Source organism: Trichomycterus rosablanca, chromosome 8 (genome assembly GCF_030014385.1).
Source record: "Trichomycterus rosablanca isolate fTriRos1 chromosome 8, fTriRos1.hap1, whole genome shotgun sequence".
In the NCBI taxonomy this organism is placed as follows: Eukaryota; Metazoa; Chordata; class Actinopteri; order Siluriformes; family Trichomycteridae; genus Trichomycterus; species Trichomycterus rosablanca.
Genome location: NC_085995.1, coordinates 6,167,024 through 6,311,202, shown reverse-complemented (window position 1 = coordinate 6,311,202; position 144,179 = coordinate 6,167,024). Strand labels below are relative to the sequence as shown.

The 144,179-nt window shown below is 39.2% G+C and overlaps 5 protein-coding genes across 7 annotated transcripts; 1 reads left to right on the top strand and 4 right to left on the bottom strand.

The window, feature by feature from the left end:
• Nucleotides 1-60,914: 60,914 nt before the first annotated feature.
• Nucleotides 60,915-62,246, bottom strand: LOC134318829 (transmembrane protein 271-like). Its single transcript, XM_062999773.1, has one exon. It carries the CDS (start codon nt 62,003-62,005, stop codon nt 61,214-61,216), a length of 792 nt encoding a protein of 263 aa, XP_062855843.1. The 5' UTR covers nt 62,006-62,246; the 3' UTR covers nt 60,915-61,213.
• A 13,847-nt stretch (nt 62,247-76,093) lies between these two features.
• On the bottom strand, nt 76,094-85,919 carry fnta (farnesyltransferase, CAAX box, alpha). The gene is made up of 9 exons (XM_062999772.1): nt 85,753-85,919; nt 85,331-85,416; nt 83,899-84,013; nt 83,328-83,432; nt 82,780-82,906; nt 81,780-81,928; nt 81,562-81,624; nt 80,461-80,638; nt 76,094-76,687 (listed from the first exon to the last, which is right to left on the bottom strand). The coding sequence occupies exons 1-9, from the start codon at nt 85,884-85,886 to the stop codon at nt 76,544-76,546; spliced, it is 1,101 nt and encodes a 366-aa protein (XP_062855842.1). The 5' UTR covers nt 85,887-85,919; the 3' UTR covers nt 76,094-76,543.
• Nucleotides 85,920-87,509: 1,590 nt separating this feature from the next.
• lrp2bp (LRP2 binding protein) lies at nt 87,510-92,891 on the top strand. The gene is made up of 8 exons (XM_063000417.1): nt 87,510-87,738; nt 88,654-88,763; nt 88,957-89,070; nt 89,902-90,035; nt 90,120-90,225; nt 91,342-91,565; nt 92,206-92,371; nt 92,771-92,891. The coding sequence occupies exons 1-8, from the start codon at nt 87,630-87,632 to the stop codon at nt 92,834-92,836; spliced, it is 1,029 nt and encodes a 342-aa protein (XP_062856487.1). The 5' UTR covers nt 87,510-87,629; the 3' UTR covers nt 92,837-92,891.
• A 429-nt stretch (nt 92,892-93,320) lies between these two features.
• On the bottom strand, nt 93,321-128,221 carry snx25 (sorting nexin 25). 2 transcript variants are annotated; one of them, XM_063000416.1, is made up of 19 exons: nt 127,281-128,221; nt 126,543-126,627; nt 122,564-122,780; nt 121,377-121,549; nt 117,820-118,006; nt 112,026-112,096; nt 109,863-110,053; nt 106,539-106,670; nt 104,579-104,854; nt 103,918-104,082; nt 102,884-103,015; nt 101,532-101,672; nt 101,144-101,257; nt 99,550-99,711; nt 98,879-98,996; nt 98,252-98,318; nt 96,141-96,322; nt 95,074-95,174; nt 93,321-93,851 (listed from the first exon to the last, which is right to left on the bottom strand). In XM_063000416.1, exons 1-19 carry the CDS (start codon nt 127,575-127,577, stop codon nt 93,786-93,788), a joined length of 2,877 nt encoding a protein of 958 aa, XP_062856486.1. In that variant the 5' UTR covers nt 127,578-128,221; the 3' UTR covers nt 93,321-93,785. The 2 variants fall into 2 exon arrangements, 1 of the variants encoding a protein (XP_062856486.1); XR_010013489.1 differs by lacking the exons at nt 93,321-93,851; nt 95,074-95,174 and adding an exon at nt 98,661-98,794 and having other exon boundaries at nt 96,311-96,322.
• A 1,877-nt stretch (nt 128,222-130,098) lies between these two features.
• On the bottom strand, nt 130,099-143,822 carry enpp6 (ectonucleotide pyrophosphatase/phosphodiesterase 6). Of its 2 annotated transcripts, XM_062999770.1 has the most exons (8): nt 143,567-143,822; nt 140,795-140,974; nt 140,526-140,637; nt 138,894-139,035; nt 138,517-138,696; nt 136,955-137,092; nt 136,154-136,277; nt 130,099-131,331 (listed from the first exon to the last, which is right to left on the bottom strand). In XM_062999770.1, the coding sequence occupies exons 1-8, from the start codon at nt 143,811-143,813 to the stop codon at nt 131,120-131,122; spliced, it is 1,335 nt and encodes a 444-aa protein (XP_062855840.1). In that variant the 5' UTR covers nt 143,814-143,822; the 3' UTR covers nt 130,099-131,119. The 2 variants fall into 2 exon arrangements, with proteins under 2 accessions (XP_062855840.1, XP_062855841.1); XM_062999771.1 differs by lacking the exons at nt 130,099-131,331; nt 136,154-136,277 and adding an exon at nt 136,743-136,828.
• Nucleotides 143,823-144,179: the final 357 nt, after the last annotated feature.

Below are 144,179 nucleotides of genomic sequence, written 5' to 3'. Positions count from 1 at the left end.
TGCCATTATGACCTCTGCTGGCTGATTGATGTTGCTTGCACAGAGACGGAGGAGAATGGGATCAGGGTGTGAACTCGCACTGTGCAGGTGAAAAGATGCAGTCGGGTACTGCACACGTGTCGGGGGGCATGTGTTAGTCATGGTTCTCATTGGACAGAATCGGAGGTCAACATCAGTAGAGAGGAAGTGTAATGCAGTCGGGTAATTGGATACGACTAGATTGGGAGGAAATGCCAAAAAAAAAGAAAATGAAATTGTGAATAGGTTATGTTAAATAAACCCCAAAATTCTGTTCTTTTAGAATGAGAGTTTCTATACGGCTGCTTTACAGATCAGATAAAAGCAGCATCTTGAGTCTTTTATTTGGATATAATGCGTTTTGATTTTTCAGCTGCACATCCGTGCTGTTGTAGCCCTTCCATCTTGCTTTTTCACTCACCTGCGGTTGTAAAATCTGTTTGAGTTACCCTGAGTGTTCTTGTCAGCTCGAAGTAGTTCATTCTTTTATGATCTCTTTATATAAAGATAGAAACTAAAGCTGTGGGCCATTTTTTCTGGAATAAAAAAAACGTGAAACTTCAAGGTGTTCCATGAACGTACATTTTCTAGGTCATTTTTACATGTCGTGTTTCACGAGTACGCTGTACAGTGAACTGCTACAGTTTGTTTTGCCTGTGGCATTATGCAACTTTATTATTAACATTTATTCTGACACCAAAGCTTTTAATCACTGAAATATAAACATTTCTTTTTATATATATTTAATGTTTTCAATGTCAAGTTTGTGCTGAGCTTTATTTAATGTGCTTAATTAAGTGGTGGGAGAGGCATACAACATGCTTGTCCTGATATCTGGATGAAGATATGGAATTCCTGTTTAAATACCCCAACCCCTGCAGCCCCCACACCATGTTAGCCCAAAACATTTAAGATTGGTAGCTAAAGTGCAAGATTCAGCTAGTCAGTGCAAAAAAACTCTATTTACACTATAAGTGATAACTGATAACCACCGATAAGTGGTTCAGTGAGAGTGAGGTACACTTAACCTTTTCTATAGTCTTTGTTCTTTTTTTTTTAGACTTTACGGGACTTAATGGGGCTTAGTTTTTTAAATGTTTAGTTTGTTTATGTTTGTTAGTTTAAACTAAAATTAGGTATTAAAGGCAATAATAATGCACGCTCAGACAATCTGTGCTCACTGTGAAATCTCTCACTCACTTTCCTAACCACTTATCCAATTAGAGTCGCGCGGTGATGGAGCCTATCCCAGCTTTTCAGTGGGCACAAGGCACACAGTAACACCCTGGACGGGGTGCCGGTCCATCGCAGGGCACACACACATACACACACTCATTCACCTATAGGGCAATTCAGTGTCTCCAATTAACCTGACTGCATGTTTTTGGACTGTGGGAGGAAACCCATGCAGACACGGGGAGAACATGCAAACTCCACACAGAAAGGACCTGGACCGCCCCGCCTGGGGATAGAACCCAGGACCTTCTTGCTGTGAGGCGACAGTGCTACTCACCGAGCCACCGTGCCATCCTCACTGTGAAATCCTGAATAGTAAATGTTCCAGTGTGCAGTTTATATGTGAAATTGTGAAGTGATCTCTGCTAATTACGTTACCTGTACTGATTTCCTCTCTGCCTTGTCGATGGGTATCAGTAAAAGGACAATGTCAGACCCTCACTCTGCTTATCAGCTCTTTTCAGGAACCACGGTTGATTTTCTAATCGACTGCCCTGCCAAATGGGCCGAAGTCTCTTAGGAATCAGAGACACCACACACACACACACACACACACACACACACACACACACACACAGTGTATTTGACTTTAGTGTCCCATGTGATGGTTGGACTCCATCACTTTGAAAGGGGTAATGGGTTCAACTAATGTACACAAGGTGACTTTTAAGGTGGATTTATTTATACTGTAAGGGCTAATCAAGCTGCGTATGAATTAGTAACTGATCTGCTCTCTTATATCCAGTAACTTTTTTTGTTTGTTTCAGTTATTATTAATTTTGTGTTTTGGTAATAGGGAAACAAAATGTATTTTGTGGTATTTGATCATTGTTACCCCATGTTATTGTTTTGTTTTGTTTGTGCATTTCTCCTTTTTATGGATATTATTAATTTTGTCCAAAATATAAAAGTATTTACAAACAAAAGCTAAAGCATTGTAATAAAATGATCAACAATCATCAATCATTTAAGTACTGTCTTTAGATTAAAGTTTGCATGGTGTTTTCTGTATATCTGAGGTAGACATTTCCTTTCAGCAGTAGTAACACCCCCCTGGGACTGCCCCATTTTACATAGAAAGTATCCAAATTTAAATATCATTGACAGAAAGGTCTTTGCTGTAGGTAAAACCGTATCAAACATATGTACTTTAGAACAAGTTTAAAATCATTTAAAATATGATTTTTATTTCTTTCATCTGCTGATTTTACCTGCATTGGTTGACAGGGACACAGTGTAACAGTGCGGAAGTACTGTTTCTGTACTAGTATAGATGCAAATACTACATTCTTTAAATGATTACAATTTGAATGCTATTTATTATTTTGTTATTATTGGACTTTAATACCAGAATTTAAAAGTGGCCCAGAATGGAATTGAAAATGTCAATATCATAATCTTACCATGTGTTACAGGGACACATTTGGCACATATGAGGAGAAAGACCAGATTCTAACTATGGTTGTGAAGAGTTAATGGGTGTGTTCGAAAACCTAGGGAGCTCTCTACATAGACAGCATTTTACGTCATCCTAGGCACGCTCCCGAGAATGAGGCTGTTCGAAATCCTAGATGCCTTAATATGCTCACTACTAAGGCATCTTAAAATTTCAATGTTATTTTGACTCAAGAACGAGTGAGCATTGGAAGCGTCCTTAGTGATCAAGGCGATCCCAGCATTCAGTGCGGCAGCTCTTCTCTCACAGAAAAATTATAAAAACATGGCTGACAGGGCGGAGAAACGAACGGAGTTATTTTCAAATGTAAATACATTATTATTGATTTTTAACTTGTATAAACTTGCACGAGTGTTTTTATTTGCAAGTTCGGGCTTGTCAGCGAATGTAACCGTTTTCGGTACATGAAGGGAGATAGGGAGAAGAGAGTTAGCTTACATGCTAGCACGCTGTGCCACCCCATCCCATTGGTTTGAATTACAAGATGCTAAATGCGAAACCCGATGGAATCGCTGTCTAAGTAGCGCGTTCATATAACCTGACTTATAAGTCATTGACTTATTAGAATCCTCTCTAAGAAAGAAAGAAAGAAAGATATCCTTTATTTGTCATATATACATATACAGATGTACAGTACAATGAAATTCTTTCTTCGCATATCCCAGCTGGTGTTGGAAGCTGGGGTCAGAGCGCAGGGTCAGCCAACTTACGGCGCCCCTGGAGCAGACAGGGTTAAGGGCCTTGCTCAAGGACCCAACAGTGGCTACATAGCAGAGCCAGGATTTGAACCGGCAATCTTCCGGTTGATAGCCCAAAGCCCTACCCACTAGGCTACCACAGGCCCTCTACTGAGGCAGCTGCCTATGTAGGCAGTAAGACAGCAAGGCAGCTCCCTAGGTTTTCGAGCACACCCAATATTTTAGTTATCGTAGCCTTCATGTCAGCTCTAACCAATTCCAACTGTTCATTTGACCTCCCTTGACCTCTATCATCAACAAGGCATTTCCGCCAACTCAGCAATCTTTGTATTTTGGTTCATGCTCTCATAACAAAGATAAATCAATTTCAGATATCATTTTACCTCCCGCATACCATTTTACTCTCCCACTCTTACTTAACCTGTTTCTGGATTAAGAGAGGACTGGGTGTTTTAGGGTCTTCATTCTCTCCTCACCCTATCCCCATGTAGGTGGCCTTTTGAAGCCCAGTATCCTTTCAGACTCCTAGAACTCCTAAGCCTCTTATCAGCTCCGGTGCAGAGTTACATCTCATCCAGCGCATAGCGGCCACCTCCAGACCCCCACTGTCCACTGTCTACCCCTCCCTCCAGTCTCCACCTTCTTTTCTCACCTCTTGTAACCTCTGTTCCATTTCTTCTTACAGTTTCATCCCTTGAGACTCTTTCTAACCATCTCATCTGCTGTTTTTAGTTTGTTTGTTTGTTTGATGTTAAAGTTCTACTTCCCAGCATAACCAAGTTTCGATTCTGGAACACCAAGGATATATCTTAGAGGTCAAGTTGCCCTCGACTCAAGCACTCAAGAATACCATGACCTGGATGACTGAGAACCTACACAGACAAGCGCATCCTCGTCATCCACCTCCACCATGGTCTCTTTCCTTGATGAAAATTAATTTTGTTTAAAAAAAATGGAGTAATTGTGTAGTAGAGAGTAGAAAAGAAGAAAGCAAAGAAACACAGAAGTATTCTCAGAAGGATTCTCCACATGCCAGATGACGACAGTATCAGTGGCTCAATGCAAAACAGCTGCTACCGTTCCCGTGATATCCTGGATCGAGAGTGCCCAGGAGGCAAAAGTGTGGGTGGAAAACTATTCGCGCCAAATCTTGCAGAAGCAGAGCCGTGCATTTAATGGAAGGATTCAAATTGTTCAAGGTTCACCCATGGGTGCATGTGGATGGAGACTGCAGATAGTAATATACCCCATACTAATCCCCCAATTTAGTCTGAGTTTACTGTGCAAATTGGCTGCTTGGAACGCAGGCGAGCAGAATGGCACTCTGTGCAGTCTTCCACAACTTCATTTAGTCACTGATGCAAACTCAGAGCTTTCCATCATCCCTAAACCTGGTATAAGTATCAGACCTAAGCTTCTTCAGAATTTTCATTTATTCCATTTTTCCTTTAAACCTACCTAAATTATTAAAACACACACACACAGAGACCTACAAATCATTGGCACAAGTGACCAGCTGGGCTTTGCTAGCCAATCTGCAATGTTGTCGTTTTTGGCACGCCGTCCTACATTGTCTTAAATGTTCATTTTGTTCCTGCTGGACACAAGCAAACAATGTAGCAGTAAATTGAGCACAGCCGATTTAGCTCTGCATTTAAAACTGCATGTGGAATTATAATAGACTTATTAAATATAAATGCACAGCAACAGATTACTGACCATTTCCTATATGCAAATGTACTCACTGATCGCTTTATAAACACCATAGTAATACTTGGTAAGACAGGGGCCCTCTTTATAAACACTATAGTAATATTCGGTAAGACAGGGGCCCTCTTTATAAACACCATAGTAATACTGGGTATTACAGGGGCCCTCTTTATAAACACTATAGTATTACTCGGTAATACAGGGGCCCTCTTTATAAACACTATAGTATTACTCGGTAATACAGGGGCCCTCTTTATAAACACTATAGTATTACTCGGTAATACAGGGGCCCTCTTTATAAACACTATAGTATTACTCGGTAAGACAGAGGCCCTCTTTATAAACACCATAGTAATACTGGGTATTACAGGGGCCCTCTTTATAAACACTATAGTATTACTCGGTAATACAGGGGCCCTCTTTATAAACACTATAGTATTACTCGGTAATACAGGGGCCCTCTTTATAAACACTATAGTATTACTCGGTAATACAGGGGCCCTCTTTATAAACACTATAGTATTACTCGGTAATACAGGGGCCCTCTTGTCCTGCCATGAATGAAACCAAGGTGTAAATCATGATGTTAAAATCCTAAAAGATAAATAATACAACTCTTTTGAAGAAAGCAAAAAAGGGAAATAAATAAACTGTACTTTCTTTACAAACTGATCACAATTCTGACACTAGTTTAAATACTAGCTTTAATAATTATTTAATCATAATAAATTTACCTTGTTTAAGGTACATTTACCTAATAAGGTACCTTTAAGGTTTTGGTCCATGTAGGCATCACATGATTGCTGTTTATTCATTAGCAATTTTTGCATCCCAGAGCTTCTTAATTCGATTCAGATTTGACTATGGAGACAATTGAAGAACACTGAAATGAAACCATTTTGAGATTACAATATGTCAATCGTTGCTATCAAGGGATGCACACAATACCTAGAATGGCTGTGGTATTCAAACAATGTTTGTTTTATATGGGGAAGGGTTAGGGTGCCACCACTATCACCAGGCTGAACAATTAACCCATGGTATGTCAGGTCCAGAAATTTATAATGTTTATAATGTATAATGTCATAACCCATCCAAATGCATGTTGCTTCAGAAATCGAGTTTCATCAGACCAGGTGGTGTTTCAGTGACACTTTTCTGCTGACCACAGTAGAAAAAGTAGATATTTTAGTTACTGTAGCCTTCATGACAGCTTGAACCAGTCTGGCTTTTTTTTGTTTTGACCTTTTGAATCAACAAGACATTTCCACCCACAGAGCTGCCAATTTCTTGATGTTTTTTTGCACCACTGTGTCTAAACTGTAGAGACTGCTGTGCATGAAATCAACAAACACAAACAGACATGCCACTGTCAGTATCTCGTCAAATCTTTCCCCTTTGTTTGATGTCAATATTAACAGAAGCTCTCAACCAGTGTCTGTGAGATTTAATGCATTGCTTTTTACTTGACCTGTTGGTTGGATAATTATTCAGATGTTTGTAAATCAAAAAGCTCGTCTAATTATTTATTTACAAAATGTAAATAAATATGGCCAAGGCTCTGTGAAGGCGATTGGAGTTCCTTTACACCAAACTTGTCAAACCATGGACTTTATGGACTTTGTGTCACAGTCATACATGCATGTGGCTGAAGCACCTTAACTTAATAACTACATACATGTCTACATACTTTTGGTAATTAAGTCCACTTGTTTAAAACTTTCATAATTTATCAATTATTAAAAATTTTTGACTGTTGTAGCATCAGAACGCAATGAATAATTTAGACTGATGATTGGCCAGTTCTAGTTTTGTCCTCTTGGCTGAACACCAGTTCTTGAACCTGTACTTTGATTGGTGCTCCAGAATTGAAATTTGGTTATACTGGAGAGTGAAACTTCAAAACATTAAACAAACAGAAGACGAGATGGTGTCAAAAAGAGTGTCAATGGATAAAACTTGAACTTGCGCTGTCATAGGTACGCATGCTTTTTGATCAGCCACTTCACTTTCATCTCTCATAGTTACCAGTTTCACAGACCATATGCAGCAATTTTAAGTCGTCTTTTTTACAGTGTTCCTTGGGAAATTCAGCAACTCTAAACTCGTACAGTTCATAACCTTTAATCAGATACAAATTCTTCATTAAAATTCTGTCCTCATCTTGTGTTACTATATTGTCATCTGGTGCTGTTGAGCGGAAACAGTAATGGTCGTCATGGTAACCAATATTTTAAATAAGTTAAATGACCTTGTTTTTGCATCCAACATAAATCAACAGAGTTCAACCCGGTCGTCTGTCCAAAACAATTTGGCTTTCATCAAATCCACTATCATGAGCCCAGTGCTTAATATGTCCTTACTGTAGCTTGGCCAGTTGTTATGAAACAGGCATTGTTATGCACATTTTTAAGGGGTGATCCTAATGTTTTGGCTTTTCAGTGTAAACACATGAAACTTTCTATTGATCAGAACAGTATATTACATGAAAACCTTTAATCTTGCAGTAGTACTATACGTTTTACAATATGTCACTATATTATTTGAGAAAATCACGTTCGATTTGAACCACTAATTTTTTCCAACTTTGTGAACTCACATGAACTTGAATTCATTTGACACTCTGTAGTAAGACTTATTTTGGGGAGGCACGGTGGGGCAGTGGGGAGCAGCCCATGTCTTTTCTGTGTGAAGTTTGCATGTTCTTACTATGTCTATGTGGTTTCCTCCCACAGTCCAAAAATTTATAGTACAGTCCAAATACATTATAGTACAAAACATGTCATTTAAATCCTAAGAGATAAATAATACAACTTATGCCAAGTTCACACTACACGACTTTCCAAGGTGTCAGGTCGCTGTACAGTTCACACAACACGACTGGATCTCTTGTAATTGTGGGTCTTTCACATCAGTGTGGCTTTCAAACTACACGACTGATTGGTGATAGGGGGTTTCACACTACACCATCTATCACCAACTGGAATCGCAGGCGAGCTTCTCTGGTCTCCCAAACAACGTTCTGTCACAAAAACAAATGCAAGAAGTGAAGAGGAGTTTAATGACACCACGTCCAAAAATGCACGTCAATTCGTGTAGTGTGAACTAGGCATTATCTGAAGAAAACAAAAATGGAAAGGCATAAACTGCACTTTCTTTAAAAGCTGGCCAACATCTTGACAGTAGTTTAAATACTAGCTTTTTTAAATTAACCTTGACTGAGGTAGATATTTAGCATACAAACATCCATTTTCAAAAAGCACTTTGTACAGAATTAAAGCTGTTCTTGTAGCGTTCAATGAGGTGAGGCATTGCACTGTAATTTATCATTTCTGTTTGTAGCCTAGTAGTTTGTCATAGTTTGTCATGCTGATAAACCAGGTACTGGACACTAGTAAACAGTTTATAGTGTGAGAATATAGTGCATGCTGTGTGATTTGAGACAGGGCTCTATTGATCATAGCAATTTTAAGTTGCACAGAAATTGTTGTATGTGGTGACCTTCACTAATAGAAACCGGTCTGTGCAACCAGATTAGAATTTTCCTACAAGAAAAGTCCACATACAATACCAGTATTTAAAAATTTTGTTTATATAGTGGGGAAAAATGTTCAACCACTTTTGTTTTTGTGTTTAAGGTGCAATTAATCTCCAAAAGTATGTAGACACCCATCCAAGTTATTAGGATCAAGTGCTTCAGCCACATCGATTGCTGTCAGGTGCATGTACGACTGTGTTCCTGAGCACTAAGCAAAGTCCATAAGTCCATGGTTTGACAAGTTTGGTGTAAAGGATCTCCAATCGCCTGCACAGAGCCCTGGCCACAGCTACATTAATCATCTTTGTTATAAATTGAAGCATTGATTCTAAGCCAGGCTTTCTCGTCCAACAAATGCCATAGGAGTAAGAGGCGCAAGTCTATAATATTGCCCATGGTTATGGTTTTAGAATGTCCAACAAGATATTCATTGTTTATTGGTCCTTGAGTAACTGTTACATTTATTGACAGTCACATTTATCCAAGTCTTAGCAATTCGAGGTTCAGGCCTTGTTTAAGGTCCCAACAGTGGCAACCTGGCAGGGGTGGGGTTTGAACCAGCAACCTTCTGCTTACTGTGCCAGTACCTTAACCGCTGGGCTACAACTGTTCCTGATGTTTTCAAAACATCCGGCATCTCTTTTCCAGTATCAGCCAGCTTCTCTCTTACCTTGCTTATCATTTATCTAAGAGAAATCTTGGGCGTCCAGTGACATTTACTTTTGGTTCCAAAGCTGTTTAAGGTGTTTGCTGTGGCTCTGTAGCTTTTTCCACTCAAGCATTTAATCATTTTTTTCCCTGAGAAAATTGTACATCTTTAGCATGATTGCTACATTAGATGACCTAAGTAAATTTAGTGCTAACATCCCACTCATTGCAAGTGTCTACTGTGGCTATGTCAAATCCTGTTTTACATTACGCCTGCTCACTTTCATACATCTAGCCCTAAAAGCACAGTCTCAATGAAAACCCTCAAATCTAATTTGTAGAAGCCTTAAGTCAAGAGCACACTGGTAAAATATAGGGAAAGGTCAGAAACCACCTAGAGAGCTACAGCTATAAGTAAAGCCCAATCCCTCCCTCTTTGGACCAAAACACCCCTTAAAAGCACTCCCACACAGGCAGTAAATAGAAGAAAAATGAAAAGCTGTCCTTCCAGACAGGCTTTCATTACTAGCAGAAAACAGCGGAAACTATAGGCTACCTGTTCCTTACAGCTGGACATTTCAGTCTGGCAGTAATACAAGATGTCTAACGAGGATAGTCTGGATAAGTAAAGCATCTACAATACTTGTCTAAAGAATACATTCTGAGTACATTTTCATTACTAGCTTTAAATAAAAAAAAAAATACTGGACTAGAAAAGAATTGTAAAGTAGGACTATGCAGTGAAGCCAAACCAAGCGTAGCACATTATGTAAGGTGTTTGTTATACCATGCCAAGCTACACTGTCCATGTGTGCATTGTAATTCAGGAGATTGAATGAGTGAGGGAAAAAAAAGTCCTCCTCCGCATAGAGTGGATTGGAGCATTGTAATGAGTTTGAAGTATGTGCACAAACAAACTCATTGAGTGGGTGCGAGAATCGAGCTTTGTTCGGAGGAACTGACCTCTGTTAATGTTGTGAATTGACACCGGGCTGAGTGGACTCTTTGACATCGAACTAATGTTGCTTTACCAGGACATGATGTTCACCTTCACCTTGTGCCCTCAAACTCTGCCTTATTGTTTGAATCAGATTTTCATCAGCACTTCTTCATCAAGGGCTTATCGTATACAGCGTAAAGTCCTATTAAGTTTTCCACTGCGGGTTTGTGGAGGATTTCACATTGGACACATCAGTCTGAAAACTGTGAAATATTTTGTTTTCTCGTTGAGATTTGTTAACCTGACCTGATGTCTGCACTGTCGCAGTTATTTGCACCTCTGAAGGTCTTAACCACACATGGCTGACCTATAGCAGAGACAGTGAGGGTGCATTTACAACTAGTGATCAGACTTTATTTTTAAGAATGTTTGAGAACGCTTCTTGAATTATCTGGATTTCTGCATTAATTGCTTATTAAATGTGTGAACTTATTATGTCCTGATAAACACATTTGTATTTCCAGTTCTGCTCTGACTATTTCTACAAAAAATCAAGTGTTACAAATAATGAAGTAAAAGTTGGAGCTTGTAGAAGTTCTGTTCCTTATTAACAAGAAGACACAAACTAAGATTGCACTTTTTAAAAAATATCTTTTCATGTAAACCATGTCCACTTGGCATTAAAAAAAGTTTTGTAAAGATGCATTAAGCATTTTAATAGACCTGAATGTCCATTAAATCACTAGACATACTGTGTATTTCTAGATACAAATAAAATAATGTTAGTTCTGTTCTCCTTCTAGAAGTGGTTGTCTTGTGATAATCAAACCAAGAGTAACAGCAAAAGACCTTCAAAAGAAGGTCCACATGTCCACTAGATCAGCGGTCCCCAAACTTGTTTGCACCACAGACTGATTTCATATAATTTCATATAATTTCACAGACCGACGGGGCGAATGGATTTAAAATAAAGTAACTGTAGAATGGAAAATCAGTAATAATCCTGAGCTTTTTTTGCTGCAACGAGACGCCGCTCCCACCTACTGGTGATTGGAGACATTATTGAAAATGTAATTGCTCTTGTAGCGATCTCTAATTATTTATTCTTTCTGTGCGGCCCGGTAATAAATGACCCACGGACCGGTACCGGTCCACAGCCCAGTGGTTGGGGACCATTGCACTAGATTTAAAAAGAAATCATTAAAGTGATGCAAAAGAGCAAAAGTGATGCTCTCTGTCCACGTGTTCACTAGATGAAAAACAAAAGAACAAAAGTGATGCTAGAAGGACACTACGGTGGAAATGTTTGGAGTAAAAATGACCACCAAGGGAAAAAAAACACCATGATTTGCCTTTTTTTTTTTATAAATCTTGATCAGAGTTGGCTAAATTCACTGAGGGGGAGCAGACAAAATTATCTCTGCACGGGACTTGAATGCAGAGCTACTGTAAATAAATGTAAGGTTGGATGCTACAAGTACTGTAATTGAAGACCTCAATCAGAATCCAGAGTGTGTTGCACAAATCGTGGTCTGAAGTGATCGCAGTCAGCAAAATAATTAAACCTATAGATGTAGTTTGTATTTAGTTTAATACTGACTGTCATGTTGTGTACATTTACATTTAGAAATAGCGATGCAGCACAGTGCCCTTGCAGGTGAATTGGGAAGCATACAGCACCACGGTCCTTGGGACCTGGCTTTTGACTGTTTCTTTAGGTACTCTGGCTTTTTTCCACCTCTCAAAAACATGAAGGAGATGGCTTGGCTACTTTAAACTACTTCTAGGTTTGAGTAGGTAGGTGAATGGCTAAGTGTATGGTGCCCTGTGATGGATTGGTGGGCTGTGTTTTGTCTTTTCTTGGTGTTACTGGGTGATGCTGGACTGATTGCATTCCTGGTCAGGATATAGCATCTACATGAATGATCACATTTTTTTACCTTTAGCAATGTTAGGAATCTAGAGATGTTTTTTTTTTCTTCTTGCAAAACACCTGAAGACCAAATATGATGTTTAGTGTGGTGCCCTGCCAAGCAATCAAAGCATGAAGTGGGTTTGTAGTGGTACATGATAATATGCTTAAATGTAGAACCACCATCCATCTGAAAATCCTGGTCAGCTGGGTGAGGAGCTTTTGCTGACCAGTTCTCTCTTTCATTTTTTTGTATCTGCTTTTGTGTAATAGTCGTTTGGTGCATGATGAGTTATTCCACCACATTGTAAAATTAAGTAGCCTAGAACAGCAGCGATGAGTCTATTTATGCCCCCCTCCTGCCCCATGCTGCAGATGAGCAACAAGCGGCTATAGCCAAGTAAAATGCACTCAATCTGTCTAGAAAGAAAGTGCAAAAGATTTTGCTCATGTTCAAAAAATACATGAGGTTGTCAATGTATTGATTAATAACTAATGCAGTACAGGTCTTGTAATGTTCCTAACTTACACTGTTTTTACTCTCTTGTTCTTGTTGAGATCCTGCATTACACAGTGATGTTTCAGCTTCACCACAGGGACAGATGATCTTACATTCTTCTCAAAAAGTATAAAGTTAAATTCAGCAAACATCAGTAATGGCCAGTAGTCTAGTTTTAGATAAACAAACACACTCCAACATCATACACGGATGGATGGATGGACAGACAGATAGATAGATTGATAGACGGATGGATGGATAGGTTGATGGATGGATGGACAGGTTGATGGATGGATGGACAGGCATTAAATACACCCACTTATACATAGTAATTTTATTATTGCAGCCAACTCCCACATTATTAGAAGTGCTGTAATAAGACAAACCTTAGTGCTTAGACACTAGACATGTCATATTATTAATTTAATTAGTGTAATATCTCAAAACTATCAAATATTATGTTTAGTATTACTGACCAATCTTAATTGTTTTTAATATGCTTTAGATAGATAGATAGACAGACAGACAGACAGACAGACAGACAGACAGACAGACAGACAGACAGACAGACAGAAAAAACATTATTAATCCCAAGTGAAATTGTTAAAAACTACTGTTTTGTGACTGACTAGTTTGGAAATGACGAGTGCAGGAATAAATATGTATCCTGACAGCCTGTGCTTTTGCAGGGGTAGAAGACATAATGGAGCATCTATAATGGAGTGATTTCTCTTTGCCTGTACAGGTCTCACACATAGGGGGAACCTTTTGTTCTGGCAGCACAAAGCTCCAGGGCAGGTTCATTGTTATATGCTGTGTTAGCTTCAGCCTGCAGAGGATATCTCTTTACACAAGAGCACTTGCACAAATACAGTAATATCCTGTCTAAATCTGTCAGCTAGTTATAAAGCATCGCAAAGTGTGTTCTCTAGATCTCTGTTTTCTCTTGCTGCGCATCAGTGTTTCAACTTCTATCTACCAACCTTCATCTTTAATTTCCCACAGGCAGTGTTTATATCAAAACCAATCAACTCTGGAAGTTAAATCTTGATCAGGGTCAGTTTTAATCTTTTCATCTTGGTTTCATCTTGGTCCTACACCTACACATATGAGAAAAGGCAAGTTATCAAGATTTCAGATTCATAAGTGTGTTTATAGCAAGTGTTAGAAGGTCAAAATATGTTCTGATAAACTCGGAGTCAGACACAGGTTGTGCAGGTTGTCAAAATGCTTGAAAATACTGGACAACCTTTATGATAATTAGAAACACCTTACTTGAACACTGACATGACCAGATGTCCTATGCAGTCATAAAAGGTGATGTAAAGGATTATTTCAGTGATGTGTTACTAGTATCTATAACTGTTGTTTCAGCTTGTGTCATTCATAATGAGCTGTCATGACAATTACTGATACTGGTAACATAGCACTTCTGTAACACTTCATATCACCTGATGTGTTTATCAGCTATTTAGATGAAAATGTGCTTTTGTATTTGGAATTATAGTCATCCTGCAAAACATAATGATGTCACAGCTTCAGGTTGGTATTACTGTTGGCGGTTTAGATGGGGCCACTGTCATATTTGACTGTTGGTTTAATGTTCCCACTATGTAATAATGTATTTGAGTTTGAGAAATAATGACACTGTTGTTGTCAATAGATTTAAATATTTGATTTGTCTGTCCACAGGGAGCAAAAGCATGATGCAGGCATTTCAACATGGACCAAAATCACGAAGGAAAGTTTCCAGCACCTTGTGGAGTTTATGCCATAAAGAACTATGGCTGTTCTGTGAGCACATAGGGTCCTGCCCAGTATTAATATGGTCTTATAATGAAGTATAATCATACTTGTCTATTACTTTGTCATTACACATGTGGTCATTTTCTTTCAATCCCTAAACAAGTTCTATTGATTTTTTGATTAGCAAACAGAGCTCTAATTTGGATACCGGGCATGTCTAAGGTTCCTCAATTACAAAATCCTAATCCTATTGGGTAATGTGGTTAAATGAATGAAACTCCTATCTTCAGGAAGGCAGTTAGCATCTGTACACCCATACTTTGTGTATCTAGAGGCATTAAATCTGCTCTATAGCACTGTGTACATAACATTATCACTGGACAAGTAGGATTGCATACTAGCGCATACCTCTTCTGATCTGTGTAAATGAATCAGACGCCTCTTTGCACCAGCCAGTAAATTATAGCATGCATTGAAAAATACATACCAGACTAAAAACTCTTGCAGTAACCTTAACCTGCCCATCATGAGGTGATACCTCATTTAGCCTTCCCTTCTCCAGAAACAGCCGATTGTGTTTGCAGCCTGATGAGGCTGGTGGGCTAGCGAAATAAACTGCTGTGCCACTTCAGCACTGTCAGGTTTATTTAATACCTGCAACCAGTAATTCTTCACGCTGGTATGAATTATGTTGTAGGGTTCGAGTAAGTGGATGAGGTGGGTATATGAAATAAAATGAATTTTCCCTCTTACAAGTCTATTAAGAGAGTTCTATGCTTACAATAGACGTGCGCTTTCATACTTAGCCTACATATTTGGAGTATGAGTGGGAGGACGTATTTTTTTCTATGTGGTGCCCTGCCAAGCAATCAAAGCATGAAGTGGGTTTATAGTGGTATAGGACAACATGCTTAAATGTAGCGCCACCATCCAGACCATCGTTTCCTATCTGAAAATCCTCGTCAGCTGGGTGGGAAGCTTTTGCTGACCAGTTCTCTCTCTCATTTTTTTGTATCTGCGTTTGTGTAATAGAGTCGTTTGGTGCATGATGAGTTATTCCACCACATTGTGAAATTAAGTAGCCTAGAACAGCAATGAGTCTATTTATGCCCCCCACCTGCCCCATGCTGCTGATGAGGGACAAGTGGCTGCAGCCAAGTGGAATGCAGTCAATCTGTCTAGAAAGAAAGAAAAAGCGAAAGATTATGCTCATGTTCCAAAAATACATGAGGTTGTCAATGTATTGATTAATAACTAATGCAGTACAGGCCTTGTAAGGTTCCTACCTTACACTGTTTTTACTCTCTTGTTCTTGTTAAGAAGTAATTTTATTCTTGCAGCCAATAAGACAAACCTTGCGCTTAGACACTAGACATTTCATCTCATTAATTTAATCACATCTAGCACGATAATTAGTGCAATATCTCAAAACTATAACAGGATCCGCGGTACAAATATGTATTAAAATGTATATAAAACATGCAATTAGGTCCATCTGTGTCCCTTAATAGCAGGCTGTCAAGCTCACAACTTATAAATTAGCTTACTTTTTTTAAAAGTAGATACGAGTTACATTTCAGTATTTGCATTTGCATCATATTCTCAGTGATTTGCTTAATTAATTGATTTACTTAATGGCACTTCTGTCAAAAAAATAAGAAAAACATTTATAACATTTAGCAGATTCGCTTATCCAGCTGTACTTGCAAAGAAATAAACCAGAACATACTGATTTTAGTTGATGACACTGGGCAGCACGGTGGCTTGGTGGGTAGCACTGTCGCCTCACAGCAAGAGGGTCCTGGGTTCGATCCTGAGGTGGAGCGGTCTGGGTCTTTTCTGTGTGGAATTTGCATGTTCTCCCCATGTCTGCGTGGGTTTCCTCCGGGAGCTCTGGTCTCCTCCCACAGTCCATAGGCATGCAAGTGAGGTTAATTGGAGATACAAAATTGTCCAGGACTGTGTTTGACATCATCTTTTGTATTGAGTAACTACTGTACCTGTCCTGTCATGATTGTAACATAAAGTGTGTAAAACATGACATTCAAATCCTAATAAATAAATGAATATAGTTTATGACCTGCAATATGCCCATTAAAGAAATGTATCTGTGGGTAAAAAGAAACAAGTTTAACCCTATTTCTGTGATCCTAGTAAATCAGGGTCCAAAAAACAATGTTAATCTTCATGACATTAAAAATGAAATTCTGACTGTGACAAGTGAAGAATAGTTTAGCTGATGGCTGCATTGTGAGAGAGGAGATAATAGGGGATGAGCATGAAGGTTAATCAGTGAATACACCTGGTGATTTTAATTACTTACCCTATTTAACCTGTGTCTGTTCTTTCCTCTGTGGTTATTGTCCCTAACGTGTGTCTACATTAATCAAGCAAGTAAGCAAGACACACTGAAAAGCTGGGAGTTATATTTTCATATGGTAAAAGCTGTTGAGATTTTTTTTTTAGATTTTTTAGATTTTGAGATATTGAAATTGTTGATTAAATGCCTCTTTGCTGCCACAAGAACTGTTACACTAACATTTAGACTTAGAAAGGTTGTACGTCAGCTTTACAGCAAAATTGCAGTAAAACACACTAGCACAACAGAGCTGACATTTCAAACTCGTCGATTCGAAACTCAGCTCTGCCATCCGGCTGGGCTGGGCGCCTACATGAACAACGATTGGCTGTTGTTCATACAGGGTGAGAGCCGGATAGGTACTCTTGATAATTTATGCAATTATGACCTCTGCTGGCTGATTGATGGCACCTGCACAGAGTCAAGGAATAATGCGATGATCAGGGTGTGGCTCTCTCTGAACAAGGCTGAGCATATGAACTTGCCTCGTGCAGGTGAAAAGCTACTGCACCCGTGTCAGAGGTGGCGTGTGTCAGTCTCGCTCTCTTCAATCAGGGAGGGGATTGGCACCAGTAGAGAGGAAGCATAATTCAATTAGGTAATTGGATATGCTAAAAAGTTGTGAGAAAAAGGGGAGAAAATTTATTTAAAAAATGATTAAATAAGTCATTATAACAGCTGGCACCTGTTATAACTATAACATATAATGTAATAATGTCGAAGCAAAAGAACAGTTGCTGAATCATTACAGAATGAATGAAAGGAAAAACTCCCATGACATACAGCACATTTGTAAGGGCGTGTATGTCCTGGAAGTGTTGAAATTTTATACTATTCTTTTTCTGTGACTGTCATCATTTCTGAGTCACAAGACGTCTTTCATCGGATGGCAGAGCTGAGTTTAGAACCCTGTTGCAGAGTTTTAATAAGATTTTAATAATAGCGCACTGTTCCAGGTGGAGTGGTCTGGGTCCTTACTGTTTGGAGTTAGCATGTTCTGCCCGTGTTTGCGTAGGTTTCCTCTGGGAGCTCCGGTTTCCTCCCACAGTCCAAAGACATGCAGTCAGGTTAATTGAAGATACAAAAACTGGTATCTGGTACCTAGGTGTGTCTGCTCTTTGATAGACTGGTGACATGTCCGGGGTGTTTCCTGCCTTTCGCCCAATGAATTTGACCCACAGTGACCCTGAATAGGATAAAGACATGGTGCAACAGACAAGAATGAGTTTTGTAATAATGTATGTTAAGGTTTGTCCATATTTCTCATAAAATATGCATGAAGTACTTTATATACTGCTTTTTTAAATGTACTTTTGACTGCTAAAACTTTGTTAATTATTTGGATAATATATTATATTATTTATATAATTTGAATTTTGGTCATGATTTGATTGGTATTTTAATCAAGTCTGACACAGAATTAAGACTGGCATGTTGTGCTTGTTTGCAGTATGGTCCACCTGCTGAAAAATGACTGCATTTCTGCTGCTTGTTTATTGCTGTGAGTAAACACACACACACACACACACACACACACACCCAAAAGTGTCCGGGGCACAGGTCTTCACCCCGTCATGCTGTTACATGCACATAGCCTTGCTATTGCACTCTGAGCACTTAGTATTGCAGATACAGGACTGAGAGTTGTTTACCATCACACCGTCCAAAGAAAACAGCTATTTCTCCACACTGTCCGGCACATAATGTAATGCTGTCCACACAAGTGATGTGTGTACGTATGTGCACAAGATTAATAGTAGCAGTTCCATTTTTTCAGATACCGGTGCTGTCAGTTACTGTTAGTCCCATAAACAATACCAGAATGACATCAGAGCAGTATGCAGTGACAAATGTAGAACCTTGTGGCCCAGATGGTGTTTTATTACCACTAAAGGAAAATTTATTTCATGTCATGTACTAAACCATCCAGAAACGTAGTGTTTGTCAACTTAACCATGTATGAAACACCTGTCAGTGTCTGATTGCTTTGCTAAAACTGACACTGATAAACCAATAATATTGTGCAACAACCACATTTAGAAAAAAAAGATGCTAAACCAGGGGTTTAGGGTACAAACATCTATGACTGAGATGCTGCTCTCAAGCATAAACATCTTTGGTACATGTGGATATATTTTAATTAACAGGAACATGATTAACAGGCACTATGCAGCCAGTAGTATAAAGACATAAAATATGTTGTGCTATTTTGGTCATTGTTAATTGTTTAATAATTTCTAACCTATATAAATACCATCATTTCACAAAATTGGGCGACACAGTGGCTCGGTGGGTAGCACTGTTGCCTTACGGCAAGAAGGTACTTGGTTCAATTCCCAGGTGGAGCAGTCCAGGTCTGTTCTGTGTGGAGTTTGCATGTTCTCCCCGTGTCGGCGTGGGCTTCCTCTCAGAGTCCAAAGACATGCAAGTGGTGTGAATTGGACTTGATCTGATGAATCTTGTGTACTGACTGAGTAAGTACCTGTCCTGTCATTAATGTAGCCAAGTGTGTAAAACAAGACGTTAAAATCCTAATAAATAAAAAAAATCCCCAAAATAGTCCTTGCACCATTGTCTTTCTTCCAAAATTTGCAATAGATACTTGGCAACTCTAAATTGCCACCAAGTGTAAGAAAGTGAGTAAATGTATGAGCAGATGAGTAAATCCAGAAGCATTACATTAACACTCTATCCAGGGTGTGTTATCTTTTTTATGGTTCCATTTTATTTCAGAATGAATGAATATCAATGCATGAATTAATACAACAATAATAATTTGCTATATGGCTGGGAGTCATTGTCTTTTTTATTTAATATTTACTGGTGTTATTAAGTTACTCTTACCACTTGGGGGTTACTGCAGGTTTTGGAGTAACGAGTAGCATAAAAGAAAGTGATTTGCAGTGTTTTCTAGCAAAGCATAGTGTAGCATTACAGGCAGGAGAAGTATTACATTAAGAAACTACAATTTTATGCTTATATTTACTTTTTGTCTTAGGTGCAGTATGGGCTTCAAAATGCACATTATCATGAGGCACTCCCACTTCTTAAACACATGCAGAAGGATAAGTGGATGTGCTACATTTCCCCTAGATGTAAGTAATATGTAAAAGAGTGAGTGTGTGGTACCCTCAGATTTACAGGTGCTGCCAAGCAAGGCCCTTAATCCTCTCTGCTCCAGGGGTGCCTTACGATGGCTGACCATGCACTCTGACCCCATGCTTTCAAACAAGCTGGGATAGAAGAAAGAATTTCATTGTACTGTACATCTGTATATGTATATATGACAAATAAAGGCATTCTATTCTAAAGGCATTCTATTTATAGGTGCTCTTGACCTACAAGAACTGTTAATCATGAGGAAGCATTTACTGTAAATACACGAATGTTTCTTTTCCAGACTAACACAGCTGTATCTAGTGTAGATGGACAGTTTTTATTACTTTTAAACTTGCCATGCTCAGTTTGGTCTCTCTGGTGGAGATGGCATGATTAGAGGTTATCAAGGCAAAATATGCCTCTCAATTGCCTTGTGGCTTCTGAGACAGTATTTCTCTGCCTTGGTTAAGTCTCGTGCAACTGGCTTCATCCTCTAATATCTAATATAATAAGGTGCATTGTTACACCTGGTGCCTCTGTCACACAATGCAACCCCCCCCCCCCCCCCCTTCATCTCGATCACCCTCCACCGCCACCACACGCCATGACATACACTAAGTGTTTTTTAAAATAAACAATAAAATGATTTAAAAGTATTTGAAAGCAACATTTACTGTCTTTCTTTCTCACTGATTTTGTCTGATTTTGATGTGGTCTTTGTCTTTGTCTCGCTCAGCCAGAAAGCTAAATAATGTATTAAAAGAAAGGCAACTAACTAAACTATAGAGACAGACAACAAAAAGTAGTAAAACATCACAGACCACAGAGTAAAGGCGTCTGCACTGTGCATACTAACAAGTTTCTGTTTGACTTCTTAGGTTTAGTATATGTTAATTGGTTTATTGTCATTGTAAGATGAATGTAATAAAATATTATATATAATGTTTATAAAACATAAGCTTTTAGTGTTCAATATGATGCACCACATGCATTTATAGAAAAGAATCAGCGGCTGCTTTAGATGAAAAGAGGAGCAGGTAGACAGAATGGCTATCCAATCGTTACAGGACACTTTAAGTGCAGCTTTTAAAGCACTACATCTGTCCTTACAGAGCTTCCTTCTCTTTCCAGAGAAAAAAAACCTGTTTGGTGCTTTGCTTGGAGTGGTTTAAAAAAATTAAAGAGATCCTGCAGTTCAATACTCTCTAAAAGCTAGCAGTGATGCTTAGTGTGAGAGGACATTTGTGGTGTGTCATGGTGTTTTATATTTTATTTGTTATTTTCATCACATGTTTGTTACTAACCACTGATCAAGAGCTAATGCAGGACACAAATGTTGCCTTATAGAAACAATGACTCTTTCGACTATTTCAAAATAGACTCACATACTGCCGAAATTATATGGGTTTACATCCACTTTTACACGTTTCTTTTTTATAAAGTTTGATTAGATTGGTCGGCATGGTGGCTTAGTGGGTAGCACTGTCGCCTCACAGCAAGAAGGTCCTGGGTCGGGCGGGGCGGTCCGGGTCCTTTTTGTTTGCATGTTCTCCCAGTGTTCTGCCCTATAAGTGAATGGGTGTCTGCCCTGCGTCCCGTCCAGGGTGTTACTGTGTGCCTTGTGCCCATTGAAAAGATGGGATAGGCTCCAGTAACATTAAAACCAGCTCCTTGTTTTTACACTGTCCATTTTATCAGCACCATTTACCATATAGAAGCACTTTGCAGTTCTACAATTACTGACTGTAGTCCATCTGTTACTCTACATACTGTTTTAGCCTGCTTTCACCCTGTTCTTCAATGGTCAGGACTCCCACTGTACAACCACAGAGCAGGTATTATTTAGGTGGTGGATCATTCTCAGCACTGCAGTGACACTGACATGGTGGTGGTGTGGTGGTGTGTTAGTGTGTGTTGTGCTGGTATAAGTGGATCAGACACAGTAATGCTAATGGAGTTTTTGAAATACCGTGTTCACTCACTGTCCACTCTATTAGACACTCCTACCTAGTTGGTCCACCTTGTAGATGTAGTGTCAGAGACGATCGCTCATCTATTGCTGCTGTTTGAGTTGGTCATCTTCTAGACCTTCATCAGTGGTCACAGGACGCTGCCTATGGGACGCTGTTGGCTGGATGTTTTCAGTTGGTGGACTATTCTCAGTCCAGCAGTGACACACCCCCACCATGTCATTGTAACTGCAGTGCTGAGAATGATTCACCACCCACATAATACCTACTCTGTAGTGGTCCTGGGAGAGTCCTGACCATTGAAGAACAGCAAAGCATGCAGAGAAACAGATGGACTACAGTCAGTAATTGTAGAACCTCAAAGTGCTTCTATATGGTAAGTGAAGCCGATAAAATGGACAGTGAGTGTAGAAACAAGGAGGTGGTTTTAATGTTATGGCTGATCGGTGTATGTATGTACACAAGATTCTGAAGTGTGTCTTTGGGACGTTGTCCATTGTCCAGGTGTTAAGTGAGGTTGAGGTCAGAGTTCTGTGCCAGCCACAGGAGTTCATCCACATCAAACTCGTCGAACCATGTCTTCTTTAACCTTGTAATTGGTTAGCAATGGGTGTGGCTGAAACACCTGTACTCCGTTATAGGAAGGGGGTGTACATATAATTTTCACCATAGGGTGTATCTTTATTAATGCTGTCTCATTTTCTGTAATCTCCCTCTTGCCACAATAACTGCAGCCATGGTAAAATTGTGCGTTAGATTAGAACCTGCCTTTCTGTCTGATTGACTTATACAATTAATCTTATTTAAAATTGTTTGTTAAATCATAATGTCACACTAAATTAATTAATCCTCAGTTACACTTGTGTGTATTTTACTTCAAAATACAATACTACAAAACCAACCTATAGTGCATGTTCTTTGAGACAAACTGTGGCACAGTTCTCACAAATCCTGCACAAATCAAGTTTATAAATAAAATCATCTATTTCAGATGTTCTTTGTAAAGGATGATGTATAGCACTGCTGTGTTCAGCAAGACACACATACAATACCTTCCAAATCAAACCAAGTGAACATGAGAATTGAAAGTGGAAGAGGTCTGGATACCCAGCAAGCAAGGAAATTCACCTCTTAATACCGCAGTAACCCCATTCAATCAGCCTAAACAGCAGCAGTGTAAGAAGCCTCCTGGTAATTTCCACCAGGCTCATCTGTTAAAGAAGATGTCAAAGCAGGGCAGTGCTGCTGGTTGGTCGTCCAGTAGCTGTGTGTGATTGGCATGCTTTGCTCTAGGGGCTGTCTGCTCTATTGCTTATGATTTCTTCCGCTCATTCAGTGTCTATCCCTCTCCATTCTCTGATGAATCTCTGACTCTTTTAAAAAGATTTATCTACTGGGCACCTAGCCAGACATCACTGCATCCCGTGTTAACACTGTGCATGAAATTCCAAATGATTGTCTGTCAGATTGCTTAGAAGCTGCAGGAGTGAGATGAAGCTCAGAGGCAAAAGTGATGATGTCTTAGATATTTATTATATGATAGTCACAGATATTTAATACCAGCATGGTGAATCAACTACTGATGAGAAGCACAGCACAGACTACAGAGAGATGATCACATGTGTAAAGAAGCACACTTTTCCATTGATTATGGAATCCCCAAAAGGACAAAATGTAAACACACACATCAAACATTGTCAACATACTACACCACAGAAAAGTCTGTTACACTAACTTAATGGGCATATGATTCCGACTGCTAAACTCAAACCTTAAATTTTGAAATTCACATCAATCTGTATTTTACACAGGAAACCATTTCATGGTCTGTGGCACGATTTTTGCAGCCATGAATTAGGTAGGGCATTAGTTATAATACATAATAATAACTGAATACCTATTGAATTTAAGAATTTTAGTCACATCTATTACACAATAGGTGTAAAAATGAATTATATATTTTTTTTTAATTTGCTTTCAACTTTGTAGAAACAGTTTGGAAATGTTCTATTCTTGTTAGCATTAGGCTGCTTTCACATGAGAAGCTTCATCGCGCTTGGGTGACCACGAGCTGGGTGCATATTGCCTTTGTGCTTGCTGCTGCACTGAGCGTGAAGCTGGAAATGAATACACACCAGTGATAATATTGACTGACAGTATTGACAGTTTATGCTCATGCAGCTTTGTATGAAATGTACTTGTTTAAAACAGAAAGGTCTGGTAATGACTGTCCTTTAGAGACATAAGAAAATTTCAAAACGGGTGGACTTAATCTTATTAAAGGGCTACAAAGCCACAACAAGAGATTCCAGTATAAGTAAATGTAGGACTGCTTTCTAAATGCAAACCTGTTCTTTTTCTCAGTCATGGTACTGTTTAAAAGTCGAATTCAAATAGTTCTGGGTGGTTTAAAACAGGATGAATTAGTTTTTTTCACCTTTTTATGGTTGCGTGTTGGTTCTGATTGTCATAAACAATTTGTGTCATTTCATTGGTGGTGCTTTAAATCATTATCAAACTGGATCAGTTCAATCAGACTTTAAGTGCAGCTATGCAGAGGTATGCAGCACCATCTTACTCCTTAAGAAAACAATGGCACATCCCACTGAACTACTAAATAGTGTCTCACAGCCCACTCGTGGCCCAGAAACCATGACTTGGTGTACAGATAGTTTTCAGCTTACACCCTGTATGTCAGGTTTGAATTACATTGCACCTTTTTATTACACAGGCAACCAATAAGAATCCAGGCAGAACTAAACTAGACTATACATGTGTAAAAAAGTATTATATTTCTCTTCACTTACATATTTGCTTCGGCGGCATGGTGGCTAAGTGGGTAGCACTGTCGCCTCACAGCAAGAAGGTCTTGGGTTCGATCCCCAGGTGGGGTGGTCAGGGTCCTTTCTGTGTAGAGTTTGCATGTTCTCCCCGTGTCTGCGTGGGTTTACTCCAGCTGCTTCGGTTTTCTCCCACAGTCCAAAGACATGCAAGTGAGGTCAATTGGAGACACTATATTGTCCATGACTGTGTTCGATATAACCTTGTGAACTGATGAATCTTGTGTAATGAGTAACTACCAATTCTGTCATGAATGTAACCAAAATGTAAAACATGATGTTAAAATCTGAATAAAACAAACAGACAAACATATTTGTTTAAAGGGCTGGTTGTCCTTCTGTATTTCATGCATAAAAATGCTGAGATAATCTTCTCCTAGCTATAAGATGTATACGTTTTTAAGAAAAATCTAAAAACATAAAATTATTTACTTGCTAAAATCGTAATGGTGTGCATACTGCATGTTTTTTTACAATTATATTTGTTTTTATGGTAGGATTTTGTGACTAGATTTTATGTTGTAATATATTATAGTACTTTATTGTTTTGTAAAGCATTATGTGTAGCAAGTAGTTCTAGGAACAGGACCATAAGTTCTTATTGCGTTTAAGGTCTACAGTCCATGGATCTTGGTTCTTGTTTGTTTGCAGCAAAAGTTATGCTGTCTAATTTACAACTGGGCAACAAAGCAATTATTCTGTTACAACAATCCTGCATAGTGCATCCAAATAAACCTATTACACTATTTTAAATCTGTTTTAATCATAAAATGTTATCTAGGTTTGAATGTTTTTGGAGTTTAGGTCAGTATGACTCTGAAGGGAACGCACTGACTGTTGTATCGAGATAAGAAATGTTTTTTGTTGTTTGGGTCGGCTTAACCTTAAATCAAACACACTGTCAGAAAAGCAACAGATCTAAATAGCATAGGTATGATAAAGTAGCAGGTAGGCTCCAGTTTGCTGTGTTCTTTGCAAGAAGTGAATGTACTTTGGGCACTACAATGCCTTAAACTGTTGATTATCCATGCTAAATTGCCTTTTGGTGTTTACTGAAATCAACAGCAATAGAACAACACCATCATGATTAAATTAAATTTAATTAATTTAATTTAATTGACTCTGATTGAGGAGAACAAAGCTAACCCACGCCCCCTCCGACATGTGGGCAGCTGCCGTATGCATTTTGTCACCTACACTTTTTGCAGGCGCTATAAATCAGCCAGCAGAGGTTATAATTGCATTAGTTATGAGAGAGTCCCTATCCGGCTTAATATCCCACCCCTATCTGAACAACAGGCCAACCATTGTTCATGTGGTTGCTCAGCCCAGACGGCAGGCAGAGCTGAGATTCGATACAATGTATTCGAGATTCCAGCTCTGGTTCCAGCGCGTGTTTTTACCGCTGCGCCACCTGAGTAGCCAAACCATATTTTTTTTTATGTGTAATATACTTCCATGGATTTAAAACTTTCCAGAACTTTATACAAAAAGTCTGTGTTTAAAGTCATAAAAAAGAGATGCATTGCCCCATTCATGTTTCCTTTAACGTTGTGTAAAACCCTATAGCTTTTTGCTGAAAAGCAGCCCCAAAACATTATTTTTACCGCTTGTGTAGTCTTAACATTCTGTAGAATCTCATACACCTAAGGGTCAGAAATGACCTGCCTTCACTAAAGCCTAACCTTAAAATAAAACAACATACTTAAAGTTTATCCCCAATTTTTTTGCATAAGGAAACATTCAGTCATTCATCACAGATTCACTCTAGAAGAAGTTATCACATTTCAGGATCAAAAAAGTTCATTTAGAGTGGTTTCTTCTGCTATTAAATGGAATGGCTGGTGTGTCCCCTCACTCTAAGTCCATATGGCGTATCTGATAGGAATATGGCACACTGTTGGCACATGTTGTGAGCCAGATATGTGAAACACATGCCCTGCCAAAGTGTGAGGATTCTTTCCCACCCCTCTATGATAAACAGATTAACCGTGCCATTGCTCAGTTCATTTTTAATTTATGCCATGCCTCGGTGGCTGACAACACTCAGATTTATTCGCATCATAACCCAGAGTAGGCATGCATAAGTTATGAGCTGGGGCATATTTGGGGGAGTGAACAGTCATTTACTGATAAGACTGAGGTTCTAGAGAGAATAACCACCGCTGTGAGGAATTGAGAGAGGAATGTGAATACAGTTAGATAATGCATTCTGCTTTGTTACGAGAGCTGTCCTCAGTGAACAAAAACATAGTGTGGAGTGCAGCAGGTGTGTGTGTGTGTGTGTGTCTAAAATGTCAGGCAGACAAAGAGCGGTGTTAGAATCGCTCTGCATATTCTGCCAGTCAACTGCCTCCCTGCTCTTGATAAGGAAAGATGGCTTTAACCTTTTTAATAGGGACAGGTGATTATTCACATGCAAAATGGATGCATTTACTGCCCTGACAATCTATTACACCGAGCCAATCACCCACTTACCAGTAGCCCATTTCTCAAAAAGAATTCCCTGTTCTCTAAAAATGATCTGTCTCTTCAGGAAAGACCACCAAAAACCACCAATCAGACCTCAGCTAGCAGGGACGGTGTGATTTTTCTTATTCTCAAAATAGTACTTTGTCCAGCTTTGACCTGTCAAATCACAGGTCTGCGGGTGCCGGTGGGTCAGATTGCTCATGCCGCCTCATTACACACGCTGGAAAGCCTGTTGGAAACTAGACTCATCCCTGAGTTACATTCACATCCATTCTCTTCATCCCTCCCTCTCTCGCTCTCAATCTCACTGTGTCTGTCTTTCTCATTCTCTCTCATTCACAGATAATAATCCTCAACTCTTCCACCAGCTTTTGTGATCAAATAGTCCCAGTTTCCACCCAATTTTCCCTTCATTTTTCATTGTAATAAAAGATAAAAGACGTTATATGATCAGAAATTTCTCAAATAGCTTTCAAAGAATGGCTAACCATTTTTCTTTCTAAAAGAAAAAAGATGAGTTTCGGTATTTATTTAGTTTTTGGCATTGTGTGGCATTTTATTTTTTAATGAAGCACTAGCTATAAAAGTGCATGGGGTAAAATATTGGCTCTACAGCAGCAGCTTTTTTAAGCAACCATCATATTTGTCCTGTTTTTATATAATTATTTAATTGACTGTTACATGTATACAATTCTATAAAAGACAATTTACTTTTAATGTCCTATAATGTTAAAGCTCACTAAAATATTTCTATTTAAACATGATTCTACCCTATTCAGCACCTAATTTAATCACTGCCAGCACCCCTTTCCCTAACACCATATTAAAAATAAACTTGAAAATTACAACTGATGACACAGGAGAGTGACCTCTATTTTCCATTAAAAACACCAATTTTTTTAAGCCTCCTCATTATATGTCCTTTTAAAATGCACCACTTACTGGTTTCTTCAAGAAAACCAGAATAGGGCCAAATAAGTTAGGTTTAGACACAAGCATTACAATGAAAACGTCTAGCAAGCTCTGTACAGATCTCACGAAGCAGATTAAGATTTTTGCACATCAGGAATGTCTCTCTATCGACCAGTCGGGGGTCTACATACAGACTTGATTGGCCATGTCTGGGGGGGAAGGCTGGAGCCCTATGATGAATGTGTGTTTTATTAGGATTTTAACTTCATGTTACATTTATGACAGGGCAGGTAATTACAGGTTACGCATGATTTATCCATTCAAGCTTATTGAGAAACACTATCACAGGCCACTTTGTGTCTTTAATTTACCTCACTTGCATGTCACAGAGGAACTGAACCCAGGAACCTCTCTCTATGATCCACCATGCCTCCACACACGATGGATTGGCATCCTGTCCTGGGTGTGTTACTGCATTGTGCCTATTGCTTCCTGCCACAGTGTTGACCAGAAAAAAGCTGTGATAAAACATGAAAATGAAATGAATTTAAAAAATAATGAATGACCAAAGAGGTGAGTAAATGAATAAGTGATTAAGTAAGTAACTTAATACTTGAATAAGTGAATAAGTAATCAAATAAGTAAATGACTGATCAAGTAATTAATTAGTAAATAAATACATGAGTAAGTGAGTGAGTAATAGAGAGAAAGTAAATGAGTGCATGGTTAAGAGAAAATAAAAGAAGGTAAAAGTGGGAAAGAGAGAGATTACCTAATTACATTTTTCAATCATGTGCACCCAGCACTGGCAGATCATAGAGGTTTAGTCACTAATGAAAGGTTGGTTGGGCTGATTGGGGTTTTATTCTTAATAAGTCGAGATATTGAGCACTGTGTGTATGAGTGTGCGCACCCACCCCTTCCCCTATCCAGCAGGCAGTAATAATTGAATGAGTTCACTCTCTCACAATAGATTACTATAACCCCGCTCGCTCCTGGTAGACTATGACTGGGTACAGAGATCAAACATAAAGAAGATTTCTGAGCCTATGCAGGATTTGAGAAGCACTTTACCATTATAACTCTGTCTGCCATAATTACAAAAGAGATTATGAGCCAATTTTCAATCCATTGAAAGTGAGAGAACTTCAAAAAAGTTAATCTCTATACATGCTCAAGTTTGTGCACTTTATTTTATTTGCAATGCCACTCTGAGTGGGCAGGGAGTCATAAAATGGTTACACAGGGGCAAACTGTAATGGATTTTCTTGCAGATATGTTGTGTAGTTTTGAACTTTTTAATTGTATTGAAACACGTCATTTTGCTAAACCAAGTTTCTCAGACTTTGTTGTTCTGCTCCAGTCCTCAGAATTCAGAATTCAGATTCAGAATGCAGTCGGTGTGCTCAGAGACAGGCGATACAGGTGCACTACAACATAAATAAATGCTGTTTGTTCTTCAGCTCTCAATTCAAGTTGGTCAACTAAGGGATATAACTTTTATACACCAAATATAAAGATTCTTAACAACTGACATGTATTGCTTTGGTTTTCATACTTACAATGTTAAATAAAAGTCCATGTTTGTATAGTTATTAATGACCATATAGTGCTTTGACCATAGAGAAACGAGATGCAGTGGACAGGAAACATATTTTAAAACTGACTTGTCACAATATATGAAATAAGATATACTGTATACTCAGAGTAAGATTTTACAATAAGTTGCAAATACATTGTCACGTCACATGATCTCATCAGTCACCTTAACACAATGACGAAACGGTTTAAATTATGCTTAACACAAAACAATTTAAAAGGCAAATAAAGGAAGTTTGAAGCCCTTTGAGCTGGGTTAACTTGATAAGAAGGATTTTTTCATCTGTTGGCATCTTTCGGAGAGGCAATGCCATAAAAATTGGTCAGGCTAGTGTATACTAGTCTACTGTATATATGTATATATGGTATGTGTTAATGTGAACATATAAGTCTGTATTTTAAATAATCACTTCTTTAAACAGTACTATAGACTCATTTTGCAGCGTCCTCCTTCTATTAGTGAAAAACTGACATGGCTTTGGGTAGCAATCACACCATGAAATTTTAACACTGCCATTTTTTTATTATCTCCATCTGCCAATAGGCATGTCAAATTGTGCCTTTCAACACCACCAATCCTAACATATCTGCAATATCATTAATTTAGGGTGTCCACATACTTTTGGCTATATAATGTTTTTGAACACTTTGCACTATTGATGATAATAAAATAAGAAGGATACATTTCAAAATCCTTATAATAATGGGTTGGACAGAAAATGTGATGCCCAGGTTCAGCTCAAACAACCCACATCTCACCTTTGACCACTACAAGAATGAGTGGGGGAGTGATGACCTGAGATTAGTGCTTTGTAAAAAAAAAAAAAGGCTATGGACTCTAACCCACTGACCCACCACCTCATGCAGGATAAAGCGTTTATTAAAAATAGATAAATTAATTATCATGTCACTGAAGTATTTGTATATAGCAATGCTAGCTGGCTGTAACCTTTAGTGTTCCTTAGTATTCAAGAGCAAAGTGCCAGCTACCAGGTGCCAGTCATTAGTGCAGCTGAATACATACAGTGTATCACAAAAGTGAGTACACCCCTCACATTTCTGCAAATATTTTATTATATCTTTTCATGGGACAACACTATAGACATGAAACTTGGATATAACTTAGAGTAGTCAGTGTACAGCTTGTATAGCAGTGTAGATTTACTGTCTTCTGAAAATAACTCAACACACAGCCATTAATGTCTAAATAGCTGGCAACATAAGTGAGTACACCCCACAGTGAACATGTCCAAATTGTGCCCAAATGTGTCGTTGTCCCTCCCTGGTGTCATGTGTCAAGGTCCCAGGTGTAAATGGGGAGCAGGGCTGTTAAATTTGGTGTTTTGGGTACAATTCTCTCATACTGGCCACTGGATATTCAACATGGCACCTCATGGCAAAGAACTCTCTGAGGATGTGAGAAATAGAATTGTTGCTCTCCACAAAGATGGCCTGGGCTATAAGAAGATTGCTAACACCCTGAAACTGAGCTACAGCATGGTGGCCAAGGTCATACAGCGGTTTTCCAGGACAGGTTCCACTCGGAACAGGCTTCGCCAGGGTCGACCAAAGAAGTTGAGTCCACGTGTTCGGCGTCATATCCAGAGGTTGGCTTTAAAAAATAGACACATGAGTGCTGCCAGCATTGCTGCAGAGGTTGAAGACGTGGGAGGTCAGCCTGTCAGTGCTCAGACCATACGCCGCACACTGCATCAACTCGGTCTGCATGGTCGTCATCCAAGAAGGAAGCTGACGCACAAGAAAGCCCGCAAACAGTTTGCTGAAGACAAGCAGTCCAAGAACATGGATTACTGGAATGCCCTGTGGTCTGACGAGACCAAGATAAACTTGTTTGGCTCAGATGGTGTCCAGCATGTGTGGTGGCGCCCTGGTGAGAAGTACCAAGACAACTGTATCTTGCCTACAGTCAAGCATGGTGGTGGTAGCATCATGGTCTTGGGCTGCATGAGTGTTGCTGGCACTGGGGAGCTGCAGTTCATTGAGGGAAACATGAATTCCAACATGTACTGTGACATTCTGAAACAGAGCATGATCCCCTCCCTTCGAAAACTGGGCCTCATGGCAGTTTTCCAACAGGATAACGACCCCAAACACAACCTCCAAGATGACAACTGCCTTGCTGAGGAAGCTGAAGGTAAAGGTGATGGACTAAACCCAATTGAGCACCTGTGGCACATCCTCAAGTGGAAGGTGGAGGAGTTCAAGGTGTCTAACATCCACCAGCTCCGTGATGTCATCATGGAGGAGTGGAAGAGGATTCCAGTAGCAACCTGTGCAGCTCTGGTGAATTCCATGCCCAGGAGGGTTAAGGCAGTGCTGGATAATAATGGTGGTCACACAAAATATTGACACTTTGGGCACAATTTGGACATGTTCACTGTGGGGTGTACTCACTTATGTTGCCAGCTATTTAGACATTAATGGCTGTGTGTTGAGTTATTTTCAGAAGACAGTAAATCTACACTGCTATACAAGTTGTACACTGACTACTCTAAGTTATATCCAAGTTTCAGTTCTATAGTGTTGTCCCATGAAAAGATATAATAAAATATTTGCAGAAATGTGAGGGGTGTACTCACTTTTGTGATACACTGTAAATAGGTGTGTGTTTAGGTGTGAGGAATGTGTTCCCACATTGATCCGTGCAGGCATTTTCCGTGTATAAGTTTGTGTTTTTTATAAAATTGCTGTGACAGAAAGCAATTTTGTTTATATTCTTCCAAACAGTTATTTCACCATCTCAAATAACAGCCAAAATTGGCCATTACTCTCTTTGTTAACACATTTTTACTCTCTTTCTCTCTTGTCATAAATCAACATAATAAGTCCATCTACTTTAGAAAGCTGGGTTCATCAAAACCATGATTTCCTGCTTTTGTCTCTATAGCCTATTTATCCATTAGAGCCACATGGCTTACATTTCGCAAAAATCGCTGATTATGTTCATAATTAACTGCCTGTGGGAGGTTATGAGGTTCCCAGAATTCAGAGTTAATGGCTGGTTTTATACACTGTCGTGAGCAAAGCCTAGGATTAAAAGGGGAAGCAGCGAGCGAGGTGGCATACAGCTGCATTCCTTTAATTTCCATGCAATGTTGTAAACTGTCTACAGTATTTCTTATTGCCGTTTTGGTGCTGTTTGTTTATTACACTATTATACTTTACCAAATATAATTAACCATTATATTACTCAAAGGAACTTAAGTTTTCATTCAGTTTTTCATTCATTTATTCATCCTTCTCTTTTTCTCTACTTCAGGGTTGCGGTGGATACAATTTACTGGGCGATAGGTAGGAAACTCACAGGGCATCAAGAGAGTTATCCAATACCTACACCGATCAGCCATAACATTAAAACCACCTCCTTGCTTCTACACTCACTGTCCATTTTATCGGCTTCACTTACCATATAGAAGCACTTGGTAGTTCTACAGTTACTGACTGTAGTCAATCTGTTTCTCTGCATGCTTTGTTTGCCCCTTTCATGCTGTTCTTCAATGGTCAGGACCCCCACAGGACCACCACAGAGCAGGTATTATTTGGGTGGTGGATCATTCTCAGCACTGCAGTGACACTGACATGGTGGTGGTGTGTTAGTGTGTGTTGTGCTGGTATGAGTGGATCAGACACAGCAGCGCTGTGTTTTTAAATACCGTGTCCACTCACTGTCCACTCTATTAGACACTCCTACCTAGTTTAGTTCACCTTGTAGATGTAAAGTCAGAGACAATTGCTCATCTATTGCTGCTGTTTAGTTGGTCATCTTCTAGACCTTCATCAGTGGTCACAGGATGCTGCCCATGGGGTGCTGTTGGCTGGATGTTTTCAGTTGGTGGACTATTCTCAGTCCAGCAGTGACAGTGAGGTGTTTAAAAACTCCATCAGCACTGCTGTGTCTGATCCACTCATACCAGCACAACACACACTAACACACCACCACCATGTCACTGCAGTGCTGAGAATGATCCACCACCCAAATAATACCTACTCTGTAGTGGTCCTGACCATTAAAGAACAGCATGAAAGGGGACTAACAGCGCATGCAGAGAAACAGATGGACTACAGTCAGTAATTGCAGAACTACAAAGTGTTCCTATATGGTAAGTGAAGCCGATAAAATGGACAATGTGTGTAGAAACAAGGCGGTGGTTTTAATGTTATGGCTGATCGGTGTATATCACCCTTAACAAACATAACTGGTTGCACCATATTCAACAGAAGTAAAGAATTGATACACTTTTTGGGGTTTTGGGTTCACCTTGGTGGGTTTTTCCATTTAGAGCATGGTCTCATAAAAATGTAAAGACATTTTTGTTTGTTTATTAGGATTTTAATGTCATGTTCTACACTTTGGTTACATTCATGACAGAAACGGTAGTCACTCGTTACACAAGCCTCGTCAGTTCACAAGTTTTAACGTCAAACACAGTCGTGGACAATTTTGTATCTCCAATTCACCTCACTTGCATGGTTTTTTGGACTATGGGAGGAAACCGGAGCTCCCAGAGGAAACCCATGCAGACACTGGGAGAACATGAAAACTCAAACCCAGGACCTTCTTGCTGTGAGGCGACAGTGCTACCCACTGGGCCACTGTGCCACCCAAAATTAAAATGACAGAGTTTTACAATAATATGATATGAAAGTACATATATGTATACAAACCCATTTTAATATTTAATCAAAGGTAATGTCAGTGAATTTAAGGACGCAAAAAACTTTAGCTGAAGCTATTAGTAATATACTCAAATAGTAAATGTAAGTAGTTGGAGTCTTACTGGACTAGTAATCAAAAGGTCGCCACCATTGCCAGATTGCCACTGTCAACTGCTTAGACACTGTAATGCCACGGTACTATAAGTGGCTTTGGATAAAAGCATCTGCTAAATGCCGAAAATGTCAGATTATCTCTAGGGATGTTGTAGTCTAGTGTTTAAGGTACTGGACTAGCAATCAAAAGGTCACTGGTTCAAGCCTCACCTCTGCCAGGTTGCTGCTGTTGGGCTCTTAAGCAAGGCCCTTAACCCTCAGTTGCTTAGACTGTATACTGTCACAGTGCTGTGAATCACTTTTGATAAAGGCGTATGCTAAATGCCGAAAATTTAAATGTACTTTCTTTTCAGGACTTGAGATTATTATTATTATTATTATTAATTATTAATTATTATTATTATTATTATTATTATTATTATTATTATTATTATTATTATTATTATTATTATTATTATTATTATTGTTTTATTATTGTTTTATTATTATTATTATTATTATTATTATTATTATTATTATTATTATTATTACTATTATTATTATTATTTGCAATAGTAGTATTGGATGCTGGATATTATTTATTTACAGAATTACCCTACCCCGACAGCTGTAAACAGTAAATATGCTCTCTCATTGTTCACTCTGACTCTGGCACCGTCACTCTTTGCCCATCTCATTCACACCACTTTGACATACCTGCCTGTTCCACATGTTGTCGCCTAGCAACTTATTGTGTGCCCACAGCTGTCTATCATTATCAGGAATGGCTTCTCATCTCAAAAAGACCAAATCTGACATGTGAACCAGACAGTCGCTGCTCTTCATTTTGCTCCTTTGACAATACTACAGTCTCGCTGTGATTACGACCTGCAGTTCATTGATTCAGCTTTTTTTCTGCCATCAGACAGTGATAAATATCAGCAGGAATAGGTTTACATGAAACAACAAGACCCTTATAAAAGCCTAACTGTGTTTGTTTTGTTTATTGGGATTTTAACATCATGTTTTACACTTTGGTTCTTTTCACAATAGAAAAGGTTACACATGATTCATCACTGAGCCACCGTGCCACCCTAACTTTGTCTGACATCCTGAAATTCCTTAACCCTGATGACCCCCTAATAACACTTTGGATACATTTTCATGTAAACACTAAACCTTGGACATTAAATTGTTTCCCATTTCCAGAAAGGTTGGAGCATTTTATAAAATGCTATAAAATCAAGAATCTGTGATTTGTTTTCATTCTCTTGAAGCTTTATTCAGCTGACAAAGTACAAATATTTTTAATGCTTTCACTGAATAGCTTGATAGTATTTTGTAAACAGAAGAAGCAGTTGGCAGTACACATGTGTCAGAGGGGGTGTGTGCCAGGTATGACCCTCATTGGTCAGCGTAGGGGTCTGCAACAGTGAAGGAGATATAATTGGGGTACTTGGATACAACATGGGTGAAAGAAAAAAGGAAAAAAATGCATAAATATACATAAATAAGTTGTATAGAACATGTACATGCAGGGGCGGCACGGTGGTTCGGTGGGTAGCACTGTCACCTCACAGCAAGAAGGTCCTGATCAGTTGCTGTGGCATTAGAATAATGGTAATGTGAGTCTCTGCTAATCACAAATCCACATCTTTTTTTTATATACCACTCTCATTTTTACCTACCTCTTCTTTGCTTTTTTATATCATACCTATTTCCTTCTTTTCAGTCACAAACATTTTCGAAAACAGGAGCAAAAGTACACCAGTGCTTTGAAACACCTCTGAGAGAATGAAATCAAATGGTAAGCCAATTTTAACCATTCATTCCAAATATTTAGATGTTCGACTTGTTTACTAAAGTTTAAAACAACGTTTTGCTTGTATTATAGATTAAACTCCTCCAGCATTATACTTCTGCAGATTTTAAGCATAGCCGCACTTGTTTTCAGCAACTTTTGCTCAGACTTTACTTGTGTGTTTGAGATTGTTTGTTTATTAGGATTTTAACGTTCTGTTTTACACTTTGGTTACATTCATGACAGGAACGGAAGTTATTCATTACACAAGATTTATCAGTTCACAAGGTTATATCGAACACAGTCATTGACAATTTTGTATCTCCAATTCACCTCATCTGCATGTCTTTGGACTGTGGGAGGAAACCAGAGCACCCGGAGGAAACCCACGCGGACACGGGGAGAACATGCAAACTTCACACAGAAAGGACCCAGACCTCCCCACCTCGGGATCGAACCCAGGACCTTGTTGCTACCTTGTTAGAGATGACAGCAGACTCTTAGCACTACACCCCTAATTAAGAAGTATCTATGTACTGTTCTGTGAGAAGTTTAGAGAATCTTTTTAGTTTAATGTGACAGACATGACAAATTGCAAAAGAGAGCTGAGGTTCATGCACACGATTTTCGTCAAATAGTTAAATCGGAGCAAACTGTGCTGAAGCTAACAGCAGAATTATACGATTGTGTTTCTATAATAAAATGCCTTTAATTAATAGTGTAAATAATGTTCTTTTAGTTCATGCAGCTCTGCTAAAAATGCAGTTTTAACTTTTTATCTTTGAGATGTGGCCAGAGTGTGCTAACCAAATCAACATGATTTAAATCTAAACTCTATTAACCTACAGAAAAGATTTTTCACAGTAATTGTGCAGCAGTTCACCTAATGTTCCTTTATAATAAATGACTTAATAACTCACAAACCTCCCAGAGCTATTGCACACGAATTCAGATCAGAGCTCTTCTACCCACTCTCTCGTTTTACCCACCCCTCTTTCTCTTTTTACCTCCACCTCTCTTTTTTACTTAGCCATAAATATACTCCCTTCTTTTTACTCACCCCTCCAACTATTTACCTACACCTTCTATCTATTTACCTACCCTGTTATCTGTTTACCCACCCCTTTATCTGTTTACTCACTGTTCTTTTTACCTACCCCTCTATCTAACTACCCATCTACCTGTTTAGTTACCCCTCTATCTTTTTTACCTACCCTTCTATCCATTTACCTAACCCTCTATCTGTTTACTTACCCCTCTACCTGTTTAGCCAGTTTATGTTCTATCTTAAATTTTATTTCTTTTTACTTACACCCCTCTTTTATTTATGTTCTTGTCTTCTATTTATGTACCACTTTCTTTGTACCCATTCCTCTTTTGTTTACCTACCCTTACTCTATTTACTACTAATAAGATTCTTCTTTTCCTTATTCCATGTGTCTTACTCTCTCCCTCTCACTTTTTATGTAGCTTTTTTCTCTTTTACTTACCATCTCATGATTTCTACCAGCCACTTTTTACTTTTTATTTTTTTTCCATATCTCTTTTTACCCGCTTCCCTTTTTTATGGATTTATTTCTCTTCTTACTTACACTTCCATTTTCCCTTTAATTTTTCTCTTTCGTAACCACCTTCTTTGTACTTCTACCTTTATTTGTGCTATAAGTGTTTTTTTTTTTACCTTTATTATTTTCACCTAACCTTGAATTATCTGTCTGTTTTATGTACATCTTTCCTTTTATTGACTTTTTTAACATTATTTTTTAATGTACTTTTCCCCTTTGTAATTATTTTTCTTGCCTTTTTACCCACTTTTTCTCTCTTAGCCCTAATAGCTCTCTCTCTCTCTCTCTCTGTCATAATGTTAGATGATTCTATGAAAATAAAACATGCTCTGATGACAATGCAGCAGGAAAAGTTGGATGCACGCTGTTGACTGATGGGAGCACTGTTCTGATTCTACACTGGCTGCCTCAGTTTGTCTTCTTTGTTCAGTACAGCTCATATCACTTCTTTTTTTTTATTGCTGTTCCAGCTGCTCACTTCCATTTGGCAGCCACTGAACGGTCACTCACTCAGAAGGGAAATGCAAATATCATTTGCACAAAGGGACCATCCTTTTTCAAAACTAACAGGTGGGGGAAAGACATCATAAAAACAAGACAAGGGGAATATTTTAGAAAAACTGAACAGATTTTTTTGAAGTGGGATTTTTTTCATTTGCAGATCGAAGCACTAAAAAAACAACTAAAAAACCTGAAACCTAAAATTGCCTACTGATGAGAAAATACTCTGTGGGAATGCTCATGCCCAAATATGTCAAAAGCTTCCTGAATATTGCTTTTTACACAAACTGTGCATGGTTCATTTCAGATACAGTGTATCACAGAAGTGAGTACACCCCTCACATTTCTGCAGATATTTAAGTATATCTTTTCATGGGACAACACTGACAAAATGACACTTTGACACAATGAAAAGTAGTCTGTGTGCAGCTTATATAACAGTGTAAATTTATTCTTCCCTCAAAATAACTCAATATACAGCCATTAATGTCTAAACCACTGGTAACAAAAGTGAGTACACCCCTTATTGAAAGTTCCTGAAGTGTCAATATTTTGTGTGGCCACCATTATTTCCCAGAACTGCCTTAACTCTCCTGGGCATGGAGTTTACCAGAGCTTCACAGGTTGCCACTGGAATGCTTTTCCACTCCTCCATGACGACATCACGGAGCTGGCGGATATTCGAGACTTTGCGCTCCTCCACCTTCCGCTTGAGGATGCCCCAAAGATGTTCTATTGGGTTTAGGTCTGGAGATATGCTTGGCCAGTCCATCACCTTTACCCTCAGCCTCTTCAATAAAGCAGTGGTCGTCTTAGAGGTGTGTTTGGGGTCATTATCATGCTGGAACACTGCCCTGCGACCCAGTTTCCGGAGGGAGGGGATCATGCTCTGCTTCAGTATTTCACAGTACATATTGAAGTTCATGTGTCCCTCAATGAAATGTAACTCCCCAACACCTGCTGCACTCATGCAGCCCCAGACCATGGCATTCCCACCACCATGCTTGACTGTAGGCATGACACACTTATCTTTGTACTCCTCACCTGATTGCCGCCACACATGCTTGAGACCATCTGAACCAAACAAATTAATCTTGGTCTCATCAGACCATAGGACATGGTTCCAGTAATCCATGTCCTTTGTTGACATGTCTTCAGCAAACTGTTTGCGGGCTTTCTTGTGTAGAGACTTCAGAAGAGGCTTCCTTCTGGGGTGACAGCCATGCAGACCAATTTGATGTAGTGTGCGGCGTATGGTCTGAGCACTGACAGGCTGACCCCCCACCTTTTCAATCTCTGCAGCAATGCTGACAGCACTCCTGCGCCTATCTTTCAAAGACAGCAGTTGGATGTGACGCTGAGCATGTGCACTCAGCTTCTTTGGACAACCAACGCGAGGTCTGTTCTGAGTGGATCCTGCTCTTTTAAAACGCTGGATGATCTTGGCCACTGTGCTGCAGCTCAGTTTCAGGGTGTTGGCAATCTTCTTGTAGTCTTGGCCATCTTCATGTAGCGCAACAATTCGTCTTTTAAGATCCTCAGAGAGTTATTTGCAATGAGGTGCCATGTTGGAACTTTCAGTTACCAGTATGAGAGAGTGTGAGAGCTGTACTACTAAATTGAACACACCTGCTCCCTATGCACACCTGAGACCTAGTAACACTAACAAATCACATGACATTTTGGAGGGAAAATGACAAGCAGTGCTCAATTTGGACATTTAGGGGTGTAGTCTCTTAGGGGTGTACTCACTTTTGTTGCCGGTGGTTTAGACATTAATGGCTGTATATTGAGTTATTTTGAGGGAAGAATAAATTTACACTGTTATATAAGCTGCACACAGACTACTTTTCATTGTGTCAAAGTGTCATTTTGTCAGTGTTGTCCCATGAAAAGATATACTTAAATATCTGCAGAAATGTGAGGGGTGTACTCACTTTTGTGATACACTGTAATTAGAAACAACCTAGCCAAGCAATACTGTGAACTTATAGTATTAACAATAAACGATAAAGTAGGATTACAGTGATTATTTGTAATATGAAGGAGTTTATGTTTAAGGTTAACTACCTTATGATCTAAATCAAATTCAGAACAACTGCCTTTTAAATATTTGTAGCAATGCTTGAGGATTAATAAGGTGCTTGTTTCACTAGTTTTGTTTTGTTTCTAATTATGATTTTCTTCATGTGTTTTGGCTGGTTTGTGTCTAATAGTGTAAAATGAATCATGTCCAGTTTGTGTAAAAAGAAATACGGAGGAAGCTTTTGACATAGTTGGGCTAATAAAAGTGGTAACCTAGGACAAGCATTTGGCTAAAGGATTTTCGTACTAGTAGGCTTGTTTTTTTCTTTGTTTTGTTTTGTTGGGTTTTTGTGTGTGTTTAATGTGTTCTACAGTATGTTAAGATGTGAACAATGATGTTCAATTGTGAACCACTAATTTATTTATTTATTTATTCTGACTTGGTCTACCTTTAACTGGGGTATAAAGTTTTGTAAGTAAATAATATTTTATATTATTTGTCTCGTCATTTGATCAGTTTAATTAGTGGTACATAAAAATCATCATCATTTAAAATCAGCTCTTAATCGACATATAGGAATAGTGTATTATGATAATTTTCTATTATTTATTCTGTAATTCTGTGCTTTCCATGATTATATATCTTCTAATTCCTAGACCCCTGTTTTTTCCAGTTTCATTGATAAATTTTTTGGTAACTAAAAGACATGTACTGCGTGTAATCGATGAAGTGTATATGTGTATTAATAGGACTCAGTAAAGGTACCTAAAGGTGTATTTTTTTTCTTTTTATACCTCTGCGTTTCGACAGAACTTTACAGCACTAAAATGATATAAACTGGGAAATGTTTCGTGCTCTTGGTGCGCTCTATTTATATGTACCATGTTGATACTTTTTACATAACGATGGGATCAAAAACAAGTCAACCACACTTAACTCTGGTTCTTACGTAACTTGTAATGTTGCCCATCTACAATAAAAGAACACTGAAAACAGTAATAGCTATCTGTACTCAAGAGTCACTGTGGATTTAAAGTTATTTTGCTTGAAAAGTAAATGTATTCTTTGAGGTTTGGCATGTTTTTTTTATTTTCTATTTTTTATAATTTACAAAAACTTAATTATCCAAGGCAGAGCTTTATAAAAGCCGAAACAGCATACGCCATTTAATGTGCCATTTGTAAAAGGAATAAAAATCAAGCACAGCCAGCACATGTGATGGTTGAATTTAAAAGGCCACCTGTTATTTTCTTCATCAATTTCTTCTCTTTTTATTTGCTTTGGAAAAACATGAATTCACAGCAGAGAATGAATGGATGAATTCTATCGTTATTCTCATAGTTTCATTGAATAAAACTAAAGAAGCATACATCAGAGCTCGAAGATGTATTGCTCTATGAACTGTACTTGAGCAGAACGTTCTGTATTTTTCTGAACTGTTTTGATGTGTATATAATATAAAGTACTTTTCTCATGGGTTGCTTTAACCTTTACTGGAATCATTTCTCAGACAGCTGTCTGTACTTTTACTTATGTACTACAACTGTGTACTTTGTACAACACAAGCAATAAATAATATGAGCACTAAACTATAATCTACTTTCTATCTGTCTTTAAAAAGCTTTTTGTACTCTTCAGCTTTCATAACTCTAGACAAAGAAATATAACTTTAAACACCCTGTACAGGGTGATGAGTCTACATAGAGCAAATAAAAGTATTTACTTAGAAACCCTTAAAAGATCATAAAGATAAAAGGTCATTTTTCTTTCGTTGTATGATTATTAGTGTTAAGAGCTTAATTTTTATTACCTTTCTGGTTACGTGTCTGGATGTTTTTTTTTTAATGCATTTTCTCCCCATTTTCCTCCCGATTTAGCACACTCAATTTTGTCTTTCGCTGTTGAGAGATACCAGATTGCATCTGAGGAGAGCACGTCACTGTACAGGACTCTTCCGACACGTGTACAGCCATCCTCTTCTCGCCCCTGCTTTCTGCACAGGCGTCTCTTCCGCCAATCAGGGTCCTTACACAGCGTATGAAGACCCACCCACACGCAGTCTGGCCCCCACCCTACCCTGCAGATACAATGGCCAATTAGTATCTGCTGCAGGCACTGCCAATTATGCCCGCCAGATGGCGCCCAGCCGACCGGTGGCAACACTGAGTTTTGAACCGATGAGTTCAGAAACTCTGTGCCGGTGTGCTAGCGGAATATCCCACTGCGCCACCTGGGCGTTGGATGTTAGACTGTGTGTCATTGGTGTGAGCAATAACATTAAAGGTTATAAAACTCCATAGACATCAAATATCAAAATTACTTTAAATACTGGTTTTGCACAATTCTGGGTTTGTCAGCTTTTATAACTGTGTATTTTTATTTTAATGAAAAACTATTAAGCTTTTAGATTCATAAATGGTTGTAATGTGTCAAATTAATGCCTAAAAATAACAAAAAATTGCACCAGTGATCGATCATGACCTTCATAAATGTAAGAATATACAAAATGTATAAAATATATATGTATAGTAATAATTTCTCTATAAAAAGACTTTTTACATTTTACATTTATAGCCAATTTGGTATGAGTGATAAAAAAATCTCTCGCTACTCTTCCGTGAAGCAGTAAAACATATTATGTGCTCCCTGTAAGATCTCAGCCACATTACAAGGTCTTTTGAGTTCTTATGACTTAGTCATAAAAACTAGGAATACATAAAAGGTCTTGAAATATAACTTTAAGAACACTACACTTTGTGTTGTAGTGTAAAGCTTCTCTAAGCTTTAGCAGTGGTCTAGCTAAACTAGTTGCTGCCACAAAGCATCCAGGAGTCCTAGAGACCTGGTTTTGAATCTACATTTGTTACTGATTAAGAAGAGTTTACATGCAAATTGGTACTTTATAAAGGATCCTTATAAATCAATGCTGCAGAAATAACATTATTCAAATTAGAGCTACAAATCTACATACAAATCTATTACATCAATATACATTGATCAGCCATAACATTAAAACCACCTCCTTGTTTCTACACTCACTGTCCAATTTATCAGCTCAACTTACCATATAGAAGCACTTTCTAGTTCTACAATTACTGACTGTAGTCCATCTGTTTCTCTACATACTTTTTTAGCCTGCTTTCACCCTGTTCTTCAATGGTCAGGACCCCCACAGGACCACTACAGAGCAGGTATTATTTAGGTGGTGGCTCATTCTCAGCACTGCAGTGACACTGACATGGTGGTGGTGTGTTAGTGTGTGTTGTGCTGGTATGAGTAGATCAGACCCAGCAGCACTGCTGGAGTTTTCAAATACTGTGTCCACTCACTGTCCACTCTATTAGACACTCCTACCTAGTTGGTCCACTTTGTAGATGTAAAGTTAGAGACGATCGCTCATCCATTGCTGCTGTTTGAGTTGGTCCTCTTCTAGACCTTCATCAGTGGTCACAGGATGCTGCCCACGGGGCGGTTTTGGCTGGATGTTTTTGGTTGGTGGACTATTCTCAGTCCAGCAGGGACAGTGAGGTGTTTAAAAACTCCATCAGTATTGCTGTGTCTTACCCACTCATACCAACACAACACACACTAACACACAACCATCATGTCAGTGTCACTGCAGTGCTGAGAATGATCCACCACCCAAATAATACCTGCTCTGTGGTGGACCTGGGAGAGTCCTGACCATTAAAGAACAGCATGAAAGGGGCCTAATAAAGCATGCAGAGAAACAGATGGACTACAGTCAGTAATTGTAGAACTACAAAATGCTTTTACATAAAAGGTCTTGAAATATAACTTTAGGAACACTACACTTTGTGTTGAGCATACTGTATGTATTGCCATGATTGTACAAAGTAGCACAAGCAATAAAAATAGCATAAGACAAATTGTATGAACATAAAGAAATAGTTTGGCCCAAATGTAGTCAGCTAACACATGATTTCCTATCTGATATCAAGTATTAAAAGTTTATACCACTTTAAACAAGCAGGGGCATTAAACATTCTCTTACAAATACAGCTGAAGTCAATCTTTTACATACACTTGTAAGGGACATCAACGTCGTGGCAGTTTATCTATGTAAAGCTTCTCTAAGCTTTAGCAGTGGTCTAGCTAAACTAGTTGCTGCCACAAAGCATCCAGGAGTCCTAGAGACCTGGGTTTGAATCTACATTTGTTACTGATTAAGAAGAGTTTAATAGTCACTGCTCCAGTTTCGTTCCAGCTTCTAAAACATGCAAATTGAAGCAGTCAGTGAAAATGAATGAATAAAAAATAAGTACAGTAAGAAAGAACAAGTTGTAGCATGTGCTTCAGTTTATTGCTGAGGTTGTTAAAGTTTATTATCACAGTCGCATGGATTTGCAGATTAAAAGTCAGACATAATTGCACCATCTCGCAGTAACACTGCATTAGTTGCTCATGACTGACACTCATTCTGGCTCCGTTAATAAAATTTGGCTCCTTCAAGAATTTTCTTGGCTCTGTACGGCGAAGGCACATCTTCTGGAAGCAGAAGAAATGCATTGTGGGAATGCATCCATTCTCCTCACCTGCACTCTCATTCTGCTCGCAAATTAAATTTTCGTTGGACCATTTCCAACTTATCCGGCACGGTGGCACACCAATTTCTTTCAAGGGCTCACACACGCTCACACATATCCCTCTCAGCCTGCCTTCCCTTCAGATGTTTTCATTAACACTTAATTTCATTACCACAATAAGAGGCTGGGAACAAATGAACCGCACCGGCACACAACTCCATCCCTCACTGACGTACACACACATGCCTGTTTGCACATTTCCTCTGTGTTCTCTGCTTAGTTACACATATTGTTTAGTTTTTGACACATCTGCTTGCTTTTGACAACTGGATACTGATAATTCCAATCTGGCACTGCAAAATAAATGAATAAATAAAACTTGCTTATACTGTATATATTTTTTTATTCTGTGAAACATGATCTCACATTAAACAATATCTTTGGTGAATAAGTAAGTGCTGTGTAACCAGAGCTTTATCCACTTGCTTATGTTAAGTATTTTTCATTTCATTATATGCAGTTAAATTTATTAAAACACATTACACACTTTTTTAATTAACTGCAGCATGCAAGTACATAGTTTACATGCAAATTGGTACTTTATAAAGGATCCTTATAAATCAATGCTGCAGAAATAACATTATTCAAATTAGAGCTGCTTACGAATCTACATACAAATCTATTATATCAATATACACTGATCAGCCATAACATTAAAACCACCTCCTTGTTTCTACACTCACTGTCCAATTTATCAGCTCAACTTACCATATAGAAGCACTTTCTAGTTCTACAATTACTGACTGTAGTCCATCTGTTTCTCTAAATACTTTTTTAGCCTGCTTTCACCCTGCTCTTCAATTGTCAGGACCCCCACAGGACCACTACAGAGCAGGTATTATTTAGGTGGTGGATCATTCTCAGCACTGCAGTGACACTGACATGGTGGTGGTGTGTTAGTGTGTGTTGTGCTGGTATGAGTAGATCAGACACAGCAGCACTGCTGGAGTTTTCAAATACTGTGTCCACTCACTGTCCACTCTATTAGACACTCCTACCTAGTTGGTCCACTTTGTAGATGTAAAGTCAGAGACGATCTCTCATCTATTGCTGCTGTTTGAGTTGGTCATCTTCTAGACCTTCATCAGTGGTCACAGGATGCTGCCCACGGGGCGCTGTTGGCTGGATGTTTTTGGTTGGTGGACTATTCTCAGTCCAGCAGGGACAGTGAGGTGTTTAAAAACTCCATCAGTATTGCTGTGTCTTATCCACTCATACCAGCACAACACACACTAACACACAACCATCATGTCAGTGTCACTGCAGTGCTGAGAATGATCCACCACCCAAATAATACCTGCTCTGTGGTGGACCTGGGAGAGTCCTGACCATTAAAGAACAGCATGAAAGGGGACTAATAAAGCATGCAGAGAAACAGATGGACTACAGTCAGTAATTGTAGAACTACAAAGTGCTTTTATATGGTAAGTGGAGCTGATAAACTGGACAGTGAGTGTAGAAACAAGGAGGTGGTTTTAATGTTATGGCTGATCGGTGTAAATACCAATGCCACACTAAGAACCTCATAATATACAAATCAAAACTAATAAAACAAAACTATAATAACTGCTCGTGATTAACAGAAAACAGGTGGAACTGCACAGCAAGTATTCTTACTGTGTTTAGCAACATTATTGTAACATTAGTATTCAGGATTGGACTTTGTGTTCATTAGCAGGGCGAGTCCCTGCATATGCCAGCACATCTGCCAGGTTCATATATTAACACAACTCCATCAAACAGTGTCACCAAACAATTTGCCAGAGAGCTGCTCCCAGCATGGCCACGCAACTGTTAGTCTGGGATCGGGAGAGATGGACTGTCTGTTTCTTTGTGTTATATTATTAAAGAGGCGCGTGTACAAATCCCTCATCTGATCTGGATTCAAAGACAAATTCAGGTGTTTAAAATGTATAGCTTTTGATTCCTGGGAGAAAAGAACTGATGTTTTTGATTTTGCTTTTAGACAATTAGATTGAAAACATTTGACCACATAGTTGGTTTTTATTATTCTTATTAGTTATGTGTTAGCATGGGTTTCCATTGAATCCTCTGGTTTCCTTATGTGACAGGTGAAACACGGTTGACAGTGTGAAGGAGGATTGGATAATTAGTGAGTATGATGTGGGTGCTTATAGAGTATTTAAAGACAGGTGAGTTGGTTCCAGGTGTTCCAGGTAAAGGATCCACCACCTGTAACCTGGAATCCAAATATTGGGGCTTTTGCTGATCTCAGTAATAACATTTATTGCCATGCTTTGTACCTTTCAAGATGTATTTTATGACTTGTCTAGATTATACTGGTTTGAAGAAATAAAGTGTTCTATTTTTTTCTATAAACACACGCCTCTTGCTGATTTGCTATAAATTAATTAAAAGTAAATATTTATCTGGGTGAAATTCCCAGGGTGGCGTTGTCTGTAGTGTTTGCTTGTGGTAAAATTTAAAAGATTGTAATCTATCCCACCATTCGTACCGCCACATTCACTTCTCAATCTGTTGGGTCAATGTCTGTTTCAATCGCGGTTCTATTTAAGTGTCGTCTTAATGTTTGTCTTAGTCAAATTAGAGTCAAGTCTTTACTATTCTGACTTAAATCTATGCAGAAACTGAAATCGAAGCACTTTCCAAAAGAGTATGACATTTGTCTTAATAAATGGCATTTTGTACATCTAAAAGGGGAGGTTATTTTAGGTGATGCTGCAGCATTTGTTTCTGCTCAAGTTAATTGTCTGTGAGACAGTCTTCATCATGAAGTCATTTATTCTGAAGAGTTGTTATTGGTAGTGTTGTTGTTTACCTTACCAGATTTCTACTAAGGCTGATGAGGTGGGCTGTCTTAGAGGCATGGCTTCTTAACCAAGTCACTTTAATGTGACTAGGTGTCATATCTTTTCTTGCTGTATTGACAGTAGATAGCATCCTTCTCAGACCCAAAGCCACTTTTAGTAGGCAGTGTTACACCGATGATGGTAAAAACGCCATAATGGCACAATGACACAGTATTTCTTATAGCTTTGTATGTATAAAGTACATGTTTTTCCTCTTTATCAGAGTCAAAGAGAAACTCCAAACTGTCTCCTTACACTGTGAGAAAATATGTCCGCATGGTAGTCCAAGAACCAAGTCTTTAAGCTCTTTCACCAAATGGGTTTAAACTCCACTCACCATTGTGTGAGTTTAACACATGTCCGTGTAAGATGAAGAACTTGAAGATCGTTGACAGTAGGAAAAATCCCTATTTCAGCTGTTACGCCAAGGGATCATAAAATGTTGACTTTTAGTCTAAACCAGAAGCAATTTGTGTTCACTTGCCTGAAAGGGGTCTGGGCTCTGAGCCTCCGTAATCTAGCTGGAATAAGATCAGTCAGTGCTGTTTGGCTGTCGGCTGGAGGTCTCTGTCTGCAGTCTGGTACACTGTGTCTGTATTTTAGCTGATTGACTATCTATCTATCTATCTATCTATCTATCTATCTATCTATCTATCTATCTATCTATCTATCTATCCATCCATCCATCCATCCATCCATCCATCCATCCATCCATCCATCCATCCATCCATCTATCTATCTATGATGTTCAGAATCCGCCCCCCCCCCCCCCCCCCCCCCCCCCCCCAAAAAAAAAAAAAAAAAAAAAAAAAAAAAAAAAAAAAAAAAAATCCCCAGAATTCCAAGTCAATCAGCTAAAATACAGACACAAAGTACCAGCCAAACAGCACTGACTGATCTCATAAAATTTGCCCTACCACCCATAGCAGCTAGGCCAAGGTCCGGAGGCTCAGAGCCCAGACCCTTTCAGACAATATTTCATTTAGATATAAATTTTAATAGTGTATCTTCTGTGCACATTCCTCGTTCATTTTATGAGCTACACCCACCATTTAGACTTAATATGTGTGTATATAATCTTGGACTGTGGAACTTTCACCTCTGTCTATAACATCAATCACTAAAAGGGATCCCTATAGGGCCCCCAATGAACATATATTATTCGGGTGTTGGACCATTTTCAGCACTACAATGACACCAACATGGTGATGACATGGTAGTGCTTGTTGTGCTGGTATGAGTGTATCAGGTGCATCATCTATGGTGACCATACAGTAGGTCCTCTATTTCCTCAAGACAAAATCACTATTCCTAAATCACCAAAAATGTCTGGGATTCATAGTTATATAGTTGTCTTGTTAAAAAGTAGCTGTGTGCCCAAGATTCTAAACTCCTCAGTTCGAAACTCGGTGTTGTCACCTGTCGGCTGGGCGGCATCTGGCAAGCACAACTGGTTGTGCCTGCAGCAGATACTAATTGGCCACCGTATCTGCAGGGTGGTGGCTGGACTATGTGTGGGGTGGGATCTTCATACGCTGTGTAAGGACCCTGATTGGCGTAAGAGATGCCTGTGCAGAATGCATGGGCGGGAAGAGGAGGGCTGTGCACGTGTTGGAAGAGACGTGTACAGCGACGTGCTCTCCTCTGATGCAACTGGGTATCCCTCAGCAGCGGAAGACAAATTGAGTGTGCTAAATCGGGAGGAGAAAATGCATTAAAAAAATAGCTGAAAACCAAAATATGGTCACCTCAGCATCATCATATAAGGTCTAGGTTTACAGAGAAATTGTGTGGTAGTCCAAACCAAACCTCAGTGTTGACCTCTAAGACCCCTGGCTTGATGTCTAAGAAGTAGTGAAAGTTTTAATGATTTTAAGTCTACATTGATCCAACGATCAATCCTGGTTTTACTGAAGAGCCATGTTTTGTCTTTTTTTGCTACAGTTTTCCCAGAAGCATTGTCTACCTGGCCACTCTACAAAGACAAATGGATCTATATAATGAGCAGCTTTTAGCAGAGATCAAGTCCTGCTTCTCTGCTCTGTTGTGGTCATATTTCTAAGCCTGAGAAAGGCTGAATCTTTGCCCAGAGCAAAGTAAAGAGGGATGGTATAGAATGTAATGTAGAAGATGCATGGTGCTTTGTAAGCTCTTGGTTATGATTGAGCACCAGGTTCTGTGAATTAGTTTTCAGCCTGAAAAGAGCAGAACAGCTAGCTTATCATCAGGTTTTGTACCTCTGAGGGGTACACCAAGGTCTGTCATTTACTACAGAGGAACACAAAGATGGCTGACACTTGTAACTCTGGCTGTCATCTCTCTTAAATGATTCATTTATTTATCTCCACTAACTACTTTATCCTGGTCAGGGTTGTCTGCAGCACAGGTATCCACCCTGAACTGGGCACCAATCCATCACAAAGCAACACATAATGAGCTACATAATGAGCATTTTAATTTGTGGTAAAAAAACTGAAAAACTCATGTCACAGTAAATCTCTTGCAGCCTGAGGGAAGGTAGGTAAATGCCCCTAATGTTTAACATTTTATTATTATCGTTTTAAACAGTGCTGCTCTGGTGGTACAAGGGTAAAGTACACTAGCCCACTACTGCTGGGATCCAGTAATACAGGGTTTGAATGTCAGTGGTGCCATCGATATGTCAGGTGTCTGCTTGGACATGATTTGGCTAATGTCCAAGGAGGGGAAGGTCAAAACAGCCTAGCCATTGGGAGGTGCACATTTCAGTGAGTTCACAACGCCAGTCCCAGGCCTAAATTGAAAATAGGAGGGTTGCATTGGGATCAGGAAGGACATCTGGTGTAAAAACTGTATCAAGACTAGTATGCAGACCAGATACGCTGTGTCATCCCCTAAATACAGGAGTAGGTAAAAGAAAAAAAAAAAGGTCATTTTTAACAATATGCTCTGATGTAAGGGTGATAAGTGCTGTGACTATTGTTATACAACCCCATTCTCCCCTAATCACATCCAAACACCAAGAGCTTAGATTTGATTGCCAAAATGAAAAACCCAGGGCCATTATTTTCATAGAGAATTGGGAATATTTTTATGACTTAATCATTTAATCAGCCGTAAAAGGAAGCCTAATTGCTCCTGCTTCAACAATAGATTTTTCCCTTGTCAGCATAATGAATGACATTAACTTGGTGATTATGGAGATTTGTCGCTGTAAAACTGATCAATGTCGTGTACATTATCTCCTCTCTTGCCATGTTTTTGTTCATTTTCTTTTACATAATTAAAGTCCTTTCAGGATTGTCACAATATCAAACTTTCTAATTAACATTTAATTTATATTCACTCAGGTTAATTAAGTTAAGCTAATTCAGACTGTTACGTTCAAGATGTCACCTCCCTTGTAATTTCCTCTTTGGGTTCACAATTGCCTGTCCTGAAAGTTTATTGTTTAGGACTTTGTGTGATTGGTTTTGTTCTGTAGCAGAACAGTGACTGTAATTAAAGCCCCGGGACTTTAAATCACACAGGGATAAAGAGACACATCTACACAACTACAGAGCATCTTTTCAAAAGGTGGTGATGAATTGAAAATGAGTAAAAGCTGTACCCACGGGCTTTCTGTTCAAAACGTCTGCACACTTTTAATATCTAGAGGCGTATAATCCACACAAACAAGGTCTTGAAGAGGTAAAGATTTTTAGGCATCTTATTTAATTCATTTTATTTGTATATTTACTGAAAAACCAAATGTTTGTTTGTTGCAACTTGGTTTTATTTTATATGTTTTATTTCAGTGTACAATTTACAACTTTTTACTTTGTGATATGAACAAAATACTACGAGGAATCTTCAAAAAGTTTTAGCACTTGGAAACCATTGGAAATGGTGAGGGTGGGAGGAGTAGTAACTGGTCATGTCTGAGAGACGCTTATTAAAGCAATAAGCCACGAGAGGCCGTGCATTATTGTCATTTTAGCACGGGGATGACGTTTTTGGCACGACGCGAAGCGGAGTGCCTAAAACTTCTTTCCCCGTGCTAAAATCATAACAGTAATGCACGGTCTCGAGTGGCTTATTGCTTTTATAAAACGGCGGTCAACATAAAATATAATAAATACAACAATGTTTAATTCATAAATGTATTTATTGTGTATAAACTTACAATAAAGCATTCTTCCGCGACGCAAAATAGTTCGATTAACAGTGTTGCTAGGCAACATGAGGGCGAAAATAACATTAATTTTTTCTATTCAGTGGCGTATTAATATGGAATGATGTGAGGTGGTCCTAGGTGTGCGTTTATCGGGGATTTTACAACGGCTTCGAACGCGGCTCAGCCAATCAGATTTTAGGACCGGAACTATCCGTTTTATAAAGTCCAGATTTAGCGCCATCTGATTTCCACTTTTTTGGATGCTCAGAGAAGCTTTAAGGTGAAGAAGATTTTCATGTGATGGTGATGTGAAAGCAGTGGTGCATCAGCGGCTAATCGCTCATCAGAAGGTGACTGTGGAAAAGTGATGTCATTTGTTTTTGAAATTCTTTGTAAATAGAGTTTTTAAAAGTGCTGAAACTTTTTGAAGGACACTCGTACATTTTAAAACAGCATATATTTAAAAGCACTATTGAAAAGTATCATTAAGCAATTGGATAATGTAAAAAGTAATGTAAATATTATTATTCCATAATAAATTTACTTTATCGCAAAGCCTTTGCTAAAAGGTTCAATTTTGGCTAATTTCTCTTGCCAAACCATTTTTATTTCTACAAGATTAAGATTTTTCACCTGATAAACTCACAGTTTTAAATGATTTTGAGTTGTTTTAATTCATGTTGAAACATCTATTTTCTCTTTAGATCTAGTTTCTGATGTAAAGCCCCAGTATGATTTGCAGAAGAACAGCCCCATATCATGATGCTCCCCCCTTTATACTTTACTATGGCCATGCTATTTGTGGTATTAATCACATAAATCTTTTTTTATTGTAAACATTGAGCTGAATTATTGCTGAATAGTGGTTTTGAGAAGATCTTTGTGTGGGATGTAGGAATGGAGGCTGCGGTAACTTTTTACAAATGCTGGTGTGCTAATTTGAATGGTTTGGTATGGAATGGTATGGTTTGTAATACAGCCTCTTTTAAACTGACTTAGTCCCCTAAAAAGTCCACACACCATACTTTTTTTTTCTTATGGCATGTTCAATGTGGCATGTTTTCACTGCAACAGAAAGAGGACTCTGGGTAACCATTGTGGTGTTTTCACAAGATGAGTAGATCTATATTTTCCAAATACTAAAACAAAATTAAATAAACTAAAATGAGAAATGCAGACATTACAAAAAATGTTCATAATTGTTTATATTAGAGTCTAATGATGTGTGTATGTGTGCACAGTTCATTTTGTAATGCATCAAAATTAGTAAATGTCAATGCCAGCAGCTGCCAAGTCAAAGTCTTAATAAAACAATAAATAATCCTTAGTCAAGAAAAATGATTTTAGTTATTTCAGCTGATTAGTCCAATGAACAGTCTGTACAGTACAAACCACACTGTCCAGAAATAGCTTGTCCACAAAATAAAAAGGATAATGATCTCTGGACCAAAACCACTGGAATGAGAACAAACCGAGGATAACAAAATGAAATGAAGTGCGGGAGCTTTTATTTATAGACTTTAGATGAGAAGCGTAATCACTTTGTGAGATGCAGCACTATATCACCCACACTCAATAGAATCTGAGAGAAACAGAAAAGTCGTGAAGCTAAATTGAACAAACACGTTACGTTAAAATGCTGATGGGAGCTAAATGAATTGGATCCTTCTGCCTTAATGTTCGTCTGATTAGAAACCTGATCACACTGAAAGAAAAAATAAATCAATTTAGTGTGGCTGGATGTTTGCCTTTAACTTCTAAGCCTGAATGTGAGTTTAAGCTGGCTGTGGAATTAAATGTGTTACCTGTTGAAAAGTTTAAAAATAGAACACTTTTGTTCCACTTTGTGTCACTTCTTGCCTCCATGAGAAATCACTTTCTGTGCAGAAGGCACTAATAAATACACCCGGCTCCATTATTCCTGTTTCCTTTCCTCCCGGCATCTTTCACTTTGTCTTCTTCTTGCTTTCTTACTTCTTTTCTGTCCACTGCTTCAGGGTTGCAGAATGCAGTAGCCACAGCAGTAGAGTTGGGACCTTGGACGGGCACCAGGACAATTTACAAAACCTCTCGGTCTGGCATGAATTACAACAATAACAACCAGACTCTACAACCAATGACCAGTAATCTGACTGTATACTCTGAAAAAAAGTTTCTATTCGTTTTTTTTTTTTCATTTTTGTTACCATTATTTTAAGTACTCCACCTATAAGTGCAATACAAAGGTGCAATATGTAATATACACTGATCAGCCATAACATGGCAACCTTGTTTCTACACTCACTGTCCATTTTATCAGCTCCACTTACCATATAGGAGCACTTTAAAGTTCTACAATTACTGACTGTAGTCCATTTGTTTCTCTACATACTGTTTTAGCCTGCTTTCACCCTGTTCTTCAATGGTCAGGACCACCACAGAGCAGGTATTATTTAGGTGGTGCATTATTTCATAATGCACCATTCTCCACATTGACACTGATTGACATTGACACTGAGATGTTAAAAAATCCCAACAACACTGCTGCACCTGATACTCTCAAACCAGAACAAGACACTCCACCATGTTTTCACCATGTCAGTAGCATTTCAGTGTGAGAATGGTCCATCACTTAATTAGCATAAGGGTTCATCTTTGATAGATAAATGGGGTACAAGGAGTGACAAAGTGTACATAGTAACAGATGGGCTCCTGTCAGTAACTGTATAACCACAAACTTAATCTGTATGGTGGGTGTAGCTCGTAAAATATTAAAAGGATGTTCAGTATAGGTTCATGATTGTGCACATTTTTGTGTGTTAAAGTGGATTTATCCAATGAAAATATAATAAGCAACAAGAACAAAAATGAAAACGTACTTGTTTCCACTCACTGTATGTCATATTGATTGTCCATGGTAATCACACACAGAGTTTAGTGGCTGTTGTTGGAGATTAGGTTGAGAAACACTCTTGTGTTCCTTTAAATGTAGCTTGGAGTTCTGCTGATATGCAAATGAATAGCAGCCTACTAAATTAATCTCATGGTGTGACAGACAGAGACATATTTGGGAGCATCTAATTAGCTGCTTCTAGCAACCGCTGAGGTTATTTCACCCATTAAATGTGATGAATTCCAATCCTGGAGTTGCATGTTAGGCCAGATAGAGTAATCACCAACATTTTGTTATCTGCTGTAGACCTGACCCAAGAATTAAGACACAGTATAGCCAATAAAATGTATACGATTACTATAGTGAGAGTGAGTGTGTGTATGTGTGTGTGTGTGTGTGTGTGTGATTTTTTAAGCACTACATTTTGCATTACACACAATTAATCGGAGCATTTAATTATCAGAAAAAAAAGCCTGAGGCACATACACACCAAAATAAAATGAACATTGTTAATTCTTGCCCTGCTTTCTTTAATAATAGATAATGGAAAATAGAAAGAAAATTAGGGGGGGAAGTAAATTGCTTTAAATGTCTTTCACATCCATTGGCTAAATTAAACCTTTTTGAGAAGTTGCTATAAAGAAATAGAAAGTTGATAAAACATTTAACTGCCTTATATGTGACTGGCACATTTTTAAAATGATTATTACAAGTGGTTTGACCATAAAGGAATGCAAGTGGGGCGACAGGGTTGTAAGGGCCTAGGTTTGATTCCTCGGGCGAGCAGCCAGGGTCCTTTCTGTGTGGAGTTTTCATATAGGTGCTCCGGTTTTCTCCCACAAGTCTAAAGACATGCAGTCAGACCAATTAGAGGTACAAAAAATTAACCTAGACATGTGTGCGTGTGTGCCTGCCCTGTGATTGACTGGCAACCTCTCCGGGATGTTTCCTACCTCGCACCCAATGAATCTGACCCACTGGGACACTGACCAGGATAAAGAGGTGGTCAAACAGATAATAAATTAACAAATGCAAGTATTAAGAATGTATATATATACACTGATCAGCCATAACAGTTAAACCAGTTCCTAGTTCCAGTGCAGCTGGATTGCACTTTTTAATGGTTTCACTGTCTGTATGTGGCTGTTCATTCTATAAGTGTACATGTGGATATCTTGTCCAGACCAGCATCTTAATTCTGTTTCTGTAACACATGCAGCAAACTTTATTCTTTGGACTAGCATGGGCTGCTCTCCTGCTTTATAAAAAAAAAACCAAGAAAAGTTTTGGTTGTACAGACTTTTAGCTGAAAATGCCTCCAGGGAAAAAGGACAGAGTACCTGCAAACAGAGACTGAGGGAAAAACTCTTTACAGACATTGACAGTGTGGATGGAATCCAGGGTGTTCGAACTCGAGGCATTATTTTGGTGTTTCAGTTTATCCCAGAGGTGTTCTAGTGAGAATTCAGGGATACTGGGGTTTTGCCACACCAATCTCTGCATGTCTTTAGGGTAGGAAAAAAGACCATAGGTGCTGTCTGGCACCCACTCTACTAACTTAGATATTTCATACAGCAGATATTTAAAAGTGGTGCCCAGCCTTATCTTAAAATGGTAAACCAATACAGGAGGCAGAATTGGCTCACTGACATTTTCTTTGTAAGTACACATTGCCAAGCATTAAGTATTTGCCTATTGTCTATTATTTCCAATCTCTTGCAACACATTAAGTAAACACAACATTTTAAGCATTTAAAACAAAATTACTGCAATCAGAGACCTTGCTGTTTTACTGATTACTCATCAAGGCTTTTATGGAAAAAAGTGCAAACATTCAAGGCTCTACTGCAAAAGTGTATTTTTTGAATGCTCACAACAAATAAGAAACCAGTGTCAGAAAGTGCTCTTGTTACACACACACACACACACACACACACACACACACACACACACACACATAAATGCATAGCTTGAGAAGGTCGGTATAGTATAAGGGATCTCCAGTCATCTACACAAAGCTCGAATCACATTGAATCACACTAAACACCTTTAGGATTAATTGCAATGTACTGATAGCAAGTCTGGCCTTCACATGTAACATCAGTGTCTTTTGACTAATTGGGCACAAATTCCCACAGACACACTTCAAAACAAAAAGCCTTGGAGTGGAGGCTGTTGCAGCCCCTAATGCAAAAAGCAACTTCATAATAATGTGCATGGTTTTGGAACAGAATGTCCAGCAAACTCATGGTCAGGTATCCACATTTTGGCCATATAGCTTATTGTCTTCCAATCTTTTATAAAGCAGTCACCGGGATGTTTTTTTTTCACTTGCCAGAGATAGAGTCTCAAAAGCTGCTGTATTGCGTACAAGTCAGTTTGTACATCTACAATATAAGAGCGAGTGGTTTGCGGAATTATTCAAAAAAATATGTTTTAGGGTGCACTGGTGATGCAGTGGTCTAATGCACTAGCCGGCCACCACGATCTTGAGCTCACAAGTTCAAATCAGCAACGACTGGAAACACATAGAAATGGTGGCAAAGAATGGTCAAAGGGGCTTCTCATTGCTTTTGCAACTGCAGCCTCTGCTGTCTGGTCAAGATGCCTGCATGAGGAATGGTTGATTCATGGACAGTAGTGTCAGACTCTTAGCACACAATAGTCTGCAAGAAGTTACAATTGTGTGAACTGGATATGACTACAATAAGAGGAAAATGTACAAATATAATTGAGCAGATAACTGGCCGTATTAACAAAAGGCATGACATTTGGCAAAAACTACATTTGCAAATAGTCCAAGAGTTCATGAACAATGCTTCTTAAAGCATGAATGCCAGAAATTGTGGGATTTAACCTCAGCATTCAAAAGATTTTTGAAGCATCTCTTTTGTAGATATCTGAAGAAAACTCAACAAACAAAAGTGACATGCTATTGTAATTAATAAACCCCATGGGCTATGAAATATGTGTCAGTCACACATAACAGTCAATGCTGCAGACTTTTTTTGGGCTCAAACTCCATCACAAACTGAAAAGGCATGCTGTGATTTGATGAGTCTTCCTATCAAACTGTTTTTTTTTTTTTTTATATGGACATTTGTGTTCTCTGGCAAAAAAAACAACCCTATTTGTTACTAACATAAAGTTCAAAAGCCAGCATCTGTCATGATATGTTGGTGTGTTAGTGCCAAAGGACTGGCTAATTTGCACATCTGTCAGGGCACTATTATTACTCATAAGCATATACACAATTTGAAGCAGCATATGTTGCCATCGAGATGTTTTCTTTTTTTGAGAGACGTCCCTGCTTGTTTCAGCTAGATAATGCCAAGCCATATCCTGCACATATGGACATTATGAAGTGCAATATATTCCAGACTGTTAAGCAGCTGAAGTGTTATGCGGAGGAATAATAGAGGAAAAATCCACTTTCACAGCTACTGCAATTGGCATCTTCACGATTATATAAAATGTTGAAAAAAAAGGTATTGAAATCCAGCCCCTGTCCCAACGTTTTTGGAACATACTGTATTTCAGCCATTAAACTCTGAATGGAAAAACATTTAATATCTTGTCTTTATAACTCTTCTGACTGAATACAAATCCAAACAGATTTGCTAATTATTGCTGTTTGTTTTGCTGATATTTTTCTACTGCTCCATTTTTTGGAACTGGGTATAACTGTCCTCACTGTGCTTGTTCATGCTTAAATCTAAAAAATGTCTGAGAGAAAATATGAATCAAAATGAAACAGTATCTATGAAAAATGATGCAATGTAAATCCTTTCTTCTGTGGTTCCCAAGCTCATCACTGCTTTTCACAGCTTCTGCTGATTTAACAAATAAAACCTCGAAATCTTGATGAATTTGCACATCGGTGTGTGCACTCGGAATGCTTTGCTTACCTTCATTGCTTTCTTTTGCACAGCCACAACATCACAGGTATATAATCACCCTATTCCACACATTTAGAGGTTTCATTCCATTAGGTTTCATTCTCTTTAATGTAGGCTTTAATGTCCCTATAATTTCAGTGCTGTGTGTCTAGTTTAAGAAAAACAGGCTTTTTTGGATAAATGTTTGTTAATAATTGGGGATAATGTTGGCACAGTGTTATTTTCTGGACCATTAAGGGAAATGTAACATTATTATGAATATGTGCACTCATATACAATTATTATTGTTCAATGTTTCTTTAAAATCACTCATTTTAATAACCAGTTTATTTGTCAGGGGTGTAAAACACTGTGTACAAGGCAGGAATACACCCTGAATTAGGTGCCACATGATCATTAGACATACCCACACCTTCACTGATCTCACAGCAATTTTAAGCAGACAGTCCTTCATCTTGCATTTGGAAGGTAGAAGGAATTGTACCCCGAATAAACTCACACATGGAAAAAACACCATCAGTGGTGAGAATCAAACCCATGACTCCAGGACCCATGTTGCTGTGCCCCACTGACTTTATCAGCTGTGCCACCACACTGTCATAAGTTTATCAAGACACACAAATGTTTTAATCTTTTCAATTGGCAATAACATTTATTTTATTTCTCTAGTAATATAAATACTCGTGTATGTGAAAAATTATTATCATTATTTTTAGCAATTTTACCAATGTTTGCCTAATAATAAGCCCAGTCCAGATGTTGGTTAGATCAATTTTTGTATCAATTTTTGTATCTGAAATGCACTGGTTTTTGGAAATTTACAAATCCGCTGATCATTCTTGAAGAACAGATGAAGAATATGTAATCATTTTTATGCCATAAATATGACCTGATAATGCTAATTTTATATTCATACTTAATAAATATGTACACTTTTTACTGTAACTCTTAAACAAGACCAATATGTGATATATTTCCAAGCCAATTATTTAGTAATTACTATTAAATCTTAGTAGATACATTATTCGATAAATGGGAATTAAATTGGAAATTATGAAATTGAGAAACTTTATACTTAAAAATGTATGTGAACACAAGTTACTGAATAGATGCCAGTGCATTTAGTTTGTTTAGCTAAGACAGAAGGAAAAGATGCATGGTTACTGTGCATCTACCAATGAAACCAAATCACACATGATCTTTAGTGCAGATCTAAGAGAGTCAGAAGGATTTAAGACTATTAACTATATTTAACTAAAATATTTCTCTGACCTCTTAAGGCAACACAAACAACACACGAGTTTTATTTTGTTATGGAAGGACTGAGCAGGAAACACTTTTCTGGTGCAGTGACAAATTCCATAATGGAACAATGGCATTATTCATTCATGGTTAGGTTGTTTAGTTGACTTTCTAGGATGGTCTAAACTTTCTGAACTAAAACGTAAAAGAGTAACACTAATAAACAGTAAAGTGAAAATTATATTGCCTGTGGTGCTTATAAAAAATGATGTGGTACATATGCATGTGGTGTTCATAAAAAAACAATGTGCTATATAGGCATTTTGTGTTTATAAAAAATGATGTACTACATATGCCTGTGGTGTAAATGATGTACTACATATGCCTGTGATGTTTATAAAAAATCATGTGCTAAATATGCCTGTGGTGTTTATAAAAAATGATGTGCTTCCTATGTGATTACTCAGACACTATAAACGTTAGCTTAAATATGTATTACAGTACTTTCATTATTTGTGGTTAATAGTGGTACACTTGTAAATTTGATTACACTGTGGACATAGTTTTAGTTTAACTCCTCTATTTGACTATAGTTTATGATGATGTCCACTGTCTATCCATATTCTGACCTTAAACTGACTTATTTTAAATAATTTTACTATAAAATACTTATCATCAGCACAAAGCATCTGAACCTGATTTCTGGTCACTGTCTCAGGTATCTTCTTCCCCTCGGCTGGTCAGGCCAGTCTTGTTGGATGGTTTTAGAGGGGTTTTGGATATAAGGTTAATTTTAGCAGTCTGACCAGCCCAACACCAGCCAAAAGTTACAAAGGCCTTACAATGGATTGGCGCACTAATGATTCCTGATGGCGCCGGATCTACTGCGACCCTGAACAGCATAAAGTAGTTACTGAAGATGAATGAACTGGGCTTTCGGACCACTTTGGATGAAATATAGAGATCGTTAAAATATGTATATATTTTTTATTTATTACCCAAACGTAGGCAGTACAATGGAGTAACAGCAACAGACTTACATGAGCATAAGATGTTGTGTACAATCAGTCAGTGTGAAAACAAACGCTGGGTGGAAATGTTTCTGAATATACATTTATCTGAATATATCTTACCATGTCTGTAATTTTGCGTCTTTTTGCTCAATTCCAACGAGGCAAAGCCAACGCAGTTACATTTTTGGCTGAGAAAGCGACAGACGCGCTGTAAGTGCGCCTGTAAGTGCGCGTCTGGTGATGGTGCCAAATCACCCATGATTGTCAGTGCAGATTTCAAAGTTGGATGATTTGCAACTTTAACAGTTCCTCACTTCTACAGGAAATATGTCCTCATAAGCCGGGGGTGAATCGTTTGGAGACGGGTAACAGAAACGGTGCACGTGGTCCAGCTCGTTTTGGGAGGGCGCGTATCCCGGGAGCTCGATGGACGGATGGCCGCTTCTGCGCGCCTCCCTGCCGAACTGGCACACCTGTGGATTAGAAACAGCCAGATCTATGTAGGAAACCGTCCTAAAATCGACCGTGGTTGTAAGTTCCCGTTCCTCGGTGAGTAAAAGACTCCTGCGCCGGTGCGCCCTGCGCCTCCGGTAGAACTGCTCCGCCTGGTAGCGCTTGATCACCACCAGGTTAACGAGTCCAAGCAGGCACTCGAGTGCGTTTAGCACCGTGGAAGCGACCAGGCCGCGTTGGTAATCCTTAAGACGACCGCACGCTGCAGGTACATCCAGCGAGTCCGGACAGTAACGCGAGTATTTCCTCTCCACCAGCGACACCGCGTCCCCGTCCACCACGGCCCCGGAGAAAGCTGTTAGCACTCCGAGAAGGAACACGAGCAGCCCGAAGAGAAAAAAATTGCGACACGCCGGTTTGCCCCTGCAGCAAAGTAGTGCCATGCCCAGCAGCACCTGGCCGAATCCGAGCAGGATGCCAGAGTAAAAGGCGCCGGCGGTCGCGCTGAGCTGGAAGTGCGCCCTCACTTTGGCACCAAGAGACAGGCACTCGAAGCCAACCACCGCCGAGCTCAAGGCGCACGCCAGCAGCAGGCTGCTGGACACCAGGGCGCACGCTCCTTTCCCGCTCAGCTTCATTATAATCCTGCCCTGTCGTGTCCTTCATCCTCCCTGGTCCTCTCGGTCGGCTCTTCTTGAAGCGTCCTCGCACTGGGGCATGACTCGGAGAACGCAGGAAGCGCCGAGCAGCGTGCCGTGCCTTCTCTGCCTTTGGCTTTCCCGCCGCTTTCCGCCGCACGAATGAATAATTGATGGGCAGGGCGCGCTCCTTCTGCCGTAACAGCCGCCCAGATTCGACTCAAAGCTAGCAAGTACCTTCATGACCTTCTCCCGCCATCCACTTACGCAGGGCTGAGTCGTGAAGACCGAGAGGAAAGACGCTCTCTCCCGCTCTAGCAGCCCTTCAGTGCGCGCCGCCGCCTGCGAGGGCACATCCGACACACTGACCGTTCTGAACTATCAGCTCGCACTGGTGGATGCACCACCTACACCAGCGTGCGACACAAAGTGATGATTCATATTACTGCTCCTCCAGTCTCAAACGCGAGCTGTTCACAGTCATTCTTTTTATCAGTGTGGTGCGTCCGGAGCCACGCGAAAACACTGGGCGCACGAAATGGTTCCAGACCATTGCGATGTGACACACCTTCGCAGATTTACATTTAGGCGCAATTTATAGTAACCAGATCACCTCCCGAAGGCTTTTGAGAAAACACCTGATACACCTCACAGACAGTGAAGGCAAGGATCGAACTCTGGCGTCCAGGACCCGTGTTGCCATGCGGCATCCACGAAGTCAGCAACAACACCGCCCCCCAGCTCCCCCTACCAATCTTTCCTCCCGAAGGCTTTTGTAAAAGCAGATTAATACTCACATGGGGAGTTCGGGGTCGGTTGTCACACTTTTCACTCTGATGGGCAAATCTCTCAAATTAAATAAGCAGCAGTAACCAAACTATATATTTATTCATACATTAAAACTTGTAAGGACAACAGGCATAGAGCAAAAAACACCCTGAACAGGGCACCAATCCACAGCAAGGCAAAACACTTACACCTAAGTGCCCCTGCTTTCCACAACTTCACACTTTTATGTTTTATTTGGAAACAGTGAGGGCGGGAGGAGTAGTAATTGGTCGTGTCTGAGAGACTGAAAAAGAGCATATAGTCCGGATTTAGCGCCTTCTGATTTCCACCTCTTGGACGCTCAAAGAAGCTTTAAGGGGAAGAAGTAAAAGCAGCGGTGCATCAGTGGCTACGCACTCAACCAAAAACATTTTTTGCTGATGGCATTAAAAGTTGGTATGATGCTGGAAAAATGCATCGGAAGGTGACGATGTAGAAAAGTGATTTCATTTGTTTTTGAATTTGTTAATAAATAGAGTTTTAAAAGTGTGGACACTTTTTGAAGAACGCTCGTAGTGTATAAGCTCACTCACTATTTAGGCACTGTCCATGGTCATGAAATTCTAATCAATGTGCTTCAGGTAGAGATTAGTTTTAGGCAACAAACCCACTGCAACCCTGATCAAAGTGAAACAATTTCTAATCATGCACAAGAATATATTGGATTTTAATTTTAAAAAACTAAAATAAAACATTCTGGCAAAACCTCACGATAAGTTTTATCAGTTCACTCATTTTTGCAAAGTTAAGTTAATTTTTAATGTTTCATATTGATTTCTACTTTGAAATGCTTACAAGTTTATTCAACTCAAAGTCAGATTTTGTTCTGAGATGTTCTATTTAACTTCACATTTATTCTAACTGCATACTCCCCTTTTTATGTAATTAGAACACATCCAGGGACCACATACACAAACATACACTCACTCATTCACATGAATGGCAGTTTAGAGCAGCCAAACAAAATCCTGGCGTTTTTACAGCATGTAAGAAGAAATCTTAGTATACAGAGATAATCCATTGAGAGAACATGCCAAACACATAGCTAAAGCTGTGCAGCACCAACACCACCAACTGTGCCACCCACGACTAATCAAAGCCCCAAACAGCTGTTTTCTGAAAAGCCATACAAGCAAAAAAATCTTCTGGCAGGAAGTACGTCTCATGAATCACGTCAGGATTCAGGGGAAAAAACACTTTAGAACAGGTCTGATGTGCAAAGGATTTTTTGCTACAGAGGCACTTTTGAAAAACCACATGCCCTGAATATGAATCACTGTACATCACTATTTTAAGCAGTAACGAGTTTGGGAGGTAATAAAAAATGCTTATTTTTTTTTAAACACAAAATGTCATTGCAAACTATGCATTAAACATATAATGACACATATATGTGTACAAATTTAATAAGGCTAATTATTGTCTTTAAAGACTTGTTATTTTTTATATGTGAAAACTATAGTATATTTATTATGAGCTACATAATTAACAATAGCATCAAAGTATGGCAAACAAAAATGTGTCTCATTTTATTTGTCTTCAAAGTATTCATAATCTTACTAGCACTGATTCATCTATTTTTACTGACCACTTTAGGGTCACAGTGGATCCAGCCCCACCCAGAAAACACTGGACAGGATGCCTAGCCATTGCAGAGAGACACACACACATATACACTACATGGTCAACGATTTGCAAAATGTGTTTTTGTCCTTTAGCTGCACCTATTGCTAACATGAGTATAAAATAACTCTTTTTTTCAAGCAAAGAACATTTTGTCCATGATTTTTTATGCAACCCAGGCGGCACAAGCAATGCATCTTACTCTCTCTGCCATAACATTATAATCTGGTCCCATTGTGGTTTACAAGATGTAACATAAATCTTCCACAAGGGGCGTTTGCATACAAGTTTATTTAGTTATTATTATATAACCCTTTTTTTCGGCTTGCGACCCACCTAAGGGTCATGACCCAACCCTGAAATAAATTATATCAAATCAATTACCGATCAGTGCAACATCAATTGTTAGCCAGGCTTTCTCATCCAACAACAGTTCCTTTCCTTAACAGTTCCCATAGACATACACTGAAATATTGTAGAGATCAACACTGTATTAATGCCTGTGGTTTTGCAATGGCTTGTCCAGCAAGCACATGGTCAGTTCTATATATGTTTGGTTATCTAGTGTAAAAGCAAAAAAGAAGCAACTACATATTAATAAAGTCAGGATCATTCTGTGAGCCGTGAGTCTTCATCAAAGTGCAGGATTGTTTACATTTCTTTTGATGAATTGTTTATTATACATATACATTCTCATTAAACGAGTGCAAATTATACAGAAAAACACTAATTTCAGCTATAGCAACCAACAATTATCCCCACGAGAGAGCTAATCACAGCAATTAAGCCGAGCTGCAGGTGTCAGTGCGTCTCATGCTCGCCTCAGGTGCGGGCTTTTTAACATGCAGTGACAGTACAGAGCTCAAAGAGGAGTTTTAGATACAGCTGCTTACTTATGAGACTTTGCTGTTGAGGATAATTAGGGTACAGACCTGGCGGTTGGCAGAATCGCTGCGTGTGCGCTGTTGGACAGATGTAAAGTACACAAACTCATTATACTTGCAAGTTATTTTTCTTGCAAGAGAAAGGGTTTGCAAAGTCACTTTAAAAACAAGAATAAAAGACTTTAAAAGATCAAATGCTAATTATCTGTCTGGAATCAAATCAAAATTCTTTATTCCAACTGACTTGCAATTATCATTTCATGTTTTGACATCAAATATATTCCCGAAGAGGAATGGGATGGTTTCATGGATTAAATAGAGACAGATTTATATGACAGTGAGCTTCAAACGTGTTCTGCTTAATATTCTGCTTTCTTTAACTCAATGTTTATTTAAATACAGTTAAAACAATACTTGGACATACACTATGTAGACAAAAGTATTAAGACACCCCTTTTAGTTATGGAATTCATGTGTTTCGGACACAAAAATTGCTAACAGCTCTAACAAATTATATAAAGAAAACTATACGCTTCCAACTAGGCAGCAACAGTTTAGGGAAGACCTGTTCTTGGTCCAGCCTCTTGATTTAAAGAAACTCCAGTGGCCTGCACAGAGCCCTGACGTCAGCATCACTGAAAGATCAACTGAGGCTTCAGTGCCCAGCCATACAAATGCTCTTTCAACTAAACTGGCACAAATTCCCACAGACAAACTTCAAAGTCAGAAGATTGGCTGTTGTTATAGCTGAAAGGATCACACAGAAGTCATTCTATTTTAATACCAGTTGTATTGGGGGGCAGTGATAGCTCAGTGGTTAAGGTACTGGACTAGTAAACAGAAGGTTGCCGGTTCAAGCCCCGCCACCACCAAGTTGCCACTGTTTGGTCCCTGAGCAAGGCCCTTAACCCTCAATTGCTCTATGTGTTCAGCTCATTGTGTAAGTCGCTTTGGATAAAAGCGTCTGTTAAATGTTGAAAATGTAAATGTAATGTAAATATTTCAAATTAAATGTCCAACAAGCTCATGTTCAGGTGTCCGAATACTTTTGGCCCTATAGTGTATAAAGGATATTAGATGTGAGAAGTTGGCAGACAAGGATTTCACTACGAGCTTTAAAAAGAACATTAAAAAGAAACTTTTTGGCAGCAGTCGGCGGTGCATGAGGCCGATTTCAAACAGGGATTTAAAAGCAATCTGATGATAATTGAATATTCATTAAAACCCCTTGGTGCACCCGCCCAAAACGTTTTATTTTCACCTCTTCAAATTCAAGTACTATTATCTGCGGATTTCTGCGCTGGAAATTAGCCGTGGCCTAAATGAAAGATGACACTTAGGTTTTCAAATAGATAGAGTTCAATTTTTTCAATTTTAACATGTTCAACATTGATTCTGAGAGCAGTAGATACATGCAACATGTAAAACAGCTACATTTCCATTATAATTTATTTGTTTATTATTATTTATTTGGGGACAGTGGTAGCTTAGTGGGTAGAGCTATCACTCAGAAGATTTTGGGTTTAAATCCAGGCTCTGCTATGCAGCCACTGTTGGGCCCTTAAGCAAAGCCTTTAACCCTGTCTGCTCCAGGGGCGCCGTGCAGTGACTGACCCTGCGCTCTGACCCCTGCTTTCAAACAAGCTAGGATGGAACTGTACACATGTATATGTATATATGACAAATAAAGACATTCTATTCTATTCAGTATCACTAACTGCTTCATCCTGATAAGGGGCAAGATAATGACACACTGTTATCTCAGTAGTTAGTGTTCTGGGTTATCAATCAGAGCATTGTGGGCTTGAAGCTTGGCTCCACTGCTGGGCCTGTGAGCAAGGCACTTAACCCTCTCAGCTCCAAGTGTTCTGTATAATGGCAAAGCCTGCACTCTGGGATATACAGAAAAAGATTTTCATCAAACTTCATATGACAAGTAAAAGCATTTATTGTACTTTGTTAATTAGTATACTAGTATACCAGTAGATACATTTAATTCAAGTGTACACACGTAATAGTGTCTACACACACATACAGTGGGGCCAAAAAGTATTTAGTCAGCCACTGATTGTGCAAGTTCTTCTACTTAGAAAGATGAGAGAGGTCTGTAATTTTCATCATAGGTACACTTCAACTATGAGAGACAAAATGAGAAAAAAAAATTCAGGAAATCACATTGTAGGATTTTTAAAGAATTTATTTGTAAATTATGGTGAAAAATAAGTATTTGGTCAATAACAAACAAGCAAGATTTCTGGCTCTCACAGACCTGTAACTTCTTCTTTAAGAAGCTTTTCTGTCCTCCACTCATTACCTGTATTGACCTTGTTATCTGTATAAAAGACACCTGTCCACAGCCTCAAACAGTCAACCATGACCAAGACCAAAGATCTGTCGAAGGACACCAGGAAGAAAATTGTAGACCTGCACCAGGCTGGGAAGAGTGAATCTACAATAGGCAAACAGGTTGGTGTGAATAAATCAACTGTGGGAGCAATTGTAAGGAAATGGAAGACATACAAGACCATTGAGGGTCAAGATCTCATCCCGTGGGGTCAAAATGATCATGAGAACAGTGAGCAAAAATCCCAGAACTACACAGAGGGACCTGATGAATGACCTGCAGAGAGCTGGGACCAAAGTAACAAAGGGACCATCAGTAACACACTACGCCGAGAGGGACTCAAATCCTGCAGTGCCAGGCGTGTCCCCCTGCTTAAGCCAGTACATGTCCAGGCCTGTCTGAAGTTTGCCAGAGAGCATATGGATGATCCAGAAGAGGATTGGGAGAATATCATGTGGTCAGATGAAATCAAAATGGAACTTTTTGGTAAAAAAAGTTCTTGGAGGAAGAAGAATGCTGAGTTGCACACCATACCTACTGTGAAGCATGGGGTTGGAAACATCATGCTTTGGGGCTGTTCTTCTGCAAAGGGGACAGGACGACTGATCCGTGTTAAGGGAAGAATGAACGGGGCCATGTATCGTGAGATTTTAAGCCAAAACCTCCTTCCATCAGTGAGAGCATTGAAGATGGAACGTGGCTGGGTCTTCCAGCATGACAATGATGCCAAACACACCGCTCGGGCAACGAAGGAGTGGCTCCATAAAAATCATTTCAAGGTCCTGGAGTGGCCTAGCCAGTCTCCAGACCTCAACCCCATAGAAAATTTGTGGAGTCCGTGTTGCCCAGCGACAGCCCCAAAACATCACTGCTCTAGAGGAGATCTGCATGGAGGAATGGGCCAAAATACCAGCTACAGTGTGTGCAAACCTGGTGAAGACTTACAGGAAACGTTTGACCTCTGTCATTGCCAACAAAGGTTATGTTACAAAGTATTGAGTTGAACTTTTGTTATTGACCAAATACTTATTTTCCACCATAATTTACTAATAAATTCTTTAAAAATCCTACAATGTGATTTCCTGGATTTTTTTCCCTCATTTTTTCTCTCATAGTTGAAGTGTAACTATGATGAAAATTACAGACCTCTCTCATCTTTCTAAGTAGGAGAACTTGCACAATCAGTGGCTGACTAAATACTTTTTGGCCCCACTGTACATGCATGACAACAACACATTCTCAAAAAAACTTATAAGAAACTAACAAAACTCACAGTACAGGCTTCAGCATATATTCAGCTCATTGCATATTCTGAAATTCAGAATATGCAATGAGGCTTCAAATTCATTTGGTCATGATGTCACATGACAAAACACAAGAAGATGTCCCCAAGTGTGAGTGAGGAAGGTAGCCTGGTGGCGCTGTTGGTAACACTGTTGCCTCACAGCAACATGGCCCTGGGTTTGATTCCCCAGCTGGACAGCCAGGGTTCTCCCTGTGTCTGTGTGGGTTTCCTTCAGGTGCTCCAGTTTCCCTCCACAAGTCCGAAAACACACAGTCAGGCCAGTTGGAGCTACTGAAAATTGCCCTAAGTGTGAGTGTGTGTGTCTGTCTTGTGTTTACTACTATTCGCCCAATGAATCAGACCCACTGTGACCCTGACCAGGATAAAGCAGTGGTAAAATTGACAAGTTTATGGTCAAAAGTATCTGGACATCTGGAACATTCTTTGGCTAGCTGAGACTTTTTTGTGAGGTCAGGCACTAATTCGATGATAAGATGCGCGAACGTCATTTTTAGTTCATCACAAAGGTGTGTAATGAGGTCGGCCCTGACCTTCAATTTAACACATTCAGGATGAAACAATGAAAACTGTAAGGAGGCTTTAATAATCAACATCAATGCACAGCCTCACTGATGCTGTTATGGCTGTTTAGAAGCAGATTGATGCAGTCGTATTCAAAAATCTAGTGGAAGTGAATTCCCAAGGAGTGAAGTGAAATATAGCTAAGATGTCTGGGTTTTCATGGGATTTTAGCAGTGCATTGCATAATAATTCCATTTATGGACACACGCTTGAGTAAAAGTCATTTTACTCAATCATTTTTAGAGGACTAGACCACCAGGAAATGTGCAGAATTTGAACAGCTTCTAAAAGATGCACCACTTATCCCATTGCTTTTCCCAGTTATCAACAGATAAGGGTTTACCTGCTCTGTGTCATGAAGTGAGCTACATTTATCACACACATGCACACACACGAACGCACACACAGCTAATTAGAGCCTGAAGATCAAGTTTTACTCTGGTTGGCCTAGCAACCAACATTTCAACCATCTTAAGTTTTAAAATAGTTGAATACACTGACATTTCTCCTTCATCTGAAACAAACCCACACATGCCCATGTGAAAATGATTGTGCCTCAACTGAGCTTTACTTTAGACTCTGAGTGACTTTAGTGAACCATCACATTGTGGTTTGGGTTGGTCAGTTAGGTCTTTGGCACGTCCCATATATCTTTGGCACTTCCCATATCTGATTTTATACACCCCTAGAGTGGACCGTACCATTTCTCATCTTTTCTGCCTGCCTTCACTCCCATTATTGGTCGCATCTTCATTAAGCTTGCTGTTGCACAAGCCAGAGAAGGCAGTGTACTGTATATTAATGTAGGTAGTTATTTATCAAGCTTATTTAATACTTTATTGCTTTCTGAGTTTCTGAATTAAATTGTGTCAACTGCATACTGATGAATGCTAACATCAGCTGTTTTTAAGTTTTGACTAAAGTTAGAGTTTAGCTAACTAATGACCCCCTGAACTGTTGTTTTTTACCTCTTTTTGGTGGGTTCAAAAAGATCAGCTACCACTGGGCAGTGGTAGCTAAGTGGTTAAGGTACGGGACTAGTAAGCACCACTGTTGGGCCCTTGAGGAAGGCCCTTAACCCTCAATTGCTTAGACTGTATTCACTCATAGTTGTAAGTTGCTTTGGATAGCAGCATCTGCTAAATGCTGTAAATGTAGATGGTTCAAAAATTAATTGAGGGTCAGACCCCCTCCCCAACCCAATCCCCCCTAATTCAAATCATGCTTCTAGATCCATTTTCACTCCTCTTCCACATATAAACAACTCAGTGTCTGAAGTTTTGTCCTTTTATTGCCATATTTCTATTTGACTGATTTATGTGCATATAAAAAGCATAGTAAACATTATTTATCTTCCAATTTACTATGCAGTTTGGGGAAGAATCTGTCCTGATCCAGCTTTACTGTGCCCCTGTGCCAACAAAGGTCCACATAGACATGCACTGATGAGCACAGAGCCCTGACCTCAATCCCATTAAACACCTTTAAGATAATTTTAAACCATATATCAAAAAACAGAACATTTTGTCCATCATAAGTACCCAATCTCAGAGATAACTCTTTAACTGAATTTGCCCAAATTCCAACATACATATTCTAAAAACTTAAGAACCGCTGCCATATGAATGTCGATAGTCTTGGAATAGTAAATCAAACAGGCTCATGGTTAAATTCCAGATTATTTTGGCCATATAGTGTTTATTATTCAGAAGCTATTAATGCAATATGTTTGAAAGTAAACAATCTGTGACTGTTCCAGGTTCTAATTGAAACAGAAAGCAAGCAAATTCAGCAACATGGAATGCTCTACAGGTAACAACCAATTAGCATGAGGGCCTGTGAATTGTAAATGCATGATTGGAAACACTCAAAAACTAATGATCCAGACAAATCCACACACTGCTTTAAGACTGTAGTACTTTTTGACGTTTTTAGGGGCATGTTTACTACATTTTGGAAAAGCTTTTAATGTAGGTTTAATGAAATCTGGTTGAATTTTAGTGCATCTCAGTATACATGAAACCAGGTATTTAGTTATTGCCTTTTTTAAACTGGCTTAAAAGTTTAAAAGTAAAAATGAAAACATGATGTATAACAATACTGTTTGAAAAACTAATAGGTTTCCTGACAATAAAGCCAGCCTTAAAGGCACTCATAAGGGCTGAAGAATCCCCACTGAAATGAAGAAGCACTTAGCTTGTTAGCACACAGTTGAGAGAAGGTCAGCATGTCCAATACCACCGTCATCCTAATAAGTCTAGATGCTAGCTGAATCAACTCTTTTTGTGTACAACTAGTTTTTAATAGCAGGGCTTGTTGGGGAGATCAGCAAGGGAAACAAATATGAGCGAGAGAGGAGAAGATAAAGTGCTAAGAAATCCCCAGCCCACGTCCTTTCACTGAGCTCCTGAGCTATCCCAGTGGAGATAGAGTTCCACTCCAGTAATGGAGCATTCAGTCCCGAGGGTCAAGTCAGCCAATTACTGCCCGGAACAGTCAGTAAAGTATTGACCAGCATCACTTCACTTCCAGACATCATGCTAGGCAAAGAGCCTAATGGAAATTATCGGGAGGATTTTTACACTACTGCATTTTAGTCGAGTGAATAGGGTTGCAGAAGAAATAAGGGCCACGTTTTCTTGCTTGATGTGCAATAGGATCCCTCCTGCTTCGAATTCTCCTCAACATAAAAGGTATTGGTTTGCTCCAGGAATAGATAAATGCATATAAAGAGGCTGTTAACAGCGGTAAATGAGACAACATCCTTTCAGTCATGCAGATGTTAATAAATGATGAGTTCATGATGAGAGGACACAGTTGGAGCTGGATGATACAACACTGATATACAGTCAGCTTCAAAATTGTAGGTTTGCATAATATGGGTGAAAGAAATCATTAAAATTGGGTTCAATTTCCCTAATTCTACAATGAAAACATTCAGGAAATAATTAAATGAGCTGAATATATAATTAAATTATTTTCTTTACATAAAAACATTGTTTTAGGGAAAAGCACACCCCTGTGACAGCTATTGCCCCTACTGCATTTTGTATTCCGTGCAGTTTCTCAATGCCATCATAAGGCCTTTCATATGATGTTTGATGATGAAACTGTAAAATACAGAGCAAGAAATCCGAGGGCTTTTCTCAGTACACAATCTGTCTGGTCTCTGGTGGACTTTTAGTTTACCACACAGGTTTTTAATGGAGAACAGGTCAAGAGACTTGGATGTGGATAAGTCATTCATATAGTCTGTGACCCCAGTGCCCCAAAACACTACCATTCCTTTAGAATGTGCATTCTTTAAAGTGTGGATTAGGTTATTTTTATTACGGTCATTCTTTTTTTTTACACCAAAAGAACCTTGAGTATCACTCACTCACGCACTTTGTTAACCGCTTATTCAATTAGGGTCGTGGCTGGAGCCTATCCCAGCTTTTCAATGGGTGCAAGGCACACAGTAACACCCTGGACGAAGCGCCAATCCATCGCAGGGCAGACACATACACACACCCATTCACCTATAGGGCAGTTCAGTGTCTCCAATTAACCTGACTGCATGTTTTTGGACTGTGGGAGGAAACCCACGCAGACACGGGGAGAACATGCAAACCCAGGACCTTCTTGCTGTGAGGCGACAGTGCTACCCACCGAGCCACTATGCCGCCCCACCTTGAGTATCTTTTTGCAAAAAGACTATTATTATTTCATCAAACACCTCACAGCAGACAAGGTTCTAGTAGCGTCTAGCTAAATCAAGGCACTTAATTTATAAAAGTCAACAAACTTTCGTTGCTTTTCATATGAGCACTCTCTAATCTTTATTTTTATAGTTTTGAATTAAAGGAAAATATAGCCATTGTGATACCACTTATATATTCTGCTCTGGAACAGAAGTCATAGATGACTGCTTAGAGGAACATTAACTTTTAGGGTAACCTATAAAGATAGAATGTAAGAAGGAAATGGGTTGAGTTTTATTAGTTTATACAAACAGTGGCAAAATTTTTATTGAAAATTAAATCCATTCAAGATTTTAAAGTAAGATTATTTATTTTATTAATTTATTAGAACATTGTCATGTTTTACACACTGGTTACATTCATGACAGGACAGGTAGTTACTGGGTACACAACATTCATTATTTCAAGTTTTTAATGTCAAACAGTCATGGACAATTTTGAATCTCCATTTCACCTCACTTGCATGTCTTTGGACTGTGGGAGGAAATCTGAGCTTCTGGAGGAAACCCACACACACACGGGGAGAACATGCAAACTTCACACAGAAAGGACCTGGACCGCTCCACTTGGTATTCCCAGGACCTTCTTGCTGTGAGGCGACAGTGCTACCCACCAAGCCACCCTTAGAGCTAGATTAAGCTATTTAATGACAAAGGCCTTTTCCTGCGCTGACTGTGTATCATGTATTGTGAAATTGCATTTTGATATGGTATGTCTGCCATATAATTTGGGTGGAGCAGCAGTTCATCATGCTAGCCCACCAACGCTGAAATCCAAATTTGAATCTAAGCAGTGACATCAGCGGACTGAGAGTGTATAAAGAAATGACTGACTGTCAAAAGGGGGACGACCGAAGCCATGCGATGGATTGACGCCCTGTCCAGGGGATTCCACAGTGACTTAAAAGCAGATCTAGCTAAACTAACACAGATCAGCCAGTTATAACAGAAGTAAGATTTACAAAAGTAAAGTAATGGAATTTAAGAAACATCTGTATCATTAATTAAGCCTTTCTGTACTGCAAGTTTCCTGGCTTTTTAGTTTTAAAAATACCACATGTTTCTTAAATTCTCTCTATCTAATACATACAGTAATTTGCAGTTTTGCCTTTTCTGCTCTTTATACATGCCTCAGCTGTGCAGTCTAGCCAAAATTTATTAGACACGTAACCCCGCTAATGAACTCTGTATATCCCTTCAGTTCAGACCTCATTGGAAGACACCCTTAATTTATGACAATGGATTATAAAATAGATTAGAAACAACATAAATCAGGGCAACTCTATTAACATAGCTGCCGGCCCTCATAAAGACCTAATCGGCCAAAAGTGGGCTGAATTGAATTAATTGCAGGCTTGGGGCACCAAAAAAAAAAAAGACGAAAAACGAGAGCTAACTAAAAATAATTCAAAGCCATCTGCTCGGGAGAAACCTGTGTGCTCCATTTTATTTGATCAAGGAGAAGGATGTAAATCCGGGCTCTGGGCATGTCTTAGTGTAGTGTGTTCCATTATTTAAAAAAGTAGAGAACATATGAAACTAGTCACGCTGCAGCAGTTAGAGGCTGTGACGGTGACATTACTGGATTAAATATATCACATTTGTAACACATTTTAGAAGGTGTTTGAATGATTTCCTCCATGAGCTTTTGCATACAAATTTTTAAACAAAGTGTTGATGGTGCAGCACTCTAATACACTAGCCAACAAACACTGAGAAGCTACATTTTTGAGTTTGAGTCTACAGACTTAACCGGGCACTCAACAAACACAGCTGGCATCAACTGAAAGAGGGAAGGTTGGATAGGGTTTCTACTCATTGCCAGTCCAAAAGCAACTTCCTTCATCTGGTTAAAGGGGCCTGTGTGCAAAATGTCGGAACCCTAGTGCTAGTTTAAAGCCAAATTTGGCCTACATTTAAAGTAAATCAGCGATTGTTGATGACATTATCTAATCAGAGCAATAGCAGAAATAATTGCGTGTTTTGTATGTACAATTGGTCCTTTCAGTATGCACTTGGGAGGCACAGTGGTCTTTTATGGGTTCAGATTTTAGCTGTGCTATCTGCCGGCCAAGCCTCTACACAGACATGTTTGGCTATGTCTGAGGGACAGAGGATGGACGAGACCCTGAGATGGACTGCGGCCCTGTTCAGAGTGTTCAAACTTCGCACCCGGTGTCTCCCAGTGGAGCTGGGCTTGCAACGCCCCGGATGAAACGATTGATGAAAATGAAATGAAATGAGCCTCTTCAGTAACAAGCACAGTGAAACCTCGGTTTAACGGACCTCAACAGATTTTGGATTTTGGATGACAGATTTTGGATTTAACGGACAAAATCTTGAAAACCAAATGTCCGGTCCAATTGTTTAAAATTCCCAGGAGAAGTGTACCAAGACCAGTAGTTCAGCCAGTGCACTTCTCTCTGTTTACATGAGTGATAGGCTTTATTTTGTCAGGAGGCTCGCTCTGTTCTCGCCTTTTTCTCATTTTATGCCTACTTTTTGCAAATTCTAGTGTTTAGTTATGCACCAGCACTGCTCCAGTAGCCACCAGAAGTGCTTCAGACGGTTTTTGTACATTTTCACACCCCCTGGAAAAAAAACCTCGCTGTTTCGGACAATCAGTTTTACGGACCAGTTGCACCTCCCTTTTAGTCTGTTAAATCGAGGTTCCACTGTTATTGGTTTTCAGCACATTAGTTAGGAACAACAGCTTTTTTGTGAGCCCGTTGTGAGCTTCAATAATTTTGTTTGGAATTGCTTCCTATGATACAGCCAAGTTACAGAGAAAGCAATAAAATTATGTCCAGCAGTTTATTTTTCTAAGCGTACAAAACAATACAGACAGGAAATATACAGAGTTTAATGACACAATTTAGAGAAAGAATTGGCAACAGTGTTTGTCAATATTTGTATCTGGGATTTATATTTGTTGAGGCCTTCACTTAATTATCCCCCCCTTCACTAGAGTTTGGACACAAACCAAAGCGAGAGGACCGAGAGCAATTATTTGCTGGTCGGGAATTCCAAACGTCTGTTCATACAGATTTTTTGCCAACTGGCTAGCAAACTATTATTCATTGCAGTCATGTGACTACTAAAAGCTTTGTATTCTGCTTCACCTTGAAAAAGCTATTCAATGGGCTTTACCAATATGGTCAAACCAATCGGCAGATACACACAGTCCAGCGGGTATCTCTCCAGCTTCCGTCTTTATAAACACCTACACCGATCTATGGTTCACCCTCTCTTAGTCTTTCCTGTTGGTCTCTGGTTGCTCCGTAGATGGAGGCTGGATTTCTTTAGAGCAGTACTTGTTCTGAAGAGAACGTGCCACATAGTGCCAGTATTCTTTCCGGATCGTGTCCTTCTCCTGGGCAAGCAGCTCACATATCTGGAAGGGAGAGGTAGAGCAAGAGCTAGTGAAGATGAGTGGGTGAGGAAGCTCAGCTAATTCAATCAAGAATTAAATTACGGAGGCAAATATTGTAAAACACTGCAGATTCCCTCAGCAGCCACAGGCAGGCTGGCTTGCACTCGACTGTAGAGCTGACATTTTTCGCACAGGAAGAGGAATTGGTTTGTATATTTCCTGAGGGATCTCTAGACCTCTCTGTGGGAGAGTAAAACCTTTTAGCGCTGAGAAGAGATCCTTCCGCTAATGATTCGCAATTTTCAGCATTTTTTTTTACTCCATCAGAAAAGGTCATTGCTATAACACTTTAATGTGTAAGCCCCCATTTCTTAGCCACTTGACTTAAAATTGTTTTGAGCCCTGTTGTGTATTTATTCCTGGGTTTATGTTTAATTTACAGAAATGGAAAAATCTCAAGGATCATTGCTTTGATCGAAGCCTCTACAGCAGTAAAAATAATGCCCATTATACTCTAATTCTCTCTATATAAACCCTTTCTGTATAAGTGCTAGTTTAGAGGTTAAGGTACTGGACTAGTAATCAGAAAGGTGCAGGCTCTGCCAGGACATCTTAAGAAAAGAAAAGTCATGACCTGAAGAGTATAATGAGAACAGAAAACCAGAATGTTGTAGTTTGTTAACCCAGATATTTGCATCTTTTATCCAGGGTGAAAGCATGAACCGGTCTATTTCTGCCCACTAGGTGGAAACATGATCATCTATTTACAAATCTTTGTAATCAGAAACTGATCATCTGTTGCTGCTGGACACTCAGGGCATCAAAGAGATCAATCTCCAACCAAAAGTGCCCCAACTCTCTGGACGATGATGCTCAGACAATAAGATCAGCCAATTTATAAGCCTGTAGTAAACAAATGAGGAAATTCCAAACCACATACTACTATACTAAATACGGACTTGGTGTAACTACAGTATATTGGAATACAGTACAGCAGACTGCAGGTCATTTAAAGTGTAGCTGTGCAGCCTTGCTTTTCAGATCTCTAATACTGGAGAAACACAATCCAATATAAAATATTTAATATAAATATAAAAGTCTTTATGTTTTGTTTTATGAACAATGATGTAAATTGGTGTCAGTGATGTAGAACAGAAACATGCACATACGCACTGTGACTTTCAGCATTGACAGCATTTTAAACAAAGTAGCATTTATGCAGTTCATTACAAGCACTAACCAAACGCACTAATTAAATAATAAAGATGCAGTCAGCATATTAAAGCTCTTCCTAATTACATTAGTGTGCTTACTATAAGAGAATAAGCCGAGTTTTACCTTCATACTGGAGCATTATGCAAACTGTCCACATCATTTTTGTAATTAGAGTTACACGCAAATCCACAGTTCATACTAAAACACAGCTTTTAGCAGACATTTATATTGTGACCAAATATAATGCAAGCCATCGAGAGTTAAGGGCCTTGCTCAGGGGCCAACAGTGATGACTTATATTAAATAACAAAAGTGACTGTAAAAAGTGAGTAGTTTTCTCACTGAATATATATTTTACAATATGTAAAAATTTAACACTGAATTGCAAAAAAAAACACTGGGAATAAAGAGAGAATCTGCAGAATCCATAATCATTTATCATACTGTAAGAAAGCCTTTCTGATTCTTCCTTCCTCCTTTAAGCTGTTTACAGAATGTTTAATGATCCCAATAAATCCTTCAAACATCTGTTAAAGGCTGAATAGTAAAGGCAAAATACTGTTCTTTCAACTGCAATTCCCTTTGATCAAAATGAAAACATGTCTGCCCTTCCTTCAGCTTTTACATAAATAATATATTGTTCATGGCTCCGGGTGAATCAAATTATTAAAGTAAATTAAACCCATCATTACGTTTTTAAGCTTAGCATAGACACCCGAATCAAATTAAGTGACAGGTCCTTCTTTAAAATGCTGCAGTTATCACAATCCCTTCAGACCCGTACTTCTTTAAATCAAATATGCACTTCTTTCATCAACAAGAAAACATTCTGTCACTTCTTATACAATTAAATGAAGCATCCTGCAGACGGAATCCAACTTGACTTTTATGACGGTTTTACATAATTTTGCTTCATATTAAACCAACCATTCTAAACGTATGCAGGAAACTTCAAAGGATGAGCACTTGCTGCAGTCATTACCAAGGTCATCACAAACCCAGATGAAAAGCATTAAAAAAGCTCAGATAAAAAGCATTTACATCAAATGTGCCCTCTAATTTTATTAAAGGCAACAACTCTATGTAAAGCATCCATAAACTCATGTTTAAATCCCATTTCAAAAAAACTGAAACATTATGTAAAATATAACTGACAAAAGTACTAATTTGAATGTATTATGTAAACATAAAACAAACAAATACATTTTATGCCTGCAAAGTAAAAAAATGGAACAGAGTAAAAAGACTATATTTAAGGAAAGCCAATTTGAAACATTCCACAATAAGCAGGTAAATTGGTAACAGGTAAGGATGTCATTACTGGGTATAAAAGGAGGATCCACCAAAGACTCAAAACAAAGATGGGTCATGGCTCACCTCTTTGTGGCAAACTTCATGAGGGAATTGTTAATATGTTCTAAAAGAACATTTCTTAATCCAGGACAGCAAATAATTTAGTATTTCACCATCTACCATACATGATATTGTGAAAACATTTATGGAATACAGCAAAATCTTAGTCAGTGTATGGCAAGGCCAGAAACCATTGCAAACAGTCATGCTACTGAGACAAATATAGTCACATGGCTTTAGGAGAACTACCGTTGTCACTAAGGACAACCACTGCATTATGCAATACAACCTAAAGCTCTATCATGCAAAGAGAAAGCTGTACATCAATTCTATGCATTAATGCTTCCAAGTTTTCTAGGCCTAAGCTCAACTGAGATGGACCAAAAGAAAGTGGGAATGTGTGCTGTGGTCAGATGAGTCCACATTTTAGCTTGTTTTCAGGAAAATAGGCATCAAATTCACAACGGTAAACATGCCTCTGTACCAAGGAATCAAATTCTAACTTATTAATATTTACAAAATTTTAATTTTTAGTCTGTTTTTTTTAAAGTGCCAATCCTGTGTAAGTGGCATGCTGTTTGCTGCATCTAGGAATCCCAATACTTATGTGATGTGTGTGTATATACTGGTTGTGGCTTGTCATGTGTATCCAGCCAGCCACAGCGCTCAATATGCATTAAAGCAATTATCATTTTGTTCCCCGTGTATGTTCATAATTGTTTTCCCACTGATTTGGAGAAGTGCCCGGGACACACACTTTCTCTGCTGAATAATGCACCAGAGAGCAAAACCGCTGAAATAGGGCAAAGACTAATGCTATCCATGTGTGATACGTAAATACTCCTTTCTCTTCTTTTAACTGCTTCCGTAAGGGATTGATTGAATTCATCTCCATCTTGCCCTGTCTTCATCATACTCTGTCACACCAAACATCTACATGTCTTCCCTCACTGCTTCCATTTCTTGGCCCAACAGTAGCATAGCTTCCACTGATACCCTGTAGGTCAACAGTACGAGTGGCGGTCATTGTTAATCTGTGCCTCAACAGATGCAACCCTCCCTATTTACCCAGGCTTGGAACTTGCACTAAAAGTGCACTGATATGCACCCCTAATGGCTAGGTTAAGTGATATGTACATGTGTTAATATGTGCACATGCATGAAATGTTAAGCTGTGCTAATGTTACAAATCAAATGTAACTGCTGTTTAAGTGAGCTTTTCCCACCTCCAAAGCTTTGCTGAGTGTGTCCGTCTGGTTGTAACTGCTGTTCTTGGTTTCAAGCACATCTTCATAGAAGTCCACCAGAAAGCCGAGCAAATACGGAGAACAGTAAGTACCCCGCAGTTCCTCTACCTGCTGCAGCAGACCGGAGTACGACGAGAGTCCTGGAACCTGTAAAATCCTACCACACAAAGTCACCGGAAAGTCATACCATCTTCTAAATCCATATTGTGTATGTAAACTGAGCTTTGGTGCTATAATTGTTCATGAACTAAAACCCTATAATTTGGCTTGGAGAATTATTTCAGGTTCTTTCCATAAAATCTAAAGAAATAAGCCAACAATTAGCAGAGCAGGAATGGCGCCATCTCCTGTTCTCTGTGCACATTAAAACAAAAGATTATAATAGAATGCAATTAAGCTTTCGATAAACATATAAACGTGTACAGTGCAATGAAATTCTTTTTTCCACATATTCCAGCTTGTTTGGAAGCTGGGGTCAGAGCGCAGGGTCAGCCACTGTACTGCACTCCTGAAGCTGGGAGGGTTAAAGGCCTTGGAATAACTAGTCCAGCCTGTGTGTGTATTTTTACTAACATCCTCATTCACAAAGAAACTATAAGAAGAACTAAATTGATTTAGCAACACATACACTATGTGGCCAAAAGTATTCAGACACCTTTCAGTTTCTTTAAACCGAGCTTTTCTTTATGTCTTTATAGAGCTTGCATTATGCACAGGGGGACAGTCATGCTGGAAGAGGAAAGGGCCTTCCCTACACTGTTACTGCAAAGTTGAAAGTGTATAATTTCCTCTGTATAACTAATTTAAATGTCATTTTGTTTCCTTTCCTATTCGTATCTAGTCATTTCCAAACATCCACTGCAATTCTTCTCTTCGCCCGCACCCGTCCAACACGTGTGAAGAGATCAGAAGCTTATTTGTTGTAATTTGTAGCCATTTGTAGCGAGAAAAAGCCAAGAGCTAGTCAAATAAAAAGTACCACTGACTGACTGACTAATTAACTAGCGGATTATTTGGTTCATTATACATCAGTAATAAAATCAGAATTTATATTATAAAAGAAAGATCTGTTGTGCTTACCCTTTCAAATAGTTCCATGCACTCTCGTTATGCGGTGCTTTCTTGATTTGTTTTATGCTGTACCTTTTGTAAAATAACCAAAAAAGAAGAATGATATAATTAATTTATTTCCTAAATCAATAACTCATAGACAAATTATTAATATGTACACTGTTTTATGTGAGGTGGAAAAACAGACTGCCTGATCATGTAAGAATTAATCTATATGAATGACTCACTGCACTTCTCGCTCCAAAACCTCAGGAGGAGAATAGGTGGAGGTGTGACTGATGACAAAGTGTCGCTGGTTCCAGGCTGAATTATTTCTCACGTCATCCTCCAGCAGCTCATCTACGTAGTCTAGCTCACCGTCCCACAGTTTATACTCCTGCAGCACATACAGGAATGATGGACTACACATTCAAACTTTCACTTCAAAATTACATTTAGCCTTACACATCTACATTTCTTCACTCCTGATCAGTAGAGCACAACCCTATGTGTGTCGAATAATCACAATTACTAACAGAAAGGAGTGCTAGGATTTGTCCTATCTTTTATATTACCGTTAAAATACCATTACGACAACAATCATTTACATTTATTAGAAGTCCAGATTGAAAATTTATTCTAATAAGATTCACTCATCTGTGACTTTAGACATTGGGTTAAAGATAAGGGTGTTCAGTTCAGTATTATATTACCCAAGATTCTTTGCTCATATTAAAAATACATTCTGGATGAGGATCAGTAGTATGCATTAAAGTGCACTTAAGCTTCAATAAATGTAAAATGTTAAACAAGGAGTGCTTATGTGGAACAGCGGTCTATTATACTAGACCACTATCAGAATGCAGACCATCACGCACTCTTTCCAACACGTGTGCAATGAAGCTGTAAGTCTCGCAGTGAGCTGCATCATGTATGCCTCGACCAGCCAGCAAGGGTCACATCTGCAGTAGTACTGAGAAATGCAGTTGACCTTCTCCTATCCGTGACAACTGTGCCTGTTGGACACCCGGCCGGGTCAAATAAACAGCTAAGATTCAAATGCAAGCTTGAGAACTTAGCGCTGGTCTAGCACATTAGACCACAGCACCACATTAGTGCCCTCTAATGACACTTTTTAAAACTCATTTAATAGTAATTCTGGACCTAAGTGAACAGGGGGTTTTTATACATACTCTAAGACTTAAGTTTGGAAGACTAGAAGATTGTTAAAGACTTCAAAACTCTTACCTGAATGACCCACTGTCTGTGTTGCCATGCATGGTAGTTCTTGGCGTCTTGAAAAAGGATCTCGGATATAAACTGCAGCTCTTCAGAAGGATCATTAAGCCACTCAACCACCATGTGTCTATGATGCCTTTAGCCAAGAACAAATATCAAAATTAGAGAAATAAAACTGCTGTAACAACACACTAAGCATGTACATAATCACTATGTTATTAAATGAGCTTGTGTGGTGGATTGGTAAGTCATGATGCTGGTAACAGAGTTCCAGGGGTTTGAATCCTGCACTTGGCTCACAAATACAAAACATGTATGGCATTATGTAGACCTAGCCATAAGGGAAACATATCAGTGCACCCCTTGGTCCTGGTGGCAAGCCCAGATAAATAGGAGTTTTGCATTGGTAAGGGAATCCGGCATAAAACTGTGCCAAATCAAATATTTAGACAAATGATCCACTGTGGCAACCCCTAACAAAAAAAACAAAAAAGCCTTGTGTGTGGGTACCCAACACCCCTTGTACACTGAACAGCGTGTTAAAAGCAAGGTATTACCAGACTTGGTAGTTCTTGGGTTGGTCTTCTATGATGGCACTTATATATTGCATCTCTTGTCTCAGATCCTTTCCCAAAGCCTGCAGCAGTACTCTTCTGTAATGCCTAGACAGACAATGCAATAAAGAAAAGCATAAAAATATTACCAGTGACCATATTGCACTACTGAAACTATAGTAATAAGCTATCAATATGCTATCTATTCTAGCTTCTGTTTTTTACATTTACCTCTGGAGTAGCCATTAAACGTAAAAAAAAAAAAAATCCAAAATTGGATTGTTCTGACAAGGTAATGATAGATTAGATTTATAACCTGTTCAGGGTTTTTTTTGGCCTGTCAGCATTTTTAGCTGTGTGTTTATAGCTACCTTTGGTGGAAGTGGCCAGCTAGAATTGAAAGTGAATAGACTAGCTAATAAAGTAGGATACAATCCATTCTGGCATCAATACACCAACGTTTTTAAAGCAAGAGTAGTACCTAATAAGCATACTGAGACAAGGTTCTGTGATCTGACAACTAAAAGGATGACTAAACTTCTGTATACAGCTCTAACCTTAACTACAAACTCACCATACTGTATAATTTGCTGCATTGAGGTCAATGGCTTCAGCGGTCAGTGCAAACGCTCGCTCACTTTTCTCATTATTTTTCAGCAGTGCTCTAAAGTAGTCAAACACATCAGTGACTGTAAAAGACAAAACAAAGTATTTTACACAATTGCTTATCATTTGCCATAAATTGGGCATTTTTCCAACAGCAATTTTAATTCTGTAATTAAATGTACAGTAATTCTAAGCCTTGCAGAACATGGCAGTATGACAATGCAAAAAAAATAAAATAAAATAAAATAAAAAAAATTCAGCAGTTAATTCTAGTCCGTATTCCTGATTCGGCATAATTTTTTTACACCAGATACCATTTCTAATGCAACCCTCCTAATTTCTGTCCGGGTTTGGGACTGGCACTGAAAGCACACTGACAAGTGTCTCCAAAGGTCTAGACTGTTCAACAATCCACAGTCCCCCTCAGACATAGTCAATCATACCTGTGTAGATGCCCAACTGGCTGATAGAACTTAGATAGACTCAAACCCCGGATCACAGCGGTATTGGGCTAGTCTGTTTTACAGCTACGCCACTCAAGGGCCCAGCACAAAAATGTAGAATAATGAGTTTAAATGCCACATATACACTCACTGGCCACCTGCACACCTGCTTATTTAAGTAATTATCCAATCAGCCAGTCATGTGACAGCAGATAAGGCTTATATTGATAAGACAAGCATATTAAATCAAAACTGGGAAAAATATGACCATGGTTTGGATTGAACTGCCCATCAGAGAATTAGTGCTGACCATGTGCATACTTTTATGGCCACAATTTGCCATTTTACCGTCATGTATACCTCCAGCATGGCAATTCCACGCAATAGCATATCCCAAAACACATGTCATCTCACCTTAGTGTAGGGTACCTTAATGGCCTCCCCAGTCCCCAAATCTAGATCTAAGAGGGGATTGACAGCATGAACATGCAGCCATCCGAAATAAAGTTTTCAACAGCATGATGTGGGGCGGCACGGCAGCTAAGTGGGTAGCACTGTCGCCTCACAGCAAGAAGGTCCTGGGTTCGATCCCCAGGTGGGGCGGTCCGGGTGCCTTCTGTGTGGAGTTTGCATGTTCTCCCCGTGTCTGCGTGGGTTTCCTCCGAGTGCTCCGGTTTCCTCCCACAGTCCAAAGACATGCAAGTGAGGTGAATTGGAGATACAAAATTGTCCGTGACTGTGATTGACATTAAACTTGTGAACTGATGATTCTTGTGTAATGAGTAACTACCGTTTCCTGTCATGAATGTAACCAAAGTGTAAAACATGACGTTAAACTCCTAATAAACAAATAAACAAACAAAAGTTTGATTTGGATCGGCAGTCAGGTAATACAGTTTTAAATAATTATTTCAATTATTTAAAGAATATACATTATCCAAATAGCCAAAAACTTACATCTGTCTGAATAAGCAATTTTCACCACTGGGTTGGGCCCATCATCCTGAGGAACAGGCTCCAGATCTGCCCACTCTTTCCTGTCTCTATTAAAACAACAAAAAACATGCCAGGTAAAACATTTTTTACACTTTTTTTAAGTTTATTTTATACCAATGTAAAGATGTGCAGCAGCAAGTTCTCTGCTTGAGCATGAGATTATTAGCTAATTAGCTTAGCTTAAGAAGCATCTGCCGCTGTATGCATATTTTAAATAATATGCTAATGCTATAAACACACGAATGTGCGCAATTTTACAATAATTTGCCAAATAAAATATATCAAGCCAATAAGCAGTTGTACCACATTAAACAAGTTCAAGTTTAAAGCCAGGCGTGACTGAAAGAAAACATTGTGGCTAGCTCTGTGGCTTCAGTATTTACCTGTAAAATAAATATCCTCCAGTCTGAGACTCATTAAAATCCATTTCGACTTCTCCGTCAACATGCTCACTGTGTGAATTTTCATCCTCCACCGCTTGTGGGACAGAATTCTGTATTTCTTCAACAGCTGACATGTTAAAATCAACTTGCCTAGCTATCACGTCTGAATGAACAACTTGCTATGCTAGTCAGAGCTGAGAGTCGAAACAGAGTCGGTTCTTCAAATCAAAGCGTGTGGAATCGATTCCACACTGAAAGTGCTTCGTGAAAATATTTAGTGAAACTCGGTCGTGTTTTGCTTTAAACAGCAGATTTTTACGAAAGTTCAGAAAGCTTTATTACCTTTTCTATACGTTTTCTATTGTCAGAAGAAATTTAACAAAAATAGGATAAAAACTAACAAATAATAAAGCGAAATAAAGCGTTTGTCTTTATAAGCAAAGCAGAAAAAGTTACCAATATGCTGATATATCAATATACCAATAATATACTAACAGATAAACTAATAATCTGATTAATGTATTATGTATTTAATTTACACATAACAGTTTCATTTACAAGATCCTCTTTCGAGTTTTTCTGGTAAAGAATCGCACAGGGACTCTGAATCCGAGTCGACTCCCAAGCTTTGAGTCCGCCGTGAACACAGACAAAACTGTAGCTAAAAATATCAAAATAAAAGATGTATTTAAATAGAATATTAATCCCCGTTCCAGCTACCCTTTTTGAAGCATGAACAATAACTATCATCATCTTGCCAGATTTCTGCCTCTATTCAAAACATTAAAAACCCGTAATGACAGCATTTGAAAGATAAATGTTCAGGTTCAGTGCACCATGACTGGGTATTGAATGCTGTTCAGGTGGATATACCGAGTTTTACCGGTACGTTGATATTTATGTAAAACACAATTCAATTCAAACACAAGTGGAAAACCTAAAGGCGTTTAAAAGAGTTCTCGTGTGCTAACATAATCACAAGATCACAAAAGTTGACGATCTGTTCAAGGACGGATTAAGGATAGTCTGGGCCCCTGGGCAAAGGGGTGATCAAGGGCCCTCTAATGGTATGCCCTGCTCTTCTCTAGGGCCCCCTGGTAGGGGCTCTCATAACCAGGGCCCTCTAAAAATATGCCCCCCTCTTTCCTAGGACCCCTAATAGCCAGAAGTCGAAGTCAGAGCAGTGCCACAACGCCTCATCCATTTTCATAAGGGGCCCAAAAGCATGGCTAGGGCCCAAAAGCATGGCTAGGGGCCCCAAAAGCATGGCTAGGGCCCCCAAGAGGCCCTGGGGTCAAAGTCCCTAATAGTCAGAGATCCTTAAAATGGAGGGCCCTCAGAAATAAAAATATATTGTATCATAAATGTTGATAGGCATCGCAAAATGTTTTGGGCCGGGGCCCCCTGACCTCAAGGGCCCCTGGGCGCTGGCCCCACTAGCCCGGTCAGTAATCCAGCCATGGATCTGTTGATAATTTAGGAATCAACACTCATAACGTGGACTTCGTGGACAAAATTACATTTCGATATGTTATTATTCTGACAAATGTCATAGCTGAAAATGCGCGTTTAAATTGAATCAGATCCTCCATCTAAAACAGGCCACTTTATATCAGTCAGAATTCTACAATCAAATAATTATAACGGTAGTGAACGCTGCATGAATGGGTCTGCGGTTACCATGGGAGCCGTTGTTAAATAAAACACGTCACTGTATCACTTTGATGTTTTGTGTTTTAGGAATCCTGAGGTTCACATGGGTGAGATAAACAAACCATGAGGTTTACTTTATTTTACTTTAATGTTAAAACATATAAACCCAGTTTATTTTGTTTTTAACACACTGTAAGAGCTGACTGAGCGACTCTTTCTGGAATATGAATGAAATCAAAGCTTCACAAAAACTCAGAACGGCTGAAGTGATTAAAACTGTTTTCAGCATCTACCAGACGGATGAGGCGAAGTTTGATCTGAATCAGCAGTCAGGTAATACAGATTTAAATGATCTTTTCAATTATTTGAAAGATAAACATTATCCAAACAGCCCAGCATCTTATTTATTTATTTATTTATTATGTTTTACACTTTGGTTACATTCATGACAGGAAACGGTAGTTACTCATTACACAAGATTCATCAGTTCACAAGTTTTAACATCAAACACAGTCATGGACAATTTTGTATCTCTAATCCACCTCATTTGCATGTCTTTGGACTGTGGGAGAAAACCAGAGCTCCCATAGGAAACCCACACAGACACGGAGAGAACATGCAAACTCCACACAGAAAGGACCCGGACCGCCCCACCTGGGGATCGAACCCAGGACCTTCTTGCTGTGAGGCGACAGTGCTACCCACCTAGCCACCGTGTTGCCCCTTCAATTATTTAAAGAATAATATTTAATTAAATAATAATCTTTTAGATCTTATAATATATTCTGTGTTTATGAACTTCTCCATACATGCATAACTTGTCTTGTTTATAGTGGTGTGTGTGTGTATACATTTTAGTTGTTGTTTTTATGTTTTTGGTATGTTTTGTTCTTTGTCCGTATGAGTTTCTACATGCTACTTCTTTCAGTGTCCCCCATTTCCCAAAACATGCCAGTAAATAGACTCTATTATCTTATATGCCATTTTTGGGAGAGAATATGAATGACAAAGTTAGTTTGTCCAGGGTGTATTCCACAACCCAACCAGAAGAGGAATAATGGATTTATTTGTTGTTTTTATTGTCCTACCCTATACACATTTAATAACAGACTTTAACAAGCACCTATAGGAATCTATTGCAGATTTAGTTCATAGGTTTTGTTTGTAGTTGCAAATGATTGACCCTGGTAATTACACATATATGATGGGAGGGTTTGATATTTATTTAAATATTATATATTCCTACAGCAGAAAGCATTGCTACACTTGTGGAGAAGGCTGAGGAACTGCTAAAGAGCGAAGCCAACTCCAAAGACACACAGGCCAGCTTCCTACTGGGACAGCTTTACTATGAGGAGGTAATACATTCTACTGTTCTTGCAGTGAGAGAAACTGAATTTTGACTCACACTGGCAGTATGAGAGATAGCGTGGAGGTATCATTTGTACTAATGGAGAATTTTATTTAAGGAAGATGATCAAAGGCCACCAAAATGTATTAGCTGCTTGTGGTAAATATAATTTATCTTGATTTGTGACCGGATCTATTCAGGGTCGCTATATGGAAGCTGAGATTGTGTTTAAAGGAATAAAGGATAAAGAACCCAGAGCTTTATACCAGCTGGCTGTGATGTACTATGATGGACTTGGTTCCACAGCAGACCCAGTAAGTAAATAATGATATTCTTAAAGTTTCTAAACTGTAGAAACAACCGAGTGTAATAATTCTTTGCTGCCATCAATATAATTTCATATTAATGAGGATGGGTGCTGATTCTGAGCAAAAGGTTTTGAAGGTTTTGTAATGGCCATGCAAATTGTCAATGATTGTTATGGCAAAACAAAGTGAAAGGATAGTCTTTTTTTCCATACATTCTTAATGCCTTTCCACCTCCTAAGAAACCTGATTTGGCTCATGGTGGGTGTAATATTTAGTTTATTTTTTTAATTTTATTTAGTTTAAGAGCTAATTAGGTGTGTTGGAAGTACTTTAAACCATGCCAGGTAGTGGCACACCAGACAGCATTTAGAATTGTGCATGATGCTCTTTGGATTGGGTGCATTTGCTTGGAAATGGAAACTCAACAACAGTTCTTGAGCAGATGTTGCTTTCTGTTTGGATTGCATTTATAACATTTACAATCAAAGGGCACAATTAGCAGAAACTTGGCTTTGGCCTTCAGATCAATAGTCTAGTACCTTAACAATTGAGCAATCACTGTCTACTGCTGATGGACCACACTAACATGGAAAGAATGACTGCAGCGCTAAGAATGGTTCACCACCCAAATAACATCTGGTCAATAGGGGTCCCATTTTTGATTGGTTAGTTGGTTAGTAATCAGAGCAGAAGATGGACCACACTCTGTAATTGTAGATCCTTAAAGTTCATCCATATGTCAGATGGAAGGTAAAGCTTATAAAACAATCAGGAAAGTACGTACCAGATAGGTGTACCTAATAAAATGCTTTTCTTACTATAATCTGTTCAAAACAGAGCAAAGCAGTGCAGTACATGAGAAGAGTAGCAGAATTGGATACAGGTACTCTTAGATACTCAGCCCTATACAACCTGGGTAGAGCTTATTTGCAGGGTTATGGAGTGCAGGTCTCCAGTGCACAGGCAGAGATGTGAGTGGGATTACAACAATTTCTTATTAATAATAAATGACAAAACATATGTCTGGTTCGACTGAGTTTTCTACATGCCTACAGGTACTGGCTCAGTGCAGCAAATGATGGAAATCCCAACGCCAGTGTAAAAGCTCAGACTACTCTTGGCATGTTCTATTCCAGCCCTGAAATACGGGATCTCAGAAAGGTACTTGTGTCATAAATCAATTTTAGATAGTAAATAATTAATATCAATGAAGAACAATGAACAGTATTGTATCACATACCAATGTAACCAACTGAAAATGAGTGATGTATAGTGGAACTAAGGAGAACTAGTAAAGCTACTGGGTCCAGTTTATAGTCTTTACACTAGAAGACATCTTCATGGAATATAATGGCCAAAAATGTCCTGAAATAAGAAATTACCAGACAAGTTGGAAGTGAAGAACACCACAATGTGATTATTTTCGTTATACACATTAGCATGTATAACTTCACTTGAATGTCTTTTTTTTTTTTTTACTTATAAGTAAATTTGATTAAAATTGGCAAACTCTTGGTTAAATTACTGGGTGCCACACAACATCAGGGTCTTACGTTCAATACCTACCTCTCGATACTCGTTTTGTCTGTGAGGCGGTTTGTTCTTCTGTTGTCTATTCAGGCTTACTTCAGGTAGTCTGGTTTCCTCCCACCTTCCTAAAACACGCAGAAATGCAAAAGATGGACTGGCTACTCTGAAAACCAGTGTCTTTTATGCTCTACAATGAATTGGCACATTTTCCAGGTTGCGTTTTTAGTAGGGGTGGGTTATTATCAGTTTCCTTGCACCTGTTGAGCCTTTTCTATTGCATAATACAACCGATCTGGTAAGAGTAAGGGCTAACACACATTAGTCACATGGATCCAGCTGTTCATGCAGGGAGGTTCACAGGGCAGCTGAACTTATTTGAATGTGAGGAGTAACACGCATGTAAACAGAGGCTAACAGACACCTGGCTTGGTTCATTGAGTACCATTACTTCTGCACATATTGTAACACCAGTCATGCTTACTTGGATTTCCAGTTTTAAGTGCATCCGGCTGATTCTGGGACAAAATTATAAAACTAAACACCTTACTGTTCGCTTTATTGTTCTTGTTTTGAGTTTAAGTTTATACCTTAGCCTTATTCTGCATATCCATGCTCCGTTGGCTCATTTAAAGTATTACTATGTCCCTAATGATGATGGACAATTTTCATGTTACAGACGTAAAGTCAAGGAGTTGATTAGTATTTAGTCCTTAAAAGAACAAACACATTATGTTTTATGTCTATTAGGCATTCTTCTGGCACTCAGAGGCCTGTGGTAATGGCAGTCTGGAGTCACAGGGAGCACTGGGGGTCATGTACCTGTATGGATATGGTGTCTCTAAAGACCTGCATGCTGCTCTGTACTGTCTTAAAGAGGCTGCAACAAGGGGTAATGTTTATGCCCAAGGTCACCTCACGGCCTACTACTATCAGTGCAAACTGTACACCAAAGCAGTGGAGATGGCAGAAAGGTAAGCACAGAAAAATGCAATTATGTTTTTATGTGTACTTACGAAACAGCATAATATAATATTAGATGTGTTAAACTGGCTAATGCTTTCTAAAAACACATACTGTACACCGTTTTGCCTGTCTTTAGGTGGTATATTGCTTAGCTTACTAGATGCCACACAAACCAGGCTGTATATAGAAATTAAATATTTAATAATGTAAAATATACTAATAATCAGAACATAAAACTACAGAATAATTGAAACTTCCAGATGGCAGAGAATTGTTCTGATTATTATTAGATTAGATTTTGTTTCCTCCCAATTTATTTCAGATATATAAGATTTATCAGCCTTTTTATCTTATCAGGATTATGGTGGGTCCGTTTTTGCTATGAAACACTGAGCACAAGGCAGGAATACCCTGGACAGGAAGTCAATCCATCATAGGCCTATCCTCAGACATAGCCAATTATGTCTGTGTAGATGCCCGGCCAGCTGATAACATCTTTAAATGTTTTAGATGCTTTATTAGGAGAACATAGGCAACAATTATAAGTGCAGTTCGAATAATGACTCTGATCACATCATCGGTGAATCATACTGGTTATCATACTGTGCTCTTAATGTACTGTAACTGTCCTGTGTCCTTCTGCTGCAGGGTCTGGCAGTATGAAGATATTTCTGCTATAGCAGAGCTTACAGGCTGTGTTCCTGAGTACATCCGTAAAGGCATAGCTATTGCTCTGTTCTACTATGCACGTTGCCTCCAGCTGGGTCGCGGAGTATCACAGAACAGCGAGAGAGCACAGCACTATTATACAAAGGTATTCAGGCAGACTGACACCATTATGTCCGTTTTACAGAAACATGTTTATTAACCTTAAAAAATAAAGGCTTTTATTTGCTAGATCTGTGCACCCCCCCCAGACATAGCCAATTTTGTCCGTGTACACACCTAACCAGCAGATATCTGGATTCTAATACCAGTGGTAGTCGGCTAGTGTAAAAGACTGCAGCGCCAACCAAGCACACACTTGATATACATTATAATAAAAATGGTTTTGAGTTTATAGTTCTTCTCTCATACTCCCTAGAGCAGTACCCAGGCATTTGCTGTGATGATGTATTTTACTTACACTAACAATACAGGAAATACAGTGTCTGCATTACTGTTCTCATTATTTAGGACTTACAGTGATTTTCTCATATATCTTTCTCTCCAGGCAGCCCTAATGGATGCAGACGTGTGTAAGAGCCTCCAGATGGACATCACTCTTGGCAGGATATAATGGATATTTAAAATGCTGTGGAATTCCTCTAGTAAAGACACAATGCTGGATAACACATCGGTTTAAGACTGTGTATTAAATGGGCACAATAACAGTGCAGTGGTAGTGCAGAGGATTAAGAGTTTCTATCCAACAATGGCCAAGGACTTAAAGTTGGGCCACCAAGCCAAGCTCAGCTTTCTTTTTATGGATAAAAGCATAAGCTATGAATATAAATACTTGTAAATTAATTAGTGGAATTACTTACATAATTGTATGCAGAAAATGCACATGGATTTTTCCACCATAGTACAGACAGGGGAACTGGACTATTTGCATTCACACAGGCTAGTGACATCTGTCTGTAAAGCAGGGGAATATCATGCCCTTTTTTTTACCACTTATATTGGCTTCCACTGCTTGTTACACACGTGTAACATGTAAACAGTTTGAAAGGTCACATGGAGCTTGGATTTGCTATCAGTAATGACAAGAATACATGGTCTTCTTTTGGAATTTATTGCTTATAAATGCTCTAGTCTATTTTTGGTAAAAATAAAAACTATAATAATAATATTAATAATATCACAAATGAAACCATCACACTAACTTTACATGACATATTGCACAATTAAAAGCCTTGATAATGATCACAATATGTACTGTATTGTACTGTACTGTACTGTAGGTAGAGAGGTTCAAGAGGTCTAGTTTTTCATTTTCGTTCCATTTTTCATTCTCTTTTTTAAATTACAACACTCAGTCCACAAAAGGAAACAAACAGACCTGATGTGACCAGCAAGGGAAAGAAATGTAAGAGAAACTCAATGAAAAACATGATGGTAATGTGTGTGTGTGTGCTGTTGAGTCAAGTATTTTCAGAGTCAGAAATTTATCCTTCCAGCATAATAACATAAAGGAACTGAAGCTGAGGTGAACCTTCCATCCACGGGTGGGTATGTGAGTGTGATCAGACCTGTTCCAGCTCTACACTCAAATCAGGACAGAGTTCTTTCAGGAGCATCTCTAGAAGAAACTGAGATAAAACAGGAGCAGAAACAGAAATAAAGTTTAATTTCGTGCAGCATTAAAAAGAAAAACTACATTCTACAAAACCGCTAGATGGCAGCACAACACTACACAAGAACTAATCACCAACCCAACATCAAACATTTGACAGTGTTGGAGGGCAAGTCTTCAGCACCTTTCATTTATGTTATTTAAAGTACTTCTAACTTCAAATTTACACGCAATACTTTCCAACCTTGTACTCATTAATCTATGCAAAAACAAAGATGTGTGCTTATAAAAATTGCATGTGGTCCATAGTCAACAGAATTAAAAGCACACCATACTCTGTATCCTAAAAATATGAACGGTAGAATTTGCACTACATTTAAACAACTGTGTGCTGTTACACTAGTGCATTAATGGGGTATTCCTGCCTTTTGCCCAGTGTTTCCGGGTGGAACTGGTCCTGCCTCATGAGCCTAACCAGGATAGAATAGATTAAAATGCCTTGATTTGTCATATATACATATACAGACATACAGTACAACGAAATTCTTTGAATATCCCAGCTTGTTTGGAAGCTTGGGGTCAGAGTGCAGGGTCAGCCATTGTACGGTGCCCCTGGAGCAGAGAGGACTAGGGGCCTTGCTCAAGGGCCCAACAGTGGCTGCATAGCAAAGCTGGGATTTGAACTCACAACCTTTCAGTTGATAGCCCAAAGCTCTACCCACTAGGTTACAACTGTCCTATTGGATAAAAACAATAATGTTGAATTGAGATTGATAAAATTAAAAAAAGTAAATTAAAACACCTACTTCTTCCACTATTTTGGGTAGCCTTTCTACAAGATTTTGGAGTTTGTCTTTGGGAACTTGCACCTACTTTATCAAAAGAGCATTTCTAAGGTCAGACAGTGATGTTGGACAGGAAGATGCATTGAGGTTCAAATTAATCTTTCCTAAACTGTTTCATGAACAGCATATAAAGCATATGACTGATTTTATACACATAATACATATTTTAATGCACATCTGTCTGTCTGATGTGTGTATTATATCAGCTGTTAGCTAGTGGAAACAACAGCTCTTATTGGATATTAACTGTTTAAAGAATGTGCTGCAATTTTGTGGGTCATAAATGATGAGTATGATTTGTATATGTGAACAACAGAGACACAAATCTCAGCTGCAAATATGGTAAAGCAAAACTGGTTCACACCAGCCAGACTGGGTATGGTGTAGACTTACATAAAGAAGATGCTTGTTGGCTCTGGCTTCCTGGAGTGCATTGAAGATCTTAATGATTCCATATCTGGCATTCTGCTGCCCCACTAGATTCTGTAGTGCATCTGATGGGGACAGAAATAGACTTTGCATTAGAGCATGTCTCACTTTCACTCCTGATCTGCTAAGATCATGCCAAGGTCTGAGTCCAGACTGGCATTTTCCAGGCACCATTAGCAGTGTTATAAAAATAGCAGCAGGGTAATAAATGTAAATGCACTGTTAAATGGAATAATCTTTGAACCATGAGCCTTCCTGAGCTCCTCAGAGCTTTCTACTGCCTCCCCTCAGAAACTCTGATGGTTATTAAGCTATAAAGTGAAACACATTCGGTTCAGGGCAGAAACTGTGCAGGGCAGGATCTGAAAGGGTGTGGGGTACACTAGATAGCCAATGATATAGTATATAGTATATATGAAAACCTGCTTTTTGAACATATCCTAAACCCATAGGCATTTTTATGGAGTTGGACCGGCCCCATGAAACACCCCTCCCCACACCTACACCTTCTTTGCTGCTTTAACAGCCTTCACTTTTCTGTAAAAGCAATCGTTTACTATAATACCACTGCAGACTTAATCCCTGGAGCCTAGGTGCACTGGGCTTGAGTAATTTCCAGCTGTAAGACCCGAGCAGCCTATTTATTAAATAAAAAAAATGCTATGTATGAAAGGAAATGAACCAGCGGTCTAAATGTTTTGCATCAATTAAATGATACATTAGTATCACAGCAATTCTGAACAATTACCAAGTAGACAATATTGTTTTTCCTTCTATGGGTACATTTACTTTTCTTTTTTTATGAGCAGCATTATAATGTGCCGGGCACATGCTAATACAGAACTGTGGGTAATCACAGCAACGCCTCTGCTCAGTCGAGAACCTTCAAGTACCTCGTTATGCAGAAAGATGCTCTTTAAATGCTTATAAAGAACAATTTGCTTGCTACATTTTAGCACTTAAGCAAAATGACCCAGTTTCTGCCTAATAGATTAATTAAAAACAAAAAAAACAAAGGTCGAAAAAGTCACCTGGAATGTTGTCCAGCAGTTTCTGCTGAGCTCTTTCCTTGGTTTCGCGCCGCTGTGCGTCTGATCGAGCATTTTTATAAGGTGCCAGCTTGCCATTGGGCCAGAACGTGTCCCGGAATATATTAATGTAGTAAACCATCATCTGTTCACTGAAGATCCAGTTTACTGTGTCTTTGATCTGCCTGTGAAAAACAGAACACAGACAGACATGAGTGATGTTCCGAATTCATTTAACAGACGTGTTACTACAAGTACAAACAAAATGTCATTATTAAATTATTAATTCATTTATTCATTCTTTCAGTCATTGTCTGTTTTATCACCACTTTATCTTGGTCAGGGTTGCAGTGGGTCTAATTATTTGGAGGGAAAGGTAGGAAACACATTTACACACACACTCACATCTAGGTAAATTTTTTGTTGCTCCAATTAACCTGATTGCATGTATTTGGACTTGTGGGAGGAAACCAGAGTGCCTGGAGGAAACCCACACGGACACAGAGAGAACATGCAAACTCCACACAGAAAAGACCCTGGCTGCTCCGCCGAGGAATCAAACCCATGTCCTTCTTGTTGTGAGGCTACAGCGCTACCCACTGGGCTAACATGCCAATAAATAAAAATATTTTCTATAATTAGGTAGCATAATTAAGACCTAATTACTATAACAGTAATTAGAATTATGTCAAGTGTGGCGCCCAGGTGACGCAGCGGGATATTCCGCTAGCCCCCAAGCACTGAGATTCTGAACTCCCCGGTTTGAATCTTAGCTCTGGTATCGGTTGGCTGGGCACCCTCTAGTGGGCACAGTTGGCAGAAAAAATTAACCATTAAGTCTGCTGGGTGAAAAAGGCCGGACTAATAAGTGGGTGGGGTCTACAAAACACTGTGCAAGGACCCTGGTTAGCAGCCCGAGGAGCCTGTACAGAAGTGGAGGAGCTTGGAGATCGGAGAGTGAATCTCCATGCATGATATCCAGCCTCAAATCCACCGAGGCAAGGGCGAAAAAGAAGGGGTCGGGGGACTGCGTACGCATCAGAGGCGGTGTGGGGCAGGCGAATATACCCTCCTCGGATGCAATCAGGATCCCCAGCAGCAGAAGATTAATTGCCTAAGCTAAATCGGGAGAAAAAGGGACAAAATGCATAAATAAATAGAAAAAAAGAAGTATTTCAAGTAGATTGCAGTACAGCTGTGTGATTGGGATTTGGTGGTGTTCCAACTCAGTGTTTATGAACATGTTGGGAGCAGAAACAGTTCAAAACCACAATCCACATCAAAACTAATTAGTACTTAGTAGTCTTGATGGCCTTAGCCCTGTAATGGATTAACACCCTGTCCAGTACCCTGTGGCCAGTGTTTCCCAAAGGAACCGAACCCACCGTGACCCTGTCCAGAATAAAGTGGTTGATGAAAATAAGAACAAATTTCACAGAAATATTTTTCACAGTATAGTGAGCAGATTCAGACTAGTCTAAGAAGCCATTCAGAATGAAGCCGTGTCTCTGGATGGTGGAAGGGTTGGACTTAAATGTCCTGAAGGGATGCTTGACGTGGGAAGATAATGGCCTGCTGTCAGCAGACTGAAAATACTGGACAGATAGTGTGAGGCTGAGGAGGCAAGTGTGACGTTTTTTTTTTTCTTACAACAGCCTGGATATTCTAGCCCTGTCACACACAATCCATTTGTTATGCTGGCTGCAGGCTCTTTGCACACACACGCACACACACAAGTGTTTGGACTGTGTATGTAGGAAGCTGTGCTCTTTTAAAAAGTATTTGTAAGGTTAGGTGTTAATCTTTGCCACTGACATTCTAATTCATCCTAGAAGATGTTCAGTGGTTGATGTCAGGGCTCTGTGTGAATCTGTGTATCAAACCCCACCCAGAGCTCTAGTACAGTCTGAACATAATGCTGTATTTGTCCGAGCAGGAATGACTCCGTCATGTATGTTGCCAGTGCCAGGAACCTTTTGTTTTTGGTTCAATTGTGAAAATCCTAAAATGCTAGAGCATCCCATAGTACAAACTGTATTTCATTCAATTTGGTTATTTGATTAGCTGCACAGAGGCTGACAGACACCGGACAGAAGACAGGCAAGTGTGATTACTTGTTTATTGTCCGTCCAAAAGTGACTTGAACTAGTGCAATTAGTGTCTTCCGGACCCACTTGAACACTGCAGAGACAAAGAAAAAACAAAAGAACACACAATACTTATTGTCCACAGCAGAAAATTCAAATCCTGCTTTTGTATGTTTCTGAAACGTAGATAAGAAACACTAATACACTAATGTTCAACAATACTAATAAGATTCTGTCAAACGAACTGATATTGCAAGAATGATATTGCATCCTGCAGGTGACAGTTTACAGTTACCAGTTCCTGATTATTGCAAATATTTTTTTAAATACAGTTCAACCAAGTTCTGTTTGAAATGTCAATTTTGAATTTAGCACTTTTTTTAAACAAACAGACACAGGCGTTTGCAAGTTAAAGGTTCGTATGTGGAGGACTTACTGTAATCATGAACACAATTCCAGATGACTAGTGGGAAAAAAAATGTTCCAGTCCCAGAAACATTGCACTTAAGTATTGCTTATATTTGTGTACATTTGGGATGCTTGTTCCTGCATATTGGACTGCATATTGTTCTGTAAAATGATGCAAATGTGACCCCAATATACAGAACCCACAATATAGCAGCAACATTCAAACACAAAAAAAGTAATACTTACTCCCCCTGAGTTCAAAGACCTCTCCGATAAGCATGAAGAAAGGCTCGGCGAGCGCATCTTTCTTTCCATCAACCTCATCACCGTAATCAGAGAGATCACTGTCATCCTCGGCCTCATCCTGAGGAAAGAAGAAAAATGGTAAGAGAAATAGTAGGAAACAGAGTTTGTTCACTAATATCTAAAATGCCTGTTTTCTAAACCTGTCATTAAGTGGTGTAGATACCTAGTGCAGAAAATAAACAGCAATAGCATTTACATTCAAAGAGTAGCCAGGTGGTATTTCATGCAAAAGTCCTTAATGGAACGTTTGGGGAAAAATCATTTGGAACTGAATTCCTGTAACAAACATAATAGACTGCTACTGAGCCAGAAGTAAGGATAAAACTCAGATCCCTGGAGATGTATGGCATCAAAACTACTTGCTGTACCACCCACCATAAAGCCCACTTTGCCACGTGTGATGTAATTCCCTATTTGCTCAAATAGAGCACATTCAAAATGTTCCACCATGTTTTTAAGGATTTGAAGATCTGTGTAGCTGCAGTAGCTTTTTGGTTTTTCTCTAGCTTCAGAAAGCTGGAAATGTGGACCAGTAGCTTCTGCTGTATCTACTTTCTGTCACTTCTGTCACCTCAAAAGCTCTGCAGGATTTGTTGTGCATGTGTGCAAACCTCCTGATGGGAGAAGAAGTCTCCAGGCAGTTTCTCCAGAAAAGAGGCGAGGGAGAAGCTGGGTTTTTTCTGAATATCAATGACCTTAAGGTGCTCTGGTGAAGGGCTGAGGAATGCATACAGAGCCTCGCTCTGGCACATTCGCTCATCGGTTAGCATTTTCTACAGAGAAAAAACAAAACACACACACACACACCATTAAAAGGCAATTACTCTATTATTAAAATAAATCAATTATTTACCTAAATCAATAACCTTGTCTTTAAGACTAGCAGTCGGTCAGACAGTAAGAAGACAGATTTAACAGACGTCTAAACTGTTAAAGGTTCTGCTTTATGAATAAATAATCACATATACAAAGACAGTGTGTGTGACCATCTTCTTTTTTTTTTGGACATCATCTCTTTTTAAGAGTAAAAGAAATGTCCTGCTGGGATTTGCTTTCTACAGAGTGAAACAACAAAAAACACATAAAATATAGTACTGCCTTAATATGGACAAATACAGCCTGGTAATTGAATTCTACAATTTAATCTACATTTAAATCTACAGTCACACTATTAGGATTGTAATTAATATAATTCATTAATAATTTTGGGTCTATTCCTTAACATCGAGGAATATTTTATTTAAAAAAATCATTCAGATTTGTTTCTATAGTGCAAATAATACGTTCAAGTGGGAAACATTTCCTTGTAAGAGTATGTTATATATTATTTATTCATTTATTAGGATTTTATTGTCATGATTTACACACTTTGGTTTCATTCATGACAGGACAGGTATTAACTGGTTGCAGGTAATTACAAGATTCATCAGTTCAAGACTTTAATGTCAAACACAGTCATGGACAATTTTGTATCTCCACTTCACCTCACTTGCATGTCTTTGGACTGTTGAAGAAAATCGGAGCTCCCAGAGGAAACCCACGCAGACACGGGGAGAACATGCAAACTCCACACAGAAAGGACCCGGACCGCTCGACCTAGGAATCGAACCCTGTACGTGCATGTACATTTTTGACTTCTGTACTGAGGTCTATAGTAGGTATATGGTGTGTGGATGGTGATGAACAAGCAAATATTAAAACAATGTCTGGGAAAAGCTGCCTGTCATTTGTTAATGAGTTATTTTCCTCCTTTACTTTTTTAGTGTTACACCACTTTTTTACACATGATGTCATTTTAGTCTAGTGTTTATTCAATGCTAAGTTCTTTTTCTATCTGTACATTTACATTTGAGTTTTTATTTTGTTACTGCCAATAAGTTTAGGCTTGCTCTTGTGTTTCCTCTGGGTTTCTTTAACAGGTCCAGGGCATTTTATCAAAAGTTAGACTTATTTAAATGTACATATTAATCATTTAAAAATGACACTTTTAATATTTTAATCTTTTCCGCACTCCATTCCACTATTGGTCTAATTTCTGCTAGTGGGTTATGAGAATCCTTTACAAGACTGCACGTCTCTCAACATGCTTCCTGCTGAGCTAACACTGCTTTGCTTTTAAACTTTAAGGAAACATGATCAAACATATCAAACAGAATAATAAATGAATGGATAAATTGTAGCAGTCTGGTGGTGTGTGTGACTCACCTGTAAAAAAGTGTTGAGTTGATTTTTGGATTTCTCGAGGAATTTTTGGTCAATAGACTTAAATGGCAGTTTGCTGAGTGAGGGCAGCTGGACCTTCTTCAACAAGGGAAAACACTGGTGAAAAAGAATGAGAGAACAAGACACATGGTTGGCCCGCAGTGTTACAGTTCAGTCGTGCATAATTTCTGTCACATTTTATATCATGCAAGGGTGTAATGACTCATCCCATCGCCATAGCAACACAGTCACGGATACAGAGTTACGGCAGGGTCTGAGTCGGATCTGTGCAGCGTTCCACATGTCTGCACCGAAGCGTAAATGAAAACGGACGCTGAATGAACATGACTGAACGTCAGCTCGTCAGATATCCTCAGGTATGGACAGGTACCTCGGTCAGCTTTCTGTGCAGGCTCTGAAACTCGCTCAGCTTCCTGATGACGTTCCAGCGACTGTTCTCAGACTCGTCCTCTTCCGACAGGCTCACGGCAACCGAGTAGCGTGCCATTTGCTCACCGTTCTCCTCGCACGTCTGACGCACACAGACACAGTTCAACCAGGTTGTAAATCCAAACAGTGAGAAATTATTTAAATATATCAGGTAACAAAGTCACCTTTAGACCTGCAATTTCTAGACTTTTAAAGATTTAATTTTTTTTTTCTTACCTCATATTAGAAGTGGCAGAGGTATATGCATTTACAAGTCACATTATTAGATACATCAGTGTACTTGTCACTATTTCTTCAGTTAGTCATGTGGCAGTAGTGCAATAAGAAAAGTATATACAAGGGCCAAGAGCTCACATCCTTACATCAAACATCAAAGTGGAATCAAATTTAATCTGAGTGACCCAGTCATGCAAGTTTGAGTGTCAAAAATTGCTAATCTGGATTTTGTCACGCGCAACAGTCCCTGGAGTACAAAGAATCTTGCAAAAACAGTAAACATCCAGTGAGCTGCAGTTCTACTGGCAGAAACACTTTTAATAATCCACTTTACTTTGGATTTGACTTACACTTGACCACCTTTAAACATGGATTTGACTCAATTTAAGCAATTCCTGGTCTTGAATTTAAAAAGTAACAAGCCCAGCACAGGAAGCCAATCCTTCATGAGGCCTCTACCATCCCTCAATCAGACATAGCCAATCATTTCTATATGTAGACACCCGACCAGCTGATTGCACCAACTGGAATTTAAACCCTGGATCCAATTGGTAGTGGGCTAACGTAATATTAAATGATGGCATCCAGAATTCTTTCATGTACTTTTCGGGAATATTGGTAAGTCACCTTTTAAGGAACGAATGCATGTTTGGAACACTTTCTTCTTTTTCTTAAAGTATAGCAAATTTTAATTCCCTATATAGATCCGTCACTGGCACAACAGCCACAGTGGCTGAAAAGAGCAGCAGACCAGCACCCGCCCCGCCTCAAACATGTGTGCAGTCAGCAGTGGTTTCATTATTTCTCAGGTTGGCACCTTGACCTGACAGTAAAGAGTGGTAGTGCAGCAGCAATGAAAGAAAGCCCACCCAGCCTTTCCTCCCTCAGACATGGCCAATTTAGTCTGTTGAGTTGCCCTACTGTCAACAGTCGTGGGCAAGAAAATTAAAATGCTGTGCCAGCCCAAAGTGTGTAACAGGCAACCCAGTTACGGTCCACCAATTCTTTTTAAATGGTATTTAAAAATATCACATGGTACATGTTCCAAATAAAAGCCAGAGAACTGGACAGACTGACCTCTGCTGTGTTAATGACAGCCCTCCACGAGCCCAGATTTTCACACCACCAGTCTGTCCGTGAAATATGCAGCTGTAGGTCACTGTGCTCCTTCTCCATCACCCCGATCTCCTCCTTCAGCAAAGATACAATCTGCCCCAAGAACAATAATCATGTTGGTAATTGCATAATGTAGGTAGGACAATACATGAGTCTGGAAAGCACATCACAATGTGCACATATCTGGCAGAAACAGAGAGCGGTCAGAATTTAAATGCTTGAAGCAGACAATTGAATAAAGCACAGCTGTATTTATAAGGCACATCTGCATTCACAAACAGACTCAGCCCTGGACAGAAAGCAGGTGTTTAACTTTTCATGGGTGGCTCTGCAAGGGCACGTGTCACTTCCTGCTAGCACAGAGTGGAGGAATAACAGCGACTGTGCTCAAGATGAATACTAATGAATACTGTCCTTGGGGTCGACAGGCACTTTGTGGGCCAAGAAACAATGAAAGAAAAACGATTAAACCGTATAATACTAAGGTAAATGCCTTTGTTACTAAGAGCCAGAGGCAGAAGTGTTTTTTTGGACAAATTTAGCAACATAATCTACAGTAAATAACAAAAAAATATGAAAACACTGTTACTAGCTAGTTGATGCAGGTAGTTAAGTCACAGCTAAAACCTTTTACCCTTTGTTGTATTGCCTCCCAACTTGAGATATGAATTGTGTACTCTCGCTATCTCTGCCAGTTACACGAATCCAGCGCTTGCTAAGAAGAACTGCAGACTAGCACAGGCCTCCCTTGGGTTGCAAAAAAAAATAGTAGTTATCATTTAAATAAAATTTAACAGCACAGAAATGCTTTATGTGAAGGCTTTATGTTACGTCTTGTTAACCAAAGAGGGACCAGATTGTACAGAGCAAAACAGAGAGAGTAAGATGCATTGTTTGTGTTGCCTGGTTGCAGTAATAAATTACAGACATAATGTGGGCCTTGTGAAAAAACGTTTGAAAAACCCTGGTCTAATGCTGAGAATTTCGGGACCAACCTTTTTGTCGGGTCTGGGAGCATTCTGAATGGATCCCAGTGCTTGGCGTTTGTACTCCAGTCTTTCGTAGAGTTGTTGGAGTTTGTTAGCAGCATAGCTGGCCTGCTCATTAATGCCTTTACTGCCCTCGTCCAGCGTCACCTCTCCCCCGTCTATGGCCTGGCACTGCACACACAAACAATACACAAGCTTGAATCAGTTCCAAATGGCACAAACTCTGCCAAAGAAAAAGTTTAGAGGTGTTTGCCAGTGTTTGTCATCATTTTTACAGATGTAACAGGGGTGTTAATAATGTTTTACAAAATATGTTTTGGGTGGTGCAGGGGTCTATTATGCTGGCCACCATCACTGAGATCCAGGTCGAATCGGCTGGCTAGGCTTCAACACAGATAAAATTGGCTAAATTGGTGTCCTAGTCTGTCATGTCACCCGAAATTAGAATTTTGTGGTCATATAGTGTCATATACATTTACAGCATTTAGCAGGTGCGTTTATCCAAAGCGACTTACAATTGTGACTGCAATGAAGGATTCTCAAGGGCCCAATGGTGGAGCCCTACTGTTCACACTATTTGTGGTCATTTAAAGTCCATTTTTGGGATCATCAGTATTTTTTTCTAGTTTTCCTTTCTATCCATGTTGCCATTATAGTAGAAACTTACTCCATCATCTTTGTCCTCACTGCTGGACTGTGAGCTGCTTCTCTGTTCCTCCCTCTTTATGAGTCGCTCATACAGGTCACTTACAAGGAATGATGGGTAATATCTCTCCTTCATGGTCTCATAGACGTCACTCTGGATCTTGTGAAAGACATCAGTGCCCTTGTTCCCAACCAGAGTCTGCTGAATCTCCTTATACAGAGCTTTTTCCACCGGGATCTCCCGACTCTCCACAAAAAAGTTCTGGTAGATCTCACCCACCAGCTGTGGCACCTCAGTCTGTGGAATAAAAAGGGAAAAAAAAGGTAATTGTAGTTGGGAGACTTTGAAATTGGATTCATAATGCAAAGCAAATGGACTACATGAGGTGGAGCTGAAGGCAAGAGTGCTAAACAATGGAAAAAGCCTAGATCCAAGCTAAATGTTTTATTAGTATTATTATTCATACAAATATTTATAATATTTAACAATTTAAAGAACACGTAGTTTAACTTAGCAAAAAAAATTACAGTTTGCATGCCTTTGTGCCTAGATGACCCTTGTGAAGAGCTGTGCATTTTTTCCTATTTTTTCAAATTTATAAATAATGTAATAAAGCAGTACTACTTTCATCTGTGGTAAAAGGTTTTATTTGTGGCTTTTTATATTTAGTGCATTGCGCAGGTTCTATATTTGTACTATATTACCCTATGCAGTGACAAAATGACAGTGGCATGCTGAAACCATTTCACTTGAAGATAAAATAGTACATTCCCCAGGATGTCCAAGGAATACCACAATAAAAATAATGACAGTATTATTATATGCATATACTTGTAATATACACACACAGACCACTTTAAAAGAATATACTAAAACAGCCTCATTTCTTTATGGCACGAATTCATCAAGGTGTTAAAAACATTCCTTTAAGATTTTGGTCCGTGTTGATATGAGTGCTTAGAGTTAAAATAAACTCTTTGAATGCATTATTTGGAGTTGTTTATGCTTTATGATGTGGCATTTAAACAATGCTTGACTGGTATTAAGGAGCCAAATATGCACAAAGAAAACATTTCCCACACCATTACACCAATCTTAACTGTTAACCTTAATCTGAAGGTGGTTGGGTAAGTGAATTTATGCTGTTTATGCCAAATTCTGACAACAGTATGTTACAGCGCAAACCAGATTCATCAGACCAACTGTCAATTTTTGATTAATCAGTACCCACGGTAGCTAAAGATATCTGTGCTTGTTTTGCAGATTATAGTAACATTGGAGTCACAATATCTCCATATTTACAAATAGACATTTGTGGAGAATTTTATAGACTTTTATAGACTTTGTCTACCAATATGTACACTGATGTGCAAGAACTAAAGTACCTGACATTATTAATTTGCACTGATAATTATTAATGCTGCATGTTCATGGTCTAGTGGTGCTCATCCATGACATTACCTTGCATTATTCGCTTACTTAACCATGTTGTCTCACTGTTTTAGAATATTAATAAATGCCACAAGAAAACACCAAATTTAAACCTGGCCTGTGGGCAGAGTCTGTATTTCTACATTTCACAGTACACAGAAGAGTTAAACAGAGAAAAGGAATTCAATCAGAAGCTCAGTGTTAAAAAAATGCTTCCAGCAGACTGAACAGTGCTGTGCAGAGCAACTTATGCTAATCACATGTTATCATTACCCAGCACAACAACAAAAGATCATTTTTAGATACTGACCTTGTTTTGCAGTTAGAAATAACAGCTGTTTGAGGTAATTAGGATTTTTATAGGAAAGCACAGGAAACAGGAGTGCTTATCATATCAGTGCAGTGGTAGAGCACTGCCAGGATGCCACTTGTAGGTCCTTGAACAAGACCCTTAACCCACAATTGTTTGTACTGTATACTGTAACTGTAAATGCTTTCTTTTACTAAGTTAAAAAAAAAAACTCCTTGGACATTGCATATTTGGTCTTACCTTGTTGGCACTCTTGAGGGTCTCCACCAGTTCCCAAAAACTGATAAGGGCTCTCTTATCCACTCGCTCCATATACACTCGGAAATGCTCCCGAAATACAGCATTTGACATGATCTGTTCGAACTGAAGAATCTGCACAGAAAAAGAAACATTTACAGATGATTGTGCCATTTTTCTGATAAATGTTGCCTTTTATTAGAAGCTATGAAGTGCCATGTGTCTAGCAAGATCTGGAATATTGTCCCACTAGATTATTTAGAAATTATTTAAAAATGTCTCGTCCACCCATGTCCTGTTGTGACGCTGTTCGGGGTTTTTCTTGATTCTCAGATCCCAGCTACAAAACAGCGGGTAATAGCTAGCCTTTAGTACCCTACTGGCCAGACACAACATTCTCCTTAGATGGAAACTTCCCTCTCCGCCTACCCATAACCGGTGGCTCCAGGAGCTCTTGGGCAACATCAAACTGGAAAAGCTACGCACTGACGGATTGTGGTCTCTACACACATTTTATAAAACTTGGTCGCCTGTCCTTAATACTATTAGTTAACAGGATATTTTCCCATTTGTTAGCATCTCTAGAAGCTGCTATGCATTTGTAAGAAAGGCATTCTATGTCATGCACAGCACCGGGATCCTGGAGACCAGGATTTACTTACCGTTTCTGAGAATTTGGCATTGTGTTTTCAATTAACAATCCAGATTCCAAAACATGCAGATGGTGGACTGGCTAATAAAGCTGACAGACCATCCACTTTTACAGCCAACACTACTACTGTTAAAAACCGGACTCATCACTTTCATCATCCTTCATCCCGAAGATCAAAGAGCCTGTTAAAATACCATTTGCCTTCAGAAGCATAACAAACAGTCTACGTCTCCCTGAAACTGAATTCGGCATAGACAGCTCGGTCAGTGCTGCGTTTTGAAATCCCAGGTTGAGTCTAATAGGAAGAGCATGTAACACAATTAAGCACAGGCCAGAGAGGTCTTCCCTGATGTCGTAGCATGTTTCTCCTCTGAGAAAGGTGTCACGACAGAGGACAGAACAGAGAAGCTGAGGAACCAAGAAAAAAAAACTGCTGGAGGATATTCAGGAAAGGAAATAGTACATGAATGGTTTTATGTACAGTGTATCACAAAAGTGAGTACACCCCTCACATTTCTGCAGATATTTAAGTATATCTTTTCATGGGACAACACTGACAAAATGACACTTTGACACAATGAAAAGTAGTCTGTGTGCAGCTTATATAACAGTGTAAATTTATTCTTCCCTCAAAATAACTCAATATACAGCCATTAATGTCTAAACCACCGGCAACAAAAGTGAGTACACCCCTTAGTGAAAGTTCCTGAAGTGTCAATATTTTGTGTGGCCACCATTATTTCCCAGAACTGCCTTAACTCTCCTGGGCATGGAGTTTACCAGAGCTTCACAGGTTGCCACTGGAATGCTTTTCCACTCCTCCATGACGACATCACGGAGCTGGCGGATATTCGAGACTTTGCGCTCCTCCACCTTCCGCTTGAGGATGCCCCAAAGATGTTCTATTGGGTTTAGGTCTGGAGACATGCTTGGCCAGTCCATCACCTTTACCCTCAGCCTCTTCAATAAAGCAGTGGTCATCTTAGAGGTGTGTTTGGGGTCATTATCATGCTGGAACACTGCCCTGCGACCCAGTTTCCGGAGGGAGGGGATCATGCTCTGCTTCAGTATTTCACAGTACATATTGGAGTTCATGTGTCCCTCAATGAAATGTAACTCCCCAACACCTGCTGCACTCATGCAGCCCCAGACCATGGCATTCCCACCACCATGCTTGACTGTACTCTTATCTTTGTACTCCTCACCTGATTGCCGCCACACATGCTTGAGACCATCTGAACCAAACAAATTAATCTTGGTCTCATCAGACCATAGGACATGGTTTCAGTAATCAGTTGACATGTCTTCAGCAAACTGTTTGCGGGCTTTCTTGTGTAGAGACTTCAGAAGAGGCTTCCTTCTTGGGTGACAGCCATGCAGACCAATTTGATGTAGTGTGCGGCGTATGGTCTGAGCACTGACAGGCTGACCCCCCACCTTTTCAATCTCTGCAGCAATGCTGAAAGCACTCCTGCGCCTATCTTTCAAAGACAGCAGTTGGATGTGACGCTGAGCACGTGCACTCAGCTTCTTTGGACGACCGACGCGAGGTCTGTTCTGAGTGGACCCTGCTCTTTTAAAACGCTGGATGATCTTGGCCACTGTGCTGCAGCTCAGTTTCAGGGTTTTGGCAATCTTCTTGTAGCCTTGGCCATCTTCATGTAGCGCAACAATTCGTCTTTTAAGATCCTCAGAGAGTTTTTTGCCATGAGGTGCCATGTTGGAACTTTCAGTGACCAGTATGAAAGAGTGTGAGAGCTGTACTACTAAATTGAACACACCTGCTCCCTATGCACACCTGAGACCTAGTAACACTAACGAGTCACATGACATTTTGGAGGGAAAATGACAAGCAGTGCTCAATTTGGACATTTAGGGGTGTAGTCTCTTAGGGGTGTACTCACTTTTGTTGCCGGTGGTTTAGACATTAATGGCTGTATATTGAGTTATTTTGAGGGAAGAATAAATTTACACTGTTATATAAGCTGCACACAGACTACTTTTCATTGTGTCAAAGTGTCATTTTGTCAGTGTTGTTCCATGAAAAGATATACTTAAATATCTGCAGAAATGTGAGGGGTGTACTCACTTTTGTGATACACTGTATTTATATGTCTGTAAAAAAAAAAGTTGGCAATGAATTTAACTGGAAATTAATTCAGTCAATGCCAATTCCCATCAATGAAGAGAAATAACATGAAGAAAAATAACATGAAGAGAAATAACATGAGAAATAACATGAAGAGAAATAACATGAAGAGAAATAACATGAAGAGAAATAACATGAAGAGAAATAACATGAAGAGAAATAACATGAAGAGAAATAAACACAATTAGCAGTTTAGGGAAGCATGGCATGATGAGAGCTAAACAAAATGTAAATCCCACTTATTAAAAATATTTAGTCAACATAAAAACACTTTACTGAGCACTTAAAAATATCAATTTTAAGCCTACAGTCAGATTTGAGTGCACTTAACATGCTAACGATTAAATAAATAAATGAAGGAAAAGTCACCAATCAAGAGTCACCAGTGACACAATCAATTATGGTTAATCAACTAAGCAAATCAAAAGAATATCCCAGCTGGGACCTTGACACAACATCTAATTTCCACTCCTGTATATACAGTCTATCCTGAACGTGCCTCCTTGATCAAAACAGTTCTCCTCACCTTCTGTCCCTGTGGCCCATCGACGTCGTCCTGGTTCCCATCTTCCTGCTGCTCGTAGTTGGGACCCCCAAGCAGTCGAATTCTTTTCTCACACTGCTTCTTTGCTACAGTGAGCTGGTTAATGTAGCGCTTCATATTCCTAGCTCGTAGCAGATCTGCCTTCATAGCTGCTGTCTCCTTCCCTTTAGTGTCTGAACATGGAACAGGGAGAAAACTCAAGTCAAGGCAAAATTTATTTGTATAGCGCTTTTTACAACAGACATCGTCTCAAAGCAACTATACAGCATCCAGGAGCGACAGGTTAATACCCCTTGCTGAGCAAGCCAAGGGCAACAGTGGCACGAAGAAACTTTGAGAGGAACCAGGTGGCCTGGAGGATAATTTGAATGTATTAGAATAAACAAACTAAACAAAAACTTTTTAATTAAAATTAATTAAAATACATAAAAAGTCTAGATTAAGAAATATTGGTGATCCTAATCAACTAGATTACAAAAAAGAACTGATTTGAATAAAAGAACATGAGTGGGAGTAAATTTTCACAAGTAAAAACAAAATCACAGCTGTGATTCGGTCATTGATTTTTACAGCCATATTATTACTCACTATAACAAAGAATTTTAGTTTTTTCTTGCTTTAATACAACATTTTTGACAAAAAAGAAAAAGCAGCAGTAGTAGTAGACACAGTCCCCTCTCATGTTTCCACCCAAATCAGTCTGTGGGACTGCATAGTCCAGTGGCAACAAGAAAAAAAAACCTTTAAGACTTCCCTCCCACAGACAATGCTGATATTGTCTGTCAGACGTCTGGCCCCATCGGTAGCACTGCTGAGATTTGAACTTGTGAGCTCAAACACCACCCGAACGCCCAACATGCCAAACAGTTCAGATAACAGAAAAATATCCTTTTTATGATTACTTATCATTCCTCCCTACAAGAGCATTATTACAATATACAAGTAAACCTGTCAGCAAATGACATTCAGCTCTATTTTCAAAAGACTGAAGAATAAATGGGAATGGACACATTAAATGCCATCTCAGACTAAAAGAGCACTTTGTATCTGACAACATTTAATTAGCCAGCTAGCCAGTTCAGCTATAATTACTCAGCTGTCTAGGAGCCACACTGGATGGAGTGTAATAGCCTTGCCATAGTGACGGCTGCTAGTCTGACTTCATGTTTACCTCCAGACAAAGCATAAATACTCTGTATGACATTTCAGTTTATTTAAGTAAGATCTCATCTGGACAACAGGGAAAATGTATTTTTGAGCTAGAAAGGCAAACTAAATGACAAGCTGAAAGAAAAGCTCACTGGCTCACTGATCAGCATCAGTGGCATCAGTGATCAGAAACTGGCTTCAAAGCTCCACTAACAAGTTGGCACTGTTGGGCCCTTAAACAAGGCCCTCCATCCTCTGTAGCTTGAATTGTACTCAGTCCCAACTATAAGCCACTTTGGAAGTCTATGTTTCTGCTAAATGCTTTAAATATAAATGTAAATAAATAAACACTGGATGGGGTATCAACCATTTACAGGGCATCACACACTAAATCATTCACTTCCTTACGCCTTATGACTTACGGGGCAATGGTCATGGAAGAACATACCAAATTACCTCAGGCTCCTATGACCCTGGTGCTGCGTTGTAACCACATGACCTGTCTTGTGCCTGGTAAAAACACTTTGGATTCAAATGTACTCCAGCAGCCAAATAAGATTTGAAAATGGCACCTTGTAAGTAATTATTAAATTATTAATAATTAATAAATTAGTAAATAAATCAATAACTTATTTCATAAAAATGTCAGCCCATGACTGCAAATTACACAGACATTTTCATTATAATTACAATAATTAAATTTTCATGTTTTAAAGCTGCTTTATCCTGGTCAAGGCTTCCCTGAAATCACTGAGCACAATGCATTAAAACATGACAGACAGGATGCAAATGCGTCGCGGGGCCTCTGCCACCCCCTTCCCTTAGACATATCCAATCATGTCGATATGTAGACGCTAGACCAGCCAATAGTACCGTGTGGGATTTAAACCTTGTATTCCAGCATTAGTGGGCTTTTTTGTTCTAACTGTTTATCAAGTGAACTAATAATAGAAGTATGAATTCAAATGTATTACAAATATTCCTACACAGACTCACCTTTTTGCTTCTTAAGTTGTGGGATGCTGCTGATAGTAGTGGCCTGAATAATCTCCACAACTATCTGATACCTGCAAGGGTTGAGAGGAATGCAATTTAGTGCTTGAATTGCTTCCTGAGAAAAGGACTCAACCAATTTTAAATAACACTTCAGTAATGACAGTTCTGGCAGACACACATTTCCAGCATAGTAATGATGTTCAGTACGAGAGAGAAAAAAGAGTCAGCAGCGTTAAATTACACTAAGATTATCGAAACCAGGGGCTATAAAGATCTGAAAAAGTCCCAAAAGATTTGAGGCTGATACAGAAATAAATGGATGAAATGGATCCTACATTTAAAAGAATGATAAATATTTAAAATAGCCTCCTTTCATTAAATAATGTAGGCGTGAGGTAGATACACTGAATATAATGAGCTCATGAAAGTCAAACTGAAAAAGATCTGCTGTCGGTACTGATTCACTCTGGATTGAGTTAGCTTTGAAAAATGACAAGAGGAAAAGTACAGCATATAGAAATACAAGCATCAGCATAAAAACTAGCAAAGTGATCATTCACTAACTTGATTTGTTTTTAACTCTATAGTTGAAAACAGTTTATGATAATATACTTCTGTTGATGTATAAAATTTTAATCAGTTCTTTATTGTTTTTCCTCTTTTTTTACCCAATCCAGTCAAACTGAAGCTTATCTCTCTTAAATCGCTGACACCGCCCCACCCCGATCGCTTCCTTTCCCCTCCTAGGACTGGGGTCTCACAAGCACAGTATTGTGTGCCATCAGTGATCAGCCGTGTGTCTGTGTAGGTGCACGACCGGCTGATAGCAGAGTTGAAATTCAAACTTAATAGCTCAAAATCCTGGCATTTTACCTCTGCACCGGTGTAAAAGAGCAGTGCTATCAACCTAGCCTTGTGTCCAACAGACACAACTGTCCAACCCTCCTCCCCCCAAAGACAGCCAATCATGCCTGTATATAGACTCCTGAATGACCAATAGCACCGCTGAGGATCCCAGCATTTGTGGGCTAGAGCAATTTACTGCTGCACCAACCAACCACCCACCCTCCTTATGACTTATTTCATAACATATTCATGATGTGACAAGCACAGAGGTCAAGGTGTTACCTGGTTTATGTGGCTTGTTAGATTAACACCACACAGCACTTAGAGATATACAAGTCTGCATAAAAGAAAAATATTTCATCTGATTTGTGAACCCTCTTGAATGTTCTTTGCCTGCATTGTAATTCTCTGGTGGAGAGTCTCGAACTTACTGATAGACCTCATGAAAATGGGATTTTTTTCTCTGAAATTATTGCAAACAACTAATCCACATATTTAACATGTTCATTAGCAAACAATAAAATGTTGTAATAAAAGGGCTACAAGAAATACAGTGTATCACAAAAGTGAGTACACCCCTCACATTTCTGCATATATTTTATTATATCTTTTCATGGGACAACACTATAGACATGAAACTTGGATATAACTTAGAGTAGTCAGTGTACAACTTGTATAGCAGTGTAGATTTACTGTCTTCTGAAAATAACTCAACACACAGCCATTAATGTCTAAATGGCTGGCAACATAAGTGAGTACACCCCACAGTGAACATGTCCAAATTGTGCCCAAAGTGTCAATATTTTGTGTGACCACCATTATTATCCAGCACTGCCTTAACCCTCCTGGGCATGAAATTCACCAGAGCTGCACAGGTTGCTACTGGAATCCTCTTCCACTCCTCCATGATGACATCACGGAGCTGGTGGATGTTAGACACCTTGAACTCCTCCACCTTCCACTTGAGGATGCGCCACAGGTGCTCAATTGGGTTTAGTCTATCACCTTTACCTTCAGCTTCCTCAGCAAGGCAGTTGTCATCTTGGAGGTTGTGTTTGGGGTCGTTATCCTGTTGGAAAACTGCCATGAGGCCCAGTTTTCGAAGGGAGGGGATCATGCTCTGTTTCAGAATGTTACAGTACATGTTGGAATTCATGTTTCCCTCAATGAACTGCAGCTCCCCAGTGCCAGCAACACTCATGCAGCCCAAGACCATGATGCTACCACCACCATGCTTGACTGTAGGCAAGATACAGTTGTCTTGGTACTTCTCACCAGGGCGCCGCCATACATGCTGGACACCATCTGAGCCAAACAAGTTTATCTTGGTCTCGTCAGACCACAGGGCATTCCAGTAATCCATGTTCTTGGACTGCTTGTCTTCAGCAAACTGTTTGCGGGCTTTCTTGTGCGTCAGCTTCCTTCTGGGATGACGACCATGCAGACCGAGTTGATGCAGTGTGCGGCGTATGGTCTGAGCACTGACAGGCTGACCTCCCACGTCTTCAACCTCTGCAGCAATGCTGGCAGCACTCATGTGTCTATTTTTTAAAGCCAACCTCTGGATATGACGCCGAACACGTGGACTCAACTTCTTTGGTCGACCCTGGCGAAGCCTGTTCCGAGTGGAACCTGTCCTGGAAAACCGCTGTATGACCTTGGCCACCATGCTGTAGCTCAGTTTCAGGGTGTTAGCAATCTTCTTATAGCCCAGGCCATCTTTGTGGAGAGCAACAATTCTATTTCTCACATCCTCAGAGAGTTCTTTGCCATGAGGTGCCATGTTGAATATCCAGTGGCCAGTATGAGAGAATTGTACCCAAAACACCAAATTTAACAGCCCTGCTCCCCATTTACACCTGGGACCTTGACACATGACACCAGGGAGGGACAACGACACATTTGGGCACAATGTGGACATGTTCACTGTGGGGTGTACTCACTTATGTTGCCAGCTATTTAGACATTAATGGCTGTGTGTTGAGTTATTTTCAGAAGACAGTAAATCTACACTGCCATACAAGTTGTACACTGACTACTCTAAGTTATATCCAAGTTTCATGTCTATAGTGTTGTCCCATGAAAAGATATAATGAAATTTTTGCAGAAATGTGAGGGGTGTACTCACACAATACTACATATTATTAATGAGCTCCAGTGGTTCTTTGAAATAATGTAACCCTACTAGTATGTTATTTTTTATACAGGTATTGGAATACAATTCCAGCAATTGGGTCCATGAATCAGGATAAATAAACTAACTGAAGCTTTGTTATATCTAAAGGATGTTCCTGTCAACACCATCCTTTGTACTCGGCTGTACATAATACCTGTTTTTGGGTGTTTTTTTGCCTTATTAAAGGAAATGACATTAAACCTTTGTATGCTCTGTTGTCTTATTTCCTTCACCTCTTTATCCCATGGCTCATGTTTACCTGAGTTGCCTAGTAACATGACCATTAACTGACCCCATAGCAATGATGGTATGGAGCAATAACAGCGCTGATATCCAACTCAGCGTATAGTATTATGTGTGCTTCACTTTCATCATTTCATAGAACAAAGCTAAGAAGTTATTAATCAGCCTGTAAAAGGAAATCTGTTTTAAAGGATTGTTAAAAATCCATCTTTCTCTGAACTGTTTTTAGCCCCGGTGGATTTGATTAAGAACAGGAAGGATGTGCTAAGCATTTCTGCCCAGGTTTAGAAGCAAAAAATTTCGCAGGTTAAATATGAAACTGGCAAATAAGCCAAGAGCGCTTATCCTACGTATATACGGAAAGGATCACACAAACGGTGGGTGGAGAATTAGACATTGCACAAATGGGCGTGAAGGTTTTTTATTTGCATAATTTCTTCTGCCTCCTAATACCAAGTGTTAATAATTGCTGCATTATGTCCCAATAAAGTATTCTTAAAATAAATTCTTATAATTTCTGCATACCCATGGACAATCCAATTTGAGAAATATTTTGCACAGATGACTTTATTAGGGCAGTGGTCCCAAACTGAGAGGCACAAAAAGAATAAATAATTAGAGATCGCTACAAAAGCAATGAAAACACTGCTTCTATTTCCAACATTCTATCTTTGTAAAGTGGGATTTTCTGCAGTGAAGGCAACCAAAACAAAATAATAGAGTAGACTGGACATAAGGAGCACACTTCGTGTGGTATTGTTTCCTATCACCCCTAGATGGGAGCGTCTCGTTGCAGTGAAAAAAGATCAGGGTTCCCACTGATTTTCCATCATTGGTGAAGAGTATTGTTATGCACTTTGTGTTTTTATTATGCTCGTTGTATAATGTTATTTTAAATCCTCCCACCCCCGCTGGTCTGTGAAATTATATCTTATATGAAACTGGTCCGTGGTGCAAAAAAGGTTAGGGACTGCTGTATTAGGGAAATATGGTAATAACCACTTGCATGATGCTCCTGATAAAAATATTTCAAACGCGCCTAATATGTGCACATCCACAAGACTGCGTGTGTGTCTTATCAGGTTTATAAATCAAACCAATTCATAAAAGAAAAAAAGTTCAACTTTTCATTAAGCTTCAATTATTTAAATGCATTCTTTAATTCATGCCTATTTTATTTTGCCCTTGATTTTATGTTTCTGGTGGTATGGAAGCAAACACGCGCAGATTCAAACTTTGAACGACGAATGACCAAAACAAAAAAAATCACGATTGCAGCCTGAACAGTGCAAACTACCACAAAGATTTGGTATTAAATCAGTAACACGTGCACATAATGTTATGTCTGTTAATAACAAAGCTTAAAACGAATAGTAATTTGTCAAAGTGGACACCAGTCCATGACCGTTAAACCACAAAAGGTCTAAGAACTCACAGTGCATCTGAACACTGCTACTTCACTCCACAACCACATCAGTACAGATTTTGCAAGAAAAACGAGAAGGCAATCTGTCATGGTACAGATCAATAATGCTGAAAGCTTTCTGCTGAAACTCTGAATGTCACACACGACTCATTGGAATACCTCAGGAGATGCCCTTCAGCATCTCATCCCTCTGAAATAACAAATCTGTATTTATTGTAGCCCAAACAAAGTTGAAAATACGACTCAAAATGTATCTTGCTCTACGTATTTAGTAGAAGGAATTCAACAGAGATTCCACATTTAGGAGTGATCTAGCACAGCACGTGTCAAAAATAAAAATTCATTATTATTATAATAATAAGTAATAATAATAATGATCCCTGCAAATCCCAGATTACTAATGAAGTTACAAAAAACAAAGGTTACAAATAGACAGGCGCAGGATATACAAGTCACTGTAAGCTTGGTCAGATGCTATTGGCCGTCGGGCATCTACATACAGACATGATTGGCTACGTCTGAGGTGAAGGGATGGCTAAGGCCCTGCGATGGATTGGCGTCCTGTCTGGTGTGTGTTACTGCTTGCGCCCAGTGATTCTGGCGAAGCCGGACCTGCCTCAACCCTGACGAGGATAAATCAATGGTCAAACATGAAAATGAAACAAAATAAAACAACTTTGTTAATGTTAAACGATTTTAATGCCCAGATTTCTGTCTCTCTATTTAAAGTAAATAAAGTTAAGGCAAAGTCGCCTTTTTCGATTACCTCCACTATGGGATGTTTTATATTGGACACACTGTAAGAAGAACCAGTTTATTGGCAAAGACACATATGCTTGGTAGAGTTGAAGGTAAAAGAGAAAGAGGACGGCTACAATAAGTAGAACAATCCATAAAGAAGCCTGAAAGCCCAAACAGAAGACTTGAAGGCCCGTATTAATATAATCATACAACTATTGACAACATGACCGCAGCCACACATGTAAAACATTTCCACACTGTAACATTGTTTATATAAAGCCGACATTTAACAGCAAATCAGAACGTAAAGCTTTATACACATTAAAAAGTCGTGTGCTTATAAGCATTATGGTTACTCTCACCTGAGCTGTTTGAGAAAGTCGATGTCGGAGCTGCTGCTGATGAGTTTAATAAACTCCTCGTAAGAGGGTGCGTACGTGTACGCCTTCTTATGATGTTCGTTCACCTGCTCCCGATGTTCCAACTGAACCAACAGCATCTGATTAATGTAGTCAGGATCGCTTAGCGCCTCCACCAACGGTTTAAGCACTAAAGGAGAGACAACAATGTACATTATAAAGATTTACACAGATAAAATAACAAGGACACACACACACATCCATTGTGCCACCCAAAATGTGTACACCTAATAGACTATGGAGTTTGTCTGTGGGAATTTGCACCCCTTTACGGACATATGTGAGGTCTGGCACTGTGAGTTGAGAACAAGAGCTTGGTGCAGACCATCCCAGTTCCTTAGTACCAAAATCATTACAACTTGGGTGTACACACCCCAAAGAGCCTTGATTATTTCCCTGTATGTAGACGCTCAACCAGCTGATAGCACGGCTAAGGATTCGAACCCTGAATCCTAATGGTAGTAGCCTAGCATAATTTACTGCTCGGCCACCCAAGCACCCTGAAAAAAATTACATATAAAAAAAGTAACAATAGCTTTTAAACCTTAATAAAATTGATAAAGGAGAAACTAGAGGATGTAATGCATTTCATTCTTCTGTATCTATTACCTGTTTTTAATTTAGATTTCACTGTAATATGCAGACAGCTGATGTCCGTGATTTGATACGATTCATGATTTGATTAGGTGTATGATTAGACAGCAAGGTCAGAGAAACAGAGCCAGAATAAAAGCAGGTCCTGACTTTTGATCAGCTCGTTCAGCAATATCCCTGCGTGTGCAGAGTTGTGAGAAAGCATTGTAATCAGTTCTATCCCATAAATGAGATTACAGACAGATCAAATGAAAGCAGCTGAGACGTCTCAGCTTGTGCCAAAAGCAAACCTTCAAAAGCTAATCAGCTGCTCTTAGCTTGCTGTGTTTCTGATGATGGCAGACTAGGACAGCATCCTGTGATGAGCAGATGCCAGCACACAGGGAACAGATTGTAAACCTGCTTTTACATGATACACGTTTTGCACATTTTGCTGCTTACGGCAGCATTTAAGCCTTTTATGTGATGCGTGACAAAACGGCTTCTGCTGACTGTACCCCTGAGCACCACACTACTGACAGTGTATTTAGATGCAATTTGTATACATTTTTTGTGTATACAAGAACACTGGCATTGGTCGTCATTTGGAGAAATGAGAAGATAAAAATTTAGCTTAAAACTGGTTTATAAAACTTTATTGTTTCATTAATCTAGGGGCAAATTAATGCATATTAAAGATCTACAAAGCCATGCCAGGTGATTCCAGATTGAGGAAGCTTGCTATTTATAATGCAAACCCGGTCTGCCCATTTCACAGCTCACTAGTCACCAAGCTGTATTTTTCTCACTAGGCCATGTTTCAACCTGAACAGTGAGAATCAGTCTCTCTCCGCCATGTCTGTGCTTCACTTTTGCCTGCGTCATATAAACAGTTTGTCTCATTGGCAAAGCTTTAAAAAGGTAAGTGGCAAACTGGGTCCAAGTTCAGTCAGATTAAAGTTTGAGGGCAGCGGCAAGCAGTAAAAACCGAGACACAAAGCAGTAAATCTAAGAATCACCTCACTTCATGGGAATCAGTGGCACAGCCAGTGCAAAATTGGTTTTGCCGTGTGTCAAATCCACTATCTTGAAAAAGCATTCATTGCCCAGTTTTTTTTCCATCACTATTCCAGGATACCAAATAATTTTTTATAGCAATTCCATAGTATTCACCTTTCTTGGTTGGCAACATTTGAAAGCTTTTACAAATAGTAGTCTACCACCGAGATCTGGGGGTTAAATCTCAGCTGTGCTATCAATCAGTCCAGCCTCTACACTGACATGATTGTCTATGTCTGAGAAGATGGGATATTGAACAGCCTAGCCATTGGGAGGTACGCTCTCAGTGCCAGTCCCAAGCCCAAACCAGGTATCCATATTAGACTGTACAAGAACCCCAGTTATTTCCAGTGCATTTCTGAAATGCTTTGGTCTTTTTCTTATGATCTCACATGAAACACACTGTTTTATAAATCACCCAATTAGCCTAAAAAGAAGAACAAATTTTAAAACAAAATATGAGGTGCTGGATGTGGCACTGAGGGATGTTGCTTAGGAACAGCGAAGACAAATATAATAAGAATAAATTCAGCCCTGTACGTGCCTTCAGTCACCTTTCTCTTTTCATTGAGTCAAACATGATCCATAAATCCACCCACACAGTCTGCACACCGAAACACAAAGCATCCGTTACCCACACCGACACTGACCTGTCGCTAAACTCAAGCAGGCTAAAAAGAAATTCCAGACACGGAATCCTTGTTATACGCATGAATGGCAAAATAATGATCAAATCCGGGTGGGTTTCTCACACTCTTTGATCAGTCTGACTTGGAAGATCTGTGATAACAAGCAGTAACCAAAGAGACGTCCAGCTTAAGTTTATTGATTTATATAGCTTAATCATTGAAGCTTATAAATTATGTTCCCACCAAGCATGAGTCACCTGAATACAGGCTACTGGTTTAATCCTGCATAGGTTTGTGCAGCCTGGTCTATGTGGTCCGAAACTCCCAACAGTAACTTTAACTTACAGTAACTTTAATATACTGTAAAGGCTTCGCGCTGGTGTTCATTTTATCTGACAATAATTACAACGTTAAAGTAATGAATAAAGTTTTTTAAGATATCGTATATATAATACTTTGGTTACATTCATGACAGAAACGGTAGTTACTCGTTACACAAGATTCATCAGTTCACAAGTTCGATGTCAAACACAGTCATGGACGATGTCGTGTCTCCAATTCACCTCACTTGCATGTCTTTGGACTGTGGGAGGAAACTGGAGCACCCGGAGGAAACCCACGCAGACACGGGGAGAACATGCAAACTCCACACAGAAAGAACCTGGACCGCTCCACCAGGGAATTGAACCCAGGACCTTCTTGCTATGAGGTGACCCACTGAGCCATCGTGCTGCCCCAAATTATACAGATACCCAAAGTATACATCTGTCTGATAGCTTTTTGGACGTTACTATTGGGCCAGCTTTGCAGCCATAACAGCCTCGACTTATCTGGAAAGACTTTCCAAAATAATTACTACAGTGTAAAAGCAGGCATTGATGAAAAAAAGACCTGGCATGCTATTAACATTCAAATGTTTAATAGGATTAAGATGAAGGCTTTTCAAGTCATGTCACTTTGTGTGCAAATGCAGAGTCAGGCTGCTGTTTTTCAAATTGTACCCACAAGGTTGGAAGCATAAAATTTCTTAATACCCCAAATAAAATTGATTTGATACCCTTTTTAGCACTGGATGTGGCTAAAACATCAAAATCTACTATTTACAAAGAGTGTCCACAAACCTTTGGCCATATCGTGCAGTATGGGATTGGTATTGAATTTCTGGCATGACAATCTATTTCAGTCACACTTTATTGTTATAAAAGTGTTATAAAAGTACATAAAGAATTTAAAGGTCACCTTTGGTAGTGATGACCTCAACTAGGACGAGGCGCAGGCTGCGGGACCGAGCATCACGTGTAGGCAGCAAGCAGAGAAGAAGCAGGCGTGAACAGCAGCGCAAAAAATGCAGCTCCTCCTCTGGACTGCGCAGGCACGGGTGCAGTGGGAAGGGCCTCGGCAACTCCTCCTGCCTACAGGAGGACGAGATGAATGGAGAAAGGGAAAGTAGGTTGATATGACCAAAAGGAATAGAGTGGAATCATAATTAAGTCAAATGAGTTGTGTGGAGAAGGTACTTTAGTGTACTGAATTTTAAAGTTTACATACACTTAACCTCAAAAATACAGATGTCAATGATTAACCGGCAAATGTTCTGCATGCATTTATACAGTGCAAAATGTTAAGTACTTAAAAAACGATTAATGGTCAAACGTCCAATGAAACCAGACCTTACATACAGGTTTAATTAATAATATTTATTTATAAAGGATCTGTTTCAATCGGCTGTGTGTCTGTAGGGGAGATGCCTGCATGGGGTGGCAGGTGATCACAGATGGCAGTGCTTGGCTCTCTACATGTAATACTGAGCTTTGTATGATGCCCCCCCTGGCAAGTGAAAAGAAGCAATCGGCAGCTGTGTGCGTGTCGGAGGGGGGGGCGTGTGACAACCTCAGCCCTCCTCAATTGTGGGTGGGAGTGGGGCAGCGTCGACAGGGAGATAAGCTGCTATTGGACACAACTGGATTGGGTGAAAAGGGGGAAAATAAAAAACTGAGAATTTAAATCCACGGATTCATTTAATAAAAAGATAATAATAATAAAAATAATTTATAAAGATTAGAGGAGCTTTACATCTAATTTAGGCAGTATTGCCTTTGTGGCAGTATTTTCAACTTCCTTTGTGAAGTCCTACAAATGCTGATGTTTGTAAAACAGCACTCTGTAAGGAAATGACACAGCACTTCTCATCAACTCCAGAACTGCATATGCCAAACCGATAAAAAAGCTAATAAAAGTTGTCATAAGTAATATTAGCATATAAGTAATATAATAATCTAAGTAATGCCATAAGTAATGTAAGCATAAAAGTAATATAAGCATCCAAAAAAAATAAAACATTCCAAAAACTCCAGATATTTTTGTCAATCATGGTAGGAGATGTAAAAAACAAACTGTGCATTACACCTGGATTAGTAGATCAGTACCTGGTGTTGGCGGCCTTGAGGTCACAAAAATGAGTATGTAGGGTCTTCACCGTGTTGTTGCAAACCACATTAACCACATCCACCTCGGCAAGGCGAGCCCGAAACTGTTTTGTCATCTCCCAGAAATCTTCAGACAACATCTGATACAGCTGTCCCTCGTCTCGACTGAGAGGATGGTACCATGACAGAATGTAGTCCCTGTAGCTGTAGTCAAACACTGCAAAGGAGGGAAGATGCAGACATGATAAGCACGTACAAGTTGCCTATGTCTGAAGGAAAGGGGGTTGGCCGAAGCTCTGTGATAGATTTAAAAATTTTAAATTAAACTCTTTATACTTAGGGTTGTGTGGCAGCCAGTGGCACAGGAAACACTGGTAGACAAAATGGATCTGACTAAATGCCAGCAAATTCTAGAAGCAAATTTTAAATCTGCCATAAGAAAAGCCATGCATTGTACTTCAAGAACCCAAAAATCTATGAGGGATAAAGATGCTTTCATATGTTCCAGGAATGTTACCCCACCGCAGGCGCAATGATGCCTATAATCCAATTAGACAAATGTGAGAGGATGAAGTCCTGCATTGCAGCAGAAATGCACCATAACAGCCCAATCCTGTCAAACCTGACTGACATGATCTGCCAGGCATGAGTTTGTGCTAACCTTTAAGCTCTTAGTTATACTTGTTACCTAAAAAATATAAGAATTTAGTAATAAATATTTGAGATGGTAGGGACTACGGTGGGGGGCGAGACCCAACGATGGATTGGCCTGTCCAGGGTGTGTTTCTGCATTTCGCCCATAGTGTCCAGGGAAGCTGGACCCGACACAACTTTGACCAGGATAAAGCAGCAGTAAAACAAAAAAATTATATTTATAGGCTTAGTAGACATAGTGTTTTAACAGAGTAACAATGTAAAGATCCACTTGGTGTTTTTTTTTTCTTCATCTTTCAGACTATGCAACAACAAAGGGCCAGCTGTAGCCTAGTGGTTAAGGTACTGGACCAGTGATCAGAGGGTCGCTGGTTCAAGCCCCACCACTGCCAGGTTGCTGCTGTTGGGCCCTTGAGCAAGGCCCTTAACCCTCAATTGCTCAAACTATATACTGTAACTGTAATGTAAGTCGCTTTGGATAAAGGCGTCTGCTAAATGCTGAAAATGTAAATGTAAATGTAAACAAAAAACTAAGCTACTTTAAAGCGAGGAAGAAAACAGACCATGTTGTTTAGAAATGACTCATATATTCTACCAGCACTTTATAAACAACAAGCCTTTGAAGTCCACAAGGCTTTTTATAAAGAACTTTTCTTGTGAAATACAAACAAACAGTCAGTTTGATCCTTGACAGATCTTATTTGAGGTTGTTAATGATTAATGATAATATTAACAATAAAAATTAATAAGTTTAAGTTTTACCACCAGTTTATCCAGGTGAGAGTTACGATGGGTTCTGTTATAGTAATATACCCCGGACACTAATCTACCCCCCTTCCTCCTCCAGGCACAAGTTGTTGGTCAGCCAAGACTCATTGATGCAAGAGGACATAAAGATTATGGAGTCTGGTAGTGTCTGACAAAAGGACTGTGGCTCAAATTGCAGACAAAATCTAGAGCTTTTATTTTACTACTAGTGACAAAGTAAAAAAGTGTCAGAACACACAGTGAATCAAATCCTTCTGTGTAAAAACAAAATGTTGAAAAGATGCTGAACTAAACGTGAAGATTAGCTCCAATAAATCGCCACTACACATAAATGGAGTGTATGATTGATGATCTGTCATGACTTATTGCCCTGTCCAGGTTGTGGACTTATGCTTATGCCAATAAACCCTTATTAGCCACATTTTCTTATTTCTTAGTAAACTGACTTTTCTGTTCCCTGCTACATCGAGGAATCACCAGACATTGCCAAGCCAATTATTATTCCTCTAGTAGGTCCTGGATCTGCCCTGTGGTCCAATCCAAAGTGTATCCTTGCTAGATGAAGAAAAAACACTTCTGCAGATTTCCTATCAAATTACTAACCTTTGTATACCAGAGAGCAGACCCAGGACCTGAAGTATACACATCTTCCTGCCTCTTGTGTTCTTTTTTTTAGTCTTGGCTAATACCTATAGGCTCACCAGCCAACAGAAAGATGTCACGGTAAAGAACATCATTGCTATGGAAGCACTTGATAGTATCATTCCAGATAAATAGCTTTATGGGTGGAGATCAGACTTTGCAAAAAATACACATCTTGTTGATCCCTATACAAAAAAACACAGACAAGTGATCCATGCTGAAGATTAGGGAGTACACTGATGCCTAGCGACCCATCTGAGATTACCACCTGCACTGTAAAGGCAAAATGTTGCACAGCGAAATATTTTGGTGTAAAAAATTGTCATCAAATTAGAAATTAACTTTTAAAGCTTTTAGGCCCAGACAACCAACGGCATGTTTTGTAACCTAATTTCACCAGACCACAGGTAAAAAACACACCTACAAATTCACTGGTAGCGGAAATGTGCACTTCATGTTTCAAGTACTGCACTAGAAAAAAGCAGGCTGGGAGAAAACCTCAGTGATTGATGGGCTGTTTACAATGTGAGCCTACATTTTCAAAGCATCAGACGTTGGTGTTGTGCTCCTTAACATTACTAAGCATGTTCATTTAGAGCATTAAATGCAATTTGTAAGCTTGGTCTGGTCTCAGGTCTAGATCTGGGGGTTCACCTTAAGGAGCTTGGCAATGGACCATTATGTGTATTGTCCTGTTTCTTTCTGTCTTAGGTTTAACACACCTCATACGATCAAACAGCACCAACAGTAGATCGCTTTATCCAATATTAAAAAAGATGATGATTGATAAGAATAACATGACAACCACAGTTAAGCAGTGCTTAGCCGAGCAGCATCATTCAGACAGATGATTGCACGCTCCCCCTGTTTCCATCTCCTGCTGAAATGACACTCTTACCCACATCCGTCAACTTGACAGCTGCACTTAAGAGATTTTGACATGTTCATGCTTACTCCTATTTTCTAGCCTCTAAGGCAGGAGCATCTGCAGGAAACAGAATTTCACTGACAGATGACTCACGCTTCTGCTATTTTTATTATTTCAAATTGCTTATTTTCTACACAGCCAAAACTGAGAATGATAATGCAGTGGTCTGCCACTAATCCACAGTCACTTTCCATGGTTCCACTTAACCGCTTTTAACAGCGGGTAAATTTCAGAAATGTTTAAATTGCACACCATCCTAAGTAGCATCTTGAAACCATCTGGTGTCATCCTGATGTAAATCGGCTCTTTGTTCATCATATCCAGATAGTATCATAAATGGATAAAAAACATTCCCGTTTGTGTTAGTATCTCAGAATATGGCTGTATAACTTGGGACTGGTCCAAGCATCTGCTCTCACATAGAGCTTAGCGTGGCTCTCCGCATACAATACGGCTCTGTGTGCGAACCCAACACTGGCAGATGATAAGAAACAGCCATAGATTGGACACATGTGTTAGAGGGGGTGTGTGGTGATCCAGCTCACTTTGATCATATCAGGGATTGTACAAGCGGATTCACAATCGGGAACTGGAAATGACAAGATTGGGAGATAAAGTGGGAAAATTCAGGAATCAGTGCTTTTATTCTGTACAGAATAAGCTGTTTGAAATGGATTTAAATGCTGTTTTTAAACAACAGCATTAATCGAACAATGACTTCTTTGTTGGGTATTGGTTAATCATTCCTCTTATCCATGGTTTCAGGTATAAAGAGGAACTCCTGTACTTTTAGAATTACGTGACATTTGAAGCTATGATATCTTAAAGGTTTATTACTTCAGTTTCAGGTTTATTTCCTTAAACATGTTTACATGTCTACATTGCTGCATTAGCCTTGTACAAACCCTTCAATGCCTGTTATTTTACTAAGGGCAGGAAAACTATTCAAATTTTTTCCATTCTTGTGCTAAGGATTAAACTCCTCACCTTCTTTCAGAGCTTTATCCACATTGTGTGACACCACTACTCGCCTGGTCTGCACAGAGTCAAGCAACGGTACAGAAAACCGCCCCTGAGAAACACAGGAGGAAGACGAGCGTTAGCCAGGAGACACAAGACTGAGGACTGGAACACCACCATGTAGTTACTTTAACATTGCAGTTTGTTTGTTTGTTTATTAGGATTTTAACGTCATGTTTACACACTTTGGTTACATTCATGACAGGAACGGTAGTTATTCATTACACAAGATTCATCAGTTCACAAGGTTATATCGAACACAGTCATGGACAATGTAATATCTCCAATTAACCTGACTGTGGGAGAAAACCGGAGCACCCGGAGGAAACCCACGCAGAGAACACGGGGAGAACATGCAAACTCCACACAGAAAGGACCCGGACCGCCCCACCTGGGGATCAAACCCAGGACCTTCTTTAACATTGCAGTCCCTTTAAAGTCAGCCTGGGCGGCACAGTGGCTCAGTGGGTAGCACTGTCGCCTCACAGCAAGAGGGTCCTGGGTTCAATCCCCAGGTGGGGCAGTCCGGGTCCTTCCTGTGTGGAGTTTGCATGTTCTCCCCGTGTCTGCATGGGTTTTCTCACAGTCCAAAGATAGCATGCAGCTTTTCTGAAATTCTCTTACTTTGTTTCCCTACTGTAGGAGCACCAAATAATTTGGCAACCGAGTGTATGTGGCACAGTAATACTCTCAGATGATGCTTACCCTCAACCTGTTGAATAAATCCCACAGTTTGTCCGTGTGCCTCCTGAAGGGGTCGAATGGGCTTACTCTGGGTGGACTCTTTTTGACCACTGATACCAGACTGCCCAATAAGATGCAGAAGAGCGCGAATGAAAGGTAGATGAAGAGCTTGAGGAAAAACGAGGTCACGGTAAATCCTCCGTATCCGGACTGAAAGAACACAGCGGCCGCCGCGATGCCCAGACAGATAGCGGGCAGGAGGCGGCATGAGGAACTGGGCATGCGGGCATCTTCACTACTGCTGCCATTAATATGCATCCTGCTGGATATGACATGGCCATCCAGGCGCCCACAGGACAGACTTAATGCCCCTTGAATTCACCCGGCTTTCATTCATTCATTCAGTTTGGATCGGATCTGATTGGATGGAGCTGGTTTGGATTGTCAAAGATTGCAAAATAATAAGAGGAAACGTGATGGTCGGAGATCCAGCATCTAGATCGCTTATTATTTTCTAGATCAGATATAAAAAGGAGCAAATAATTGCCTAATAATCGCAGATTGTGTGTAAACACTGAGAACTGCACTACATAGGTCACCTAGTTAGGCTTCTTAGAAACAGCCGCAAATAGACATCGAGCCGATTAATCACATACAGAGCAAGTGCACAAAGGAAATCAAATTAGCCGCTATACTAATCGATCTGAACTAGTTTAAGCGGCGCATTTATACAGGATTACAACGCACACATGCGCCATATATAAACTTTCTGAGAATAATTCTAGCAGCAGTGTTTATCATCTGATACCTGCATTAACATCTATTTACCCAGATCTACCCAGATGACTCAAGTTTCCAACTCCGCAAATTCAATCGCGTCAGATCCGCGCAATCAGACTGTCAAACATGCACAAAATGAAAGCGAATTATAATCCGAATAAACCGAGACATCAGGACGTGTGTTTAGATTAGACCGCTAGTGTCACTCCAGCCGTTCAGCGGAGGAAACGCGTATACACGGAGCACGTGACCCTTATCGACCAATCAGCGACCAGCGGGAATCTTTCCTCCCTCGGCTCTGTCAGTCAATGGCGTTCAACGTCTTTCAAACAAAACAAAACAAATTGTATTAAACATAACGGTCCAGCTTACAGTTCAGAACCTAAGTTCATATTTACCATGTTTATAGATGAAAAAGGGAAACGTACGTTTCTTTTACAACTTACTGGGACACAGATAATCCAGAAAGTTATGAATATGGGTAGTATTTATCTAAACCAGATTCAGAAACTGTGGTTCGACTACCATCGGTGGAAGCGTGGTTGAAAAAACATCTAAGACCTACATATTTTATGATTTTCTATACAGATAAAAATAGGCAACACATTATAAAAACAATTGTATGTTAATTTTAAAATGACGTCTATTTATTTAAAGAACGGTTATAATGAAACAGCTGATTAAGCTCCCACTGCAGCTAACAAGCTAGGGACCGTCATAAAACTAACGGAAAAACGAAGGAATAATGGAGTTGTTTGTCTGAATAAATGCACAATATATGCTATGGATATTCCTACGTTTTTCCGTTAGTTTTATGACGGTCCCTAGCTCGTTAACTACAACGTATTTTTTTCTTTGCAGTTAGTTTGTGTTTAATAAAATATTTAGTTTGGCGACATCTTCTGTCTGAACCGGGTATTTAGCTATTAGCTATTGTAACTACTGTACTGACCTTTTGATTAGTATTTATTGTAAATACATTGAATAATATGTACTGGTAAGTATACTCAGCTGTCAGTGTATACTGTTTCTATTACAAACCCCAAATAGTTTTATTAAATAGAATCAATGTTATGGTATCTGCATTAATTACTTATAAATCATGGTCTGAAATTAAACAAAACACAGAATGGTTTAAAATGTGTCATAATCATTATACAAGTCAGATTGTTAGTCTTTTTTGTCAATGTGTACATAAAACAAAAATATTGATTGTTCATGGCCATTTGGGCGGCACGGTGGCTAAGTGGGTAGCACTGTCGCCTCACAGCAAGAGGGGTCCTTTCTGTGTGGAGTTTGCATGTTCTGTCCGTGTGGGTTTCCTCCGGATGCTTCGGTTTCCTCACACAGTCCAAAGACATGCAGGTGAGGTGAATTGGAGATACAAAATTGTCCAAGACTGTGTTCGATATAACCTTGTGAATTGATAAACCTTGTGTAATGAGTAATTACTGTGTCTGTCATGAATGTAACCAAAGTGTGTAAACATGACGTTAAAATCCTAATAAACATACAATCATGGCCATTTGTGCTGTGTTTTTATCCTGGATGGTTGGTTTAAAGATAGAACATGATAATTCTAAATTTATGATGACAAGATCTTTTTTTTTCAATATCACATTAAATAAATCGCAAAATGAAAAGCGAACACCACCAGAGAATGAAGTAACCTCCAATGATGATGTTCAAGTGGTTAACTCACTCACTCACTGTCTTAACCACTCATCCAATAAGGGTCGTTTGTGCTGGAGCCTATCTTAGCTTTTCAATGGGGGCAAGGCACACAGTAACACCCTGTTATCGCAGGGCAGACAAACGTACACACCTACACACACACATACACACATTAATCTATTGGGCAATTCAGTGTCTCCAATTAACCCGACTGCATGTCTGGATTGTGGGAGGAAACTGGAGCTCCCAGAGGAAACCCACGCAGACACGGAGAGAATGTTAATGGTTAACTCATTTTAACCAAAATATCAGATAGAACCCATATTATTTTAATGTTGATTCAAATCCCAGTCCAAAATGTGATGCACAGAATGTTAGTGACAAAATTTGTATTTTATTGAGAAAACCACATCACTGATTCCAGATTCATACAGAAATTAAGAATGACAATAGGAAAGTATGTCACTGAAATATAAAAATAATAAACATATTTCTTTACATTCATTATAGTGCTTTGGGGTATACACATAAAATATACACATAAAAGTGTGCTTTATTACAGTGTCTCAGTAAAAAGATCTTTGGACTTTAAATATGGTGCACATAATTGTTAAATCAGTAATTATTCATTTGAATTGTATTTAGTTTTTATGGTAGCTTAAACTACAACAGCTACATTCTAAAGCTGTAACTGGCAAAAACTGCTTTTTAATTTAATTTATTTGAATTAACTGCTTCAATATAGATTTTCTACATTGCTTTTGTCACATGTTGTGACCGACTGCACTGAAACAGACAGGTATCCTTTTTTATAGAATTATAAATAAGCAGAGAAACACTGTGCAGTTGTGGGATGGGGGAATGTATTTTCCGGCATGATTTAGTTCCTCTTTAAGGAAACATTAAAACATTAAAAATCAATACAAAATGATTCAGATTAAACCTGTTCAACATCATGAAACATCAAATGCCAATTCCTCTATTCATAACATTAGAGGTTAATGAAAAGCTTATTAAATATGTAAAAATATTAAAATCATATGCTTGAGCCTTACAGTTACCAAATCTGAACCCAATTATACTGCTGAGGGAGGTTTTGGATTGGCGTTTTACCCACATGATCACATCGCCAATAAAAGAAAGGTTTCAATTTCTCCAGTACAGATCTAGAGACTGTAGAATCTATACCAAATGTACAATAAAGCTGTTTTCGCTCATAGTGACGAAATCTCGGCACAAAAAGACTTACTCTTTGTTTTCATTTGTCACTTCTGTATAACAACTGTTTAAAACAATATATTTTATGTAGTGTTTTTTGCATGCCACAGTTCTTCTATTTATCATAAAACAGCATTAAGCAAAAGCCAGTGTAAATGTACAGTTGGATGTGAAGCTATGTGTTGTTTCTAGATGCCAGCAGACAGCATTAGCACCAACATTGCGAGTGCAAAGCTGTAAAGCAGTATTGGATGTACAGCCTCAGCAGAGGCTATCAGCATGAACTCCACTCGAGACCAGGAGCCGTTGTTGGGCAGCGGCTGGATGCCCAAAGTTGTACACATCAAATTATAAACATCCACCGTTCTGATTGGCCCTGCCCGGAAATTCTTCTTAAAGACTGAAAAGCAGAAATGAGAAACTATCACATCTGTTGTATTTCAGATGTAATACACATGTGCACAGTAAAAAAGTATAAACTATATGGCCAAAAGTTTCTTTACCCTCCTCCCCTGCAGCTATATCAGCTGTTACTATTCTGGGAGTGTTGCACAAGTTTTTGTTACGTGTCTGCCGGAATCTGTTCCCATTCAGTTAAAAAAGCTAAGCTAAGCTTAAGATAAGCATTGATGTTGGATGAGGCCTGGGTTGCAATTAATATTCCACATAATCCCAAATTTAATATTATGTTTTGCCACATCATCCCCTTTTCTGACTATAAAAGGGGTCTCAAAGCGGGCTAGCAAAAACACGAGGCTGATTAAGCAGAGGCCCTCGCCTGACGCAGAGAACGCGCTGAAAACTCTGATCGTCGGTGACTCTGCCATCAAGAATATAGGCAGCAGATCAATGCTAACATGCTGTCTCCCGAATGTGACTGTCTCGGAATTAAATGAGGAACTTCCCAACATTCTCTCCCAGCATGGAGCGATCGACCGAATTATTCTGCACGTGGGCAGAAGTGACATTCGCAGAGAGGAGTCAGAAATCTTAAAGAACAACTTCACTGAACTGTTTAATACACTTGAGAAGCTGACTGCTCAGAAGTTCATCAGTGGACCTCTCCCAGCCCGAGGATCTAATATGTTCTCACGGCTACTCAGCCTCAACACGTGGCTAAGCAGAACCTGCAGTTTGAAAGGTTTGGATTATATTGACAATTTTAATCTATTCTGGGGGCGCAGAGAATTTTTTTACCCAGATGGCACCCACCTAAGCAAGACTGGAGTGAAGGCACTAAAGGACAACCTCCATTTTGCTCTTCGCCACCCATCTGCTTCTTGGACTGACTCGACACAATACGTGCATCCTCAACCTCCCTCACCTGCCTTCAACCATGAAGGACCATCAAACATACAATCCCCATCACTGGAGAACATATCTCAGGCTGAGTTTCTGACTCTTGATGAAAGCTATTACGACCTTCATCATCAGGCAGTGACACAGCAGTCAACAGCAGAGACATCACAGTCATCCTCCAATTTCTCTCTCTCAACAACATCACCTCCACATATGGATTTCCCAGAGAAAATGGAGAAACTGGTGTGTGTTGGGACTAAATTCTCACACTCCATCTCAGCCAGTCCACAGGTTTCACCCAAAAAGCCCAGGGCACCCCTTCCCCCCCTTCCCCCCGTGCTCTGAGGCCACTTCAGCACCGTCAGCAGCAGCCTTGTACTTCATCTCTTCTGGCTGTACAGAGTTCAGAATGTTCAGCGAGTGCTACTGATAGCGGCGGCAGAATACAAAACAATGATAACTCGTTGTGATGTGTTCAGGGTCCTTGCTATAGCAGATATGATACTGACAACAGTTTGGAGAGTAAGCTTGGACCCAGTATGCCTGAAATGTTTTCTATTCCTGTGTTGATTGGAAATAGAAAGAATAGAACGCATTCAGCATATCAAGTCAACCAGTCTAACCTCTTACCTGTACCACGACAACCTTGGGCTGCCCCAGGGGCTCCTGTGGTTCCTTTAAAGCTAGCTCTGCTTAATATTAGATCTCTAGCCAACAAATCATTTTTAGTGAATGACATAATTCTATCCTACAGTTTAGATTTTCTGTTTCTAACTGAAACATGGTTAGCAGAAGGCAGCAGTGCTACTGTTCTTAATGAAACAGCACCAGCAAACTTCAGTTCTATGAATGTGTGTCGAAGTGGTAGGAAAGGTGGAGGAGTAGCTGCCTTATTTAAAGATGTATTCCAGTGCAAAGAGACTGTGCTTGGCAATTTTATGTCTTTTGAATACCTCTGTTTTATTGTGAAGGGTACTCCCAAAATTTTATTTTTAACCATTTATAAACCTCCAAGATACTCTGCACATTTTATAGATGAACTTGCTGAACTACTGTCAGTTATCTCCACTGAGTACAGCTTTTTCATCATAACTGGGGATTTTAACATCCACTTAGATAATAACAAGGACAATAACACCAAATAACTTTTTGGTCTTTTTGACACGTTTGGTCTATTGCAACATGTGAAAGGGCCTACACATACTCGAGGGCACACTCTGGATCTAGTTATTTCTAAAGGTCTTAACATTTCTTCTGTTATGGTCAAGGACTTGGCCCTCTCTGATCATTTTTGTGTCTTCTTTGAAATGCTGATCACTCCAGATGCTCAAACTAGCTCTGTTTCTGTTAAGAAAAGGTACATAAATGAAAGTACTAGTTCTCAGTTTATGGAGGCCATAGCTATATCACCAACTTTAATTGCAGAGTCAGTTGATGAACTCCTGGATAACTTTAATGTGAAAATATTGACTGTCATGGATGTGGTTGCCCCGGTAAAAGTCATGAAAACGTTGAGCAAACAGAAAGCACCATGGCGTAACACAATGATGGTAATGGCTATGAAAAAAGAATGCAGGAGAGCTGAACGTAAGTGGAGGAAAACTAAACTTCAAATCCACTATGATCTCTATAAGCAAAGCCTTTGTAGTTTTAACTCGGAGTTATGCAGGGCTAGGCAGCTGCACTTCTCTAAGATCATTAACAGGAACATCAACAACTCCCGCACTCTATTCAACGTGGTCGACAAGCTTACAAATCCTCCAAAACAGATCACACCAGAACTTCTGTCCACAGAGAAATGTAATGAATTTGCTCATTTCTTCTGTGAAAAAATCAAAACTATTAGACTGACCATCAACGCCACTCAGTCAAACGATGAAACCATGCCGCCCCTACAGACACCTAAAAATAACATGACTATTATGTCACAATTTAATACAATAGACCAAAAAACTCTGGAGAAAACAGTTCAGCATCTTAAATCATCGACATGTTGTCTCGACATGCTGCCATCTGAATTTTTTAAAACTATTTTTAACACTGTAAAAACTGATTTGCAACAAATAGTTAATGGCTCACTAGCATCAGGCGTTTTCCCAAAGTCACTGAAAACAGCTGCCATTAAGCCACTCCTAAAAAAGAGAACTCTGGATGCGTCTGTGTTAAACAACTACAGGCCGATCTCAAATCTTCCTTTCATAGCTAAGATCATTGAGAAAGTTGTTTACAATCAAGTCAGCAGTTTTTTGAATTCCAGTGGTTATTTTGACAAATTTCAGTCAGGCTTTCGAGCTCACCACAGCACTGAAACGGCTCTCATAAAAGTGTTAAATGATCTACGGCTGAATACTGACTCGGGTAAAATATCAGTTCTGGTTTTACTGGATCTTAGTGCTGCCTTTGACACTGTAGATCATAGAATACTGCTGGACAGGTTGGAAAACTGTGTTGGACTTTCCGGAACAGTCCTTAATTGGTTCAGGTCTTATTTAGAAGACCGGAGTTACTTCGTCACTATTGGCAGCTGTGAATCTGACAGGGTGGCTATGACATGTGGAATCCCCCAGGGATCAGTTCTCGGACCTCTTCTGTTCAATCTTTATATGCTGCCATTAGGCCAAATGCTACAGGCTAACAACATTGATTACCATAGTTATGCAGATGACACACAGATATATCTGGCTCTCTCACCAGATGATTACAGCCCAATAGATTCACTGTGTCAGTGTCTGGAGGACATCAATAACTGGATGAGCCAGAATTTTTTACAGTTAAATAAGGACAAAACAGAGATTGTGGTGTTTGGCAGCAAAGAAAAGAGGTCTAGTGTCAGTGAGCACCTCAGTTCCCGGGCTCTAAAAACCAAAGGCCAAGTCCGAAATCTTGGCGTTCTAATAGACTCAGATCTTACATTCACCAGCCATATTAAAACCATCACCAAAACAGCCTTCTACCATCTTAGAAATATATCCAAAATCAAGGGTCTAGTGTGCCAACAAGACCTAGAGAAGCTGATCCATGCTTTTATCTCCAGTAGGGTGGACTATTGTAATGGTCTCTTAACTGGACTTCCCAAAAAGACCATTAAACAGTTACAGCTCATTCAGAACGCTGCTGCTAGAGTTTTAACTAAGACGAAGAGAACTGAGCACATCACTCCAGTTCTAAAATCTCTACACTGGCTTCCGGTTAGTTACAGAATAGAATTTAAAGTGCTGCTACTGGTCTATAAATCACTGAATGGGTTCGGCCCAGAATACATCTCAGATATGTTTAGAGAATATAAACCTAGTAGATCTCTTAGATCCATGGACTCAGGTCAGCTAGTTGAGCTCAGAGTCCAAACTAAACATGGTGAAGCAGCATTTAGCTGTTGGGCAGCATATAACTGGAACAGACTGCCAGGAGATATTAGATGTTCCGCAAATGTAGAAATGTTTAAATCCAGGTTAAAAACTTTTCTTTTTTCTTGTGCCTATGATTGAGCTCGAAATTTTTGCTATTACCCTATTTCTTTTAGTTTTTCATGCTCTTAATAATTCGTTTTATAGAGTAGTGTACATTCTAAATTGTAGTGTATATTTTACTATATTTTCTTTTAGTTTTCATGTTTTAATTGCTTATCTCTCTTGTTTTAATTTCGTATTTCCCAAATTGTAGGGTATATTTTACAATATTTTCTTTTAATTTTTCATGTTCTTAATTTTTATCTCTCTTGTTTGAATTTCATGTTGTCTTAATTGTAACTAAATGTTTGCAAGAAGTCTTTCTGAGGTTCTAGATCTCAGGAATGTTTTAATGCTTTTAATTTTTCCTTATGTAAAGCACTTTGAATTGCCACTGTGTATGAAAGGTGCTATACAAATAAACTTGCCTTGCCTTTTAGTATAATGTATCGGTCTGATTCTGTAATAGGTGTTTACCTGGTCCCTGAGCCAAAAAGAATCCTCTCATGTCCAGGAACTCATTGTCATAGCCATGCCAGCCATGCTGCCAGCCCTTGGCCTCTCCTGTGCCATTCTGCCAGAAGGGCAGCTTGTCTTTGCTCTGCAAACAGAATCAGATGAGAAGAATGAGAAAAGTCTCTTCTTTCACAGTAAGTCTGTACTGTTATTATTCCTCTTGCTGACACGTCTTACTTTTCCCATACTTCAGCTGGAAATACTTGGGCTCTGCTCATATTTTAAGCCTGATTTAAGGGAATTAACTTTGTTTTACTTCGCCAGGGCTCTGCTCCAAAACTCCAGAATGAAACTATTGTTTCTGGGTAATGTGGCAGGGTTACATGCACGACTGAATCATTATTAAATTGGGTAATGGGACTGTTTGGAAGTGAGGCAGTTTGAGGGTAAAGTGGTAAAGTGCTCTGGGATGAAATTTTAACAATAGAAACAGTGCTTTAAAACTATTCACTCCAAGAACTGTTACAGTGTGATTTGTATTTATTTGAATAGCAGACACTGAAGCAGACACCAGTTTTTTACATATTTTTACATATTTTTTTATTGTCTGTTTTACCACCTCTTCATCCTTTTTACTTGGCTGTTTTTTTTTTTTATCAAAGATCTCTCTGTACAGAACGGGCAGGTTGGATATTGCTAGAATGGGTAAAAAGAGAGAATTCAAATTAAAAAAAGAATTACAAGAAGTATAAAGGCACCTTGTAACCTTCATACATTTAGTCCTAGGGCAAAGGTTAAGGTGTCTCTGGACAGAAGACTAACCTCAGTGATGAACCATCCAGGGTCAGCAACAAGAGTTAATGGAGGAACAAATTTTCCACGCTTGTAGTGATAGCGATCTGGAATCTCATGTGTCTGATACACTTTCATGTGCTGTGCTGCCTGCAAGGCTCTGTATATCTGAAATAGATCAAGAAAAATTGCTCTAATAAATAGATGCTTCTGAATAATGTACAATCATTATACAATCTGTGCATTAGGTGTTTTCACTGTGGAACACTGTACCTCAAATCATAGGCTTTTAATTTACTTTCCTGTGAGCTTGTGTGGTGTAATGGTCACACCGACAGTAACATCAGTGCCTGAGTTCTGGGGGTTTGAATTCTGGACTGGGCTCACAAATACAGAGGGTTCATGGCGTTATGTGAACCTAGCTAAGCTAACCTCGTCAAGAAGGCACTCAGTGTAAAAACAAATGATCCACGGTGGCAACCCCTAATGGTAGCAGCTTTAAAGAATCATTCATCATTTAATTTACATTGTCTACCCTATCGCTTTTGGGAAAGCTCTCCAAAAAATTTGAAATCCTCTCCTTTTGGTTACAGAGTATTATTGAGGTCAGCCACTGATGTCAGTAATAAGACCAGTTCAAAGTTTTACTAAGTCTAAAGAGCCAAGTCCAATCCTTCAAACTGAGCAATAAATTATTATACCTTATTAGAGTTGGCACTAGCCATGCTCAATTTTTATAAACGAAATACATTCTGATTAATTTACAGCCGAACCGGCTTATTAACTGCTACAAGATAACACACTTGTTCCTTGAACCAGACCAGATTTCAAATGCATGTTGTAGCAGAGGCTTTGCTTTTAATGATCCCAGCATAATCATAACCAATCACCTTGCGTAAAATGTCAAGTCGGCAAAACCGCTAACTGCTGGTTCATGTTAAATATGTCATAACCTGGTCAGAGAGTTCAAGTTATTCATCCCCACCTATTGATAACATCTAATTAATATTAAACAATATGCTTTCAACGTTGTGAGAACAGTTTGGGAAGACTGTGCACGTGTGCACAAAGCAAGGTCCATAGGACATGATTTGATAAGTTTGGTGTAGACAAGCTTTATTGGCCTTGACATAGTGCTGACTCTGCTGGGGCAAATTGGAATGTTGATTACAAACCAGACCTTTCTCACTACCAGACTTCACAAATGCTATTTTACTGTAATGGGCAGAAATTCCTATAGGCACACTGTAAAATCTTGTGCAAAACCTTTCCAGTCTAAAAAAGTTCATGCTAAGGTGTCTACATACTTTTCCACCAACTTTAGGTGGTCTCATATTTTAATTGTGTATAGTATTTTATTCTTGTTTTAGATTTCTATATTCCATGGGCTGGATTTAGGCTTTGAGACTAGTACAAGGATCGTCTTCGCGTCTCTGCAGTCACCTTTGAACCAGTGTAGACACTTAATCTATAACATTATCAGTACAAAGTCTGCACGTCTTCAAGGAAAACAAAACACAGACACACCACATATATCTGCTTCATCCAGCTTATTTTATCATCAAAATGCATGATTAATACAGTAAGCTTACCTCGTCAAGCATGCCTGGTTTAGGCCACAGACTGACCACTGGCCCTCTGTCCATCATTTTTAAAACACTGGACACGTTTATGTAAGCTTTGAGCTCGATAACCTTATCCATCCACTCGATATCAGTCATTCCATGGTCTGAGAACATCATGATGTTCAGCTCATCTTGCAACTTTTTCTCCTAAAATACAAGTTGTAAAGATGCATTTTCAGCACTGCATAATATCTTAAATAGTCTTAACTTTTTTTACTAATCTACTATCAAAGTGTATTTACAAATCACTGTTTTCTGTTTCTATTTGTGTTTACCACACAATCCTAACTTTTATGGAATTGTAGTTTGTATACGAAAGCAGTAAGTGCATGGCATGCACAGACCTTGATTTTCTGATTTAGTGTCTGGAATGCCACATCCAGTGAGCGGACAGCCCTCTGTACTTCCTGTGACTGAGGACCAAAGTGATGCCCCTCCACATCAATGTTCTCATAGTACACAGCAGCCATGTCCGCCTTACCGTTCCTTAACAAGGAATTACAAAGGAATTACAAATACATATCATTTAAACACAGTTTGCTGTATGTTATTACAATATGATATAATAGATAGACAATATAATAGACAGTGTAGTCAATGTACCTACTTGGATTTTTCGGGAAAGTGCAAGGAAATAAAAAAAAATTGGTCTTAAATGTGGGTAGGAATAAATACCTACAGTATGCTGGGAACAAACCCAATTCAATTATTCAAGCTGAGCTCAATGTGGGGGCACACAGTGCTGGTAATAACAGCAGGCTGAGTCACAGAAATTGCCATGGTGCTTTTGTCTTAGACAACACAAGAGGTGACCAACAACATGTCTCTTACCATTGCTGTTAACATGCATAGTAGAAAACACATGATTTGTAGTTTTTTGTGGAAAGGCAAAACCTATGGTTGTGCTAAACTGTACTTTACTATAGGTCTGACCCAAGAACCTTTTCTAATAAAATACATACATAAGTTCTTCCACAATTCTTACATATAACTATGATTTTGTAGACTTGTATACTAAAGGGCCAAGAGAATTAGAAACCTTAATTAGGAACAACTGCACATCTGATCATTCATGTAATAATCCAATTAGCCTGTTATGTGTCAGCAGAACAATGCAGAAAATAATTGGTCAGGAGCTTCATCAAACACTAGAATGTAAATTGCTGATTTCTAATAATACAAGCTAAAGATAATTTTTTTGTCTTGTCTTTAGAGTTTGCACAGAATGATACAAAATATAGAAAAGACATCTAGTAAGTGGCAGTTCTGCAGACAAAAAAAAATAAAGATAAGGTAAGATAAGAACAGTCAGATGGGTTAGAGCTGACAGGAAGGCTATGCTAACTCAACTAACCAATCAAACTTTACAATGTGTCAAGTTTAAAGAGCATTTTGGTACATGTGTACAACACATCAAAACCTGGGGTAAATAAGCAAAAATAGCAGAACACCACATTTGATTCCACTTGTGTCCATTTGTGTTCGACTGACAGCATGTATCCATGGACCAGTGATTTTGTGGACAACTTATTTTATATAATTCCAGCTTTTTAGTAAAGGTTTAAAGTAAAGAATGACTTACTGTTGGCTTTATGTGGCCTTTGAGGTAATATAAGTGCTTAATGAAATTGCAGCCATATTACACCTATTCATTTAGGTTCATGTCATTTTATCGTTTGAGGAATCTTTATTTGTTGTGAAACAAACTACACACATTAAACATGTCCAGGCTACAGGATGGGGTTAATAAAGATAACCAACAAGGAGTATTCATAACCAATTTTTGCAAATACTTTCTCCAGACATGTATTATCATTTAGACATTCATTATTTATATCATTATGTCGTCCCCCAGCATTAGAAGTTATTATGTAGCTCAGCAGACTTATGCACAACTACAATTTATAATTAACCTCATTTTAATCGTTTGTGTTCGTGGTTGTATTTGTATTCGGCTAAAAATGTGTTTGACTCACTTTAGCACATTTAGTGCATTCTCAATTGAATCTGTTAGATTTTTCATTGATGGACTGGAAACATATTGCTCGCAGAATGTGGCCCGTTTACCAAGAATCTCCACTTCACAACCTAAAAAAAAATCAATTAGAATTTATTAGCATTTTATTCTTATAGTATAGACATAAAACCTAAATCAAATAAACATAACAGAAACAGGGAGAACTGAATCCAGCACCCCAGAAAGCCATGTTTCAACATGTACTCAATCAGCACACAAAGCACTAACCTGGCCAGTAGTACATGTAGACTTTCTTGCCCAGTTTCTGCATGGTCACCCAGAGAGGCTCAGAGCCGTCCCACCACATCGGTAAGCGGCTGTCTGGGTTGGCTCCAATCAAGAATTCCTTCATGGAGTCTTTATCCCACATGAAATTCCCCGTCATTTGGTGTATGTCACAGTGCCGACCTGGAGCCCAAAAAGAAAAAACTTGGCATCGTTACATTGTTAATGGAATAAAAAATATGGCAAGTACGCAACAACAGTCTTTAAAAGAGACAAAAACATCAATAATTCCACCTAATGGACTGTACTTCATAAACTGTGGGTTACATTATTACATGTTAATGAATAATGTGGTTATAAATTTTTTTTTCTTTTTTTTATTTCATTTTCATGTGTTTTCCACAGGTTTATCCTCCTCAGGGCCTTCTGCAACACATGCCAGGATAAAATGGCTGATGAAAATGATAAAACTTTGTACAGCACCAATAAACAATTTGCTGGATGAATATTACAGGTTTTTAAAAACTGTACAATGCAGAAAATCAACTAAATATATTTTAAAAAATTACCTTTGTAAAGTTGCCTATTGAAATCTCATATGTGATTATGGTTTCCTGCAACTGTTGACTTCTCTGTGCCCATATAAATTAGGCTAGTTACACTGCACCCGTAGCAAAGCACCCGAAACAGTGGTCCCTATGCTCAGAGAACTTTTGTCTGGACAGTCAAATGTTTTACAAAAACCATCATTAAAACAATTCTGATTAATTATAAGCTGCTAAAACATGGGAGACGCTGTCCACAGTCACAGGAGCTTTACATCACAGCTGCAGTGCCAAAAAAAGGTTTTTCCTTTGTCCACATGACCATGTCAGCACCAAATTTCAATCAAGCTTTAAGGTGCCGGTTTTGAAGCAGGGGCTTCTTTAATGCATCTTAAGCAACAATAATGTGTTTGGCAAAAAATAACTGTGGTTATTTTTAAATAGCATTTACAGAATCTGTATGTAATCTCCATCTCTGTACGGATCACCATATTAGTCGCTTAGTGCAGGTGAAAAAAAAGAGTTCTCTCCTCGGTCAGGAGTGGAGGTCAGCAACAGTAGAGGAAAATGTGATCGGTTAATATGATACAATTACATTGGGAACAAATTTGGGGGAAAATATGTAGAATCTTGTGTAGGCAGACAGTTGGATTCATGATCTTTTAGTCAGTAACATAAAAACCTTTAATTTTTAAAGGTTTATGGCTTGTTAGGTTAGCTTTCTTGCCTAACTGTTGTCCAGTTCAGTGGAAACATGCAGGAGTCAGTCATTGCAGGCTTTTGTTGTTATTGTACGTTTTCTTTGCTAAGGCCTTATGTAATTATTGGTACCAACTGTCTGACCAGGCTTTGTGGCAAGAGGAAATGAGTCTGACCAAAACAACCACCATCAGCAAATTATGCCTAAAGAGCTGCAGTGACTGGGGGAGGCTGGACTGCAACTGTATGTGTGTGTTTGTGTGTGTGTGTGTGTATGTGTGTGTGTTTGGTTTAGTGATGCTCCTTGTTCCACTAAGAGCCGTGACCTGTTGAAAAACACAGCTTTACACATGGACACATGTGATAACCTGCAACCCTCATTACCCAGGGCAGGGGCAATGTGCAGCTGGCAGGAGTCACCAAGGTGCATAAGGAAATTGAATATATTTAAATGTATACATCTATAATTAACAATAATAAATTATAATAAAATTAACTTAAATACTTCTATAATATAATTTGCTTTCAATCATTTGCATATTACAGCTAGGTTTTCATGTATATGCAGAACATCATATTTAATGGTTGTACCCAAGAGAGAAGAATAGCATATGGACCCTAATTTGCACAACTAGTTTGCCTAATTCTAATACTGTATTTTACTCTATAGAATACCCTATTGATACTTGGGCACGAAACTGTATTAAAACTTCTCAGCAATCAGCATATCTAACTTTAGGTAAGCACTTCTAGTGGAGAATCCTTGTCTGTCAAGGTCAAGGATGTGTAATAGTGTAATCAATTACACTATTCAAAGATGGCAACAAGAGGAGCCAGCAACTATGTGAGATGTGTATTTTTTTCCTAGACCCCTACATGGCACATACACCTACAGTACCAAATGTGATCACACTTTTCCTGGCATATTCTCGAAAATAGATGCCAGTGAGGAAAGAAATTACAAAGACGCTATAAAAAGTTTGGTTCCCTAAAGAACAATAGCTGTTTTCTATTTATATTTACCAACAGCTTCAACCTGATTAGGGTTGTGGTGGGTCAGGACCACTGTAGACCGGCCACACTGTAAGAATTCCCCCTATCCAGGACTCCAATCCATAACAGGCCAGCACACAGTTCCACATTTTTCCACTCACTCACTTTTAACAGCAAATAAATAAGAATAGCCAATCCAACCACTGCATGTTTCTGTAAGATGGGAGATGCCAAAGTATTACCAAATGGAAACCCACACAGACTCGGACAGAACATGCAAAACATCTTAAAGACACCACCAAAACCCCCTCCCAAAAACCGTGCAGAAAAATGTCCCTACGTATTAGTTAGTACGTGAATCTATGAATGCGTGAATGTCCTGGTAGACTGGAGCACTGTCCAGGATATGTTCCTGCATTGCGTCTAGTCTTTCCTGAGCACTGTTTCCACCTCGACCCTGACCGCTGTGAAGTGGTTAGCAGAAAAACACACATAGTTTACACATAGTTAGTTTGCAGTAGAGCTAGGTAATTCTTACCAGTCATTAGGGAGTAATAGTTGGGATAGGACAGACTTGGAAAGTCTGGAGTCGTGTAGTCCACTTTCACTCCGTTATTCACGATTTCTTTAAATCCGGGCAAATTCTGCAAATCGTCAATATAGTCATAACGGAAACCGTCGATGAGAAACACCAAAAGTTTCCGTCCTTGGACAGAGTGACATGCAGACACAATGAGAAAAGCCGAGAGAAAAGCGCACGAAAAGCGAGCGGGAGCCGCCGACATGCTGCCTGCTGTTTACTAGCGGACTGAACTGAGAGAGTGAGAGAGTGAGTGAATGAATGAGTTACTGAATAAGCATATGGGCGGAGTGTATCAGTGAGAGAGTGTATGCGTGAGTGAATGAATGAGTAAGTGTATAAGTGGGGTGAGTGAGAATGAGTTAATGAGTGAGTGAGTGTATTAGTAAGTGTATTAGTAAATGTATGAGTGGAGTGTATTAGTGAGTGAGTGTATAAGTGAGTGACTGAGTGAGTGTATGAGTGAATGAGTGAGTGAATGAGTGAGTCAGTGAATGTATGGGTAAGTGAGTGAGTGAGTGAGAGTGAATGTATGGGTGAGTGAGTAAGTGTATAAGTGGAGTGAGTAAGT

Excerpts from the sequence above, each read along its gene's own strand:
- snx25 (XM_063000416.1), bottom strand. The coding sequence starts at position 127,577 with ATGCATATTAATGGCAGCAGTAGTGAAGATGCCCGCATGCCCAGTTCC. Across the intron at positions 101,673-102,883 it reads CTGTCATTAACACAGCAGAG|ACGTGCGAGGAGAACGGTGA; the intron begins GTCAGTCTGTCC and ends TGTGTGCGTCAG. Across the intron at positions 95,175-96,140 it reads ACTGCTGGACAACATTCCAG|ATGCACTACAGAATCTAGTG; the intron begins GTGACTTTTTCG and ends TGTCCCCATCAG.
- lrp2bp (XM_063000417.1), top strand. The coding sequence starts at position 87,630 with ATGAATGAAATCAAAGCTTCACAAAAACTCAGAACGGCTGAAGTGATT. Across the intron at positions 88,764-88,956 it reads GACAGCTTTACTATGAGGAG|GGTCGCTATATGGAAGCTGA; the intron begins GTAATACATTCT and ends GGATCTATTCAG. Across the intron at positions 90,226-91,341 it reads AAATACGGGATCTCAGAAAG|GCATTCTTCTGGCACTCAGA; the intron begins GTACTTGTGTCA and ends TATGTCTATTAG.
- fnta (XM_062999772.1), bottom strand. The coding sequence starts at position 85,886 with ATGTCAGCTGTTGAAGAAATACAGAATTCTGTCCCACAAGCGGTGGAG. Across the intron at positions 85,417-85,752 it reads GGAGGATATTTATTTTACAG|AGACAGGAAAGAGTGGGCAG; the intron begins GTAAATACTGAA and ends TTGTTTTAATAG. Across the intron at positions 83,433-83,898 it reads GCAGCAAATTATACAGTATG|GCATTACAGAAGAGTACTGC; the intron begins GTGAGTTTGTAG and ends TTGTCTGTCTAG.
- enpp6 (XM_062999770.1), bottom strand. The coding sequence starts at position 143,813 with ATGTCGGCGGCTCCCGCTCGCTTTTCGTGCGCTTTTCTCTCGGCTTTT. Across the intron at positions 140,975-143,566 it reads CTATTACTCCCTAATGACTG|GTCGGCACTGTGACATACAC; the intron begins GTAAGAATTACC and ends TTTGGGCTCCAG. Across the intron at positions 140,638-140,794 it reads CTACATGTACTACTGGCCAG|GTTGTGAAGTGGAGATTCTT; the intron begins GTTAGTGCTTTG and ends ATTTTTTTTTAG.
- LOC134318829 (XM_062999773.1), bottom strand. The coding sequence starts at position 62,005 with ATGAAGCTGAGCGGGAAAGGAGCGTGCGCCCTGGTGTCCAGCAGCCTG.